This window comes from Patagioenas fasciata, chromosome 7 (assembly GCF_037038585.1).
Source record: "Patagioenas fasciata isolate bPatFas1 chromosome 7, bPatFas1.hap1, whole genome shotgun sequence".
NCBI lineage: Eukaryota > Metazoa > Chordata > Aves > Columbiformes > Columbidae > Patagioenas > Patagioenas fasciata.
In genome coordinates this window covers 40299559-40409039 of record NC_092526.1, presented here as the reverse complement: position 1 = coordinate 40409039, position 109481 = coordinate 40299559, and the positions used below count along the sequence as shown (strand labels likewise).

General features: G+C 46.8%; 3 protein-coding genes, 1 long non-coding RNA gene and 4 other non-coding genes across 11 annotated transcripts in view; 6 read left to right on the top strand and 2 right to left on the bottom strand.

The window, feature by feature from the left end:
* Nucleotides 1-19687: 19687 nt before the first annotated feature.
* FZD7 (frizzled class receptor 7) lies at nucleotides 19688-23427 on the top strand. The gene has a single exon (XM_065840852.2). The coding sequence runs from the start codon at nucleotides 20240-20242 to the stop codon at nucleotides 21959-21961; it is 1722 nt and encodes a 573-aa protein (XP_065696924.1). The 5' UTR covers nucleotides 19688-20239; the 3' UTR covers nucleotides 21962-23427.
* Nucleotides 23428-28760: 5333 nt separating this feature from the next.
* On the bottom strand, nucleotides 28761-78285 carry LOC139828469 (uncharacterized). 4 transcript variants are annotated; one of them, XR_011740138.1, is made up of 7 exons: nucleotides 69141-69958; nucleotides 62032-62159; nucleotides 59282-61437; nucleotides 53257-53821; nucleotides 33061-35868; nucleotides 32004-32221; nucleotides 28761-29564 (listed from the first exon to the last, which is right to left on the bottom strand). It is a non-coding gene; the product is annotated as an uncharacterized lncRNA (long non-coding RNA). The 4 variants fall into 4 exon arrangements; XR_011740139.1 differs by lacking the exons at nucleotides 59282-61437; nucleotides 62032-62159; nucleotides 69141-69958 and adding exons at nucleotides 73919-73985; nucleotides 77879-78285; XR_011740141.1 differs by lacking the exons at nucleotides 59282-61437; nucleotides 62032-62159.
* A 4919-nt stretch (nucleotides 78286-83204) lies between these two features.
* SUMO1 (small ubiquitin like modifier 1) lies at nucleotides 83205-92573 on the bottom strand. The gene is made up of 5 exons (XM_065841356.2): nucleotides 92438-92573; nucleotides 87808-87882; nucleotides 86660-86737; nucleotides 84691-84762; nucleotides 83205-84084 (listed from the first exon to the last, which is right to left on the bottom strand). Exons 1-5 carry the CDS (start codon nucleotides 92447-92449, stop codon nucleotides 84016-84018), a joined length of 306 nt encoding a protein of 101 aa, XP_065697428.1. The 5' UTR covers nucleotides 92450-92573; the 3' UTR covers nucleotides 83205-84015.
* A 3524-nt stretch (nucleotides 92574-96097) lies between these two features.
* The window catches only part of NOP58 (NOP58 ribonucleoprotein), a 20927-nt gene continuing 7543 nt past the window's right edge, over nucleotides 96098-109481 (top strand). The window contains exons 1-9 of the mRNA XM_065841392.2: nucleotides 96098-96243; nucleotides 98766-98842; nucleotides 100526-100578; nucleotides 102474-102598; nucleotides 103374-103510; nucleotides 105216-105280; nucleotides 106582-106716; nucleotides 107192-107337; nucleotides 108779-108905. Of these exons, the coding sequence (XP_065697464.1) occupies nucleotides 96199-96243; nucleotides 98766-98842; nucleotides 100526-100578; nucleotides 102474-102598; nucleotides 103374-103510; nucleotides 105216-105280; nucleotides 106582-106716; nucleotides 107192-107337; nucleotides 108779-108905 (910 nt within the window). The 5' untranslated portion in view covers nucleotides 96098-96198. The remainder of the gene's footprint in view (nucleotides 96244-98765; nucleotides 98843-100525; nucleotides 100579-102473; nucleotides 102599-103373; nucleotides 103511-105215; nucleotides 105281-106581; nucleotides 106717-107191; nucleotides 107338-108778; nucleotides 108906-109481) is intronic.
* Nucleotides 100837-100925, top strand: LOC136103476 (small nucleolar RNA SNORD70). The gene has a single exon (XR_010651617.1). It is a non-coding gene; the product is annotated as a small nucleolar RNA SNORD70 (small nucleolar RNA).
* LOC136103477 (small nucleolar RNA SNORD70) lies at nucleotides 105861-105948 on the top strand. Its single transcript, XR_010651618.1, has one exon. It is a non-coding gene; the product is annotated as a small nucleolar RNA SNORD70 (small nucleolar RNA).
* On the top strand, nucleotides 107430-107513 carry LOC136103481 (small nucleolar RNA SNORD11B). The gene has a single exon (XR_010651622.1). It is a non-coding gene; the product is annotated as a small nucleolar RNA SNORD11B (small nucleolar RNA).
* Nucleotides 109065-109150, top strand: LOC136103480 (small nucleolar RNA SNORD11). The gene has a single exon (XR_010651621.1). It is a non-coding gene; the product is annotated as a small nucleolar RNA SNORD11 (small nucleolar RNA).

The window sequence follows — 109481 nt, the reverse complement described above, 5'->3', positions numbered from 1 at the left end:
TATCTCCTTAGGAGACATGTGTTTTCCTTCCTGTTCTGCCCAAACATCCTCTCCTTCCTCTCCCGATCCCCATTCTCACCAGTTTAGGAGAACACAGTCCTGTGGCAGCCCACACCAAAGGGCAAACGAGCCATTTCTGAGACACTTCCCAGCTGAGCTGCCACTGATTCTGTATGTGGTGTTTTCCCTCCACAATACACAGAAAACCTCAGGAAGTGGGGGTTGTTTGTTCAGTTGGTTTTGGCTTTTTCAAGAGCTGCCAAAATGCCCTGTTGAAACCCTCATGCCAACGGGGGTGATTGCACTCCACCCCAATGAAATCCCCCTGCTATCTTAACCCGACACTTTCTTTCTCTATCTCTACCCGAAGCAGCACAACCCACCGTAGAATGTGTTTTTTCCTACACTCAGCACAGCAGCCAAGTGCTGTTCTGTTATTACAACCCAAAGGGAAGGCTGCACCAGCCCAACCTCGGCTGTTAGACCTGACTGTGAAGTACCGAAAACACCACGGTGATCCCGCACCACAAGGCGCTTTGTGTTCATGGAAAACATCATAGACTTTACCATTTGCAAATCTCTATGCAGAAAAGCATGGGATAAATGAAAGCATAAATCGCAATGTATCTTTCTATTTATGTCTAATGCAGCGCTACATTAATTGCCTAATAAGTATGTATACATATAATACAATAATAAATATTAGAGAAAGAACCAACCAATGTATAAAAATTACTCTTGCAATGAAGCTAATTATTATCAGGTGAAATGCAAGGCTTCTTTTTATCAGCTTACACCCTTCTGGAATGTGGATTTCAGCCTGAGAAGCAACAGCAGGCTCTGTTCTGAGGGTGCAAGGGCTGCTTTGCTCCTCGTACATCGTGCTGTGTGCGCATCCGAAGGGAAGCCATCTGCTCCAAAAGATGCTTGTGCTACCCGTCATCTGTGAGGACGCGCTTCCAAGGGAAACGCCAACCTTTTAAACGTTCGGCTAGTTTGTTTAGACAACTTCACCAGTGGAGAGTTTGCTTTTAGGTACCTTAAGCATGTAAAATGTCTGGACTGAATATTTGTGCAGTAATGGAGTTTCAGTAGTCGAACAGGGCTGTGAGGGGCAGGCTGGCTCCAGGCTGTCCTATCAATGGCATACATTGTTCTGCCAGAAATCACCGGCTGGGAGGCTTTCAAACCCCTTGAGAAGCACAGAGAGAGTGCCACAGAGAGAGAGATGCCGCCTGAGAAGTCCGTGGAGTGCAGAAGCCAACAGGGCAGATGAGGGAGGAAACACAGAAATAAGGATTCTGCACAGCTGATTTGGGTCAAATGTGTGCTCTTAGGTAGAGTGAGCAAACCACCAGCAGCAAACCTCACCATGTTCCCATCCTCTGCCCCAAAAATGTCCTCAGATGTTCATGCAATCATAGAATCGCAGACTAGTTTGGTTTGAAGGGACCTTTCCTGGCCAGGGAAAGCTGCGCTGGCTCTCGCCGCCTCTCCCTGAAAATTCACAGGAGGCTCCAGAAAATGTCACTTACAAAGAGCTGGAGGCAGCAACAAAGTCAAAACAAACCCAAACCTAGTGCATCAGAAGGCATTTAGCACAAAAGAGTGTTTGTGGTCCTGCCCTGTGCTTTTGACAAAAGTGGTTTTCTTAGCCCTTTCGTTGGTAAAACCATGTGCATCAGCAGGACTTTGGAAACAACGGGTGAAGAATCTGATAAAACAGATAATAGAATCGCAGAATGGTTTAGATTGGAAGGGACCCTAAAGACCATCTGGTTCCATCCCCCTGCCATGAGCAGGGACATCTTCACCAGCTCAGGTTGCTCAGAGCCCCGTCCAGCCTGGCCTGGGATGTCTCCAGGGATGGTTCATCCACCACCTCTCTGGCCAACCTGGGCCAGGCTCTCACCACCCTTAGGGGCAACAATTCCTTCTTCATGTCTGGCCTGAATTTCCCTCCTTTAGTTTAAACCATCACCCCTTGTTCTATCACAACAGGCCCTGCTCAAAAGTCTGTCCCCATCTTTCTTATGGGCCCCTTTTCAGCACTGTTCCCACAGAATGAGACGAGGTTATGGCCCATGCTCCTCAGAGCCTCACTGCCACTCCACCACGGGCTTGGTGCCACCAGCCGTCACTCCCCACCAACCTCCAAACACAGCTCTCTTTGGGCTGCTCAGCTCGAATATGCCGCCTCCCCGCCTCATGTCCTCCAGTTGTCACCAGTGTGCAGCATCTCTAAGTCACAGGCTCCAACCAGCACACCAGATCTGGTCCATATGACACCCGGCACTGCCCTGAGTGGCGTGACGAGATGTGGCCTCCACAGCAGGGAAGGACGGCAGCATCTTCCTCCTGGTCCAACAGCAGCTTACCCGGGGAAGCCATGGCGTCCCTCCTCGCCTGAGCCTTCCTGGCTGTAAGATACAGGTAAGAACGTTCTTCGAAGCCTATCCAGATCCTTTGATAAAGGACAAAGGTTTTAAAACATTATTCTCGAGTGCAGACTCTTCAGGACACGAACTGTATCCTTGGCATGGGAGATGCTCTGACACTGCCCCAAAGAGAGAACAACAAAATCTCCTCATCCCTTATCATGTCAGGCCCTGGAAAAACACATGTGGGTTGCATTGATACTCTCTGATTTTGGCAAGTCTGTGTGTTATTTCTGAACAGCATCGCAAGCCACTCTGAGTTCAAAGGATCACTCATTGCCGCGCAGGGTTATCGCGAAGGGAAGCAGCCTGCGCTGACCCACCAACGGCCTTGGGAATATCCCTCTGGCTCCATCTGAAGCTGAGTGGATGGTGAAGACACTCAGCTGGGCTTCTGGACATCATCTGGTACTACACATGCTCCCAGCAATCTGCTCTGCTTGCCAGGGAAAGCTTTAACTGTCTTGTGTAGAAGAATGAGCTGGTGTAATGGGTGTTTACATTGGCTCTCTGCAATCGTTGTTCTGATTTCCTCCCTTAGCTGAAAGATCATATAATGTTTGTACTAAAGCAGCAATGGTCGAAGGAGCATACACAGCCCCAGCTCAGAACGGGGAGGGTCCTTCTTATGTCACCGCTGTCAACTTGGGACAAAAACTGCGATGAATAGGCAAAAATAAATAAATCTTTTGTTTTCAAAGCTAAATAGCCAAAAATGCAGCTAGAAAGGTTCCATAAAGGTTTGGCTTTCAGCAACACATCGCAGAAACAAAGCTGATTCCTCCTCTCGCCATGCCCCCTGACCTCCCAGTTTTATATGTCACTGCCGAGAGGGCCCCTCGTCTTTCCCAGGACTTTCAGGGTTTTCCTCGGGGAATGCTTGAGTGGGGGGAAAAAAGGGCTTTTAGCACCAGCCTTCGGTTTGAAATAGCAGGGGGAGTTTACTGATTAATATTCATGAGGAGGGAACAGTCTGCTTTTTGTTACCGCGGCTGTTTCCCATGCAAGGTGGGTTGGGAGGGAGGAATACATTAAGGGACGTGTCCTCCTGTCACAAGTGCCACCACCTTCAGAGAGACAGAGAACCAGGAGCCGGAGCAGAGCTCAGATGGTAAATATTTAACAGGGAAAGGACTTGCCTCCTCTTTCTGCCTGTATATATTAAACTCATTCTTTCATTTTAACAAGGGAACTGCGTTTTCCTGCCCCTGCCCCCCGTTTAAATTCTGGGCCTGAGTGAAGTGTTCACAACATGCTATAAATCCGCTCCACCACCACACAATTGAATGTGTTTCCCCATTCACCTGGGTTTGAAAGCTTGTCCTCCTCGAGTGGGAACGTTCCTTCCATTCACTGGGGCACGAGGAGGAGCAGGACTTGCAGAAAACTTCGGGGATAACCCAGGCGAAATCCGTGATCTGTGTCCCCGTCTAAAGCTGGTGTATGAAAAACGCACAAATGAGGCAAATATTCAAATGCACTTGCTGATTTGGGGTGTGTTGAGCTCGAAATAGTCTGCCTGTCGTGTGCCAAAGCACTGAGCATGGTCCCTCCTCTGCCTCCCTCTGCCCTCCTGGCACCCTCGCCAGCGCTGAGTTTGGGGATCCCAGAACCAGCAGCGATGGCTGAAAACCACAGTGGAGGGTCCCCAGGCTCTCCTATGAGGATTCTTTGATTTCCATGCAGTCCCTGGGAAAATAGCCCAGCCCGTTTGGCCAAGTCAGCCGTTATTTGGTAACTCCTCAAAGATAAGAGGCTGTAAGGGCTGCCGTGCACCTCTGTGTCCAACACCAGGCGTGGATTTGGGGAGGAGCTGACAGACGTTTGCCACAACAAATTTGTGTCCGTGCTCACAAGCCTGTGATAACAAAGCACGAGCAAAGTAGTTGAGGGGTTATCTGGAAGAATTACCATTTGACATCTCGGTCTGCGCCACGTGAAACAAACTGTACATCCCTGAGAGCACATCTGGATGCCAAGAAAGCATCACTCTGACTGTCACCTCTTCTGACCTCTCCAGAACCAAAGGACGTCATCAGTGGATGAAAATCGGCCAAGCACATGGGGGACCACTCAGGCCACTCTCCAAGAGTCAGGCTGGTTTTGCCACCAGTGCTGGGCTCAGGTCGGGCTGGGTGACCTCATTCATAGTGATCAATATGGAAAGGGGGAGTGTCAGGAGGATGGAGCCAGGCTCTTCTCGGTGACAACCAGTGACAGGACAAGGGGCAGTGGGTACAAACTGGAACACAGGAGGTTCCACTTAAATCTGAGAAGAAACTTGTTCATGGTGAGGGTGTCAGAGCCTGGCCCAGGCTGCCCAGGGAGGTTGTGGAGTCTCCTTCTCTGCAGACATTCAAACCCGCCTGGACACCTTCCTGTGGAACCTCATCTGGGTGTTCCTGCTCCATGGGGAGATTGCACTGGATGAGCTTTCCAGGGCCCTTCCAATCCCTGACATTCTGGGATTATGTGATCCCGGAGCAGCCTCGCTGTTCTGACACATGGGCATAGGCTCAGCACAGCTAGTTTCACCTGGGTAAGGAAGGACGGACGGAAGGATGGATGGAAGGGTTTCACCTGCGGCAGCTGTCCCTGCACCAGGGCAACACCCCTCTGTTCCTTCGAGATCCAGTTAGATCTGCCAATGGAAACACACTGGGTTTGCAGTTTCACAGAGATAAAACCATGAGGCAGCTGTACCAACAGGAGTTTTGTCTGCATGGTGTCTGTTCCCTGGGAACTGAAACACGTCACATTGGAACAGGACATCTACTACCACGAGAAGCTTCATTGCCACTGCTCAGGCTGTGCCATGGCTTAACCCAGCCAGCAATGCAGCCCCACGCAGCCGCTCGCTCACTGGCCCCGGGATGGGGGAGAGAATTGGAAAAGTGAGAAAACTCCTGGGCTGAGATAAAGACAGTCTAATACGTAAAGCAACAGCAGTGCACGCAGGCAAAGCACAACATTGGATTCAGTCCTTGCTCCCCATGTCAGGCTCAGCCATCTCCAGGAAAGCCAGGTTCGATCTCACATAATGGTGACAGGGGAACACAAACACTGTGAATGCCCCCCATTCCTTCCTCTAAAAAATATACTGAGCATGATGTGACACCACAGCATTCCAGAATGTCAGGGGTTGGAAGGGACCTGGAAAGCTCATCCAGTGCAATCCCCCCACGGAGCAGGAACACCCAGCTGAGGTTCCACAGGAAGGTGTCCAGGCGGGTTTGAATGTCTGCAGAGAAGGAGACTCCACAACCTCCCTGGGCAGCCTGGTCCAGTGGCCACTGGTGAGGACTGAACACCCCTGGTGACCCACATTGCTGCCAGCACCCACCCAAACACAGCATCCATCTAAACACAGTCTCCATCATTACACAGCCCCCACCCAAATGCAGCCCCCACCCAAATGCAGCCCCCACCAGCTCCTGGGGACTAAATTAAGCCGAGCCCAGCAAACTCAGACGAGCAGCAAAGCTTCGACAGGGACCTGGCTTTGCAGAACAGCACCCGACTGATTGTGCATGCAGAGCCTGACCCATTTTAAACAGGTAGGCCAAGAAATCCTCCATCCCTCTGCCTTTAGGGACCGGTTTCAGAATACAGAGGACTTACCTTGAAAATGTTTTCCATACTGTTTGATGTTGTGGAACCGTCAGTGGGAATACTGAGAGCATTAGAAGCCTGGGTGGCTTATTGATTTGTTCTAGTTTTATTAAATTGGCTAAAGCTCATTCAGAAGTCTTCTTCCCCCCACGCTCAAATACTTATTCTGAATGCTGCCTTGAGAGGGGCAAACAGGGGGGTGGGGATTAAAAAAAGAAGGGAACTTGGAAGTTGAAAAATTTATCTAAAGAAACCTGTGATGTGAAAATGGACTTCATAAAACGTATACATTATTGATATCACTATCATAGTGTTCTGGGTTCAATATTGCTTGCTACTTCTGGGAAAAGTTGGGTTTGTGTGTGCGTGATGTTTCTAATGACCACATGTACACACACACACACACACACGTGTGTCTCCGGACAGAGGAGGGAGACCTGAAGAGAATACGAATGAGTCTACCACAGATGGCAATTTTGCTTTTGTTAACCAAAGAAATAAGAGAAAACCTGCCTTTTTTTTCCCAGGTCTGAGTGCAGGAGCAGGGAGGATGGGGCTGGGCAGCACCAGCAGGTCCCAGTGCTCTCCCAGTGCCGGTGGGACCCACTGCCCCACGGATCGCGCTGGGGAAAGCAGAAGGGGGGATGAGCTGTAAGGATCTCCTGGGATCTAATTCCGGATTTATCCCTGCTGATGGGATCCAGAGACCACCGTCACAAGAATGACATCTGTCGGAACAGGTGGGAGACCTGCATGGGATCCTTCTTTTGGCTCCTTCTATTGCTGAAACTGAAATTCGTTTCCTTGGTACCAACCTTAGTGATGCTTCACTTTTGTTGAAGTCTCATTGAGAGGGTAGGAGAGATCTTGAGATGTTTTTCTCAAAAATCCCTTTTTCCACCTCCTTTGGTTCTTAAGAAAAATGCCACAGATTTCATCTTTTACAGCTTTACAATTTGTCTCTGAAAAGTAGCGATAAAACAGCTTATTTCCACACAGCCGATCATCTAAAGGCACAAGTAGGTTAAAATTGACAACTCTTCCTGCTGTCTAATTCGGGATATATTTTAGGATGCATTTATGTTTGAATGAGATATTAAAAAAGAAAAAAAAATCATTAATTGAAGCTGTCTGGCTCTGTCATCCTGCCCTCCCACTCTCCACCCAATGAATCAGTAAATTGTAACAAGAGAATCTGGCTAAACAAGTTCCTAATTCAAACGCCATCTTACGGACAAAGAAGCCTTTGAAAAACAGCGCCCGTCATCTGGCTCCTCGGAGGGACCGGAAAGTTGTGTTTGGGTCGGTCCCCTCCGCATGTGTGTGGAGCTGGGGGAGCAGAGGGAAGGGGAGCCCAGGGCCAGCAATTTCCTGCCAATTAACACACAGTTAATGTTCCTCCAGAGAGCGGGACTCCAGATAAAGCAGAAATTTTAGACGGGTTGATTCCAGGTTACCGATGGGGGTTCCTTTCCTAAGGCTGCAAAGTTCAGCACCACAAAACTAAAGGGATTAATGCATGTATAGTGGATTCGGAACCAAGCGCTGCGCTACCCTGGTAATAAACTCGCCAAACAAATAATCCCAACTGCTGGTGATACGTAAAACTCACTTCAGACGTGTCCGCTAATTATAAAGCGATCTACTCTTGGCATGTGTGGCATTTTCAGGCTTTTTGGCTTTTCCTTTTTAGCTGTCGGAGTACCTGAGAGCACAAGGGAAAAGGAATAAAAAGACATTTGTTCTACGTATGAATGCACGGGGCACTTTGTGAGAGGAGACCGGGCCCTTTTCCTTCACTCTCCTGCATCTTGTAGCTGCTTTGAGGGGGCTGGTGGGAAGAGGTTAAAGGTTGCCCAGAGCTACCAGCGAGAGTGAAAAATGGTGGGTAGTGCCCCTGGTCTTGGCTGCAAGTTCCTTTATTTCCTTTTGTCATGGCAATACCTTCCCAGGGAAGGCCTGAATGTGGCAAATTAGTGTTCCGACTTCTCTTTCTAATTACCTCTTCAGGTGTAACAGTGAGACGGCTGCTTGCGTGAGGGAAAGAGACTCCCTGGTAGTGTCCGCGTGTTGGTGTCTGATACACGGGGTTTTTTAGGCTTAGCAAGGTTTGCTATTAAAAACAGTAATGGGATTTTTCACCTTTTCCATAAAGATCTTTCCCTGGCAACCTCAGCCCAATACAAAAAACTCCAGGAAGAAATCTCCATATACCAATATTTCTGAAGACGGCACAATTAGGAGAACATCTGATAAAATCGAATATATGAGCTGAGCTTGAAGAAGCAGGAGTTGTCCACTGCTAAATGGAGAGGCAGAACTAAGTCCCTGAAGGCCAGGTTGGGGGACATCTGACAGATCAGTGCGAACAACAACCACAGCTTTTCTCTTCCACAAAGAGGGGAAAGGAGGGTGGGTTTGGAAGAAGGTTCAGGACAAACGTTTGATCCTTGTGCTCGTTCTGAACAGAAACTGTGGAAACTTGAAGGCGATTCCAGGAATGTCGTCATCTATCACGAGCTCCGGCTGCCTCCCAGGACCCAGCTCATCCTGGGAAACAGCGGCTGCCACGGGGACCCCTTCCAGGTGACAAAAGCGGTGGCGTTCTGCAAAGAGTTGCCACCGACAAAGAGTGGCAGAGACTCAAAAGACAAGGCAAAGAGAAAACAGACCACTGTTTTGGACTTCACATGGAATCAGCTAATCAGGGCAGAGAGATGAGCTTAACCCACTAGTCAGGGCAGAGGGATAAGCTTAACCCAACCAACCCAACCTGAGCCAGCTGCTAAATCAGGCAGGCACACGAACCAAGGAACGAGAGTCTGAATCAAAGCCTGCTGTGGTGGAAAAGTCCCTTACTGACCATCACCAAAGTAGACTGGGCTCCTACTAACAACACAATCTACAGAGAAATGTAGATTTACAAGATAAAGGTCCTCACCAACCCACACATGGGTCTGGGGAGTGAGCTGAGAGAGCTCAAGTGATGGGCACAATGGGGCTGTCCTGGGTGCACGGCCCCCAGCACAAACCTGAGTGATTGGGAACCTGCATCTGTCTACGAATGTTGACTCCTTCAAAATGAGGCCTCAAGCTTCTTTTTTTGTGTGAACCTGGCCATGAAAGTGCAGCAGATTAGGTGCTCATTAGAGATTAATTTCCAAGCTATAGACCCAACAAACAACGGATGTGATACAAAAGTTTTCACTTAAATAAATCTACAAGGCTCTGGTCATATTATGAAAACAGCTAATGCATTTTTAGTGGCTTTTCGTGTTTAGCTAATCCCGAATAATGTCACTAAAATTACAGTTTCCCTGTGCGTGTTGTGTTTGATTGATAGTTAACATCATAATCTTGCCACAGAATGAGAAGGAAAAGGTGAAATTCAAAGCGCTTCCAAAAGTGGGTTTCAAAGTGGCCCATGAAGAGCTCCCTGATGGGCACTGGTGTTGCAGCATCACAGGTAACTCAGACACCCCATCAGTTCATTCAAGGCCACGCTCACACAACGTGGTTGTTTTTCCTCACCTTAGGCTTTAAAAAGCCACTTTTCAATGTCAGGCTCTACGCAGAAAAGGTAAAACCCTCTGCACCAGAGACAGAACTGTTCTAGGAGGCAGAGAACATTTTTTTCCAACTACTGTTACTGATATACATGGGCCCAGGGGTGCTCGGAGCTCCGGTCTGGAGATCCCACGCTGTTGGGACGAAGGCTGCAAAAAGCCTCCTCTGGGGATCCGTTTGGGAGGGTAGGGGACGTTCAGCTGCCAGAGATGATCAGAAAGAAAAGGTTAGGAAGTTTCACTTTTGTTAGAAAACAAAATGCAGCAGAATCGGAGTTCTGGTGGCCATCAGGGTGAAAAGGAAGATGCAACTAAGCCTTTCTAGCCTCTTTCTTGCTTCTGAAATAACTCAGAAAAACTATTTAGAGAGAGAAGAAACTGCAATACTTTTAATCATCACCAGCAGGTCTTTAACCTCACAGGAAACAGCAAAGGAAGGACAGATTGTAAAATATCCGGACAGACTAAAGGTCATTCTTCTCTCCCTTGGGACAAAACATTGCATCTTGCCTTAAGGACAAATATGCATCTACTATATACATGTCATCACACAGAACATCCACATCTCTTCACTGACACACCAAGTTTATATTTGGAAGCAGAGAGAGGCCTGGCCACGGTGAGCGCACCACGAGGGACACTGAAAAAGCCCAGGACATTCCCACTGCCACAGGACTGACCCAAGCCAGCATTACCGAGTGGCTGCGCGGTGGAAATCACCGAATCCCAGAATGTCAGGGGTTGGAAGGGACCTGGAAAGCTCATCCAGTGCAATCCCCCCATGGAGCAGGAACACCCAGCTGAGGTTCCACAGGAAGGTGTCCAGGCGGGTTTGAATGTCTGCAGAGAAGGAGACTCCACAACCTCCCTGGGCAGCCTGGGCCAGGCTCTGACACCCTCACCATGAACAAGTTTCTTCTCAGATTTAAGCGGAACCTCCTGTGTTCCAGTTCGCACCCATAAACCAGGCGGGTTTGAATGTCTCAGAGAAGGAGACTCCACACCCGCTCTGGGCAGCCTGGGCCAGGCTCTGGCACCTCCCAGCAAAGAAGTTTCTCCTCATATTCAGATCGAGCCTCCTGTGTTTCAGTCTGTGCCTGTTGCCCCTCACCCTGGCGTTGGGCACCATTGAACAGCCTGGTCCATCCTCTGACACTCTTCTTGTAGGGGAATCGGGTAGGAGCTGCCACACTGCACTTACCCAGGGAGAAACGATGGAACTCGGGCTTCCCAAGCCTGCCTAAAAAACATTGGAAATCCTTAAGCCCTGCCTTAGCTTAACCACCTGACAGACGAACGTTTCAAAACGCGAATTGTCAGTATTGCCCTTGAACCACCCAACGAGGGCTTTTGGGGGGCACAGCTCATGTCTGGGCCCCACCATGGAGCACGGGGACCCACATCCCTTCAGAGTGAGCCCAAACTGCAGCAGTGCCGAGTTGCAGAGGGACCAGAGGAATCTCCCACCGCTCCACACCCCATAAATCCTTTGCTAATTGCTTTACTGCTGTTATTTGTGAAGATAAAGGAGAAGGATTAATTAACTAAGAGAGAAAAGCACACATGTCCCTAGATGGGCTTCATTAATTGATATGGGAGGGAGAAAAATCAATTAACAAATTCCTTTGCCTTCCTGATCAGCCTGGAAACAGAGCTGTGGCAGTTTTGGGGGGGATTGTGAGTGGTAAAACAGGAGACGCCTCTCAACATGGCTGTGATTCTTTCACCCTGCCGAACCGCGGGTCTGGGAGGGCTGTGCTTTGTAGGTATTTCACAACTTGATGCCAACAGGCAGGAATATAACGATGTCAGACAGGTGATGTTTCTGGGCACCCTCCCTCTTTAATTTAGGTGCTTTACTCTTAGCAGAGAGCCATTCGCTTGTGGCGAGAAAGTCTAGCTCTGAAAATAATCATTACACGGTTCCCTGGCTGCGGAAGTCCGCATGTGATTTTCTGCAGTGAAAGCGAAGGGAACGGAATGGATGAGAACACCACATATTGCCTGTATTTGTATCATTCCTCTGTCTTCTTGAAGCTGTATACAATTCGGAGCTAGAGCCAGGCACAGGAACGTACCCGAGGTCCCCGTTGTGCAGCACAGGACCCGGAGGAAACGAGCGGTCCCGGGGGAGGCCGGCGGGAAGGAAGCGTTTGATGGATGAGGTTCGAGAGGTCTCCGTGTCGTTGCGTCGTGCCCCGGTGAGGGCTTCTCCAGGCAGAACGAGAGTGGTTTCCATCGCCTACACAAACAAGGGAGGATGTTCAGCATCTGGGTTGTAATGTGTACAAAAAAAACCCCAAACTAAACAAACAACAACAACCAAACAACGACAACCATCAAAAACCCAACTCACAGTATTTCCACGGTTTCATCTGAAGCAAACAGAGTGAACCAGATGTAATACAGTCGATTGTTTAGGTACTCTAAATCATTACTTTGCATTAAGAAACACAGATGGGGGGACAGTTGTAATTATCAGCTGGGAATTACATAATTTGAATCCAGCGTCTTGGGCAGCGATTCTTAAGTTGCGCTGTCACTGTCTCCCAGGGATGAAACCAGTGAATAAAGGAGAAAAAGCGAGCACAGGCACCGAAACAGAGAGGAAAAGCTGCAGGAGAGGGACAGAGCAAGCTAATAAATAAAACAGGAGCCCGAAGCGAGGAGCTGCTTTCTCAGCATATGAACATTTCCCTTCCCCTTTCATGTGCAATGCGGTGTGAGGTGCGGGGCAGCGGAGCTGGGGCACAGACACGGGTGGCAACACGGCTCCTTCCCCATCTCTTCCCTTAAAGAAAACAAGACAGAGATAGCGAAAAATAAGAGCTTTGTGTTTCTTCTGCTTAGGCCTTCAATCGGGAAAAGGAAGGGAATGGATTGTTGATGCTTGGTTTGCAAACCGCTCGTCCCAGCTCCACCCCAGGGGGCTCAGCCACTGGGGGGTTTTCGGCTTTTGGGGTTGTTTCTGTTCATAGAGAGAAACACTCTTGCATTAAAAACAGACCCAGCTCTTCTTTTAATTCTATATTCATGAATAGGAAGAGACTGGCACACAGTGTCTTTTTTTTTGAGTAACTTTCAGAAAAAAAGTTTGAGATTATTTACATTTTGGGTTTTCCACATGAGCTCCAATCCCGATTGTCATTTCACAGAATTACAGCATCACAGAATCGACTGGGTTGGAAAAGACCTTGGAGATCATCAAGTCCAACCGCTTCTTTTTATCATGTTTGGAAAAAAAGAGATGACTTCACACACTACCAATAAATCAGATTTTCTTGGAAAAGTTTTCAGCAAACAAACAACTCTTTTCCAAACTGATTTCGATGAAAATCGGCCGCGGCCCTGCTGGTGGGTACCCAGAGCATCTGAGAGCCGGTCTGACTTTAAAAACACAAAACACCAAACGGCTTTAAGATATGCTTCTGAAGCACGTCTGATTTTCAGATGTTTGCTGTTTCAAGCACAGCTGCCTTAGAAATATTTGCAAAAGTGAGTTGTTCTCTGGAAAAGGGTTCGGAGACGGGGCAGCAGGTGGGCAGCGATCCCTCGACTGCTCCGGTGATCCCGAGGGCCCGGACTGGATCCGCACAGGATCAATGCCTGGAGATGGTGCTGCAAGGAGCTGGGGCTGGAGGGCAGGGACCATTTCCTTCAAAATCCTGAGGGCTTGGTCTTTTTTTTAATCTTTTTCCTAGGAGTAACTTCGGCTCCAGGAGAAAACCTCAAACCTGTTCACGAGCGACGCTGAGCAGCACAAGCTCTGAACACTTTAGAGTCCTACAATATTTATTCTTTGAGAGATAATTTGCACCTCTGTAATTTTAAAACACGGTCGCTTTTTAAAACGGCTACTGGATGCTCCCTTACAATGTAGCACGGATCCCTGCTTCTTGAGAAATGCAGCATAAATGAGCGAGTTCATCATGAAAGCCATGGCTTTACTGCACACATTAGGATTTCAGAGCTCTGAGTACCCTCCCCTTTTGGATTACAAAAGGTTGCGATCGTGTCTTAAATCATGGACATTTCCTCAGCATTTGAAATAACTAAAACAAAAAAAAAGCAAAGGTTGAGTAAAAAAAATTAAATACAAATATACACACATTAAAAAAGAGAAGCGGCATCACCATTGCTCTGAAAGACGAGAAATGGCCACCAGAGCCCAGGCAAACGCGGGGGCTGCAACCACCACGCGGTATCAGACTGAATTCCGAGCAGAATTACAGGCATTGCTTTGAATTTCCCGGCTTTGGTAGGTGCAAACCAGACATACAATGTTATTTCTTTTCAGCCCATATGAGAGAATGTTACATGCAGCTGAAACCTATTTCAGACAGCAGTGTTCCGTTAGCAGAATAGGATTTCTCTGATGCTTTGCTTTGCTCCATGTGCTTCTAATTATTGCTCAATTCAAACAGCTATTCCTGCATTGACTTGCAGGAATCTCAGAAGGCACCTTCTACGTCGGCAAGCAGCATAGCCCATAAATAATTTCCAAAAGTATTAAAGAGGGGAAGCTTCATAGCTTTTCATTCCAATCTGACTCTGTGGTATTTAAATAAACCTCTGTGGCTTTCCAGTACCATGGCAGGAACTCCCAGGTGGTGGGGCTGGGGGAAGAGAGGGAGGAGAGCACTAAACATACTAATGAACATGTAATTAAGAAAATGGGCCCTCATTCCCTTCAGAGGCTTCACCAGGAGGGAGCTTATTTGAAGTGCTGCTTTCTGCTTCCCCTCCCTCTGTGCAGAAGGAAACCAGTTTGGCAACTCGGAGCCCCAGTAGTCCCAGTTCCAGGAGAGCCCTGTCTGCTCCTTGCCCCAACAGCTCTGCCTCCCCAAAACGCCCATTTTTGGGTCAGCGCCGCCAGAGCCCCACACGCCAAACCTCCAGAACCAGCCGGGCGAGCGGGACCACAGGCACAAACAACCCTGTGCGAGGGTTTGATTGGAGCTGCGGAGGACAAGGGTTAATCCGCGCAAGCCCACGGGGAAGAGGGGAAAGAGAAGTAATTAAAATGTTTGTTTCTCTTGCCAATCCAATTTTGGAAGCGGAGTCGGTTAAGGAAATTTCACCCTAACCGTGGGATGGGAGCAGGGACTGGTAATTGAAGCATTCACGGGAGGAGGAGAGAGGATTTTGTAAACAGAGGCTTAGGAATTCCTTCGCCTCTTCAGACATCTGGCAGATTCCGCATTGAATAACAGCTCTTCTGCCCTTGTTTTCTAAGCTTTGGAAACAGCGTATTTCTGGAGGCTGTGCTCATCTTTAGTGGGTCTTAACCAAGCAAAGATAAACCATTTGTTTGAACATCAGGCAGTGGCCTCCTGCCAATATGATTGTTCGATGGCAGAACCATGTCCCATGAGAGAGGGCAATAGTCCCATTATTCAAGGCATTTAAAATCAGACACATAATAGCAGGGCGCAAACAATACAATGGGTCTTTCCCATCTCTTATTTTGGGCTAAATCCGGTTCTTCTTCCTACATAAACAGAGTCTGAGGCTTTGATGAGTATCCTGCTCTGTTTCCATTAAAGAAAGAGAAACCTCACCCGTTAACTCAGGACAAGTGCAAACCTTCCATCTGCGCATTACAGAGGGTTTGAGATACAACCTCATAGAAAGTCAAAAAGTCCATAGAAAGACAAAATTCAAACAAAACACATAGCACAACATAGGAGAGTGGTCAGCGCAGCCAGTCACTACATCCACACCAACCCTGGTGCGGGCAGCAAAACTTTAATCAGAGTTCACAGATATGATGGTGCCATCTGCAATGAGATGGGAAATTTATGCACAAACTTGGGAAACGTGGGCATTTTTCATTAAACTGTTGTGTACCTCGGTAAGCCTTATCTTGCAGAGCTGCAAGCACCGGTGGTCGCGGAGAAGGGACAGAGGTGGCCGCAGCGACAGCTGCGCAAGCGGGACGGCTGGAGGAAGAGCCGCTTCGGGTTCCTTCGGGAAGGGCACGGGGAGCAGAATTACTATTACAGATTACTATTGCAACAACATTAGGGTAAAACTAGCCTGTCTCGCCATGGTCTAAACCCAGCTCACATTCCCTATTAGTGGGTGAACAATCCAACATTGTGAATTCTGCTTTGCAACGATAGGAAGAGCCGACATCGAAGGATCCAAAAGCAGCGCCGCTATGAACGCTTGGCTATCGCAAGCAAGGGTGTCAGGCAAGGGTTAAAATGCAACTGGTGTCCCCACCAGTTGCTGAGTGGGGCTGAGCAGATCAGCTTCAGGTTTGGTTTTCTCATTCAGGGAGATGAAAGCAATCAGCGGCAGGACTGCCCATCTTCGGGAATGTTTCCTAATGTTTTCTGCAACTGGGTGGTAAATGTGGAAGGCAGTGGAGCTTCCCCGGATCCTTTGGGACGCTACTTCATAAGCTAATAATTATCTTACAAATCCATGATGCAACCAGCTTTTACCTCTCTCGCGATGGGAAAGCGCATCCCCTCCAGCAGTGTCCCCTTCCTTTTGTCACCTGTGCCCTCCCCATATGCTCTTTTCAATCAGCTTTTGTCTCTGATCTAATTTCCAATGAAGGCTGGGGGAGGGCAAGGCGGAAGACCAGGGACACGCAGACCAGGTTTCTTTGGTGAGCTCAGACAAGATGCAATTTAGTGTAATCTATCAGGCTGATAGAAATTCAAGGAGATACAATAGCTCGAACTTACTTTATTTCCAATTATGCAAATCGTTATGTAAAATAGGCCAATGCATCTTTTCCCCCCCAGGGCTCCTGGCGTTTCCCCACTCCAGGGAGTGCAAATTGGGAGGTTGGAAGCTGCCAGCCTGCCTGATCACATCAGATGGGATGTGTGCTGCAAAACGCAGAGCTTCTGTGTGTCCTGCCTGACTAAAGGGAATAAGGACCAGTGTGGCACTGAGGTGGCTGCACGGGGGGCAGTGCCAGGCAGGACAGCCAGGGAGCCCCAGCAAGTGATGGGGTGGAGAGCGGGGTTGTTTTGCTTTCTCTCCTCCCATGGGAAGAGTTTTCTATCAGATGGGATGGGAAACAAGGAAAACGATATTGGCCCCGTAAAGCAGGCTTTAAAACAGCAGGAGAAGCCGTGGTGGAGGGATGGCACTCCTGACTCCACTTGGAAATGGAACTGGATTTATTTGAAATGTGTGAAAAGACAGACAAGTGTTTGCTCCTAATGACCCCTCCCCGTGCACAGCAGCCCGGGCAGGCAGCTCCAGAGCTGGTACCAACACTGGACGTTTCTTCTGGTACCTTGGCCTTGCCAGCACGTTGCTTGTGAAGGTTTATCACCAACAGACATGGCAGAACACTGGTGGGCAGGAGATTCGGAGAGGAAACCTTTGGAACTGCTCCGTGGTGTGGACGGACGGATCCTCAGAGGCCGCAGCAGTTTGTCCTGGCGGCTGATAGCGCGGTGCCTGCGCTCGCCTGCTGATGAGAATCCCTCCTGTTGGCAGGAAACTCAAGTAATTTTGCAGTCTAACACTTGTGAATTTAGATCGAGGGGAAAACAGGAGGCCAGTACAAGTTTGCTTGCTGCCTTCTGAAACGTGGCTGATGCTGCTTACGGAGGTTCCCGATGCTTCGGGGCAACCTGTGTTCCACAATCCTGGATTCTGCTGCTGCTTTTTCTGTTTGTTTGAAAGTTGTCAGGATGTCCTAGGCTGGCTTAGCAGCCTGAGATTTTCTTAGGCCTTGATCTGCTGTTCTGAGACTGCCACTGCCTCTCTCAGTGATTGCGTCCCATCTCCCAGTGGGGTTAAACAGAAAAAACCCCACAAACCTGAAGTTGGGTAACACCCAAGAGACTTTCTTCCTCCATCTCAGTAAATCCTGTCGCACATTCCTGCTGTCTGAGGCGGCCCAGCAGCATCATTCCACACAGTGCGCTCACTCCTTATCTCCCTAAGAAGCGATCCGGGACACAGCTCTCCTGCCTTCTTCCTTTCCACCTACCCTTCCCCTTCTTTATTTCCTTCTCCTTCTCCTTCACTCTGATTCCACGTTACGTTTGGCACAGTCACCACACAGTTTTTCCAGTACATCCCAGCGCTCCCACTCAGGTCGCTGTTTGTGCTGTGGTCGGGAACGACGACTCCACCAAATGGGACCAGTAGAAAACGGTGGCACCGCGGATGCCATCTGCCCTGGCCTGTAAATAAATACCCAGTTAACATCTTGCCACTCATTCCTTAGCCCGAATGGCTTCTCTCACTGTCTCCCTATTGCTATTTTAATAGCTCCAAACTTGTCTCTTTACGCACAGAAATCATAATGAGCGAAGCACGGGGCAGAAAGTTTGCGGTTGCTTTGCTTGCTCTGCACTGTCGGTGCCTGACAGTGAGACGTCTCCTTTCATCCGACGTTTTCCACGGCAAATATCACAAAACGCTTTGCAGATGAAGTCAGGCGAAGTGAGGAATAGGGTGATTATCACAGATAGGTGACTCAGCGGCTCGTGGAGCGGTAGAGAAAGATGGGACGGGGTGAAAACAAAAAGGAAAGAATAATCTTTTTGAAAGTTAGTGACAGGCAAAGAACAAACAATAGAGTAGACAAGTTTATACCATGGGAGCTGATTTAGGAGAACGTGCTTAGTCACTAGGTGTAGAAAAGCACGGAATTCAGATAACGAGCCTTAACAAACAGAAAAACTGCAGTTCCTCTAAGGCCCTCACAAACTGCTGTGACCGAGACTGACAAAAGACGGTTCTCTTCCAGAAGCAACCATTGCAGTCACGAGTCCTGCCCGTGCATATTTTGGAGGGCACGGTACTATTTTTAAAAACATCTCCACTTTTAGAGAAGTAACTTTATTTTAGTAAGCCTGTTTATAACCGTCGGCTTCTCCTCGACGTAACAAATGCTGAAGCTCTATGGTCTTGCTGGTATGAGGACACATTGTTCAGGAGCAGGAGAGGAGATGGGAAACATTAATCCAACAATTGCTGCTGGAGGTCCCGGCCAAACCCTCCTGAAAGGCCCTGCAGGATGGACACATTGGCGGGGTGAAGCTCAGAATGGGAACAGGGGAGGGATGGGGCAAGCTGGATGATACTTGGCCTGCCTGTGGTGTGAAGGAAGGTTGCTGCGGGGCTTTATCGAGCACCGGCGTTCCCGGCTGCAAGGACGCGCTGCCCGCGTGTTCCAGAGGCCAAATGGCTCCAGCACCCTGCGGTTCAGCGCTGCGTCTCAAAACGGGACCGTGCCGCACGCTCCTGTCCCAGCAAACACCCCTCGTCTGGCCGCACATCCCACCTGGGCTTCCAGAGAGGAGCTGCTGCTTTTATTTTGCGAGTCCTTAAGGGGCTGCAGCAGTGCAGATGGGGATTTAGAATTTCTCCTTTTTGCTTAGGTAACACTGAGCGCTTCGGAAAAAAGCGACCTTCCCCCAGCTACAGCTCAGATCTGCATGAATAAAGCGTTTATTCTGCCGGCCATGCTGCGATAACAAACCGGCCCCCACGCTGGGGAAGGTGAGGGCGCAGTCACCAGCATCCCCACAACGCAAAATCAGCTCGTTCTGCAAACGCACCCGGGCGCAGCTTTTCTATTCCGCCTATTTTTTCAATCTTTATTTTAGTAACTCTGGGCACAGGCAGCATGTTCAAAGCCCGCTCAGAAAGCAGACAGTTAATTTTAGTTTGCTCGGGCCACCCTGAGCGAGCGGCCTGGGCCCCCCTCTTCCCCGCTCTGCCCTGTAGCGCGGGGGGGCGGGGACCCGGGGGGTGGCAGCCGGGGGGGTGGAGACACCGGAGGGGGTGGAGGCCCCGGGGTGTGGGAGGTCCCGGGGCGGCTCCTCCCGCCCCCGCCCCGCCGGGGATGGGAAAAAGTTCGTCGCAACTTTCCCCCCCCCTCGCCAGCCCAGCGCGGGCTCCTCCCCCAGATCGCCCCGCTCCCTGCGCTGCGATTGGCGGGCTCCTCCCGTCCCGCTCCGCCCCCTGCGCTGCGCTGCGCGGGGATTGGCGGGCGGGCGTGGCGAGGTCCCGCCCCCGGCGCGGTTTGTGAATGGGGCCGACGGGGGGGCGGGGCTCCGCCCCGCGCCCGCGCGTATATGGGTGTTTTTTTTGTGCCGGGGCGGCCGCGGGCCGGGAGCGACGGAACCGCACGGCGGCCTCGGACGCGCAACCCGCAGCGGCGCCCAGCCGAGCCACGGGGAGGATCGCGCCAGTAATTGGATTTTAAAAGTTACTTAAGCCCTGGAGTAAAAGACGCGGCTCAGCCGGGCGCGGTAATAATCCGTTTAGCCGTAACCTAAATCGCCGGAGCCGCGCAGCCGGGCGGCGAACAGCGCCTCCGCCCCGCCACGGGACCCTGCGGGAGCCGGCCAGAGCCGCCGCGCTCCGCACGCCTCTCCTGCCTCGCTCTCCTGCCTCGCCGCCGCCTTCTCCGGCAGAGGCAGCTCCGGAAACTTTCGCCGGGGGAGCCGCCGCCGCGCTGCGAGCGCCACCCGCCCGAGCCCGGGAAGAGTCGCGGCGGTCCGGCGGAGGCCGCGCTCCTTGCGGAGCCGCCACCGCGCCCCCGCCCCGCGGAAGGGGCCCCGCCGATGCCCCTGGGACGCCGCGCCGCCCGGCTCTGAAGGGCTCCCCGCGGCTGCCCGGGCGCCGGCCATGCGGGCCGGAGCAGGAGGCGGCGGAGCGGCCGCCGGCGGCTGCCCCTGGCTGGGCCTGGCCGCGCTGCTGGCCGCCCTGCTGGGCACCCCGGGCGGAGCCGCGGCGCAGCCGTACCACGGCGAGAAGGGCATCTCCGTGCCGGACCACGGCTTCTGCCAGCCCATCTCCATCCCGCTCTGCACAGATATCGCCTACAACCAGACCATCCTGCCCAACCTGCTGGGCCACACCAACCAGGAGGACGCGGGGCTGGAGGTGCACCAGTTCTACCCGCTGGTCAAGGTGCAGTGCTCGGCCGAGCTCAAGTTCTTCCTGTGCTCCATGTACGCGCCGGTGTGCACGGTGCTGGAGCAGGCCATCCCGCCCTGCCGCTCCCTCTGCGAGCGGGCCCGCCAGGGCTGCGAGGCCCTCATGAACAAGTTCGGCTTCCAGTGGCCAGAGCGGCTCCGCTGCGAGAACTTCCCCGTCCATGGCGCGGGTGAGATCTGCGTGGGGCAGAACACGTCGGACGCTCCTCCGGGGCCTGGCGGCGCGGCGGGCAGGGGGGCCACTGCCCACCCCACGGCCGGCTACCTCCCCGACTTCTTCACCCCGCCGCAGCCCCCCTCCGGCTTCTCCTTCTCCTGCCCCCGGCAGCTCAGAGTGCCCCCGTACTTGGGCTACCGGTTCCTGGGGGAGCGGGACTGCGGGGCCCCCTGCGAGCCGGCCCGGCCCAACGGGCTGATGTACTTCAAGGAGGCGGAGGTGCGATTCGCCCGGCTGTGGGTGGGGGTGTGGTCCGTGCTCTGCTGCGCTTCCACCCTCTTCACCGTGCTCACCTACCTGGTGGACATGCGCCGCTTCAGCTACCCGGAGCGGCCCATCATCTTCCTCTCGGGCTGCTACTTCATGGTGGCGGTGGCCTACGCGGCGGGGTTCTTGCTGGAGGAGCGGGTGGTGTGTCTGGAGCGCTTCTCTGAGGACGGCTACCGCACCGTGGCCCAAGGCACCAAGAAAGAAGGCTGCACCATCCTCTTCATGATCCTCTACTTCTTCGGCATGGCCAGCTCCATCTGGTGGGTCATCCTGTCCCTCACCTGGTTCCTGGCCGCGGGCATGAAGTGGGGCCACGAGGCCATTGAGGCCAACTCCCAGTATTTCCACCTGGCAGCCTGGGCCGTGCCCGCTGTCAAAACCATCACCATCTTGGCCATGGGGCAGGTAGACGGGGACGTGCTCAGCGGGGTGTGTTACGTGGGTATCTACAGCGTGGACTCACTGCGGGGCTTCGTGCTGGCGCCCTTGTTTGTGTACCTCTTCATCGGCACCTCCTTCTTGCTTGCTGGCTTTGTGTCCTTGTTTCGCATCCGCACCATCATGAAGCACGACGGCACCAAGACAGAGAAACTGGAGAAGCTGATGGTGCGCATCGGTGTCTTTAGTGTCCTCTACACAGTCCCCGCCACCATTGTCCTGGCGTGTTACTTCTACGAGCAGGCGTTCCGTGGCACCTGGGAGAAGACGTGGCTCCTGCAGACCTGCAAAACCTACGCTGTGCCCTGTCCCAGCCACTTTGCCCCTATGAGCCCGGACTTCACGGTCTTCATGATCAAGTACCTCATGACCATGATTGTTGGGATCACGACCGGCTTCTGGATCTGGTCTGGCAAAACCCTTCAGTCCTGGCGACGCTTCTACCACAGACTCAGTACGGGCAGCAAAGGCGAGACGGCGGTATGAGCCCCCGGCCCCTCTGCTGCAACACGCTGAGAACGGGGGGGCACTGGCTCCCTGAGCAGGGAGGAAGGGAGGCTTTGCCGAACTTTTTCTTCCTCCCAGAGAGCTTGAAAAGAAAAATATCCTTGCTTAAAGGATCAGACAGACTGTGTCCAGTGGTGCTTCTGCAAAAGAGGCCACTTGGTGGGATTGGAGAGCCCTTCACTCACAAGAAGTCCCCTCACCCGCCTCTCCCGCTACCCCTGTGCAGGAACAAAACCTGGCCCAGCTAAGCCCATCCTGCCTGGCTTTGGCCGAGGGGGAGGAGGCAGCTCTGAGCAGCAGCCAGACCCTGTGCGTGGCGGGGTGACCCCGGCTCGGCAGAGCGACCCGTGAGTACCGCAGAGCGGGTCCTATCCACTCACTCTGTCCCCTCAGCTCACCGGGTCCTTTGTACCTCAGCCCTGTACCTGTCTGCATTGGTTTTAGGGGGAGAATTCTGTTGCTGCTGCTGTAGGGAAGGAGGAGGGGGTTTGCTATTCCACACCCTGAAAAGAAATGACTTGTTGCTTTTCAGCAGAAGGCTTTTCCCCCTTGCTTTTGTTCTAGGAGACAAAGGGGGAAACAAAAGTGTTTTCTGTGTAGAAAGGCATAAGCATGGGATCGGTTTTTATGGGCAAACTAACAAAAAGAAGTCGTTGAGGTTCACCCTTGGATGTGAGGAGCTCGCAGAAATAAACATTCCTTTTATGAGAAAAGGAGAAGGCAGGATGTTTCCCCACCGTTCCGAACGGGTCGCTTTTCTAAGCTGAAGGAAACACAAGACTTGGAGGGCAAGAACCGAGAGCACCTGCCAAAACGAGCCATTAAAATATGTAATGATACGATTTATTTTTCCCCATAAACGTGCTTAGTGCCCCGCTTTGCAGTGCGCTGGCTGCAGGTGAGGACAGGAGGAACGTTTGGCTCGCGATGGCCCCTTTGTCCCTTCCCGGGGCAGGAGGAGCCGGGGTTTGGGGTTCAAACCAGCAGGAGCCTCCTCACTGCAGCTCACCCAGAGCTGAGGAACATCCCACTGAGCACATCTGGCAGGGACGGTCTGAAATTCTATCATCAAACGCATCGTTTTCTTTTTAAAATGTGATGGATTTTTCTATTCTGAAATTTTTATGTTGACTCGTTCATATTTTATTTTTTTTGCATACTACTTTATATTCACTGAAGGCTTGTTTTTATAAGTGTACGTGTGTGTGATTTCAGCCTCGCAGGGCTTGGGGGTTTTGTCTTTTCATAACGTGCACGTGGAACAAAAAATAAAAACCCACAAAAAAACCCACAAACGTGTGAGACAAGTGCAGTATGTATATTTTGTAAATCTCGTTTTTGTAAGAAAATATGTATTTATGTTTTTACTTGATTGGTTTGACGGTCTGTATGAGGCCCTGCTTCATCCCATGCACAGATCACTGAATAAATAATTTTTAATACAAGGGCTCCAATGATGTTCTTTCAGCCACTGGGGAGGTTATAGAAAGGGGGGCAGGAGATGGCAGAGGCTTTTGGGTGAATACGCTGTGAAAGCACTGAGCAGAGCCTGGCCTTTCTGAGCCCGCTCCAGCCCTTTGCCCTCGCTTGGGCCAAGAATGGGCTGATAAACCAGTTTCCTTATCTGGAAAGCAGGGGTAATGTCTGTTCCCATTCCACAGGGGCTGGGAATTAAACCCTTGCTCTGGCAAGGAAGCACTAGCTCCTTCTTAATGTCTTCAACTGCCTTTTTTCTCTCCCAGCACCTTTGCTGTCTCCAGTTTTGTTCAGGTGAATTTCACTTTAATCTTAATAACTAGCCTGCAGCCTACATTCTTTCTTATCACAGTCATCCGAAAGCTGATAGCTCCAACGGAATGCTCTAGTTTGTTGCGTTGTTTTACGTTGAAATGAATGTGTAGAGCTCAAGCTGTGTTGCTACAATCAGAATTTTGCACCTGTGAAATGGGGACAGTTCCCAGCTTGTCTCTTCAGCCTGTTCGCTGGGTTCGTCACCCTTTTCCTCCTTAAACCACGGCTACACTGAAACCTAAGGGACAGGCTCATATCTGAAAGGAAGTATCTCTGTTTCCACCAGAAACCACTAACGCTGAATGCTTTTATTCCAGTATTTCCCATTAGGTACTTCTGGGTTTAAAGGCACTTAACACAAAATGATCCAAATCCTGGGATTTAAGTTGGTTTTTAAAATTTGAGATTCTGTGTGAAATTTGATGCTGGTGTAAAGTAGAAGCAATTGGTGCTCACTTCTAAGCAGATGTGACTCGCATCAAGACCCAATTTGCTCCCAATGGAAACAATTTGGAGAATTTCAAGTAGTGATAGCGTCCGGCCTTCCGGAATAAAAATCTTTTATCCCCATTCTGATAACAAAGTCGCAGTTACTTTCAGAATGGAGTACAATTCTAAAACTTCTCTTTGCGAAGCTGTCTGGAAAAACAAGCCTTCACCAGCCTTTTCTAATTGCTGCAAAAACGTTATTTCTTTGACTGATGTTTAAGCCCACTCTCAGTTAACGTTTTTCCAGGTTTAAGAAGTGCTCCCTACCCTTCCCCTTTGGCTCTGTGCGGGGGTTTTGGTTCACAAGACCTTGGCAAGTAATAGTTGTTGAGCAGTATCTTTGGAAGTTTATACCATATACTACATTTTTCACGAAAACTATATTAACACTGGTTCTTAAGTTTCAGAGACGTTTGTGTTACATTCTAGAAGAAAGTATTATTTCAGGCAAGTTAGACACCAGGCATTAACAGTTCTGGAGCTCAGGAATAGCAGCAGCAAACCATGAATCCAGCTGAAAGAAATTTAGTCTGTTGCTTGGAGAGGAAGAGAAAGACGACCCTGAATCTTTCAGCGCTGCGACTTCTACTTGAGATATAGACTATTGCCAAGCCCGCTCTATATAAACCAGGATAATTGTTTCATGCCAACACGAGCGTGTGGTTTTGGCAGCTGCAACACCACACAGGATAATATAGGATTGGGAGAATAAATACAGCGCATGGCAGGTTCCCAAACGCCCCACTTAGCACCGACCACATTTTGACTAGAACGGTGCCCGAGCTGTAAAACTAAAACACGCAGAGCAGAGCTGAGCGCAATGGGAACAGGGTTTGTGTCAATACCTCTGGTCATAGCCTGATGTTCTCCAAGGAGGTCTCATTCTAGAGAATGCCAAGTGAAGACCACTAGAATAAGTTATCGGTATATGCAAAACTGGGCACATGCTTTCACAGGAGGGTCTCCAGCCAGGGCTCAGATCCAAAGGGTGAGAGGGTATGACGATGCAAGCAAGGTAATTAGAAAAATCATCAAACAAAATGGATTTGTGTTCTTGGTGCTTGGGCGGAGCAGCGAGCAGGATTTGGGCCCCTCTGTGCTCCCCTGTACCCTCCGTCTCTCATTTTCTATACGCTGTGACCACCACTGGTGCCAACAGGCCCGTGACATCCCCGCTCCGCTTGCTGTGATAAATCTGTCCCCCAACACACAAAAACACAACTCAGGAGTTCTTATGGAAGCCGTACAGCGCGAGTGTAACAGCTACGAGTCACCGCTATAGGTAAATCTGCATCAAAATCCCAGCAAAGAGAGAAAAATCAAAAGGCCCTTGCCCAGCGCAGCTGTCTGCTAATTAAACACTGGTGTTAATTGCAGTAGTGTGCCTGGCCCCCGTTGCCTGTGTTTGTTGCGGTGCCTGCGTGAGCTCTGGATTGCTCAGAACTTTCACGTTCTCACAGAAAATGAAACCGCCTATGAAAGGAATGAAAGGCTGTGATATGTATATATATCTATAGGGTTATTTTTAAAGAAAAGAAGATTTTTTTTTGTGTGAGCTAGTTCAAAGCCAGCTTTGATTATCTAAAGCAAAAGTCGGTCTTTAGAAAGAGTAAAAAAACCTAAATGTAAAGATTTAATCCATGATGAAAAGAGCATTTCTTATTTGTAATGCTCTCGCCTCTCTTTTCTTTTAATTAACGGCAAAATGTGACAGTTCCAGGCGGTGATTCCCGTGCGGAAAGCAGCATTCCAGCAGCAGGGATGTCATCGGACACCCGCACCCAGCACACAGAGCAATGAGGATGGACAGAGGGCTCCTCTCTGGTTCTTCGCACGTTCTGCTCTCTGAGGACACTTAATCCGCTGCTGGGTTTTGCAGGAACAACCCTCATGGCAGGTAAAGAACCCAGGCAGTGCACAGATGGTGTGGAAGGAGCTGGTTCCACAGCCCAGATCCCACCGTGACCTTCTGCTTTTATGGCTGGCTAGACCAAAGGCCTGGATCTGAACACTGCAAGATTTAAAAGACCATACTTGATGGTTACTGTGAGCCAGAAAGTGGCTTTTCTGGGAAGAAATCCCTTATCTGCTAAGTTGAATTAGTCACTGGATGGTTTTGCTTTGTTACGAAGGCGCAGAGCTTCGCTGCCCGCAGACAGGGATCTCCTTTCTGCCTTTGACATTGCTCAAGGTTTTTGCCGTTTAACTGAGTCACACTAACTAACAGCATTAACACTTTAACTCCGTGCCTCTTGCCTTCCCCCGTAAAGATATTGCAGCAATATCTGAATCAAATCTTAAACAGAACCTTTCAGCACAGGACTGAAAGTAAACATTTCTCAGAAAAAAAAAAAATCTCAGCAATTTCACTGAAATGACTCTTCTGTTTAGCTGTCGATTTTCATCAGACCTGGCTTTGTCAATAAAATGTCCTTTGGTCAGCATTTCACCACTCAGACTTAATACATGACTTGAACACAGACGTTAAAGGTGTAGAAACAAGTTATAGAGACGGAAATAAGCCCGTGAAGGACTGTGTCATGATATCTGTTATTTTCACAGCCTCCACCTCTCAGCCTCCTCTCCGGCCGCATCTTATTGAGCTGGGGAAGTTCTTTGTACCAATACCAGCCTATTTTGTTTGCTCTCAAATGTAATTCTGTGCAGACAGTGACATTTTAGTGGGGAAACGAGCAGCAGCGTGTGCCAGCGGACAGGGCACCACAGGAAACTCTCACACTTTGCCCAGACTTGCCTGTGCTCTGCAAATTCTTCCAATCAATCATCGCCACTTCCATTTCTTTTTTTGGCCTTTCTCTAAATAGGATCATGCTCTCTGGGACAAAAAAATGTCTCCATTGTCCCCACGTGTGTGTTGGTTCTGTTCCCACCTTGCTGGAGTCCTGATCTTGACGGGGGCCTCTCAAGATTCAGCACAATGCAAGAAGTTCCAATTAAAAATAATTAATCATTAAGAGGCAGAGGATGGTAAAGAGGGAGCTGGTGCTTCAGTCTCTGTGGGGAGATAGTCAAACACTAGTGGCAAACGAGAGACATGTGCGATGACACTGAGTCTTCCCAAAGCAATGAAAGTGGGAAGTGTCACTCATCACCTTTTGGGCTTTTGTGTACGACGTGTGAGGAATGTTCCCTTCTCTCAGGAGTCTCCGTGGGCTCTTCAGATGATGGGATTTGCTGTCGCGTGCCCTCTTCTGCCTGTCTCTTTTGGGTGGTTGTACGAAGTGTTGCCATGTGGGGTCTGTGTGACGGCACACGCTGCAGAGTCGGCCCAGCTGAGCGGAATCGGTGCTGGCCACTTGGATTGTTAGTTGGCTGACTGCTCCCTGAAAATGGGAACCAGTACTGAGGAAACTAGCTTGTTCAGAAAAGGAAAATATTTATCTGCTGAGAAAAAGAAACAAAACAAAACAAAAAAACTCAAGCAAAATAACTGGCCGGATATTTCATTAAGTAATCGCTAGTGAAGTGATTAAACGATTGATTTGCAGAGCAAGGGGGATGCCCACTACTACCCCACACAACTCCAAAACACGCAACAAACTAAGCAAACCAATTTTACAGTTCACTCTCAACTGCTTTGATTGAAGAAGAAAACAAAGGAGATAATGTCTGAATGCTTCTTGAATGAAACAACTCCAAGTTTGAATCTGAAATGCGGCCAAAGGGAGCACTTGGGCACGTGCAGCCGCAGGAGCATCCCCAGGGTGTTTCAAATGGGGGGGACCCCATTTCAAGCGGTGAGAGTTTCAAATTGGGATCTGCCTTTTTGAAACACCCCCGTGATTGCTGCCTGTAAATGGCTGCGATCAACGGGAGCGCTCACCACGCGATATTTCTCCCAAAAATATTCAAAAGTGAGAAACATACTGCTAAAGAAATTCCCGGTCCCAGCAACTCCCCCGGACACCGGTCACTCAAGAGTTAAGCTGTGAGCAAACACCACCAGGGCTGTTGGAGCCCCAATAAGGCCGTGGTGCCTGTGCTATCTCAAACTATCTCGCAGCAGAGCGCAAACATTTGGGAACATGACCACAGCACAGAGCGCTATGCTCACAAGGGTTGTGCCGTCCGGCTTTATTTATTTCTCACTCTCTGCTCCCTAGGAAACTGAGGAGCGAACGTCTCCCTCTTTTTGTCCTACTTTGAATGCTGACTAGCTAGCACCCATTATTCTGTGACAATGTCCCATCTTACTGACATGTCTTGAATATGTACATTTTTATACTGCTTTAATAGTACTATTTTAAACTTTAAAGCCCGTCACTTGTCCTCCTGAAAGCCAGATGGAAAACAATGCTGTTCTCCTATTTTTCTGGTCTTTCCATCCCAGCAGCAGTCCCTAGGGCAAACCTCCGTCCTCCTGTTGTAGGGATTTCTGCAGCCCGGAGGGCTGGTTCTGTGGTCAGCCCTTCACCTGGAGCTCTGGCTGAGCAATTAATGCAGTACCAAGTGAGAAATAAACACAGAAATCAAAGACTACCAAGCTCAACGCTGTATTTATGGCGGTTCCCACTTCTGTATGGACACAGGTGTGTAAAATCATAGAATCATTTTGGCTGGAGAAGACCTTTAAGATCGAGTGCAACTGTTAACCCTGCCAAGTCCAGCCTAAACCATGCCCCTAAGAACACGATCCACGGCAGCTCCTACACGGGCAGGACCCAGCCCACGAGCCCTGCACGGAGCTCCTTTCCCACTGCCCTTTTGCCTTTTCCTTTTTACATGATACAACCTTAAACATGAACAAAAACACCAGCAACCAAAAAGCAAACAAACCCCACAGACAAACAAAACCAAAACACTGAGCCGTGCCGTAACACGCCACAGCTTTTGGTGCAATAATCAAAACCATTCAGGCCTGTGAAAATCACGAGAAGCAGCTACAACTTTGGTCTTTGTCCCCAGCCTGAAGGAACTTCCAGTTTTGCCAAGCCCTGCCCTGCTTTTGTTGCTGGCACTTGTTGGTCAAGAGGTGGACCCCAAAACCGTGTCCTAGGCCACACTCAAGGCCTGGGCGTAACAATCCTCATGGTGACAACCGCCGTATTTGTCACCAGCAGCTCAAGGGTTAACCAGCGGGGTGGACCAAAGAGCATATATCTTATTTGTCTCATCCTGCAGTTAAAGAAAAATCCCCTTAGAGTCAGGTTGAAACATCCCATTTCTTGACCTCCGAGGTATTTGCCGCACTGCGTGTCTCCGGGGTTAAACGCCTGCCTGGCAGCTGGTTCTTCTGTAAACACTCCCACTCGCTCTGCGGAGAGCCAGGATCCCAGCAGCACTGAAACAGGATAAATGGAAACCGTTAAAGAAATTAATAATAAAATAATCAGCCAGCGTACGCTGAGAGTAGCAGCGATTTCTGGCAAGAATTAATTAAACCAGATGAAACACTTCTGATATGATTTATGCTATCAGACCGTTTAATTAGTTCTGGCTTTTAGTCCATCGTAACGAGCTTCCACGAGGGTGAAAAAGAAATAATTGTTTATTCAAATGACAATAATTTGGGTTTCTTTAATTGACTCCTAGTGCGAAAGCACTGGTTCCTGCTGTTTTCTAAAACGCTGGGTGGAAAAGCTCCAGCGCAATCTGGATTTCCAGGAGCCACCAGACCCTTCGCTCCCCTGGATCACCCAGGGCTGCTGGGCTTTCCAAGGATTCCCACGTGAAGCTCATAGATAATATTAGTGGGACTCAAATACATTTTCTTCCCAGCAGGCTGGATATTCCAGAAAGGAAATATTAAAAAAAAAAAAAAAAAATCAGATATCCAAAGAGTGTCCAAAAGGAAAGGGGTTTAGATAAAACCAAATCTTTCTTAAAAAGATGGGTTTTTTTTCTATAACTAAATTTAATTCGCTGATCTTCACCCAAGGGCAAGGAAATAGATGTTGCTTCACTATCAGGGTACAGTGTAGAAATGTCCCTGAGCCTACAAAGACAAGTGCCAGCGGTTTTAAAAGTAGGGCTGGTACCTCCTGTTCCTGCTTATTGCTGGTTTGTTGGGTGCCAGTCAGTACGAAAGTCACAGAGTTCCTCCTGGGTAGAAAGTGGTACAGGACTAAGGCGTGCGAAGAAGCCAAAGAAAGCATTTCTGCAGTGTGAAACTGCATGGAAGCATATTGTAGATTTATGCCTAACCCAACGGGGAATTCTGGGTCACTGCTGTAAAACCAAAATTCCTCGCATTACTTCATCTAACGAGGTCCATGGGAGAAGAAAAAGGCGCCAGTTTGTAAGATCTAAGGGGCTGAGGCCTTATCTGCACGCTTTCCTGCAAAGCTCCAGCTGCATCTGTATCACCAGTTCCATGCTAAACCCCGCGGTGTTTAACACAAAACAACCAAAGGCTCTCGAACATCGCGGAACGGCAAGGCAGAGGTTGCCTGATGTAACCTCCTCGTGCCACAGGGCTGCACGGTGCGATGCAGCCCGTCACCAGGTGCTGCCCCACGGCCCGTTTGTCGCACGGGACCGACAGTGCTCTGCATGCAAAGGGGCTCTGCAATATTCCTTTTAATCTCAGCCCTTTGGCGTGGGGCTCCGGCCCCATCCACAACGAACGGTCACAATGCTGCATGAACAATGATGCTTGTCCAGTCTACGCTGATGTTTTCTTCGCTGTTCAGTCACAAAAGCTTTGCACTAGTTAACAGCTTTACTCCCAAAATGCCCCAGTGAGGTGAAGAAACATTATCCCTAACTTAGAGAGTAAGATTGAGTTACTGCTCCCTTATGAGGAAAGGCTGAGGGAGCTGGGGCTCTGGAGCTGGAGAAGAGGAGACTGAGGGGTGACTCGTTCATGGGGATCAATATGGAAAGGGGGAGTGTCAGGAGGATGGAGCCAGGCTCTTCTCGGTGACAACCAGTGATAGGACAAGGGGCAATGGGTTCAAACTGGAACACAGGAGGTTCCACTTAAATCTGAGAAGAAACTTGTTCCTGGTGAGGGTGGCAGAGCCTGGCCCAGGCTGCCCAGGGAGGTTGTGGAGTCTCCTCCTCTGCAGACATTCAAACCCGCCTGGACACCTTCCTGTGGAACCTCAGCTGGGTGTTCCTGCTCCATGGGGGGATTGCACTGGATGAGCTTTCCAGGTCCCTTCCAACCCCTGACATTCTGGGATGCTGTGTACTTTCTAAAGAAAAGTAGAACAGAGGCAGGAAAAGCAACAAGATCTTGAGTCTCAGTCTCCTTAGCCCCCGTTGTTCTGCAGGCCCTGGCCCTTATCCCAGCACAGGCTCCTACTGGAGGTCGGGCAGCAGCGCCAGACCCAGCCCCATTCACGGCCGGGACACAAATCTGCTCCCTGACTCCAGCACCATGCACTGTGTGACCTGCTCAGGGTTTTCTGCGGGCGGAGCTCGGTCCTGTGCAGAGGGCCAGCATTTTCATCCTTTCTAAAACTCTGCAGTGGTGTGTGCCTCGCACTTACCCCAAATTTGGTTTTTTAGGAAGGAAAAAAGTCACTCTGTCTATCTATTAGACACTGCGATCACATAACTAGAGCTGCATGTGTACGGACTATGATTAGAAGGGGCAGAGTAAAGGTTACACTGGCTTCTTGAAAGCACTTTGATAACCCAAAAAGCAGGAGACTAAATAATAACACAAACTCTACATTAAAAGTCGTTTTACCTGGAGAATTAAGGAATAAAATTATCTCCACCTTTCAATCATCATCTATACAGAAAGAGTGTGCCTTGTACACTTGAATACCTTCTATCCAGAAATGAATCGGGTGCAGGGAGGCTGGGGCAGCTGCTGGTGTCACTGTTCCATGCTTTGCCAAGTGGGGACACATTTGGCTCTGCCTCTGCACGGCCATGGGGACCTTGCTTGTGAAAACCTTCCCGGTCCCTTCGGATCTGCAGCTGATTCCCAAAACTCCTTAGTTCCCCAGTCCACGCTAAGCCAAGCGTTTTCCGAAATCATATCTAAACCAAAGCAAATCAGATTTTCATTGCAGCAGTGACACCTACCAATGACCTCACTGAAGTCACATTTTTGTCGCCTGCTTTGAGGTTCATAAATCAGTCAAAAGGGTCAAGAAAAATGCGTAGCTCCTCACACACACACTTCCATGCTCTTCTACAGCAGCAGCAGCCCCACACTCAACCTCTAAAGCACATTGACCAAATGAGGCATTTCATGTCCAAACCAGGTTGTTTTTACAGTTCTAGCACCTGCCCCTTTTACATTGAATGAGTGTAAGTTTACATTAATTTAATTAACAGTTTCAAATGATGGAAGAAAACAGACCTACTGTATTCAGAATACCAGTCTCTGCTGCTGTAGTTTTTAACTTTAGCTTTTTAATTTATCGCTTTGAAATATATTTTATGTTTAAAACTATGCATAGGCTTTTCAGGGTGGCTTTTAGCCACGCAACTACTACGCACCTCTCATACATAAAGGACTTATCTTTGTAAGATAACCAAAGGGGGAATTGCTCCTGCTGTGCCGGAGCTGTGCCCGCGGTGTCACCGTGGTGTCTGGCTGCAGCAGGGGTGACGTGGGGAGCAAAGGGTCACCCTGAGCAGAGCCCCTGCAGCTGGGCTGCATCTGCACATGAAATGACATTTCAGGACTGAAGCCACGTAGCTGCAGAAGTTACGTGCTCCCCGGCTCACGTTCTGAAATCCGTGTTCCCTCGCGTGCCCCACAGCACAGAGATCAGCAGAGCAGGGCCTGTGTGCTCTGTCTGGTGAACAAGTGACCGCCGTGGCACGCAGATGACAACGCACACGCTGTCTCTCCTTGTGCACACCCTTACCTTTATCTCCGCTCTACCTGCGCCATTCCTGCGGAGTGCAATGGTCTCTGATGGCTACAGAGCATCCTCTGAGGTGATCTCCAAGGCCAGGAAAATAAGGGAAGAATTTCCATCAGCTGCCAAGTCAATGAGAGCGTCAGGAATTCCAAAGGACAACATTTCTAACAGTGGAAGCGTGACGCAGGGCGTGCTACTGCCCAAGATTCCCGATCACTCTGCATCCCAAATTCTGCCAGGCTCCAGCAGGCATGATTACTAGAGGCTTTCTCCATTTTTATGTAAATTCTGAATCTCCAGAAATCCCAACATATGTAACCCTTGAGGAGGCTTAACGTGAATTCTTTGCCCCCATTGTTCTCCCGTTCACACGTTGGGAGACTCCTTCCTGCTTCCTCCTTGTCAGGGAAGACAGCTCCAACAATATGGATTTTATTGTGCACCCCCTGCATCCCACTTCTGCCCCTGTCAATAGCACAGAGGCCCAAACGCCGTCTCAGCTGCGAAGAGGAAATGACTATTCACGAGACACAAAGGTTTATGGATTTGTGCCTAACAAAAGATGATTTCTAAGCAGGCTCTCGGTGTCCCGGTCCCCTCTCCGCAGTGTGCGGGGAGCGGGAGCGCTCCCGGGGGCAGGTGGACCACGCAAGGTACCCTCTGCATCTCCTCACACGCACAGGCGCTATTTTTCATACCAGCTGCATCTTAAACACTCGGTTAAGTTGGTGATTAGTGGTGGTGGCAGGGTGTCGCAGTGGGAGCTTTCTTAAGAAGAAAAGGCTTTGATTGAGCCAATGAAAGCTGTTGCCAGGGAACCAGATGCCATGAACACACCACTCCAGCAGCGCAAGAATACAAACCATGTGAGCGCTGGACTGAGCTTTAAATGCATTTGCTGGTTGAGGCCTGAACACGCCATTAACTCTTTCAGTACTCGGTGGAGTTCACAGAAGGGCCCGGGAAAATGGGACTGTCACAAATGCAGGGGAGCAGAACATCTCCCGCTGCCTCTCTAGTACACCCTGTTGATCCAAAAGAACAACAAAGTGGGGAGGGGAACTTTCGACCTTTAGTTTTTGACTGGCAAAGAAGGTTTGTTTGTTTGTTTTGTAAAGTATGTAAGGAAACTTCTCTTCAAAGTAACGCTTCGTTTTACTCTAATGCGAAGAGGAATCAGATGAATGCTCGGACAACCCCATAAAAGCAATAATTTTGTTTTTGTAGGGGGTGTTAGACATGAAGTTTGATGTACGCAGTGTGTTCACCAGTCAGTTCCTCTGCAAGAGGAACAGAATAGCTCGGATTCCATTTTTCCCAGATCTGAGCTGGTTTCCAACACAAATGTTACCAATTTGAATTTTATCTGATCAGCTGCCAATTTGTTTCAAAGTTAACTTTCCACTCTGATTACCAAACAGCCTTGTGCTCGACCGACAGAGCGGTTTTTTTCCTAATGTAAATTCCACAGCGCTCTGCAACCCTACCAGTAAAACGCAGCTAAAGCTCTAATTAAAAATCATGCCTGCCATATGTCAACTCATAAGAACTAAAATTAAACTAACAAGGGGCTGTAACTAAAACTTTCTTTTTTGAACACAAGAGCCTGCCTGCTCCGTTGTGAAGCCTGGGTAGTGCAACACTCTCAAACATTCTCATCTGTGGGCTTACGGTTCAAACCCAGTACAGGTTCCTGAGCACAAACCGGCATTCCCGCTCCAACTGCTTTGATCCCATAGAGCCCATAACTGTGGGGAGCAAGTGCCATGCTGCTGGCGAGCATTATCCTCTCCATTCCAGCCTTTTTCTATCCCGTGGTACTGCCAGCCGACCCATGAGCTCCGAGCTGGGGTCCAGCGTTCTGCTGCCTTTCGATGCCTTGTCCCACAGCGCAGAAGGCCTGGGGGAAACGGACGCAGCGATACCATTATAGTGCTTAAGTGGCCATAAAGTCCCAGTGTGAGTCCTAACAATCTGAACATAAGGGACAATAAACATTGGGCCCCTCAAATTTATTCTAGGGGTTGGCAAGACCGGGTATAGCACAAAGCTGATTGAAAATCTGCATGTAACCCCCGTGCCAATCCCCCCAGCTTGGTGATGGTGGAGAACTGGGCTCACGTGTGTCCCCAACAGGCAGGGCATTTCCCATACCCTTCATCCATCCCCTCGCAGCCCCAGCTGACAGCTATTCCACGGCTGTTTTGCAGGGCTGGGAGTACACATGCACACGGCAAAGCGCGACGCTGAAAACCGCTCCACACACTCACACGGAGCCCTTCTGCCTCCCTGGATTCTGCAGGGATTCATTCGGGGCCCCGAGCCCCCATGTAGCTGCTGTGTGAAGAGGAACTCCTGGGTTTGATGTGCACACCAGGCTCGCTGCAGCGCTTCCCACCACAGAGCCCCCGGCCCAGGCTGCCTCTGTACTAAAGTTCTTGCGTAACCCTCGTAAAACAGGGAAAAACAACCCTGCAGCTCAGCTTAGGTTAGCAGGGAATAAGTGAAGAGCTGGAAGAGATTTCTACAAGCAGAGCAGAGTTATCTAAACACAACTTTGGCAACATTTAAGGGCTAACAGCCCAGTTTTCTAACCAATTCCATACAAAATCTCTAACGATCAAAAGCAGCGCCTGCACTTTGTATTTTCAGGCTGAAACATCCACACCCGCAGAGCTGGGTGCTGTCGGGGCACAGGAAGCCACGCTGGTGCACTGGCTTGGTGGGACGTGGGGCTGCAAGTGTCGCTTGCTGAACAGACATGGCTCTGCGGCACGTCGGGGCCTCGGCACGGCTCCTACAGATGCAATCCTGCAAGAGCAAACAGAACCGCAGCGCAGGAGGGTGTTGTCAGAGAGGTCGCTAATCCACAGAGAGGTGCAGACGTGCTGCAGAGTGACATTTAACAAGGGCTGGTGCTGCTCCCCTCCCACAATGTGCTGCTCCGCTCTCCAGCACAGATAATCACCCCAAAACATCTGTATTCCTGACACTCACGTACACACTCACACTGCTGTGCTAGAGGAACTTAACTGAATTTACAAACCAGAGCTTTCAAGATATATGAAGTGCAAGATGTAATTACCACATTACCAAAACATATTTTTCTCCTTCCCATACACATCAAGACCTGACTCTCAGCCGACACGCACTGAGGATCCAAACCTTGGAGCAAAGATCACACCTGCTCCAGCCGGACACGGGCAAGAGCGTCGAACACTGCGCGTGGTGAGAGCCTGGCCCAGCTGCCAGAGGGGTTGGATGCCCCATCCTTGGAGATTCGCATCGTTTCCTCCATTGCTCTGAAGCCCACCTACACTCACATCAGCATCTGGTCCTACTTCGAGTTAACTCATTTTTTCCCCAAGCAAACCTCTCATTGCAATCACTGTCTCAATGATCACAGGATCCCAGAATGTCAGGGGTTGGAAGGGCCCTGGAAAGCTCATCCAGTGCAATCCCCCCATGGAGCAGGAACACCCAGCTGAGGTTCCACAGGAAGGTGTCCAGGCGGGTTTGAATGTCTGCAGAGAAGGAGACTCCACAACCTCCCTGGGCAGCCTGGGCCAGGCTCTGCCACCCTCACCATGAACAAGTTTCTTCTCATATTTAAGTGGAACCTCCTGTGTTCCAGTTTGAACCCATTGCCCCTTGTCCTGTCACTGGTTGTCACCGAGAAGAGCCTGACTCCATCCTCCTGACACTCCCCCTTTCCATACTGATCCCCATGAATGAGTCACCCCTCAGTCTCCTCTTCTCCAGCTCCAGAGCCCCAGCTCCCTCAGCCTTTCCTCACATGGGAGATGCTCCACTCCCTTCATCTTCATGGCTCTAATACTCCGATACTAATAGAAAATGCACATTTTCCATAGCAGTTTCATGCTTGCAGATTTGGAGAGTTTATGTCAGTGTTACATTACTCTGAATTTACACACTTTTTTTTTTAATGGCATGTAAACCAGATCTGACATAGCACTCAAGAATGCTGAATTTTAAGTTGTAAAATACGTATCTTTCTAAGATATAAGCTAACAGTACTCACTAATAAAATCGACAATCATAAAAAGTAATTGCAAATACAGCCCCTTCTAACAACCTTAATGAAATGTAATTAAGCATTGCTTAAGAACTGCGTGGCATGGTGTTGGAGAAGAGTCGCTAAAGAAATGCAAGGTAGAGAATCAACTACAAGCTTTTGAAGTACATTGAGATCGATAGTCTCATCTAAATCTCTATTTTCTTAGCTTAATTTATGTTAGATTCATTACAAAGTCATGCAGAACAATTGTGCTTGGAAGAAAGTTATCCTAAGCTGGGAAGAACTGAGAATGGCTTTGCCAGCACAGGCTCATTTCTATTGCTGCTCTGTTGTGAGAAGTGTCATTTTTGCCAACTGAAGAAAGCAGCTCCTCTGTTTGAAGACATATTTGTTTTGTACATTTTCTATTGCTGTTTGTATATTGTAAAGCACTTTGAGCACAGGTAGAGTGAAAGACACTGTACCAAATGAAGTTGTAGTGTTGTAATACACTGTAAGCCTTTGTAGGTGGCAGCAGGGGGCACCTCCAGCAGCCGACACCGAAGCGCAGGTGACAGATTTCAGCAGCGTCCCAGTGTGTCCCCATCCCTGCTCTGGGCAGCAGCTCTGTTCCTGCTGGAAACTCCCAAAGCGTTTGAGTGGATTTGTGAGAAAACTGAAGAAAGAGAAAACTGTACCTTTGAGTGAAGTGCGGAAAGGGGCGAGGGCCGCACAGCTGAGCACCCAGGGAAGGAGATCCCTGCAGAGGTGCTGCCAGCCCAGTGCTGGGGCTGAACAACAGCAACTTCATCCCAGAGTCGGGAATGAGACCCTCACCCCCTGCCACAGGTACCTGGGAAGGGTGAAGTCTGCTCGCGCTAAGTTTCTACAAGAAAACAGCTGAAGGACCAGAGGAAAAAGTTGTTCAGGTTACACAGACCTACACAAAATCATAGAGGATGAGGGATCTACAAAAAATCCCCACAACTGGCCTCTTCTAGCTCCCAGAATCACAGGGATTGGAAGGGACCTCAAAGGATCATCCAGTCCAATCCCCCTGCCGGAGCAGCAACACTTAAATGAGGCTACAATAAGCTCTAATAAGACTGATTTTTTCCCCTTCTCAGCTAATAATGAAGTTTGGAGGGTGCCATGAAGAAAATACAGTAAAGCAGCTCGGGAAGGATAAAGTTACTCCACCATCTTGGGATATTTACCCTTTAAATGTGAACCTGGCCCCTGCAGTGCTGCTCTGGTCTCTCCTTGGCTGATGTAAGGGCCCTAATTTCTGTCTGCACCATAGCAACAGAGAGCCCTGAGCACAGTGAGGAGGGGAATGGCAGCTCACACATCCCCAGATGCTGCACAGCAACCAGAGCAGAGAGAACAAGTGCATGGGACAGACAGGAGGAAAAAAAATAAAGAAGATATTTCTCTGTAGTAGCTCCCAGGGGTTAAATATTTTATGTTTCAGAACATTAATTACCGTTGAAATAATCCTTTTAATGACAACTTATTTTAGAGTATCTTCCTTGCAATGAAAATCAAAAAGTGATAACCAATGTCATAATACGAGATACACATGTACTTAAAACTGGAGAATCTTCCCCCCTTCACAAGGTGATTGATTTCTCTGACACGTTGCTGTTTGGAGAGCTGCCTCCTTTGAAGCCCACACGGAGCCAGACTTTGGCCTCAAAGCCTATCAGACTTGTGCCATCAGTATCAGCAGAGCCCGTTCACATGTGGATTTTGTGTCTGTGACCCCTGACAAGGAATAAACCTTTCCTACTCCAATTCAAGTGGAAAACGTTTCCATGCTAACTAGCTGAGGAGTTGTTTTGTTTCGTTTTCCCCCAATCTCATAGGATCCTCAGCACACTGCCTCTCGTATTTCTCAAGCCATGGTATAATATTCAAAGCAATTACATAATAGCATTTTGCATTCTGCATAACTCATTGCTATTAAAACTAATAAGCTACGCCCATGCCAACGACACTACTCTTTTCTGCAGTGTAGCAACTCTCCTTCAAATTAAAAAAGGTAAAAAGAACAATGAGGCTTTTAAAGAGGATGAGGCTTATCTGGCGATCTGTGATGGTGTGAGATACTGCAGAGCTGCTCCTGACACTTGTCTGGGAAGACTTTGCTTAACTCATTCCTGGCTCCACCACACCAGTGATGTAATTAACGCATTCATCCCAGACTTGTGGCAAGGGTTTTCTTTTTCAAGATCCTACGTCTTGATCTGTGCTATATATACACCCAGTGATAGGTTCACAGATGCCTATGACAGTAAATTCTCAAATTAAGCAAGCCCATGCTGTGCCACTTTCCTGATGACACAGGATATTAGTAAGTTGAGATGAATATCAGGTAGCAAGGATCCTCACCCAGCATGATTTTCATACTCTGACAAATGCCTAAATCCTGCTTGCTTTTGCATTGGAAAGCAAGTCAGAGCTGACCAAACAGTTTAAAAAACAACCACAACTTGTTTTTTCTTCCAACTATTTCCTAGTAGTTGTTCATTTTGCTTTCCTGCGACTGTCTCCACACTAAATGTCAGAGACACAAAGATGTGACATCTGCTACGTTGTGCCAGCAGTCCCTGCTGCCGATGACAAAGACTAAACCTTTTCTCTTCACCTGCACCAGCACAGCCCAGGCTGAGGCACTGACAGGGCTGATGGCATTACATATACAGTTTATAGGTTATATATACAGTTTATAGGTATTGCAGCAGGCCAGACAGGGAGCTGTGCCCCGTTTCACATGTAACAAAAGGTTCACGTGCAAATACGACTGGTCTGCCACCTTTGTGGCTTCTGGATCCTGGAATTAAGCGGCTTCACCATCCCTGGTAAACCCTTCAGTAGTCTCAATGGAGCTGGGCAGCTGAGGATTTTGGCAATGCTGTCTCTAACTAAATCTTTTATTCTTTGGGGAAGAGACTAGGGAGCTTCATAGCCCTTCACTCAGGGATTTCCAAACACCAAAGGTGTCCCTTCGGAATCAGCCAACCTTGGAGACCTGATAAAGGGATGAATTTAACTAGACCTGTCATTTCTTATTCCTGCATTAAGGTACAAGCAGCAGAACAGAGTCAGGGATTTGCTTCGCGGTGACCTCACAGGGTCAACATCTCCTTGGTTGTTAGAGCATCTCTGTACTTACTTTCTGGAGATAATAGTGCAGTAGGTTGGTCTTAAGATTCCAATGAGGCCTGGGCTGACACTTGCCCGGTCCGTGTTGCTCTGGGTGGGCAGGCAGAGGACACAGGTCCTGTCCTGCAGAACCTGCTGCCAGAGCCCGTGTCCAACCCAATGTCAACAGCTGCAGGTGTTCTGAAAGAAACTCTTCCTGCACACAGGAGGTGTTTCCTGAAAAACAGCATTGGATGGAGGAATCCAACTTTTCACTGGGAAATAAATCACAGCTCAACTATTTCCCCTCAGGCCTGTGGCGCAGCATCTTATCAACCCATGGTCACAGCCCTCAGGGCTTTCCTCTCCTCAGTCAGCTGTCTATCCACATTTATTTATTCTCTGTCACTCAGGAAGAGTAAAGACAGTCTCGAGCCTCTGGAAAATGGTCCACAGCACTCTTGTGAGTGTGTCTGCACATATGTGAGTGTGGGACTGAGAATATCTCTTCCTCGTTTATGTGCTAGCTGGAGTTTGTTGAAAGCCACACAGAGCTGAGGCATAAAAACACTGGGCTGGGATTCAGAAAATGTGGGATTAACTAAATGGTCACCACCGCTGAAATACTGAGAAACCAGAGCCTCTACCAAACAACCGCATCACCAACCACATCACGTGTGACAGCAAACAGCAGGTCTGTGGTGAACCTGGCAAAGAGAATGAGAAGTCAGTCAGCAGCCAGCTCTGCAGCAGAAAGGTCAGGTTTGGTCTTACCCTACGTCAGCTCACTGCCAGGAGCCCTGCCACCCCTGCCCCAGAAACAGCCAGTCCTAAAGGTTTTCCAGAATTCATCAAACTGCAGTTACTTGTGCAAGGGACACTCCTGAAAAAAGCAAATTCAAGACTTCTAGCCTGTCAGCTCTGAGATGAGGTGCATCCTCCGTGGGATCTGCAATGAAACAGCTAGATGTGTTTTAATTGTTGAACAGGACTGAATGGAGTTTGGCACATTGGAGTCCCCTCCTGAGCACGGCGCCCTGCTCGGGTTCATCAGTAATTAAACAATCTGTTCAGCGCTAACTACACCAATACAACCATTTAGTATTACGTTCTCTCTTTCGCATACAAACATGCATCCCCAAGCCATCAACCGGCAGCAATGTTTAGTTATCATTAATCTGACCAGCCTGGAAACAGCAATCAAATCAAACTGCCATACAATTTCTTAAAGCTGTCTTTATTTTCTGGTTCATTTCCTGTTAGACTACAAGGTGTTTGTAAAATGATTAACACGCTAGGCAGTTAATTACAAAATACTAAAGAATAAAAGTTGCAAGTTCCAATTTTTAGGAACTACATCTTGCAAAATCATTGGGAAGCTTTGACAGTTATCTCATGGATGTTTTTGTTTCCTGATGCTGCCAGTTCATTATCCGGGCTCCAGAAACATCCAAAGACTTCATCCCGGTTGTGCCGAGCACTGTACAAACAGGTAACAAACCAACAGTCCCTTCTTTTAAGAGCTTATATATGAAATTGCAATCTTCCCTGAACATTGTGAGAAATTTAAAGGCATGTGCCAAAGCTTAATGCTATTTATGGGTAAAACATGAGGAGGAGCCTCAAATATTTCAGCACTATCACAATCATGTAGCTTAGAGTGAACAGCAAGAGCGACGTTTAAATCGCAGGAAGCAATTTGGCCGGTGGTAATGATCTCAGATACCAAGTATTCCACACCGAATACTTTGTATCCCAGCAACCCCCAAATTGCTGTTAAAATCTTAATCCTTCAGCTTTACATACCAGATGAAAATTTGACCTTTTCTACAAGTGCATGCTAATAACACCAGCTGAACGGTTTGAAAGGTGCAACAAAATTCAACCCTATTCGTACTCAGAAATAAACATTATTCATGGTACTAATTAAGGGCATTTTAAAAACCATGCATGTGCATGAATGACTGTGCACACACACACAAATACTTCTCAGTTCCAGCATTTCTGTGAGCCTCAGACTGGCTTTATCACATCTTACATAGTAAGGATATCTGCAGAGATAAAGACTGAACCTTTCCAAAGAGAAAACCTTTAATCAGTATTCTAATCAGAGTCTGGGTTAATGAGGAAAGTCTCAGTGCAATCGAGATAGCTCTTGCTTAACTGCATCTGACATTTTGGAATAGATTAGATTCTAATGGTCTACAGCAGAGCTTTCTCTTTAGAAACCTTGGGATGTCATTAATAAATATTGGCCATCATATAGGGACTCCACACCTCTGTAGTCGAGACAAAACATCTTATAGGAAATCACTGCCTACTGTGTCATGAACCACATCAGTGAAGTCAGGCGCAACATCCATCAAAGATTAAAAGAGCAGAAAACGAACACTGCTGTGACCAAACACTTGAAATCATGTGCTGACTGCCACAAACAATTAGAATTCAGCAGGGGCATTCTCAGGCATTCACAAATCATGACTGCAGGAGACCTGAGGAAATGGGGCCGCGATTAACCCGTCCTGCTGGCCCCAGCCACCGCAACCCACTGCTCCGGGGAAGAAGCTGTGAGCTTTCTTGTCAGCATAAAAAACACTCCTTTTTCCTAAAATCTCACCTCTGATCAGGATGAGAAGATGAGTGTGTTATACACAGAAACCTGAAGTTACAGAGAGCAGGAAATGGGAGCTGAATTGTGCATTTTGAGCAAGGAGGGAGCTGTGTCAGGGTCCTTGTGCGGCAGCTCAAAGGCTGTGGGGTTGGGCTCTTCAGGGCCGGCAGCTGCTCCTGTCCCCAGCGCCCAGTGACAATCCCAGGGCATCCCTGCAGGACACCCACAGGCTCCATTGGCCGGGACCCACCTGTCCCTACGTGTGACAGAAAGCAGATCGCTACAGGAATACAGGCTGGACACGACATTTGCTGATCCCAGGTGGGTAAAGGAGAACGGAAAGCTCTTCCGAGCGCCACAGCATGTCAAAAATGGTACAAGCCATAGAATAAAATTCCTAGGTTTGAAAAATATTAGTCTCACAAAACCAAACACCACAAGTCCAAGCTACTTGGAGTATTATGGGCATCCACCACCTCTCTGGGCAACCTGGGCCAGGGTCTCACCACCCTCACAGGCAACAATTTCTTCCTTGTGTCTAAAGGAAGGAGTTTTGAGCAGTCTTTGGAAGTTTTACCTTTTTTAATGTAAGTTTAGGCTTCCCAATACTCTCACACGCAGGCTGTTCGTTGGCAAAGGCCTGACGACAGTTGGAGCCGAGAGCACCCGGCAGCTCCAAGTCAAGCTTTGCATATCTTAAGTGGGCTCTCTGGGCTGGACAGGATCAAAAGCAACAAACACCACTGATGTTGGTGCAAGTTTTCTCCTGCATCACATCAACTTGTTGTTTGTGATGGCTCTTGCTAGACAAAATGATTGAAACCTGAGAAGAAATATGTAGAGAGATGTAGGAGAAGAATCAAATGCAGTAATTGGGCTGTAGTGCAAAGCAAAATGGACAGGCTTCAACATGCCTCCTACACTGGGAAACACTCCGGCAAGCACAGGGTGGCCTGTTCTGAGAACTGCCAATAAATATATTCCATGAATCTACACAAACTAGAAGATGACTAACTGGCAGACGCAACTACAGTTTTCTAGAATTCGCAGTTTATGGAGGTAACTCCTGTTTAGAGATGTTATTCCTACAGTTCATTCTTTTCTCTTCTAGGAAAGCCCCTGGTTTTGCACTGATGTCCTTCCAGTTCTTCACACACCCGCTCCCTGGGATGCAGGTGACCCCGTCTGCTCAGACTGGTCCTTCCTGGGCCACAGGAGCGACCTGAGACACTCACCCTAATTGGGGAACCAGTCTGACCCACCGCAGAGCGCTTGAGATAAGGCACCGAGACCTCGTTCACTCAGTTCTTATACTGCACAGCACTGCAGCTTGTTCGTCTTCGGCAGAGACTACGATGAGGGCCAAAAACTGAGCAAGCAGCTAAAATCAAAATAAATTTTTTGCAGACTTTTTTGTTTTTTTGGAAAGGTAACTGACCTTGATCATATTTGTCTAAGAGGTGCCTCTTCAGCCGCTCTGAACCTGGGGTCCTGGCCTTATAGACAGGCTGCAGTGTGCAGGCCAGTGGCATTTAAAGTGAAATTAAAAGATCGTTAAAATGATCTTTCGTAAGATAATTTTTTTCAATACGTAAGAATAATGTAGATGTTTCTGAAGTTATTACATAGGAGAAGCGCTGAAAAAAATCTATTGCATTATATTTATGGAGGTAGAAGAGGAACATTCACGCACACCTTTCTTCCTCGCCGAGAAGAAGGAAAAGAGAGGAAACGTTCTCCTCAGGCAGCAGGATCTGGAGTCCAAAGCAGCTTCCATCCAAATCAGTGACCACAGACCAGCAGAGGGGAGGTCAAGCAGACTTCAGGTTACTCTTAGTATCAATGTACAAAGTGATAGTGCTGCATAAACGAGGCTGGTAAGTTACCAATTTTACTGCGTGTGACAAAGGGAAGGGACACAGGTTTGGTATTTCCCAGTACAGGAGCTCTCGCTTCCACGCTCTCCAGACCTACAAAATGAAGACACATTAAGACAGGCGAGTGCGTATTCTGAACAAACTCGTGTTCCCCTGATTTAGCGTCTACATTTTGTCTCTTAAGCTGTAGCAAAGAGCCACGACGCTTGGGTACATAAGCCAGTTACAAACTTCCATCTGACTCAGACACAGTATTCTGTCTGGAAACGGCCTCCAAATGGAACCTCACTTCATGTCATCTTTCCCAGTTCAGTGTCTAAACCAGGTTTTGTTCAGCCCTTCAACCTGTACACACGTGTGTAATTTCAATTCCAGTGACACAGCTGAGCACGGACGTCTCTGCAACAGATTCTGCTGCTGTTTCTGGGTGGGAGCAGAATAGTTTAAACAAAGTGTTTTGAATGAAAAAAAAAATATATATTAAACAGTTGTATTAAGTATTTTCACTTTTTCATATTGTTTAACAAAATTCTGTTCTTCAGCCTACTGGGATTTTTCTATTTTTCTTCCCTTCCTAGTTGTAGCAACAAAATGAAACAAAGTGGAGGAGATTACAATGTGTTTGTTTTCAATGTCTGAGGGCCTGGAATGGACTGAGCTCTTCAAAGTTCCATTAGTTCCCCCAACAATCTGTAAACACACATGCTTATTTATGCGTTATTTATACATTACCAACATGTTGTTTTCCTCTCCCACACAATCATTTCCTCACCAATTATTGCCAACAGGTTTAACATTTCTGTTCCCCTGCCCTACGCCATATATCTCCTTCCTTGCAATCTATCCATTCCAGGGTCTCTCAGGAACCCAGGACTGCCTCAAGAATATTCCAGAGCTTATGGGAACACACTACAGGACCTTTTTGCATGTACCACAATGAACTAAGCCACCAAATCCACTTATGTGCCGCTGAAAAATCTTTAAACAGAACACACGGTCCAGGTCTATGTGATCATAAAGAGCACACAGGAGATGAACAGGCAGTTCATTTGCCATTTCTCAGAGACTGTGTTCCAAGCCAAGGATTTCTTATACGCTGCTGTTGAAGTAATGGAAAGACCACATAAGCTAGAGAGGAAAATTCCTGCTACAATGTGCCTCTCCCTGCATCTGCCTCAGGCTTTTAAAACTCATTTCCATAGTAATTTCCTTCTCAACTTGACATTGCTTTGCTCCACATTCAATGAATACCTCCCCTGTTTGGTGAAATTCCTGCTAGGATCCAAGATGTGAGTGCTCCTTACAGTTTGCATTGAAATTACCTTCCTATGCCTTCTTCAGGATACATAGTTTTACATTCCAGAGTACTGGTCAACACCTTAAAGAAAAACAAAAGTGCTGAAGCAAAACGCCGCTTCCTGGAATACAGCATGAATTCTCAATTAGGTTATAACTCAACCTGTGCCCGCGCACATGGAGAGAGCAAACGAGGAGCTTCGCTTGAGCCGTGCCAGAGTCCAATCTCAACTGCTGCCCATGAGCACAGTAGGTGTTTAGGGACTAGAAACATCCAAAATCTTCAAAGAAAATACCATATCTGGGGCTGTGTGACTGTGCTGAGACGATGCAGAAAACGGAAGTTAAGTTTATGGTGCTTTTGTCTTCAAGTCTGTTTCTCAAAACTATAGGATTATTTTGCTAAGTAGTGTTGTGATGCCTGGACTATTCACTAAGACTTGAACAACATGCCTGCTTACAAATAATATACTGAAAACAGTTATAGAAACTTCACAGAAGAAGAATGCCTTGCATCAGTGTACGCATTAAAGTGTCACCTTCTCGAGGATCTCAGTCTATTACACTGAAGTCAGTGCTGTCAACCCCTCTCTTGAGATGAAACACAATTCCTTGGCTAAATGGTACACAAAGCGCAAAGAAAAAGTGGAAACAAAACTAAACAACAACAACAACAACAAAAAACCAACCAACCAACCAACCAACACACATTATCTGCTTAAGCGCTCTAGCTAGAAAGAAAGAACAGAAAAAGTTAAAACTGGTTCCCTGTCTTTCCGTATGGTCTCTCCCCCTTTGTGCCTGCTGTATTCATTTGATTCCTGGAGGAGCTGACTCAGGTCACTAAACCAGCAGAAAAACACCTCAGCCAAAAAACAAACACATCAATGGAACTCAGACTCAAAAAAATTCTTCTATGAAAGATCATTTTTATCAGAAACTCGCTTTTGGACTAAGCACAACTTCTTGAAAGTGCCTGCTTTCTCATAGAATGGTCTCAGGGGTCATAATTTAAGCATGACGCAGAAAATGTGTGGAACTGAGGCAAACCAGTGATCCGTGTGGACCAGGATGGTGTCTCTGACGGTGGATGGCACTGGGCACTTCACAGGAAGGGACCAAAAGCGAACAGATGAGGAAATTACGAGTGCCTAGTTAGTGGACTGCCTGTCCCCAAGGGAAAAGCCCTTCTTCAAAACCACTCTACTTAGAGATTGGCTTCTGAGCTTAAGGTCCCAGAATTAAAATATGTAACAATTAAGTATACGTGCTTTTTTTGGAACAGAGTTTGTAACTCCGCAAGTAGGTAATGCTTTGAAAGTCAGGGGAAATGAAAAAGTGCATACTACTGTTCCTTCAGAGCTGCAAACAGCAGCAAAATGCTGGAAAGGCCTTGTCGGGGTACGTGCGATTTCAGCCCTGGGGCTGATCCAGGCACCTGGGATAACGACACTGGAAACACAGCGAGTGGTGTGACCAGAAACACGGCGAGGAAAAAGCAGGTCCAGCCCCACCCCGCGCCGCGGAGACGAGCGGGGCTGTGCTGGGACATCGGCACGCTGGAACCGCGCTGTGGCAAAGGTTATGTTCTTGTTAGAACACGATCGAGGCCCCAGCCACGCTGCATATTTTAATCATGCTGTAATTGCAGCAGGGGACAGCAGCAGGAGAACCAGGTCCTAAGATGCAGACACATCTGAGGTGGAGTCAGAGAGAGCAAGAGAATATCCAGGAGTAGAAAAGACAGCAGAACTCAAGTGCCTTAGGGGGAGAGACTCATGCCTGCCAGAAAGTCAGAATAAAACGAGGCTTGGATAGAAATTCTGTGATAGATTTGTCAGTGCAGCAGTTTGACAAGTTTACTTGCAGGTATAAATTCATTAAAATTTGTTCTGGTTAAAAAAAATATAAAATAAAAATCAACCAAACAATATGCCTTGCAATAGAAGCAAAAGAAGGATGCTCTGTAATAAGCACAGAGTCTGTATCAGAGGTTTTTTGACTGTCCTTATTACAATATTCCTCTGGAGAAAACCGCGTTTCAATAGCTGGCGATTCCCTTAAGGATACTGGACCAACCTTTTTATCTGGTCTCTGCCCCATGGGCTGTTCCCAGCACACCGTGGTGCCACTCCTCCCCAGGAAGCTGTTTCTACAGAAAACAGGGCTGCAGAAGGGAGTCCCAGCAAATAACACAGCTCTGCTTTAAAAGAAAAAGGACATTAAAAAAAAAAAAAAAAGACCAAAAACAAACAGAAAAAGGATGCCAAGATAGGAATTTGTATGGTGCCTGCTCACAAGGCACCCCTTTGGAATCAGGGGGAATTCTTCGGATGTTGGCTCAGGCCAAGTGTGCTGACTTTCATGGTGCTGAGGGTTCGATAAGTATCTTTAGTCATTGTCATCTCTGTTAACCCAGTACTTATTCATTAACTGCTCTTCTTTATTTATGTATTTATCCTCACTCTAATAGCCAAAGGTTCCATTATTTATCAGGTTGAGATAAAAACCAGATCTCAGGGTTCAATAAGAATGATAAATAGAGCTAACACCCGACTGCACTGCAGCCTTGAGAATTATCTCCAAGTTTCAAAATATACAACACATCACTCAAGAGGGAGTAGCAGCATCTGATTTGCCTTCCTGCAGCTTTTCATGGAGTAGCCATGCCACATAGCTACACAAAGAAATACATCCACGTAGCAACATGGGTGGGTTCTTTTATGTTACATGTGCAAAAGTGCATATATAGGATGCAGGGTGGCAGAGGATGTCAGCAGGAACTGAAGCAGAACTCTGATCCAGCAGCACCTGCTCACTGAGGAAGCTCCTAAGCAGGAGAACACTCCAACGTGAAGCTCTCTTCTCACATACAACGTCCTTTCTGCTCTTTCCCTACAAGTCCATTATTGACCACTGACTGAGACTGAATACCAGACCAAACATGCCTCTTGGTCAACCCAATACGGCCATTCTCATGGTGGGAAGAGATATTTATCTGGATTTTAAAAGAATATGGGGAAAAAAAAAGCTCTTCATTCTTCTTCATTCTACTGAGCTTTCTTTGAACAAGACTACAAAGCAAGAAGTAAAGATGAGAGATAATTCAGAGCACTTGACACCTTGGGTTCATACTTTACAGCAGATACCAGCAACATGACAATTTCAGAAGAGTCACCTGGGGTTTACAGTACCCTAAGAAACATCTGAAATGCAGTGAAACCCCAAAAGAACTCCTGGTTGTGCCCTGGCTTGTCCAGTTGCAGACTCGGCTGCAGAGCAGCCCTTGCAAAGGCATTGTTGCTCCAGAGGAGCAAGCGACACACAGAACACCTCATATGGAGTCCGTCTGTCTGTCCTGACCAGCGTCCAGGCAGAGGCAGCTTTGTGCTCTGCATCTGAAGGCATTTCAGAGACACTCTCTCAAACTGCTCACCTCCAAAGGTGTGTCAGAGCTCCTTCCTCAGCTGCCCATGTCAAAGCAGGGTAGAGTCTCTCCCCATATTGGACAAACTTAAAAAAAAAAAAAAACCACCCTATCAGATAAACCACACCAAATTTCAGACTGCTTAGCTGAAGCTTGTTTGAAGGAGCCAGGTCTGTTTAGCAAGTAAAAACTGGGCTGGATATCTTGCAGCAACACCCTTTCTTGAAGCAATCAGCCACTTCCAGACCTTTCACCCATTCCTGCCCAGCACGGGAGGGCAGCAGCACCTGGGAGAACCCAAAACCAAAAGCAGAATGAGTCAAAACTATGAGCTATCGTGCTACATACCAGCATCCCATTGCAACGCTGGGTAGGAAGCAAAAACACAATGACTTAAACTGAGGGGCAGGGGGGGAAAAAGAAACGCAAAGGCAGCGGGAGAGCTGCAGCTGTGGGCAGAGCGGTGGCTCTATCTCACCCACCGAGGCGCGGCTCCTGCGGCCAGCACGCCCCGACACGCCGTGCACATCCACATCTCTTATCAGATCCCAACGCGGCCGGCTTGCTGGGACCCGCAGTCTCCAGGGGCCGTATCTCTCTATAAAAAGACAAGAGGGCCATGGGGCACATCCCAGAACGCTGCGGATGGCGCGCGGTCCTCCCACGGTTAGTCTGCAACGTCACACGCTGCCAGGAGGAAAATCAGATTTGGAATCTTGGCTGCCAGGGCAGCAAAGACTGAAAGTGTTACCAAGATATATTTCTCAGCTTAGAAATGCAGAGAAAGAAAACATCTGAGACAGGCAGGTCCTCCAGCAGGTACATCGCACTGGCTCTTTCCCCCCTACCCCACATACTAACAAAGCAACAGCCATGTCTCTCTTTGCAATCAGCACTGACATAGTACCAAAAACAAAGGGTGGGGAAATACCTTTGCTCCTCAAAAACCAAAATAAGTTGTTAACAGCCATCTGGTCATCTCCTCATTTCACAACAAGGGAAGGGAAGGGAAGGGAAGGGAAGGGAAGGGAAGGGAAGGGAAGGGAAGGGAAGGGAAGGGAAGGGAAGGGAAGGGAAGGGAAGGGAAGGGAAGGGAAGGGAAGGGAAGGGAAGGGAAGGGAAGGGAAGGGAAGGGAAGGGAAGGGAAGGGAAGGGAAGGGAAGGGAAGGGAAGGGAAGGGAAGGGAAGGGAAGAGAAGGGAAGGGAAGAGAAGGGAAGGGAAGGGAAGGGAAGGGAAGGGAAGGGAAGGGAAGGGAAGGGAAGGGAAGGGAAGGGAAGGGAAGGGAAGGGAAGGGAAGGGAAGGGAAGGGAAGGGAAGGGAAGGCAAGGCAAGGCAAGGCAAGGCAAGGCAAGGCAAGGCAAGGCAAGGCAAGGCAAGGCAAGGCAAGGCAAGGCAAGGCAAGGCAAGGCAAGGCAAAAAATAATAAAAAGGCAGTAAAACCAAATGGATTAGAACTGATTGTATACCCTAGACATACATGTCTTTATAAATCCCGTTATTCCCGTGAGTACAGAAGGAGTACGACAACCCAGCCATGGGTTTTTCCCCTGTCCCAGTGCCCAAGGGAGGGAGCTCAGAACCCAAACGCACCAGACTGATGGATCAGGCTGCACCTTGCACAGCTGAGCCCATAAGCAGGCACATCTCACAGTTCACATGCAGGGCTTGGTAGCTCTGGGAAGGAAAGCGAGTGACACGCTGAGGAACAAACAACAGAAAAAATATCAGTGCTAGAATCAAACCCCAAAGATTTTCCAGAAGAAAATTACAGGCAGTAAAGTGACCACATTCAGCACGTCAGGCAGGTGTTTCGTTACGTGCCTATAAAATACAGGCTCTTGTCAATCGGCAGATTTGGATTCCAAGCCAGGCTCACCATTAAAAGCAACAATCAGTATCCACCACCCCAGGAACTGCTCAAATGCCAGAGAGGGTAAAGAAATACACCTCCCCTCAGGAAGGTGAGAGAAGTGGCAGAAGGGCATGGAAAATCCAAGTAAAAGATCCTGGTTTGTAGATGACTTTTTATTTACATGTATATATTCAGGAGTTGCACTCCTGTACATCATAGATGAAAATCCCCTGTGCACGAGCTCTGGAACTGAGCAACCGAACCATGATGTGGACCTGCATTCTGGTGGTCCTGGCTGGATAATACGAAAACCCAGCGCTAAGAGAAAACAACCAGTACATTTGGGTCTCTGGAGCTTGAAGAAGAGGAGACTGAGGGGTGACCTCATGGTTATCAATATGGAAAGGGGGTGGAGCCAGGGTCTTCTTGGTGACCACCAGTGATAGGACAAGGGGCAATGGGTTCAAACTGGAACACAGGAGGTTCCACTTAAACATGAGAAGAGACTTCTTCCCGGTGAGGGTGGCAGAGCCTGGCCCAGGCTGCCCAGGGAGGTTGTGGAGTCTCCTTCTCTGCAGACATTCAAACCCACCTGGACACCTTCCTGTGTAACCTCAGCTGGGTGTTCCTGCTCCATGGGGGGATTGCACTGGATGAGCTTTCCAGGTCCCTTCCAACCCCTGGCATTCTGGGATTCTGTGATTTGAAAATACCTATCAAACCACATTGACTTTCAAGCTACAGATCATCCAACCCTTTTCAACCTCATCATTCTCTGAATTACCAGATGACAATGTGAACAATTATATTAAGTCCCTCTAAGAATGTGAGAATCTTCTCTAAAAAAAGTTCTAACACTGCTTGGTTTTGTGTTTTCAAGAGTACTATAACAGAACTTCACTAGGTGGCCTCATCCTAGTTCCTGATGAAGTAGTTCGTCTGTCATTATTGGAGCCTGTCCGTAACTCAGATGTCCTGTTCTGTTCAGCTTCAATCCAGATTTGCAAACAATGCAAAGATTAATTTTGGGTTGATATAGGCAGCTCTCAAATTTTGGGCAGTATTGAAAAACTGCAGAACAGGACCCAGTCAACATTATTCACACCAAGTGAGAACCCTTCCTGCTCGGACACTTCTGCTCACATCTGCCTGGCAAGCTTACCTGTCCCCAACAGCACAGGCACAGAGGGGCTGGGGACAATGTGTGCTAATGAGTGTCACAGCTGCCTTGGAATTTGCCATCTGGAAACCAAGTTCTCCTGTCCCTTGCACAGAGTCGAAAAAGAAAAAAGCAGCTAGTTGCCAGCAAAAATAATGTTTGCTCAAACTGTGCATTTTTCAGACTTGATCTGGTACCTGAACATCACCCGTGACTTTCATTTTGCTCGCATCAGTCACAGTAGCAAAGGTCCCAAAGGTCATATTATGCCTCCAGTTACACATGTACAGGTCCACAGACTTCATATCCCCCCCCAGATAACACAGGGAAAACTCAGTGGGGAAATGGCAGAGTGTAACAAGCTTTTCTCTGTTACCTTCTTGGGCAATGTGCAAAGCTGGCAGAGGGAGCACCTATTTTAGCCAAGTTTCTTACAAGATCATTTACTAATTCTGCTATGACTCAAGCAAAATTCTACAGGCAGCGGCAGCCCACGTTTCCACAACTCACACATGATGTCTGTACATTCTTCTGTATTGTCTGGGAACTGATGCATGTGTAGGATCAGCTTTGCTTGCAAAGAGTAACTGCACAACTCTAGCACTTGATACAAGCCACGAACCAGCAGCTAATCACAGGGTGCTTTTTGGGATGCAACAAGGCTCCTTTAAAGCAAAGGAATTCAGAGTGAAAACCCAAAGTATGAGAAAGCATCTCAGCCCACTCCTGTAGCAGAGATGAAGTCAAGCACATGACAGGGAAACACACTGATAAACCCAACCAAGCCCAGACCTTTTGAAGCTCCGCTTACCTCTGCACCTGCTCCTCTTTGAAATGCGCTTCTCTTCAGCAACATTTGCCCAGCCAACGCTCACTTCTGAGTGGGATGGAGCTTGTTTAGCTGTTCTGGCCATCTCTGGAGAACGAGTTCTCTTCCCAATGCACGTGTTCACAGTCCATTTGCACCACACTGCTGGCCATATCCATGTCTAACACCCAGACATCCTGGGATGCCCCCGCACACCTCAGTCACACACACCTGCCGTTCCGAAGCTCTTTCTTCACCCAAGCAGCTTGTTCCCGCACACAAGGGCCCACTCTGTGCCGTCCGGCTCCTCCTTCACCTGCGCTTCAGAGGAGACTCCAAGCACAGCGGGTTCTCTCACCGTCTGTGTATCACCATTCCTGTCCTGTACCCTGTGCTGGGATGTTCCCCCAGCCCAGTTGACCCTGTTGTGTGTTTTTTGGCAGATCTCAGCCCCGTGGGACCGTGGTCAGCTCGTCGGTTCAGCATGGACAGCGAGTCCTCAGCACGGGGCTTCCCGTGCTCCGTTCTGCAGCCGGAATCACTCAGTTCCTGCAGGATTCAAAGACACCTGTGAAAGCAAAAAATGTTTCCACTAGTGACAAACTCCTTAAAAATGAAAGAGCCACATGTTAGAAGATAAGGAGAGCAGACAGAGAACACTTTCTGCCCTCAGACACTGCATCCCTTAACTTTTCGGGATGACACCCATCCCTGAGATCATGCCTTCAATAACATTCTTAGAGTTCAGTGATTTTATATAAGGTAGAAAGGAATCAAATCTTTACGTTGTGCTACATCAAAAACAGTGATGTTGACTATTAACATTCATATCAATATTGCAAGTGAGGGGAAAAAATACAATATCCTAATGCATTTGTCAAGGAGAACCAGACCAAGCTGGAGTTAGCGGTTTAACACAACTGGCGTGCGGGTTAGTCAGCCTGAGCAAAGATGTTCCTCCAAGCTGGAATAAGAAAGCCTTTCCAATTTTACTCACAGTTAAGTATCCAGGAACAGACTCTACTGAAGAACTGCGGAGGGTTGTGGGGTTATTTTCCACTCTAGCGAAGAGATTCACACGGGATTTAGGAAGGTTTTTTTGAAAAACAAGTAAGAGTCATCAGGTCACAGACACCACGTTGCCCTCTCACTGCAAAAATGTAAATGCTCTAAAAGAATAACAAGAATTTCCTCGTTGTACCACATATAAGACAAAGCCTTTATATTAATTGTTATAGCACAATCAGTTGCAGGGCCCTTTAGTATTTTAGAGCAAAAGTACATGAAATTTTTAGCAGCCATCTCTGGAGCGAAATTTCAAGGTGACTAGCACAGTTCTTTAAACAGATAAAAACAGGGTTATAATTAGAACAGCCTTCTTCTGTGATCATTTTGCATTTCCTATTCATGTTAGCAGATTGCAGAAAAGGTATAGATACTTGAAAAGCCACAAAACTGTAGTTGATGTTCTTTTAATTCTGCGTTATAAAGAAACAACCCACATCATCCTGTTCCTCCGTGGAAGTCCGAATGGCTTTGGGGAGCAATTCTTCAGTCAGGAGCTAAAACCACACACCAAGTTCACAAGCAATCCCTGAGTTACACAACAGCACTTGAAGGTGATCACCCAAGATGCAGCAAATGAGGCTGTGCAAGAATCTGAGAAGCCAGCAGGTCTCGGAGGAAAGGGGGAAGCCCTGGCCTGGGGAATGTCACATGAAAATGGGCCATCTGGGGTTTTGAGTCATTTCTGCAGGAGTATGTGATGTGCAGGATTTGATTTGAACTCCGGTGTGCACTGTGCTTTGGGTTTGGGATTTTCCGTTGGTTGGTTTGGGGTTGGTTTGTTTGTTAAACAATAATGCTATTAAAACTCACTCTATAAGCAGAGATACAGAGAAAACTATATAGATCCTGATTAAGATGCTCTCAATTTCATTGCAGGAGACTCTGAATTACCTTTTGAAACCGGGGCCAATCTTCACAAATATTCACATGAAACCTCTTTGACTGAAGAAACAAGTAATAAAGTACCAGCACGTCCTATAACATTCGGTGTGAAGTAATACACAAAGCATTTATGAGAAAACATAAGCACATCTTGCATTAAGTGGGTGGGTAATTAGCAGACCTGGAGAAGGGTTTGCAAGCCCACAGTTGATCTATTTTCCCTGCTCCCGGTAAGTCTAATAAGAGGAACAGCTTCTCCCTACAACTTTTCCCCTGCAGAAACTCAGACCTATTTTGTTTCTAGAACACTCTGGTCATTCCCCCCACATCCAGCCCCTGGTGGTTTGCACAGATATCCAGATTAAGCCCTACCTTGTCACCTCCAGGAGAAAATGGAGATTTTCAGTGAACTTGCAATAATAGACAGTCCTGAAAACACGGGATGCAACAACCACTTGCTATCATCTGAGGAAGCAGGGTTTTTTCTAATAAAACTTGTGGATCAGCATCTAGTCACATTAAACAGAAGGAGAAATGAAGGACAGTGGGCAGGAAAACAGAGGTTAAAACAGGAATGTTCACACTGGAAGGTGTGCGTGATCTTACACAGGGGTTAGAAGACGGAAACTAGTCTAATTTACCGGGGAGGATAAAAAAGCGGACAGAGCATCAATAGTCTCTATTTAGGCTACTTCCTTGCCTTGGGCTTGCTTTACACACTTGCAATTTAAAAAAAAATATATAATGAACCTTTAGAAATCAAACATTCAAAAGACCTCGGTTTTGCTGCAAACCTTCTGATCCATCAGCCATTCTCATGTGGAGCAGAGCACAGAGTTCTCAGGCTGGGAGGGAATCTTGCTGCTCTCCCTGTTGTGCTGTGCCCTTCCCCAAGGCCTCACTTGGCCTCACCATTTACTAATTAAAGCCCATTTAGTAACAGTGAGAAGATTATTCCTGTGGGTCACTGTTCAGTTGAGATCCTCTGTAAAGTGTTACCGGCAAGAGCACAAGCTGGGCTATCAGGATCGACGTTGTATACACATTTGGTGTATGAAAGAGATGCAAAAACAAAGCCTCACATCCAAGTTGGCAAAAAACCACCTCAAACTCAGGAGCAAAGCATGAAAAAGAAAGAGTTTTAAGCAAAGTAACTCACAAAAGTAGTTATTTCTGTCCCCACACAGTTCCACCCACTTCAATTATCATACTCCAAACTGCAGAACTTTCTAACAAAGCAAATCATGGAGCAACAGCAGAAGGGAGGGGGGCTTGTTTATTTCTGCATATATTTTTTGTTGCAGCAGGTCCCTTTGGTCAGGTCACCGCGTTCCTTAAACCAGACGGGATTCGGAGAGCTCACTTTCCCAAACAGAGAATGCCATGGGTATTTGTTTGGAGTGTGAGGCAGATTTGCTTTGGCCACATTTCCACCTTTCTTTAATGTTTGCAGGAAAAAGCTACTTGAGTGCACAATATCAGCGATCAAAGGGAATTGCAGACACGTATTTGCACCAAGAGTTTGTGTACGCAGCCACCACCACACACATCAGTTCACTGGCCAAACCAGAACAAAGCTACATCCTGTATTTCTGTCTTTCTCACAGATATAATGATTCCCAAGGGCACGTGAGATTTTGATTAATTTTCACACATACGGAGAAATCGTTGCCCTTCTGCACCCGAAAGGTGGGATGGTTTCAGTGCCAGGTAAATCATTTGGCTTGAGCAGTGGGCAAGAGCAGGCAGTATATGGAGCAGGCATCCTGTAAATCAGCGACACAAGCTGGAATCCTCAGCGCCGCTCACTGCAAATGGATCTGCTGGATTACGGGTCATTAGTTCGTCTGCCTTTAACAAGTACAACCAAATGGGAATGTTATTAAACATTTATCTTCAGCGGCAGATTTACTGGGGGAGATAAGGAGATTGTCAGCCGCTCCATTAGCACTGCCTATTTCAGCTCGCATGCCTGTCATGAGCACCTTTCATTCATAAAATATCTCAGGAACCCCAAGCATCCTGCAGATATACTGCTGCCAGGGCACCCTGGCACCCTCCAGCCCTTCCCAATACACATCATTGATAACCTCTGGTGCTTTCCTGCTCCAAAGCAGTCTCTCTCCTTTCCCTCTGGGCTCAGTTTGGATTCTCAGCAACCTGGGCCCATGTGCCACACAAAATAAGGAATTAATGAAGCAGGAGAGCGCCCTTTTCCCCACCCTGCTCTCGTTTCAGCTTCTGCAGACACTGAGATTTGTCAGTGCTACAGTTTACACTCCTCCATATTTGTGGTGTCCCCACAAGAAATCAAAACCATTTTGATTTTAATTTAAAGGTCAAATTCCAGAAGAAAATAATCACCCGACGAATGGTGAGTGGGTGGGGGGGGTGTTGCAGGCCCCAAGCAAGAAGGCTGTGGCCAGAGGCAGCGCAGTTGGCTACTTCTGCCTTACCCTTATTCTGGTGCTTCCCTCGTTGCCCTCAAAGATGACTTTATCTTGATTTTAAAATCTGTATTAGTCCTTCCAGGTTACGAGCTGTGAAAGAAGGAAGAAGCTTACTACAAGATTCTCAAATTCTTTGCATTATTGATAGCAAGCGACTGGAAAGCTGGGTAATAAACAGAAACTGAGCCTCTCTCAGTTAAGATTAAAGCAGCAAATCTCATTCTGTTACAACTGATAGATGAATTACAACATCAATATCTACTTTTGTTACAAAACAATTGTGACAACCAGGTCAAACTGAGCACCCTTGACTATGCATCTCATCTCTGGAGAGTCAGACTTAGCCCTGGTTTTATGAAGAAGGCAGGGCCAAAGACCTGAAGGAGCCTTGTCTTCCAAGAGTGGGTCTCAGGCCTTTTCCTGTCCTTTAAATAGGTCAAGACTCAAGCGAGCTGGGTTGTTATTCCATCCCCAAAGTCTCAGACCTGTTTTTAAACAGTCACAGAAATACGCAAACAGCCCCTCAGCCAGTATTGTGATATGAGGGATAGCTAGCTGAGAAAGAGACCAAAACAAAACTCAAACCCCCACAATCAACTTGAAAATGCCCAAAAAGGAATTTTTAGGAATATTTCACTGCTTAGAAGTGCATTTTTATGGGAGGGTGTTGGCTCTGTTATCAACTGCCATGCCCTCACTAGCTCTTAAAAGTAGAATAAATGTTAGGAAGGGTTTTATGACTGGCTGGGAAAGGCAGGAGATGGACTATTCAAAAGAAGGTATGGGAAGGAGTTAGCGCAGAGCCCAAACACCCCTGCAGCTGCATTCCAGGACGCAGGGGAAGCTGAGCTGAGCTCCAGGCTCACAAAAGCCAGGCAGCGATACCCCAGCTACCCCTTGCACTCCAAGAGCTTCCCACAGCCCAGTGCTGCTCCAGCCCTGGGCCCGGTTTACACGGAGTCAATCCCAACAAACCAGGCTTCCAAATCGTGCTGTGATTTACTGTTAACCTTCTTTCAAACCATCATGATAAACAGCGAGGATTAGTACATGTAAGCAACAGGACAGGTGCTTCTCTGCAGTCTGCAAGCCATCGCATCACAATCTGCTCATAACCCCCACAATCTATAACCCAAACCAGCTCCTATGGTATTCACGCTAATTCTTTTCTAGTACCACAGTCGTACACAGTACCTTTAAAAATAAAAAGGAGAGACGTTATCTTTTCAAGTTGGTTTATATTAACCCAAGATAACAACTTTGGAAAGGAAATCTATAGAAATAACTGTGATAAAAACAAAACAAAACAAAACATCTTGGAAAAGCTTAATAAGGTAAAGCAGGATCAAAAAGCAGTATGATGGATAAATATTAAAAGGATAGGCTATGCATAGGGTAAGATACGGCAGAAAGCCTGAAACTTTTGTCATTTTCTTGTCAGCACAACAGAGGCTTAGCGTACCAGCTGAACGCTTTCCTTCTCCTGCAGCTCCATCTCCATGGTCACCCCGGGCCTTGAAACAGCACCCAAAATCCACTACTTCAGAGACCGACAGGACTTGGAGACCTTTCCTGCTGCTGTAAAAGCAGAGCTGTGATGCAAACAGTGGTATAGAAACACAACCAACCTCCGGTGTTCCCCAGGGCCGTGGGCTGTGTTGGTGGGTTCCGGTGGGACAGCTTCTCCGGTTGCACCAGCTCTCGGGGGAACAGACGTCACCGTAACACGCATTTCTGTGCCATTTAATTCAGAGCACTTTAAAAACATTGGCAAAAAACAAACTCTGAGCTATAAAAGCAAATTATAGATGGGACCACCTCACAAGTGCAACGCAGCCGCCTCTGCCCTGAAAAATCGCAGTTAATGGTTCACAGCAACATTACGCAACCAGGAAAAGAACTGGCTACCAAGCCACATTCAGGAGTTCACTTTTAATATTTGCAGTTATGAGAACTGTTTTTTAAAATATTTCAGATATTAAATATCATCCATTGTAGGCCATGGCTCTGAAATTCTTCTTGTCACCTCCACAGAACTCTCTGGTCTTTGGCAGCAGCTGTCCAGAAGAAAGGGGAACCTCAGAAATTGAGAAATACAGAGACAATATGTTTGGTTTTCACGTGTATCATTTATGTGTGTTGTCATTTACCTTTATGACACAATTTGCCAACTCAAGAAAAGGGAAGCTTTCGGATGTAAAAAACGAAAGAGCGAAACCAACACACACCCCACAGCTGATTGAATTTTCCAGCACCTAGTGGGCTGGATGACACTTTTCCCAACAGCAGAGCAACCAGCACAAACCAGCTCTCATGACATAAGAGATTATATTTAAGAAATCTCCTGTTCACTGCCTGTGTCCTGAGCAGACGGTGGTGTTTGCAGCCAGGTAGAAATGGGCTCCTTCACAGACAGCTGCTCTTTATCAGCTTTATCTGAACGCTCAGATAAAGATGTAGAATGATCACAGACAAACATATCAAAGTTGGGAAGATGCAATACCCCAGTGCTTTGTCTCCAAACTAAAGCTTTGCTAGCTCAAGGCTTTCTATGTTAGAAAGGCTAGATTATACGTTACCTTTTGTTTAACATTAGCAACCTCCCCTATGCTGAGAGGAAGATAACTAAAGACCTTATGCAAGGGATCTTACAGTCAGAGGACACACCAAAGCTTCCATAAACAGGAGTATCCTCTCATAGATCTGACTGCAGAAGCAGCGTCTGAGCTGACAGTCAGAAACCTCCAAAGATACAGTTTGATGTGAATGCAGATGAGTGGGGACGCCAACTGAGCCTCTTCCTGCACCGTGTGTCCTCCCACAATCCCATCACACTATCACGCAGCTGCAGAGCTGCATCTGCCACCAGAACAATAATCTTTGGCACTTTCAACATGCAAAGAGCAACGCTAAACCCGGTTTACGTGATCTAAACACATGGTTAATGTTCTCATGGGCAAACAGAGTCCAAAGAAATGCCCACTGAGCCACAGCCCCGGGCTGGTGCTGCTCCGGGTGTTTCTGATCTCTGAGCAGCCTGGTACACAGGCCAGAGTTAACGCCTCCGTGTTGGGAGCAAGTTCTGCAGGCCTATGGTTATCCTTTCACACCGTCTCCGAACTCAAGCAGGCATTGCGTCACACTGCCTTACATTAAATATTTTTCCACAGCTCTTTAAGGTATAAAACCAGGGCTTTGTTTTGATTAGATTATTCCCAAGCGGAGCTCCATGGGAGTGGATCCTTTTTGTAAATACAGAAGACACGGAGTCCCATGCACTGCGCTGTAGTTTTCTGTGATAGGTTGAATCCAATGCCCTTTAAGTGGGAAATGCAAATACATTTATTTATTAAACATACTGACTGTGGTGCTCTGGCTTACACCTTCCTGACTCGATCAGTTGTATCTCCATCCTCTCTTCCAACAGAAAATCCCCACAAAGATGCAAAATTACACAGGCAAATGATTTAAAGAATGTTCTGAAACCACTAGGGAACATTGGTTTGCAGACAAAGAAGGTTCCCAGTTGTTTGGCTTTTATCTTCGTCTTTCCCTGAACGACTTCAGCATCTACGATAGACACTATTCTCTTTTCTGTTGCTCAGTTCCATATGGATGCGCAGATTCCTTCTCAAAAGTATCCAGCCACAATACAGTAGCGCTGGGGGCAGAATTTGTTGGAAAAATGCCATCTGTATTTGCAGAGCTCTATAAACAAAGATATGGTCAATCTGATACGCCATGAGGTCAACTCTTCCTTTCTTTAGTGTTCACTTTTCAGCAACTGAAATCACAAGGCACGAAGTCAATAGATATTTAAGCTATTTAAATAGCACCAAGGATAAAGGTCATGGGTCTGATATGATTTATCTTCACAGAAACCCACCCAAATCTTGGAAACCGCTGCCTTGGAGATAGGCGATTCTGGGGGTTGTATAGATAAGAGGCCGGTATATTCAAACTAGAGATAGCTTTTCCCAGAGTGTATTTGAATAGCTTAGAGCAAGGCCTTAGGTTAAAAAAACATACAAACAAACAAAAAACCCATAAAAAGCAAATGAACCCAGAAAAACCCACCCAGGAGATACACCCAGGAAAATGCCCATGAAGTTGTGGACGGTTGCAGTGTTTTCCCAGTTCGTCCCAGCAAAGGAACCAGCAGCCAGGTCTCCTGTCATTGCTGCCTCGGGGCCCAGCGCTGTTTTCAGTCAAGCTCCTAACTTTACTTCTAAGGGAAAAATCATCCTTCTGTGCCCTGGTAGTTTGTCCCTGGCCTAAAAAGGAGGGAAACAGCTTACCCCTTTGTAAATCAAGTTCAGCGAACCAGGGAAAAAAAATAATCATAAAGCAACAAAAATCTTCTGAGAAAGCAGCAAACCTGTTCACTTAGTCAAAGGTCAGTCAAACATGAGGACGGCTGCCAGGGAGCAAAGTGAAGGGAAGACCTGTGCTCAGGAAAGCAGTTTCCAAAGAAGCAGCAGGAAGAGGAGACTCCGGCACCACCACCTGCAAACATGGCAGCCAATAATTCCAGAAATAATAAAACACGTAGAGAAATCAGACAAATGTACAAGAAGGCCAGTATCTCCCTGTGCACATTACGACCGTGCATACAACTTTAAGAAGTTTTGACCAGCAGTCCTGTGAATTCTGCTGCAAAAAAGTCTCATTTTTGTCTCCAATTTACTGTGTGAAGCAGAACTCCAGCTTGTGTAACAGATAGCAATAGCACAATTAAAAAATTCCACCTGAGGCCAACTCTGTTAGGCAGCCAGAGGAGAGGAAGAGCGCTAATTAAAACCATGCTGTCTAAAATCAGAAGTGGTTAGTGGCACATACCAGCTAGAACGTAGTATCTGTCACAGGTGACTGACCTCAAAACAGAGGAGGGAGCAGGGGGGGGTGAATGCACTTACAACAAAACACAAGCTAAAGGAAAAAAGGGATTTAAGGGCTCCTAGAAGTGCTGGTATTCACGCTTGGATGAAAAGAACAGCAGACACGGAGTTTAAGAAGATACTAAGGGCATGTTCATGCAATCCTGGCACAGAAAAACCTGCTGATGTAATTGGGAGTTTTGCCTGTTTTCTTTGAGATCAGTGTCTCAGTAATTTATTAGGTTTTCTTAACCAGTCAGTCCAGGTAGGAAGGATTTCAGGTTAATTAACTACAGGCTTAAACGTGCAAAGGGGCATTTTGCACCACGCAGACCACCCCACACCGTGTAGGAGGGAGCTGGAGGCATCCTCTGAGAACAAGCATGGGGAACATCACTGCTCCATTTTGAAATCTTCCCTGCGCTGCCCAGATCTCTGTAGACTGCAGCAACTATCACTTCTGCTTCTACAGCAGTCAGAAAGCTCTTGAATCATTAACATGGGAATATCAGCATTGATTTTACTCCCAGACATTTCTTTCTTCACTTTCCAATGTTTTCTCGGTGCTATCTGTCATTACTTTGTTTTCTCATGTTCCTTTTCATTAAGGGTTATTATTCAAGGGAGGAAATGGAGCACAGTCTGAGAATTCATTCAGCATGAATGGACAGAGACGCATGGTCTAGTGGCTGTGATCAGCAGCCAGGCTGCTGGGAAGGCCCGGCCTGGCAGGCTCCCTCTTGGGTGTTGTGCAAGTCACTTCAGGTCAAATATTCTTCCCTTCCCACAGCCAAAAGTTCAGCAGGGCGTCAATTCCTTTGGACAGAGGACAGGGTAACCCAACACCACTGATGCTCCAGGTTGTGTCGCAGCTACGCTGTCCTTGTGTGAGGGACAGACGCTTGGTTTAGGTCGGTCCTCTCCACAGTTACAACACCGGAGATGAGGAGCTCCAGTATTCCGTGATGTCAGTGCATAGCACAGCTTTACAAACACCGCAGGCAGCGATGAGCTGTGGACGCTACATTGGCTGGTCAAGGCAAAACTTGACCTTGATGAGAGTCTTCCGACTGAAATAAAGAACATATTGTTGAGGGTTGTTTTTTTTTCTGATCTGCCCTAGCTGCAAACCTGCATGTTTACAAACCACCCCAGCAATAACCAGAGCCGGCTGGTTCACCACAGTCCTACCCTTAGACAACTCACTGTGGTTGATATCCAGCCACGTTGCGTCTCATGGTGCTGGGATGAAGGAGGAACCCCCAGCGATGGACAGTGCGTCTGGACCCCCAGAGCATCCCCACCTTCCAATCACATTGCAAAGTCTCTGTGGACACACAGCACAGAGCAGCAATGCTGCTTTCAGTCTGCTTTAGTTCTCCAGCTGGTTAGAATAATTCCCACTTGCTTAACAATAGAGTTGGGAAAAATACAATAATTCACTTTAGCATTAATGTGCTTGTGGTTTGGGGTTTTTTTGTTGTTTGTTTGGGGTTTTTTTTTACCACACAGAAAAGCAGAACCAGACAAAGTAGATCCTTCTCGGGAAATGAGCTAGTTAAAATTCAGTTGTGTGAAATTTAATCTTATTCCTGTGGCACCATTTGTCGGGTGCATGGACCTATAGCTCATTTATCCCTCATTTTTCCTCTAGGAAACATGAGCACTGCTGGTGAATTTCGAGAGCCACAAAGTCAGGACTGTCCCTCTGGAAGCTTCAGATTAATGCAAGATAAAATCAGACTTGGGTTCCCTGCTGCATTCCTGTGACATACCATGGATACCTGAAGGAGAACAGCAAGGTAAATTTAATTCCGTGAAAGGTACAAGATTCACAATAAGTTCCTATTTTATATGCAAGCTGGTACATTTTCAGAGCAATAAGGGTGAAGGAATTTTCTTAGTAGGGTCAATAGATTGTGTATGGATTAGAATGAATTAGCACAAGACTTTGGTTCCCTGTTGCCCCCACAACAGATACCAACTTGAGCCGTTGCTGCACTTTTCCAGGTTAAAAGAAAAAACAAACACCACTCCATCCTTCAAAGTTTCTCCAACAGTCAGGTTTCTTTGTCCAAATTCTCATTACAAGGATCCTGAGCATACTGAGGGTTGTCTGGGTATCTTACACCTTTGGTTCACAATTTCAAAACATGGCAAACATCTGCACTGTCACAAAAAAAACCCAAACAAAACCACAGAGCAATACCCACATGCCCTCCCAGCCTTATTCCTTCTTTAGCTTCTCACCGATGCCACACCACCTCTCCCATATATCCCAGCAGAAGCATTTGTTTGAATGGATCTGAGCTCAGAACTAACCAAGGAAAAAAAGGGAAGGTTCGTAAACCTCAATCCAAGGCACTAAAAAGCCATACAAACCTGTTGGCCAGGCTCAAGTACGTAGTATTTTAGTAAGCGTCAGCTGTAAAATATTAATGAAAATAACTCTCAAAGCAGAGTCATGTGAAACTCCCTGATCTGAAGCGCTACATAACCGAAGCTGTATTGAGAAGTGAAACACAGGGACTTTTGAAAACATACTATTTCCCTCTCTTCCAAAAAAGTAAGCAGAATCACATGTGTCATCTTCATGGACAAAGGCAGAATCGTACTCATCATCACCCTTAGTGCTGGTTGAGAGGAGGCGGTTTGGGTCCGAGTTCAGAGGGCACTGGCTGTTTGGCACTCACTCACCCCCTAGGCACTGAGCAGAATGTGATTTACTTTGCTTTCCAAGCTGAATGAACTGCCACAGAGAAAGGCACCATTACTGCCTGCTAAAAATATCCCAACACAGGGGGGGCACAGAGGAGTTGGTGCACTGTAAATTCATATTCCAACATATTGCACACTAACTTTCCTGTACAGACAAGCGCTTAGACTAATAGGCACCTGGAAGTCTTCAAGTCTGAGAGCCCAATAAATAAAAAGGCTATTTTATTTTTTTTATTGGTGCTCTGGAACCGAGCTCTGATGTCCCCACTCAGACAATGCTTCCATTGAAATCAAGCCTTGGTCTACTATTAAATACCATTACTTTTTCAGCTGCAAGCTTTCCAGGTTAGAGGATAGGGATTTCATATCAAGGCAAATCACAAGCCTCAGTCCAAGGGGGACTGTGCAGACATTTATTTTGACTTTATATAGATACGTAGATCCTGCTGGATTTGGCAGACTTGCACTGATGCCTAGTGAAGTAACTCTCCGCATGTCTACCAATGCCCAACTCAGATAAACTCAAAAAACAAGGATCAAAATTCAAATTCAATCTCATTAAGAAAAAGTTCAAGATTCAGATTTGTTTGGGACAAAGTCAAGCACGACTAAGCAGTTTGAAAATAATTACCACGGCTTTCAGCTCTACCTTCCCAAGCTTTAAAAGCATAACGGACCCTCAGAACACAAAATGGTGCGTGTTTGAAGGCTCGCAGAGTCCTGACCCCCCAGCTATTCCGAGCTGCCCCCACCGCCGCAATGTCCCACGCCAGCAGACCGGGCTCGAGCAGAGCCCACCAGGGATGAAGTGAACACCGTCAGGAACTGTTGGCAATCCCGTGGAGCTGGTGGGCAGCGACAGCAGAGGGGAGCCCTAGGCTAACAACACTGGCTTGTGCGCTCCGCCTGCGACACCCTGCCCTGACTCTGCCCCCAGAGCCCCTTTCCCCAGCCAGCACCCGAAGGAAACAATCACTGCCAGTCACGCTATTTTAACTTCCTTCCTGCTCCGCTTTCTGCTTTTTTGGAACGAGGGGTCAATGACAACCATTTTCCTCCTAGGCAGTCCCCTCACAGTGGTGTTCAGGGAAAGTTTGACAGCTTTATCTTCTTTCTGAGCTACTTGCAGATGTGGCTCCGTTACTTTGAAGCAAACTTGGATTTGGTTGGAATGAAGTGCAGACATCAGGGCTTAGTGTGTCACCTGCATTTGTTATCTTGCGGTAGACAATTTAATCAATTATACTTTTTTGTCTAGGCACAAGAACAAGACAAAAACGCTGATCAGCATTTCACAGGACTGTTTCTTCACTGCTAGCAGGCCATTTAACATCTGATAGACCATATAAAGAGGTCTTCCCAGGGGCTTGGAGTGTTTGGATTGTTCTTTTTATAGTGCAGAAGGTCATTAATGAGCAAGCGAAAGCAGCGTGGAAATAGCTAGACAAGTCTTGTTGAGTTAATAAGAAACTGTCATTCTGCTTCAGTACTTTCTCATTAAGCCCAGCAATGTTCACATCTGAAGAGAGTGATGGTACAAATCTATTTTAATGCTCAATTTAATTCCGCAAGTCTTGAGTCGGAGCAAGCTTACCCCTCATTTCTTTTTCCTCCGTTGCTTTTTCAGTTCAGCAATTTCTAAGTTAAAATATATATATATATTTTTTTTTTTTTACAGATGCAGCTCAAAAGCTGAAACACAGATTTTAAAAAGAGCTAGATAGACCTTGATTTTTCTGAACAGAAAACCAGTCACACCAAACCAAACTTTGTCCTCCTGCTCTTATAAAATAGTCTACAAAGCTGCTCACCACTATTTTGCTTGTGTTCCTGGACAAGTCTTACAACAGCTTGGTTGTTGTGTGTAGGTCTCACACATACATTAATTTCCCATTGCTCAAACAGGAGAAAGGCACAGACACCACCTTTGACTGAGTCTTAAGTATCAGGAGTCTATCATGCAACATTAACAATGAATCCAGAAAGCCACTTCTTGCTGAGAACTACATTTCAAGAAAAGCTTTATTAACTCTTTACCTACTCTCCTATACCCCACCGGGTTTCTGGTGCTTCTGACTATAATCTTAACCGAGTTCACCTGCTTTTGTTCTTGCCAGGTGTCCTCCCACAGAGGATCAGTTACCTGATTTCAGAGTTGCTCTTGCCAGATCCAAGCACTTTCTCTCCAGCAGTTTTTACTGCTGTGCTGACTGTTCCAAGCGACTGAGTCAGTAGCAGCTCAGCCTCACATGGAAATGCATCTCCAATGCCTAAACTTACGCAACATTGACCTTCGTGTCACACTGAGGTTCACCTCAGCTTTGCCCCACAATTCATTTAAGATCTAGGGTAAAATCTGACATCCTTCCTGTCCAGCTGCTGACACTTGGTCACTGCAGGGTCAGTCTCTGCAGCCCATCACCCCAGATCATGCACGAAAGGCCACGCTGGCACTGATGCGACATTCGGTAACTTAGGGCTAACTTCAGACACACGGAAGTCCAAGAGGGACGGAAAAGATTAGAGCAAAGTTCGACAAAGGAAACGATGGGAAAGAGCCACATGTTCCCTTTTGTACTTTACATGTACAAAACCTTCACATGTGTATAAGCCCAGGACTGCTAACACTGAACAATCTCGGTTCTCTCCCGCTGGTTTTAACACTAAAGAAAACAGTGCAGTGCATTAGTGAGGGAGTTTCATTCTCTTATCTGTTATTCTCCAGCATTTGTCAGCTAAACCTCTTAACTCTCCTGGCTACCCATTGCTCCCACCAGGGAAGTTCCTAAAGCACACCTTTTCACACAGCATGGGTTTCATCTCGGAGTTGATTGCTCTTTTCTGAACTCCACACATACGGAATTTCTTGTTAGTAGGCCCGTAACAAACGTACATCCCAGCTCTGAAAACTCCCTCTAGAGCTGTTTCCACAGAACTCATTTTTATGTTAGGTTTTCCTTTTTTCCCCCTTTTTCTTCTCCTTACAACAACCTCCAAGAAGTCTCTAGACTCTTCAAGGCAAGTGCTACTTCCTGCGGCACAGCCACTGTGGTAAGGCGCTGACATTGCCCAAATCACAAATCATTCAGGTCACGCAGGGGTGAAAAGCAGTTAAGGGGCTGAAAAAGAGGTGAGAAAGATAAGATGCATACCAAAACCCCTGCAGGATTCCAGTAATGTAAATAAATTGTTTTCATTATCGGCCATACTGTTTTGTGGGATGCTTCAGAAACCCACTGATGTGAGATAACTTGAAGTTATTGTAATTCCAGGAGTCCTTCCCACCATCATTCGCTGTGGCAGAGACACTGCAGAGACTTTTCCCCTCCCAGCTCCACATTGGCCAGCTGAGCCCCACTAACTTTCACACTACTAGTACATACCAGTAAGGGATCGCTTTACGGTCAAAAATGACTTATTTAAACTGCATTTTTCTGATGAGGGAGAAGGGGCAGCAAGGCTACAGAAATAACATGGCCACTAAGAACAGTAAGAGATAAACATGCCGAGCAGCAAGCACAAATCTTTGATGTTGTTTCTGATTCTGTCTACAGATGGTCAGCCCTGAGCCATCAGGTCATTTAAATTTACTACGACATGAAATAAGAAGAAATAAGCCTGCAAAAATATTAGTGAGAATTCACACAAGAGGATTAAACAGAAATGTAAAAAACACCAAAACCCAACATAGTCTCAGGAAGTTTCCATTTTTTGTGTTGTGGTTGCCATTGGAAAAAACAGATTCATGTTTAAAGACGTCTCTCCATTTTGATATTTTTATTACATAGCCTACCTCATATGGCTTTGGACTTTCTTAGCATATACTGCTGATTCTAGATACTTGAAGTAGATCCCCTGAAGTCAGTGTTTGCTGTTCAAAGAAGGAACTCACCTTGGCAAAAGGCAGTTTCCTTGCTCTTCCATCTGCACTTCAACTTCTAGTGACAACTGAAAGATGTGTCAGCAAAACTCTGATTTTCCAGGCTGCCATCACTGCCTCCTTCTTGCTGTCTCATCAGGGCTGGCCTTATGCTGTACAGGGCTCTACACGCCAGCATCTCACACAACCTGATATCTGACTCCTTCCTCAATTACAATTAAGTCAATATAATCAGCCAGCATGAGAGAACTATGCAGGCGTTGCCTCCTTTCTGGAGACAGAAAGATACGGGAGTTTTTCTCCCCCAGGCAAGAAATGAAAAGTGCAAGATGTGATTTGTGATGAAATTCAGTGCCATGCAAAACTTGCCTGGTTTCAGATTCCATTACCCCCACACTCGAAAGATTTGGCAAAGTAAGAGACACATAACATCAAGAATTCAGGAAGTTTCCAGCAAGCAACAAGGTGAGAAGCTGCAGCTTCTGTCAAGTCTTCTGTTGAGATTTGTTCAAGCTCTGAAGTCCTGTGAGATTTTGCTCATGGGCCAAGAAGCTGCCGAACAACTACACACGACACACCCCGACAAAAGTCAATAGACCCATTTCAGCTTTGCAAATGGTGCTGGGTAACAGCCCAGCTAGGAACGGCGTGCTCCTCCCTGGGCCTTGCGCTCAGCATCCCAGCAGTGCCCGCTCTCGAAGGGAGCTCCCAAAAGACCACAGCTCCCCGCACTAAGAACGCACCATTTCCAACAGCGCTGACAATGTTCTCAGGCTCAACAGCAACCAACGAGTTCGGGAACAGCAGTTTATGCTGTTCCTTTGAATGTGATCCCCACCAACATCTGACCTCACATCCCAGACTCACAGCTACATATTGAGCAGGAATTCACGCCTCCCTCAGCCTTTCGCCAGTCAACAGCATATGAGATTGTTGCCTCTCTATAAACGCTTCTGAGACAAGCTCTGCACATGATCTATGTAATCATTAAAGGCTATCCATCACAGAAAAGAAGAAAAGCAGAAGATTTAAGCCTTTAACTCTTAGGTGATCCTTGTGCAACTTTGTCCGGGTGTTGGGGGGGCAGGGAAGGCATTAGGAAGGAAAGATCCTTCTCCGCAGGAGCTCTTTTATCTGCTTAAAAATTTAGGTGAGCTTTTCCAGCACCACTCTTGAGCATTGTGCCCTGACAGCAAATTGTACCATCCAGATGGCTTTTCACCCATCCTCGGAGCAAGGGCTCTCTCTGCTGGTGCCTCCACATCCCACAGCACAGTTTGGCTCTGCAGAGGAAAGCGCCCAACAACCCCTTTTCTTCCGGGAAAATCCTGCTCCTTCCTCTGCAGGCCTCAGGTTCACTCTTTCAGTAGGTGTTTCCCCAAGCACTGTCCTTAAATATATATCAGAAAGAGTCTTTTACTACTAAATAATTACTTCTACAGTTTAATCTCTTGTACTTTCAGCTGATGCCAGCAAGAAAACTGTCTTTGAGGCCTTCTGGTGGAGATAAATTGTTCTTTACAGACCCCCTTGCCTTTTTGTTATTATTAATTTACCCGACAGTTGAAGCCCGATAATTGATGGCACCACAATATTGTTCAAGCAACTTTAGTCTCAAAGGTCACCTGCAAACTTTTATTTCAATTTAAAAACCAATCCCTTAAGTATTGATGCATGACATGAGTTTTCAGGAGACCTTTTATCCATCTTGTAATCGGAAGGCTCAATCCTGGTTCAAAGATTCGGTAGCATATCTGAACCTCAAGACTTCAATTCTCAAATACTACCAGGAAATCACCCCCAAGCCCTACTATTGTTACTTCTGTCTCTAGAAAGTCATTAACCTTAAACCTAAGTTTGGAGAGTTATTTTGTTTGGGTTTTTGTTTGTTTGTGGTTCTGTTTGGTTTTGTCCCTCAATTCCCAACTAATTTGAGCATGCAACCACTAGTTCTTATTTAATCCTTATTAAGACATATCAAATTCATTCTTTATACCACCTTATCCTTTGAGAAAGAATACATTCGATAGGAGAATCTGAAATCCAGAACTCAAGTCAGAAGAGACTACAACATCAAGTTCCAAATTTCTTTTGGGGGTGAGGGAGTTAAACCCAATCACCGCTTTTCTTTTCCAACACCAGATTTAGGATTAAAACTGCCCTTTCATCCTACGGTTTGGCTACTTATTTACGGAGACCAACAGCACTGAACCACAGCTGCAGCACAGATGTTCAGTGAGGAACAAATCTGAGCCTGGCCCAGCTTCACCAAGGGCTGATCTTCACTTTTACAGATCCAAACAACCAGAAAACCTGAATGCAGTGTTATGGAAAAGGAAACCTGCTCTGACCATACAAACTTCACTAAAGAGATGTAGGTTTCTACAGAAACAGCAGGCTTTTAAATTTTGACTTTCCCTTCTGAAAACAAGAGTCAGCCTAGGTTTCCACTTCCTCTGTTTCTATTTCAGTCAGGCATCTCCATTACAGTATTGTCTATTGCGTCGTCTAACATGGTGAAGCATCAGAGTGGAATTTCTCAGCAAGCCTTCCCCAACAACAGATGCCTCCTAGGCCCATATTCATAGCAGGAAAGGACAGTCATTGCCTCCTAGTTATACAGAGTTCGCCAATTAAAACATTCCACTGTTACAGCATCTCAAGTGCTTTTTAGGGCACTTGGATGAGGCCTCTTGAAACTAGGACTGAGAAATAAAAGCCACAAGAAGTGTACTGCTCAAGTGTAAGTAAGTCAATTCGTTCGAGTTGAACACATAACCACAGAGTCCAGTCTAGACAGACTCTAGGGGAAAACTAACGAGTTCTACAGAAAATGTGTACCAGAAAAGAGCTGTGTGGTGAAACCGGTGAAAACTTCAACAGATAGTTGAGTTCTGCTGCTTTTGTGCTACTTAGATGATACAAGGCAACTATAAACTAGCCTTAAACAGACAGTTAAGCCAGGTTTATGACTCATCTGCACAGTGATGTGGTGCTAAGTACCAGGGATTCTGGAAACATGGGGAAAAAAACGCATACTTACACAGATTGTTCTCTACAACTCTATATAGGCCTGGAAAGGTCTCTCAGCACTAATTTACAGTAGGTGCCCAAGGAGAGGATCCTCAGTGGATCTTATACCAAATGACCTCAAAGCAGAATCAATTTATAGGTCAAAATGAAATCCTTACATTCAGGTCCCACTTCTCAGAGTCAACCGCCTGCTCCAGACCAACATTCCCTAAGACAAGAACAAAGTAAAGCCTTTAATTTTTCTTTAAATTATGCTATTGATTTACAAATGCACCTCTTAGGAAAAACATTCCAAACAGGACTTCACAGAACTTATTCATTAAAATGTGAAGTATTGTTATTTGTAGCTTGATCTTCAGAAAAACTGAGCACTTGCTGCTGCTGCTAAAGTCATGGGAAGCTATGGATTCACATAATTCCTAAAATTAAAAGAAATCAGACTATGAGTTTCTAAAATACTTTAGGATCTTTGGATGATAAGTATTACAAAACTGAAACTGTAATTATTAAAATATTCACCAGTATTAAATATGCAAGGCATCTGGAAATGAGTCTTTGGATCTTCATTGCAGCACAAGAGAGAATGGGACTTGCTCTCCTCGGTAATGAGGAGACAAGTGATCTCCAAGGAGAGCAGCAGCTACCTGGGCCACGGCAATTACATCACCTGTTCATTATAGAGTGCTGACAAATCATTCTGAGGAATTTCAGGGCTTACATGTGCAAAATATGGTGAGAGGTTAAGCCAGGAGTAAAACCAAACCATGAGGTTTTTCTACACCTTCTCGAGCCTGCCTTTTTTTAAACTGGCATTGATTCTAAATTTCGATGGTTAATTTTACTGTTGCTCTCTCCCATCTCCCAGTTTTCTAAATACAGGATGTAGAACCTGAACCTAGATCAAGGATTTTGAGATCTTCCAGTCATCACGAAATGCAGAAGGAGACATCTGGAGTAAAACCAAGTAACTCTGAAAAGCAGTGTGAGGAGAAGAAAAAATGTCCCAACAAACACAGGGCAGGATAAACAAGCAGTTGGCAGCAGCTTCGCTATGGCCAGTGCTATGGCAGCAAAACTTCCTGTCCCTTCTCCTGGAATGTCTTTGACTGTATATTTATGTTACAGCCTGGCTTCAATCATGGTTCAGACACCGAATGCAAGGCAGCAAGTGCTGTCTGGCTTGTGGTACAGATTCCTTCTGCTTCCTACTATCTGGGTAAAGTTAAGGTGGCAAAACAATGAAATTCTAGCCAACTGCTAAGTGACACATATGTACATACAAGTACAGACAGTAGCGATTAACGGTAGAACGCCACTCCTCCTTATAACCCTCCGTAGGCCAGCAGCCCTGAAAACACACAGCTGGAGTAGCAGAGACAAGGTCTGGCTCAAAGTGTGTTCTGAGATGCCACCTTTTTCCCTCACTGGTCCCACAGCTGCTCTCAGGAGGATAAAGTGGAACAGGAGGGTCCCAGGTCACAGCAAACAGCCACTCTGGTATGAAAAGGAACTGTAGGAACAGTTTATCAACAACAGATAACAGAACCCAACAGCACACATAGAGCAAACAGCACTTCTTTACACAATCAGTAGACACTGCGTTTAGCATTTGCCATAAATCCTAAACTGCAATTTGTAGAGGAAAACAGTTTCCTTTACCTTTCCTCAGCTATTCACCATCGGTGAGGACAAAGAGTTGTCTTCATGCTTCAGACAGGTCTTTGTGCAGAATTTTTAGACTGTCAACACAGAATTACCTTTCATTTGGGGTGCTCGTACACCAGCGGGCTGCAGCAGTTGTGGTGAAGTCCCAGTGTGCAAATCCTGAAGAGATACGAATATTCTCTTACTGGCAGCTCTTGTGAGGTACCTTACAAATGTGAACAATTTCAGCTGTTTGCCAGGAGATCAATTGATATCCCTTATCACCATATATCATAAGCACATACACTGTGACACTTTTCTCCTTGGATGGGGGAGCTACAGTCCTGGTGATGCACCTTTTTGACCGTAATAATGAAGGGCTGAAATCAGATTCTTGGTGTGTTGGATTAACTCAGGTGGAACAGGAAACAGAGTAGAGGCAGAAAGACCAAGAACAAAAGAGTCACCAAGTTGTAACAGAGAAAAATTCTCTTACCTAGAATGAGATTTAGATGGGAACAAAACACCGCCATCCTATTTATTATTTGTTCTGATGCTTTCCCCATCACAAAATACCACATAAATCCAAAAATAAACACATTAACAGAAAGAACAGATTTATCTCTAGCTCTGACTGAACAATCTCCACAGCATCCAAAAAGCACATTAACAATGTGCTTCTGCCACAGTGATTTGGCCACATCACATTCAGAAAGCTTCGTGTTTTTTTCCAGAAAAACCGAAAGAGACTCATGCCAACTCCTGTGCAACGGAGATGTAAAAATGAGGAGGGATAAAGAAAAAAAAAGACTTGGTGGGCATGTCCTTGCCTGGCAGCGCGAAGGGCCCCACACACAAGATGGCGCCGGCCGGGTGTCCCCACTGGAGCTGCAGCCTCAGCGCTGCTGCCCCCAGCCAGGGCAGCACAAGAGGGGCAGGGGCAGCGCCAGGGACCCTCCCGGGCATGACACAGGGTCCTGTCCCCGGCTGGTTCCCCCGCCCCGGGGTACAGCCCCTCGCTGCCCCTCCACTCACTGCTGTGTGTTGTGTCCCCAGCACAGGTGCAGCCAAGCTCAGCTCATCCGCACTGATTTATCACAGAATCTCAGAGTGTCAGGGGTTGGAAGGGACCTGGAAAGCTCATCCAGTGCAATCCCCCCATGGAGCAGGAACACCCAGCTGAGGTTCCACAGGAAGGTGTCCAGGCGGGTTTGAATGTCTGCAGAGAAGGAGACTCCACAACCTCCCTGGGCAGCCTGGGCCAGGCTCTGCCACCCTCACCAGGAAGAAGTTTCTTCTCATCTTTCACTGGAACCTCCTGTGTTCCAGTTTGAACCCATTGCCCCTTGTCCTGTCACTGGTTGTCACCAAGAAGAGCCTGGCTCCATCCTCCTGACACTGCCCCTTTCCATATTGATCCCCATGAATGAGTCCCCCCTCAGTCTCCTCTTCTCCAGCTCCAGAGCCCCAGCTCCCTCAGCCTTTCCTCACACGGGAGATGCTCCACTCCCTTCAGCATCTTCATGGCTCTTCATTAGCCACAGGCTTTGGGTTTTTATTTACCTGAGTATCATCCACACAGGCAGGAGATGAAGCTCTGACCCCGGGAGGGTTTCTGGCAGGTTAACTTGAGGAGAAGCAGGACAGGAGTGGCTCCTGGCACCATGGCACAGCAGGGAGCCCTCACCACAGCCTGGCCCAGAGCCCCAGCATGCCCAACCCCAGCACGCAGGCCCTTGCAGGGACAGTTGAGCTGTCCCGTTTCTCCCAACCCAGCAGCCTCCTCCAGCAGACACAAGGCTGTCCTGTCACCCATGGAGGTTCCTCGGGAGGCCTGTCAAACATGGCCGCCCCTTCACACTCTGCTTTGCCCCTCAGGGCGCTACACTGAGAAGGCTTCGCTCACACCTGCTCACCTGCCCCAGTGTGACTGGAGACACACCCTGACACGGACAAAGCTAAAAAGGCTGGTCAGGTACACTTGGAGTGGCATCTTAAATCCATGCTGCTTCAGGAAATACTTTCCTCAGCCCCAGTTTAGTGCTGGAGAAACAGAGTTTTTACAGCCTGCCCATTTCACCAGAGGGACCCCCTGGCTGACAAGTCAGCTACCAGACCTTAGGTTTTTTACACTTCACCTGTTTCCTAAAGTGTCCATTCCTCTGGGACTGGATGAAAGCCCCGTGCCTCCTCCCTCACGTACTACAACTTCAAAACATTTAGAAAAAATACAGAGGAAAATATGAATTTGGCAGAGGTTCGGAGAATACAGCTGAAAGTAGCAACATTTTGTGACACTGAACACTCAGAAATTAGTGTAAGAGTAATGAGATATCACACAGGTGAGTACCTACTGGAAGAAAAAAACACTAAAATGTTTATCGTCTAGAGAAAACAGGCACTGTGACAGGAAGAGTCCCACATAAGTCAAATCTAATTTGCTAAGTACGTAACACCTCTCTTTCAAGCGTTTTAAACCTCAGTTAATAACAGATAAATCATCATTCAAAGGATGTCAACTTTCAGTGCAGTATTAATTATATTCCTGTTCAGATTCCTCCTGGAAAATGGCAAGATGATAAATCTGCACAGCAAAAAGGGCAGAGAAGGCAGAACAGCAGCAGCTACAAGTGGAGAGGAGGGAGGAACAAGAACAGAAACGGATAAAGAAAGAGCAGCAGAACAAATGGAAAAAGCGAAGGCAGATCTGGAAAAGGAACAACAGGAGCACAGAGGAGCTGTGGAGAGTGAGGATAAAGTTCTCCTTTGAGAAGGGAACATTTGAATGCAATTGTGAGATGGAACAACAGTAGTCTTTGCTTTGGTTTTTGTCAGTATACATCCAAACCCATCAATGCTACAGTGTGAATAACACACACGCACACACATATATAAATACATTAAACAGAGCATCTTCTAACAGAATAGAAGACTAATAAGACATACGAGTGTGAAGGAGCCAGCAAACAGATCCAGTACCCCCAACCAAATTCCAAACTAGAGGATAACTTTGCAGTCCTTTTCATCTGAAATATGCACATAAAGTCCTGTCTTTTGGCAGCATATTAGACTTTTTCAAAGTTTAGTATTGTGTGTATGTCTACTAATTTAATATCTAAAAAACACTATCATCATCCATTTATCCTTGCTCTGAATTCTGAGTCTGTCCTATAATAACAATTTTCCAAGTCATAAATGAAAAAATCAGTATTGACAGTGAATCAGTCACTAAATTCAGTTTTTCAACCAATTGTACCTGTCTATACGGCGAGTTAATGAAGATTATACATGATATTCCACACTTTCCATACAGCACCAAAACTAATACTGAGCATTTTCCCTGACGAAAACCTCAGCGTGTTATAAAGACATCACATAGCAATGTAAGTTATTCCTTAATGATACAAGTATTTGATACTATAAAAAAATGCGGAAAGAGCACTTAGGGTCTTTACATCTGCTAATGTAGGTTTATGGAAACAAAACAACAAAACCCCAAACAAACCCACAACAACAAACCACAAACACATAAGGCAAAGCCCTGGGAAAACCTATCGGCTCTCTAATGTAATATAATGATCATATTTCTGTTCACCTTTTGAAATATTCTGCATGCACAGACCAACACATTCTCACACCAACCGAGCTTTGCTTCCATGCTGTACTTTTGGCATTAAGATTGGTATTTACTGGGGGACCAGCGACCTCCCCGGGTGATTTTGGAGACCTGCAGTCTACCTAGAAATGCCACCACTTGGGAGGCAATCCCACCGTCACTAGCACCTGTAAGAACCAGGTTTGTACAAGTAGCATCTTTTAATCGGCTGAAACAAAAGGACGAATCTGATTTATGAAGCATTTTTCGAGATTAGTGCCATGCCCTGCTTAACTTTATTTCAAGAAAAGCAAATAGGCACTCAAGTCAGATTGCTTGACTGAGAACCCCAAGTTATTTTGGAAGTTGTCTTAATCAGCACTCAGTGAAGCAGAAGACATCTAGTTTTGTTGCCCTTAACTTCCCGTTCCCAAAATAAGAAGTGTATTCCTTCTCCTCATGAGTCCACTTGACTTACTTTCACGCTCCTTACTCTCCGCATGAATCCTTCTGCAAAATAGGCCGTCGTGACCAGTGTTCCGGTGACATCTAAAGCCCAGCCAGGGCTCTCCATTGCCTCCTTGCTCGTTGCATAGCCTGGGTTCTTGTCCTGGGTTTGTGTTCTTTGTTCCAGCTCTTGTTCTCTGAACTTTCCTGCTGTTCCTCTGCTCTCCTCTGGCCCTTGTCTCCACATATTTGTCTCATGAAAACCACGTACCTATAAATTCCACAGTCCCCACGTTCCAATCAAAATCAGACATGCAAAAATTATAGAGTTCAGGTTTTCACCTCCTTACAGACAGTACAAAGGAGACAGGTGGGTTTTTTAAAATACTAATTTGCAGAACCAATTAGATCTATGTGAAGTATCACCAACCAACACCTGTTCTCTCTTTATTCTCATTTCTCTCCCCTTCACTTTGGCAATCTGCTTAGCTCCTCGGGCTGGAACTCGCTCTTCTTCTGGCAAGAATGTTCCACAAACCCAAGGTTGCTATAGCAATTAATAATAATTTATGTTTTAACAGAAACAGCAACTAGAAGAGTGGAGGCAACAGGAGGAGGAGGCAGCAAAGAAGTCGCAATTAGAGAAAGCAGCACAAGAAGGTATTTGGCAGCAGCAGGAGGATTTATCACAGAAAGCTTCTGCAGTTCCAGAAAAGGCAGCTGGAGGAGCAGGTCACCAGAAAGGCTGACGCTGGCATCAGCTGCAGGTAACTCATCGGGATGGACCATTTCTGATACACATAGACTTGGCCTATGTGTACCTTGTGACATCACGTCCCAAAACTTGCAGTCCCTCAGCTGCTCCCCCTCTGATAAACCAACATGGGAACAACAGTCCCCTCTTACACAGTCTCTGCAGCCTGGAGAAATTCCACAGCCAAGCTGTGACACAACTGTGCAGGATGCTGGCAGTAACAGCAGCCATGCTTTTCACACACCTGCTCATTTCTTGATGTTCTCATTACACATCTTCTCTGAAAGCCCAAGTCCCAGTAGCTACACATTTGAGGAAAAAATAACACACTCTAATTCTAACAAATAGTTGCAGAGGAAGGCTTGAAAACCTAAATGCCAAGCACATTTAAAAAAAATAATCCAATTGCAATGTAACACAAACCTGTGTTTGAGACAATATTAAATGCTTGCAATGTCAGTATTATAAATGTATTTTCTTTCTATTTGTAATTGATTAAAAACCCTGCATTTCCTAAACAGGAAGTATGTGAGCAACTAATAGTTGTTGGTGATCTAAGAGGCTGAAAAACACAGACAGCGAGAAGGAGCCGTGTGGTTAGAGGAGGAATGCCAGCAGCCGAGGCAGATGGCAGAACGCCTGGAATAGGAACGAAGAAACCGGGAGAAGATGAGGCACGAGGAGCAAATGGAGGCAGAGGGAGATGCTAGACCAGCTCCAGAGGAAGCCAAAACACAAGCACAGTTTTTAATCAGGTATGTAGTTATTTATCTCAAAGTGAAGTTATTTTTTCCTCTGTAATCATAATAATAAAACTTTACACCTAGACCCAGCCTATACAAAAACCCTTTGTAGTCGGGAGTTCTGTGGGTGTAGTTCACATTGCAGAGCAGCATCGGTTCCTCGGGAGTTGAGCTGCCTTCAGTTCCAACTCCAAGCCACAATGCAGTTGTTCTGCTATTTAACCAGCCTTGCAATGTTTCCCCAAATTCCAGCAGCAACTCACATCTTACCTGCACTCTTTAGCTGGTTTAGAGCGTCTAATGTCCATTTGCACTACGGAATCCAAGGTTCCAACCTGATTCAGAAGCAGAACAGCATTTTTTGGGATGGGTGCCACTGTCACTAACCTATTTTCCCATACACCCTGCTGCTAGCAAGTGAAAGCACCCGTGTTTCATCAGCCAAGAGAAATGAAGCCAAACAGACCCCTTGAGGTGCCAGAACACGGATTCTTCGGTCCATTTTGCATTAAGAGAGAAAACAACAGAACTGTCATTTTACAGAAGGTACAAAGACCTCAGTGCTGACTCAAAGAGGAACCCTCCAAACTGGTAAACTGCAGTAAGTGTGCTACTGTTTAAGATTTCAGACTCAACAATAAGATGAGAGAGACTAGATCAAGATAGGAACGTTTCTTCTTTGTAAATCATGTTTATCTTAGTTTCTGCTTCTGTGATATTATCTAACATAAGAAAGTGGAACACTTGTAGATTCAATTCGTATTGCAGTTCCAGTGGAGAAAGCAATTTTTGCAGTCTCTGAATTGAGGCAGAACTTCAATTAATCAAATATACAGTAAGTACTGGTTACCAAACCAAAACCAGTTTACACTACTTCCAACTTGCACAATTCCTACAGTTCTCTGTATGGTGCCTCAGAAGCTGATATTCTCATTTAAGAAAATTTACCTGAACAGCAATAATTCAAAAGTGCGTACAGAAGGCGTGCAGGTCAGCACAGATATTTTAGTGTTGTATTCTTAAAAGTAATTTCCAATTTAAAGTAGGAAAAGCTGGTAACTAGTATAGAGCTGTAGTGCTGCTAAAAGTGTAGAGGAGGTAGGAACAATCCCAGGTTCCAGTATAAGTTGGGGAATGACCCATTAGAGGGCAGTGTAGGGGAAAGGGACCTGGGGATCCTGGGGACAGCAGGGTGACCATGAGCCAGCACTGGGCCCTTGTGGCCAGGAAGGCCAATGGTACCTGGGGTGGATTAGAAGGGGGTGGTCAGTAGGTCAGAGAGGTTCTCCTGCCCCTCTACTCTGCCCTGGGGAGACCACACCTGGAATATTGTGTCCAGTTGTGGCCCCTCAGTTCCAGAAGGACAGGGAACTGCTGGAGAGAGTCCAGCGCAGCCACCAAGATGCTGAAGGGAGTGGAGCATCTCCCGTGTGAGGAAAGGCTGAGGGAGCTGGGGCTCTGGAGCTGGAGAAGAGGAGACTGAGGGGTGACCCATTCATGGGGATCAATATGGAAAGGGGGAGTGTCAGGAGGATGGAGCCAGGCTCTTCTCAGTGACAACCAGTGATAGGACAAACAGCAATGAGTGCAAACTGGAACACAGGAGGTTCCACTTAAATTTGAGAAGAAACTTGTTCCTGGTGAGGGTGTCAGAGCCTGGCCCAGGCTGCCCAGGGAGGTTGTGGAGTCTCCTTCTCTGCAGACATTCAAACCCGCCTGGACACCTTCCTGTGGAACCTCAGCTGGGTGTTCCTGCTCCATGGGGGGATTGCACTGGATGAGCTTTCCAGGTCCCTTTCAACCCGACATTCTGGGATGCTGTGATTTTGTGTAAAACAATACATGGTTAGTCAAAACTTGTGGCAGACTTCAAGTCTTAGCATTATCTGGCATCCTAACTGAAGTCAAATCCTGACAGCATTTACACATTTAACTTCAGAAAATCTCATTTAGTCAAACTGATGATTGTGTAGACATATTTATGAGAATACACAAATCCTTCAAACATCACAGCTTTAAGAAAATCTGTTGAGACTCCTAGTTTTGCAGAGCACCAATCGCTACAGCTTTTACATCCACTGTAGTGAATATTAAATATACTAATTAAACAGTTAGAAGCAAACGTTACCTTCCACCTCTCACTGCATAACTGACTCAGTGAAGATGGTTTCATTCTCCCACCACCACTTTTCTTTTTAAACACTTAAAAGAAGCCATCAACAGCTCCACTCCATTCTAATATATGGATAAGCATGTAAACAGAGACAGAAAAAATTGCAGGAGGAAATAAAAATAATCACTTTCTCTGTTTTTCTTCAACATATGAAGGCCAATCTGGATTCCAGTCACATGCTTCAAAACTATAAAAGGTTTAGAAATTCTACTCCAAATGAGTTTTCCTGTTCTTACTGCTCCATCAGGCTCTAACAGCACAGACATCACTTTAGACCAGCAGCTCTGCCAAGGCTCTTTGAAGCTCAACAAGTCTGAGAAAGAGGTCAAATTGGTTTTGCCACCAGTACCATGTCTGCTCTATAAAGAGACGGCTCTTAGGACAAGGTTATGCAACAGCGAGAAATCATCTCGAGTTTCATCCTCCTGAGGCTGCATTATGCAGGAAACCCCTCCTCTGTAGCCTCAGAACTAAAGGCAACATTTCAACTCAAAAGCTGATATAAATGAGCACGTAACAGGTTCAGAAAAGTGAACAGCAAGAAGCGAAAGCAAGTTGGTGCAGCACCTGGAGTACCAGCATCAACCCCAGGGGATCTGCATTCGGTTCTCGGCTCCGCTTTCAGCTTCCAGAGCGACCCCAGTAAACCACCCCTGGAGCCTCTGTTGCTGGTTTGCAGAAAAGGGATCATGGGATTATTTGTCCACTAACAGGAGAATGATACAATTTTAAATTAGAAGATGATCTGATTATAATCATAAGGTTGCTTATTTCTGGTATTGTGAAGCAGATGCACTTAGTCATCTAAAAAAGCAATCGGAGGGAAGGGCAGAGAAGCCATGTTGTTTACATCACCATGGTAATCCCGCTCCCCCCTAAGAACTGAATTACATAGAACACTTCAAGAAAACCCCATATTCTGCCATTTTTTAAACAAAACTTTTAATCTTTAAAAAACCACTTAGTGCAACTATGCGTACAAAAGCATGACTAAATCAGAAACAGGACACAAAGCACGAGCATGAAAGAAAATGTGTTTCTAGCTTTACAGCAAGTGCCATAAAAAACTAATCATTCCAGATGTGCGATTTCTCCCAAGTATGCAGCACTAAAACGTGTCTTTAAATGCAGCTGGCATTCACAGTGAACTTGACTTACCAAACCAAGCCAAACGAGTCCTATTTCCCTGCAAAGCTGAAGTGTGTTTACCTGCAGCAACCTCCTCTCCACACCACTCTGCCCATAACCCCCCTCAGCTTTCACCCCCAGAACAGGTTCTCACACTGGGAACCTGCAGCTCGCTGGAACACGAGCCAGCCAGATCCCCTTCATGAGGCCTGATGAACTCTCACGACATTGCCATGTCATCCACCACAGAGATTATTTAACAGTGAAACAGTGACATTATAAACCATCTTCGCATTTCCAGGTTAACTTTTGTGCATGTAGTAAAGCTGTGAGTGTCTACCAAAAGAAACAGCTAATAGTTGCAAATAGTCACCTGCAAACCAAGCAGATCAAGTATTTTACCAGGGCAAGTAGAAAAAAGTATTATTTTTTTAATGAGGTATATTTACAGAGCACAATTGGTTTCTTCTGGCTTCAACATACAGTTAGTGGAAAAGCGCAGCCCAATTATAACTTTATGGTTTTGCTCATTTCCAAACGTTTGAAAAGAAAATGCAAGTTGTTTATAAAATTGTTTTTCTGGTTTATTTTAAATGAAGCTGGTACAGACAATGTCCATTCAAAACCCACGTCCCAGGCCAAAAGGTACAAACAAGAGCATCAAAGTAACACGCCAGTTGTCTGCTGTGAACATTCTTGCATGGGTACCTGCATGGACTAATTGCTATACGAAGTTAAAATGCTTCTGGGCTCTTCTGGCAAGATTTAAGAATAATTGGGGTTTTCAATTTTATGTCTTCAGCAAAGCCACCTCTGGAGCAAGGTACAGATGACAACAGTTCTAGCTCTTCCATTTCCAGCTTGGTCACCTTCTTCATATTGGGCCATCAGCGCAATTAAAGCAAAAATAGCTTTGAGTTACGGATACATAATTTCTCCACAGTTTAGTTCTCTGAAAAACTCCATCTCACGCGGGAAGTTATAGTCCAGGAGTGAAACAGTCATACATCACAACTTCAGGGCGGGTGCGGAAGTCATTAAGAACACTCGCCCGCCCGGCAGATCTTAGGGCCGTCGTGCCTGCGATGCACGCGCCTCGCGAACATACCAACGCGTGTGTGCACGGGTAATTCTAATGGGGAGGGCAGGAGGGAAGAGGGGAGCAGGGCTGCAGCTGGATCACAAAAGTTCAGCACAATGAGAACAGAAACGATAGTGTATAATGAGCACGAGAATTCAAAATAGCGGACGCTCGAAAATAAACTCCCAGAGATGGGGTGCCAGTTTCAATTCAGTGTTGAACACCACATTACAAAAGAACTATTATTTAAAAATAAAAAAGGATTAAGGGGGAAGAAAAACTGAAGGATCTAAACTGTTGAGTGACCCCCCGTCTGTTCCTGATAAACTTCAATCACGTCTTCCTCCTCCATCCCCAGCTGTGAAAACAGAGAAAAAACAGCATATAATGGATATAAATATAGTGTGCTGAATTCAGAGCAGGTCCTACTCAATTATACAACAGTCTGTTCCTCTGGCCCATCATAATTCACCAAAGAGAGGAAAAAAATGCAGTCCAGTTTCACAGTACACAAGTTCATTTGATTTTTCAGAAGGTCATGATTCTAACAGTGGTTCTTCCTGCTTGGTCATAACAATTGGTGGAAGTCACTGGCCAGCAGGAATAGCCTGGTTTCTGTTTATTTACACTTCCATCTAATAAATGTCAGCTAAATACATATTTTTCCTCAAGTCACACTGCACATCTAGCTTAACAACTGGGAGTTTTTCCCCCGGTAAGCAGTGACTACACCACATCTGAAGGTCCAGTTGGGCTCTTCCTGAATTGCACATTGGTCTTAGTAAAGGTTTAGTTAGGCAAATACAGCCAGACTATAGCTGACCCAATATAGTCCAAAAAGCTGCTTGTATTTAAAGAAAGACCTTCATTCTGGTTAACGGTCTAGCAGAACAGGGAAACTAACCAATCTGGTATTTAGCTTCTCCAGTGAACTATGTAGTGCTTTCTCTCGAAAGAAACTCACCTCCTTGGGGGTATGATTATCAGTAATTCTCTGACCCTCGAAGAGGAACCTGAGTGAATTCATTGGAACACCCTAAAAAAAGAAACAGATGTACAAGAAAAAAACCAAACAAACAAACAACAAAAACTTACTGAAACTTGTACGGATTTGCAAGAGAAACATTTTTAATAAAAACAACACGTGAAAGTCCAAAAATAAAGTGTTAGTTTCTGTCACACAGGGAGCTCAGCTATTCTGTTGCAAGCAGATGGACGGCAAAGGAGCAACTCAAGGAGCAGGATAGTGCTGAAATGTGTGTTTATTCCAGAGTCTCACTGGAGTCCTGGCTCAACAACTTGGAAGTTTCCTTAGCTTTTTTTTCTTGCCATTATAATGTATAAATATAGTACTGACTACACTCTCCCTTCCAAGACAACATGACACATGAAGGTCCCACCTTTTTCTGAACTGCATCTCAGCCATATTGAAGATCCTAAGGCAGCAGGAGGAACACAATGTTCACTTCATGAACTCCTCCCCTTGCTTTCCCAATCTCATATCGCCATAGGAAGGAATAGCAACCTTTACCGTTATTGGTTCTGCAAAAGCTCTTTGCTGGGGACAAGAGCAGAGTTGAGGGGGGAAAAATTCCCATTCCAACAGGGAGAAAGGGGCATCCCAGTGGTAAATGAACTTCCTGTATGTCTATCATACAGCGTGCCTGTGTTCCAGCAGAATATCATACTTCACCTCCTCAGACAAGGCAAATGCCTCATCTTTTTCTTCTCCAAGTTATGAGCCAAACACAAATGAAATATGACCTGTTTAGCACATCAGTTAGATCTCAAATATTGCTTGCAAATAACTAGGTAGAAAAAGGAGAGAAAGGCTCCTCACACCCTTCTGACCACCCCTCCAACCAACTCGGAAGAAATGATCATGGTCCCTTTACCAGGCAAAGGCTACTGGACACCAAAAACCACACTGACTGCTGGTGGAGATCAGAGGCTCTCCAGAAGTCAGTCCACGAGACAGACAGAGCTGTATTCATGCAAGCAATTATTTATTCCCTTAAAAAAGTAACTGCACACGCATGCACTGCCACCAGTCAATAAGACTGCTGAATGAATCATTTCTGAGATCTTATTTTAAAACGTCAACTTTTTCAAATGAATCACAATTTTAATCATTTGCATTTGGCTACAAACATATCTGGTGTTTGATATTTTCTTTCCTCTTACTGCAGAAGGACAGCAAAATAGAACACTCCACAAAAGAACACTTCAATTCTCAAGTTCAACTTATCTCAAGGTATTAAGAAATAACCCAAAGTATTATTTCTGATAATTATATCTCCTCAAGTGAACTCCAACACAGTTCCTCAAGAAAAGGCCACACAAGGCATCTGTCCCCAAAGCTGGGGATAAACTAGGCCAGGGCTTCTGGAAATAGCAGCAGTGAATCCACAATATCTGCCACAGAATCTGGAAATGAAGATGGATTTTTGTTCTGGAACAGTAGTTACTATTTATCTACACACACAATTAATGCTGCGGATTTCTCCTAACACTGCTATTATGCCCTAAAATTATAGATGACCACATGAATGGCTGTAACAACGCCCAAAGCTGCTCTCACCCCGAGCTGCAGCTTTCTACTGCTTTAAGGGAATATTGCTCAGAGACTAAAGATTTTACAGTAACTATAAATGCATGCCTGGGCATTTTATAAAATAAACTCCACGTCTTCTGAGCAGCCAGTATATATTTTCAAACACTAATCTAAACTTACTACAAAGTTCACAACTGTCTTAAATAGAAATCCTTTCCCTTGTCATAAGGAATGAGGAGATCCATTCTATTTGTACTGTCCGCTACCTGCCCTGCTGGGAACTACACAGAAGCTTGTCTGTATTTGAAAGAACAGCAAGAAAAGTAAAGCTACAGTGCTTGGCTTGTTTTTCTTTTTAAAGTGTCACTGTTTCACAAACCTGTCTTTGACAGTATGATTCTTTGAGTTTCTTGAGGTGTGTTGTCATTTTCACCTTGAAGTGAATTTCACTGCTGTCCTAAGAACAGAAAAGAAAAAAGTTACTCTCTTTGTCCTAACTGTTTACTTTATCTAGGCTAATTTTACAACTTGCATTAAGAAAAACTTATATAAAACTAACACAGAATGCAGTTCAACTATCACCGTGCATTATAACATGAACCTCCAGGATGATTTATCAGCCACTGAATTCATCGTGCGCTCTGTTGTAAAGCAGATGGCACAGCCTCAGGCTCCCTGTGCAGCTTTGGGATCTAAAAGTACTAAAACCCATACACGGTTCAGTCTGTGCTTCCATCTTTACCAAGCTGATGTACTGACGCAGAACAAACACACATATGCAGGGAACTTCTGCTCTAAGATTCCTAGAGACAAGTTAAAGCTCGCACTTCAAAAACCTCATTGAATTAAGAGTTAATTATCTAGAATTTAGGATGCAGGTAGACTTGGCAACACAACACTGACCCACGGAGAAATCTTAGGTCTCATTATTCTATGGTCCTTCCTATCAGTTGAAGTAGGCTCGGGTTAGTCCTGTTCTAAGTCATGAACAGCACAGTGATCGTACTAATACTCCGACCAACAATAAGTCAAGTTGTCTGTGCAAAGGGCACCCAGCACATAAGAGCTTCTGTTTTAGAAAGTTCGACATTCACATTACAACACAACTTGAATTCAGACTTCGAATCCAGCATTCACACCTATCAATGTGCCAGCCTACTGGATCCTCTTCCTATCCCTGCCCAAGGAATCTGACCTCATGGTGAGTGTACTACATGAACTCTGGAGACCTGAATGTATAGATTTGCCACCTATTTTGTTCATGTCTTGGGATAAATTAATCCCTCACTGCATCAGGTCCCCTAGTTGCAAGATGGGGATCACACTGACCAAATCCCGAGTCATAAATTATTCAAGCTTTAAAAAAGAACACCCCACTAAACACATTACTGGCAATTGGTAAGTAGTTAATGGCAGGTGAGAATCCACATTGAAAAACTGGAAGTATCAACTTCCATTTGTTCATTTCTACAATACAAAAGCTCACACCTCCACCAAGTGTCAATGAGTAATGATGTAAACACTCACCTGCCCAATGACTTTGAGTTTAATGTATTCCCCTTCTTTCTTATCTCCTAAGTCCTCAGTTGAAGGCTTTGCTTCCTGAAAAATAATAAATTAAAAATCTGATCAGTTCAACACTCTTTTCACTGAACAGTACAACAGCTGCCATCCTCCTTATTATATGAAATCAAGCTATCCAAGGTACTTTATTTCTTCCTTTCCTTGTGTGAAAATGATACCAACATAGCATTGGTAAAGGCTGGCTGGTTGCATGTGAAAAATTTAATTAATGGCAGAAGAGAAACACTGAAGAACATAAGAAACAAGGGAAGGATCGTTTGGAAATAGATGACAGATGCAAAAATGATAAGTATGATTTTATAGCACTAACTTCTAGTCAACAAACAGACTGCAAACAAGAAATAGCGGAAGCGTAGCAAGAGGTTTAGATATTTAACAGCAAAAAGCAGATCGTGAGCAGAGTAAACAGAACGCACTTGTGACACCCTGCCAGCCTGGAGAGAGGGAATCACGCAAACACTTCCCAGTCTATTGCACCAACAGCATTCACTCCTTTCAAAAGCACGGTCAGTCACCTTTTCTCTGCCAACAACCCATCAAGGAACAGCTTCCTTCTAGCGTATTTGTTTTAAGATCACAAGTCTTAAAAGTTCTTAAAAGCCGCAGTTCTAAGAACTACGGTGTTTTAATACCTTTCCAGGAGAATTAATTGTACAGACAAGTTTGATTCAACAACTTGAGCACTGAAGCTCATCAAAAAGGCTGGTGTGTTATGTTCTAAAACATGAAGTTTTCACGTTAGCTGCAGATAGATAAGCCAAGTGAGAGATGAGCTGCTGTGACCCCGCTCCCTCGCCTGTCCCCACACACTCCGGGTCAGGTGTTTCGGTGTGTTCCACAGCGGGATTTCACAGACACTGCCTCGGGTCCAGATGGGGCTTGAGAAAGAAACCTTCCCAACTAGAAACAAGGATACCCTGCTGATCATCTTTCAAGTATTCCTTTCATATTTTATTGCTTAACACCATAGACAAAATAAGCAAAATATGTTCAGGGGCCTATCACACACATTTTCCCAGCGCTAAAGGGACTTTTTGTTAAGTATACAGAAACATCCTTTGTAGGGTTGGTCTTGAGCACCAAAACCACACACTAACCCTCTGGATTAAGTTCATCCAGATAGGTCTCTATCTTCAGATTAAAATGGCAGACAAGCCTGTTAAAAGTTTGGAGAAGGGGAAAGTCTGCCAACACCTTCCCTATCTGTAAGGGTCTGAGTCTGGAGGACAGAGAGAGGAAGCCTTCTCCCTATCAGCCTGACTCGCTGCCTCGAGCCAGACACATTCCAGTGCTGTCAGGGCAAAAAAGTATGAGCCACAGACTCCATCTGGTTTTAATTCTACTTTTTTAAACCCCTACCTGGGCACAACCTGGACTGCTGGGACTGATGTGTCATCCTTCAAGCTCAAACCCAAGAACTAATCCCAAGCTTTCAGGGGAAACTAAACACCCTCAGGTCTCCAAGCAAGCAACTTCTGACATGCGAAAGGAGCCTTCACTGCTGTCACAGCCACCGTGCTGCCCAAAGCTGTTCCTTTCCAACATCCCCGAGCTCTGACCAGAGCCACTGCGCTGCCCAAAGCTGTCCCTTTCTAACATCCCCGAGCTCTGACCACAGCCACCGTGCTGCCCAAAGCTGTCCCTTTCCAACATCCCCGAGCTCTGACCTCATGGGACTACTTGCAAGTCCCATAAAAAACCACCAATTTCCACTCCAGATTGAAAAGAGAAAGTAAAACCAAGCACCTGATAACTTGCACAAACAGCATTTTTATGGTCCGTCTGTGGGATTACTGACCTCTAGGAATCAGACAGAGGTTCAGATCTCCGCAGATCTTAAGTCTGTAATTTCAAAACTATCTCCTGTGTTGCTATTGCTGATACAGGAACATCCTGTCCTCTCACATGAGGTTTTGGGTCAGTCACTGCCTTGGTTTACATTACATAAGAATCAGAGCAAAGACATTTGTCATAGTTTATACAGTTCTGTGCACTGTAACAGATCCACCTACTTACCCGTCCAAACCAAATCACCCTGCGTACAGTGTGACAAATCAGCATTGCTACTACACCAGCACCTCTGACCAACAGGGTGGAAAGCAGTGACTCAGAAGGGTTGATTCCTGCCTTCTTTGCCTCTAGTACCCAAAACAAATAGGGGGAGCAGCCAGCAGTAGAAAAAGCAGAGGAAACCAGAGTCATGAAACATCGTACCATAAAGATGCCTGCTTAAAGCCCCAGTAATCTCCCACCCACAAACTAGGAGCAAACAGAGCTGTGATTTCAGGAAAGGAGAAATAAGATCAAGGTTGACAATGCCAATAACCGAAGCTTAAAGAAAAAATGAAATCATAATACAACAAGATCCAGCAAGTCCGAAACAGCTCCCTGCATTTTTTCAGTCAACTATACTGCCATTCAAGGCCAAATGGTAAAGCCAACACAAAAACCACTGAAGAACAAAGAAAGAGAGGAGATTGCAAAGTTACTAAATTACAAGTAATCACTACCAAAGTCCCGAATCTGCAAGCAAGGCTCCAGACTTTCCCGCACACTGTGAGCAGGGCTGGTGCTTGGGGTACCGCAGGAAATTGCCACACAAGCAGGAGCACCTACCACCACACACCAGGTTCTAACTCCTCATTAGACACCTGAAGTTTCAAAAGCACCATTCCACAGTTCTCAGCAGCACAAAATGAGCCCCCCAGTACTGTCTCACATTCATATATCAACACCAAGCTCATGACCCTAAAGGACCTAAAGTTTCTCGGACCAAATTGTTATCGCAACTCATGAAACCACAAAACAAACATTGCAAGGCAGTATTGCCAAGCTTCCTCCTCCAATTTTCTGAAGCGCTCAAACTTCAATGTCCAAGCCTAAAAAAGCCTCTCTATACGTAGCATACTTTAGATAATTCCAAAATTACTAAAAGAATAGGACACACTTCCTAACACAGCAAACAAACTCTTACCTTTGTCACAGGGGTGGGAAAATGCAAACTATTTATTAGTCGTACTCAAACAGATAAAAACGCCAACACTAGATTTAGTAGAAGCAAAACCAGCCCAAGACCCTTGAAGTGAGGGGAAAAATTATTCCTTTTGTTTCTGTCTCAGTCCCACCAAGCAGCAATGGGTGTTTTGAAAACTGCCCTTCTTGTAAGTATTTCTAGTTATCATAAAAGTTCATTTCCTATTGGAAATAAAGTAACTAAATCAAGTATGCTTCTTATCTTAGTTATAACTGGTAACAAATTATGTCCTCTCAATTCCAGGGCCAAAACCAAAGGACACTGTAAGCAATCCACAATTTGGGGTAATCCAATTATTCCTGTAGGATTGACCAACAAAGGAATGAGATTTGTAGTCCAGCATTACCATATGTTACACTGTTACTTAAGCATCTGTTTACCTCTTGCTGTACAGTCCCTCCAGAAATGCCTGACACAATGTACAACAATGTTTAGAGTATCCATTACAAAAAAACCCCAATAGGGTCCCTATTCAAAGACCTTCAAGATAGGTATCTAAAAAAGGTTATTGTAGGCAGTGAATTTTATGTAGTCCAAGCAGCCTCACAGCACAAACACGTGTACGTTTTAGCAGAATTTGCCTAGAGAAGGAATTACCTAATGGGAGCTGCTGTGTTAAAACACGCCTCGGTTCACAAAGCTACTGAGCAGGTCACGTGAAGATCAATCTACACAAATCTAGTTCAGAATTTGCCTGGTTTTTTTAAGCAGCCACTTTCAGGTGTTTTAGTAGACGGGAAGCGCACGGTGCATTCGGTGGCCGGGGTGGGCAGGACAGACCACAGCACATCCAGCAGGAGTTTCTGTTCCCAGGCACTGCAGGGCAAGGCTGTTCCCCAACACGCACTGTACACTAAGCTTTGCCTTCTCTCTGGATACTTTTCCTGTCTGATCCTGAGGTCACAGCGCCGGAAGAAACAGTTGTATGTACTGACAATGATTTTTCCAAAGTTGAATTGTCACGACAAAGTTGGGGGCAATATGAAAAAAAACCACCAAAGCAAACCAGAGCACAGATGAAAACTGGAATGCTGTTCTAACTCCCCACCTGCAGGTCACATCGCCTAAAGCAACAGCTGCAAGGCCAAGTGAGCCAGGAACTTGTGGCACAAGGAAACGTTTAAGTTGGGAAGTCGCAAGCGAAAGGAAAACGGTGATGTACAAGGAGCGAAGGCGGGACGGGGTGTTTAATGCAGGTGAGCACGGCTCGGCTGGGAGAGCCCGGGCTTCCCTCCTCCTGCATTCCGGGACCGCGCCAGGGAACGGGCATCCTCGGGCCCAGCGGGCCGTGGCGAGTGGGACGAAAGCACCGCTGCGCCGCACAGCCCGGGCCCCGGGGACCCGTGTTCCCAGCGCCGCGAGCAGAGATCGGCCGAGCCGCGGATCGCCGCCCGCACACACACCCCCGGGGGAACATCCCCGCGCCGCCGGGCCGGCCGCTCCCCTCAGGCCGCTCCGCACCGGGCCCGAGCTGGCCGCGGAGGGTGCGCAGGCAGCTCCTCCCGCCGGGCCGGTCCCACCGTGTTCCCCCGGCCGTACCTGGTCCGACATGGCTCGGCCCGTTGGTGCAGGCTGGGCTGGGCCGGGCGCTGCGTCCGCTCCTTTCTCTGCCCGCAGCGCAAACACAGGCCGCGGCGGGCGGGACTTCCGGTGCACCTCGGCGCACTTCCGGCCCGCGACTCCGCCCCTTTCTGGCCAACGTCACCGTGCGGGAGCGGGACGGGTCGGGGTTAAACCGAAGGAGGGAGATTGAGGCTGGACATGGGGAGAAATTGTTGGCCCCGAGGGTGGTGAGAGCCTGGCCCAGGTACCCAGAGAGGTGGTGGATGAGCCATCCCTGGAGACATCCCAGGCCAGGCTGGACGGGGCTCTGAGCAACCTGAGCTGGTGAAGATGTCCCTGCTCATGGCAGGGGGCGCACTGGGGGACCTTCAAAGGTCCCTTTAACACAAACTATGATTCTATTGAGCAAATTTGCACTGAGGCTGTTGCATTCCTTCAAACTTCTAGTGATTCACAGAATGACAGGGGTTGGAAGGGCCCTGGAAAGCTCATCCAGTGCAATTCCCCCATGGAGCAGGAACACCCAGCTGAGGTTCCACAGGAAGGTGTCCAGGCGGATTTGAATGTCTGCAGAGAAGGAGACTCCACAACCTCCCTGGGCAGCCTGGGCCAGGCTCTGACACCCTCACCAGGAACAAGTTTCTTCTCATGTTTAAGTGCAACCTCCTGTGTTCCAGTTTGCACTCATTGCCGCTTGTCCTGTCACTGGTTGTCACCGAGAAGAGCCTGGCTCCATCCTCCTGACACTCCCCCTTTCCATATTGATCCCCATGAATGAGTCCCCCCTCAGTCTCCTCTTCTCCAGCTCCAGAGCCCCAGCTCCCTCAGCCTTTCCTCACACAGGAGATGCTCCACTCCCTTCAGCATCTTGGTGGCTGCGCTGGACTCTCTCCAGCAGTTCCCTGTCCTTCTGGAACTGAGGGGCCACAACTGGACACAATATTCCAGGTGTGGGCTCAGACTCCCCACAGTAGCACAAACAGATGTCCTGCTTTACATCAGCACACAGGTTTGCATGAGCAACATCCACAGCTTAAAGAGACGCTGTTCAGACTGCACGTGGCACCAACATCCCTCTGCAAAAACGGCTGCTGGAATGAGCGTGTGGTTGGCTCTGAGGGGCCAGTGAGCAGAACAAACATCTACACCAGGGGATGCGCTCCCGCTAGTCAGGGAAGCTGCGCTATATCTAGACCCATAGGGAGTAGTTTTAATCACAAGTGTTAAAACAATTCAGTAATAGCAAGGAAGAAAAAAAAAAAAATAAAAACCCACAACACTGAAGATAACCAGAACAGGCACTACACAGAGCTACAGAATTAAGATCTTTCTTAGGCAAGGCCTAGTAGGCAGTAAAACCAAATGCATTCATACTATACCAAGCTGACAGTAAGCTCATTATAAGCTTAATGACACTTCATAAAGCACCAAAATAAACCATTCAAGAGCTTCACGGCAACACGATACTCACAGAACATAAAATGATAAATACCTACACTGTCCTACACATCACTGCTATTCATCAGTGAGTTTTAAGAGCAGTCTTATGGCAGTGAGGGTAAAGTCCCAGACTCAGGCACAAAACCTGAACACAATTCTTCATTTTACCATTTTTCCTCCCCAAGCCTGAAATACAAGCTAACACTCATAAGAGTCAAAACAGAGTTACCTGCCCCTATATATGGGGGCAAAGGTGTAACGCTGAAATGCACATGCTTGCATACACACTAAGTAACAGCAACACCACCCATCATTACTGCATTCTTACTCACCTAGCTACAGGCACATTAAACTGTTCAGGACACAAGCTACATTTGTGCAGCACCCCCAAACCAAATCTCCCTTCAACCCATGAGAACTGTGGAAATACAGCAACAAAACCCACACTTTCCTTCTTTGACAGCCCAAACTCAATACACAGCAGACTTGATTAAAACACAACAAAAATAGCACTGCTTTAAAAACACTAAAGAAACTCACACAACCTTCCCACAAAGCCCAAAGTTGCTGCTGCAGACACCACCAAGGCTGCTTTACCTGCTGTAATAACCTCTTTAAGTTCTCAGGTGGTTTATAACTTCCCCAGTTCCCCCATCTGCAACTAATCTCAATCACCCGAGGTAAATAAAGTTCACCCTTGCACCTTCAGTTTGCTGATAATTTCTCTAAAACCATATATGTGGTTTAGGGTTGAAGCTGTTAGTGGTTTTCTTACAACTATTGTCTCTTGTAGTCTGTGTAAAACCTCTTTGGTCTGGCAGAAGTAAGTTACTTATAAAACTGGACTTTAAGAGCAATCTGTAATCTTGTAATGCCAGCATGTCTGCTCAAGAGTGGTCAGCACTGGCAAAAAGGCAGAACGCAGCATTCAAAGTCGGACCAGTAAGTGATATTTACTCTTAAATTCGCTTTTTGCAATATTAGCGCTCTCCCCGAGCCAACAGCAGCAAAGCCTGGACTTTGAAACTAGGGGGAACCCAGAAATTCTCTCTCTAGTTGAACATGATTTCTTTGGCAATATTACCAGGTGTGGCACTTCAAAAAATGGGTTACATTATCTAAACCACCAAAGTATTTCCTTTAAATACCCGCAGTTCTTCAGAATGATGTAAACCCCCAGATTTCTGTGACTTTCCAGCACATTCCTCCCGGGAGGAGCAGGAGGGGAAGCGCAGTGGCGTTGACTCACACGGGCGGTGCGCAGAGCACAGCCACAGAACGTCTGACATTTACAACCCGGGGTGCCGCTCGGAGCCTTTCTTCCTGCGGCAGGAAAACTCCGGTTAGAGCGCAGGGAGCCGTCCCTGTGAAACAAGTGGGAATTTATCGGGGCCAGGACTGGCGCCTTTTGCCCGTTATCCGCCAGCGGCTCTGTCGGCTCCTCCGCAGGGCCCGGGTGTGGGATGGACAGAAGATGCTCTTGCACAGACGCATGGATGGGGCTTTGGGCGCCTCTGCCTCCCCATGTGCTGGGGACACCCAGGCGGCCCCAACCTGCTCCAGGGTGAGGAGAAGCTGCCAAATTAATGCACACTGTGGTTAAGTTACAAAAGACGTACCCATCATTAACCAATTGACATGATCAACGCTTTCTGACTAGCTGATAAACAAGGGGATATTTTTCAAGTTTTAGATCCTTCTGCACGACACGAGACAGAAGGTGAAGTGATGCATTGTATACAAGCAGAGTGCTTAGCTTATATTTGACTAATAATAGATGTATTGTAAGCTAGAAACTAATCAGTTATAACTATATCAATTATTAGTGTAGCCGTGTATTAAACATCTCCAAAATTCGTAATTAATATGTAATAATTGCGTGAATATAAGCAAGAGCATCCAGTCTGTGGAGCGCTTATGCAGGGTGATCCTCAGCGCTGATAAAATACAGAATGCTGCGTAACAGCGTGACTGACTCTGCTCGCCAGGTTCTTTGTTTCGAGGGCTCGCTCGGGAACAACCACCACCCGGGGGGACCCGGGTACCGGGCACCGAGCGCGGGCGGGCCCCGCACAGGGACGCCCCGGGCGGATTTTTCCACCCATATGTCGATTGGTTCGGGCGGGACCGGCCCCGGGGCGGCACCGGGAGCAGCGCAGGCTCCGCCCCCCCCCGCCACGTGGCTCCGGGAGCGCGGGGAAGGCGGCCCCACCACTTCCCCTTCCGCCGCTTCCGGTTCCGCGCTGCGGGGTCGGTCCCGCCGCGCACGTGGGAGCTCCCCCGGTGCCGCCGCCGCCATGTTGGTGCTGTTCGAGACCGCCGCGGGCTACGCCATCTTCAAGGTGAGGGCGCGGAACGGGTGCCCCGGTACCGTGCGGCTGCCGCGGGGCTACCGGGAAGGGCTGGGAGAGCTGGGGCTGTTCGGCCGGAGAGGAGCTCAGAGGGATCTGATCAGTGGGATCAGTATCTCAGGGTGGGTGTCAGAGGATGGACCAGACTGCTCAGTGGTGCCCAGCGCCAGGGTGAGGGGCAGCGGGCACAGACTGAAACACAGGAGGCTCCATTTGAACATGGGGAGAAACTTCTTTGCTGGGAGGTGCCAGAGCCTGGCCCAGGCTGCCCAGAGCGGGTGTGGAGTCTCCTTCTCTGAGACATTCAAACCCGCCTGGTTTATGGGTACAAACTGGGACACAGGAGGTTCCGCTTAAATCTGAGAAGAAACTTCTTCCTGGTGAGGGTGGCAGAGCCTGGCCCAGGCTGCCCAGGGAGGTTGTGGAGTCTCCTTCTCTGCAGACATTCAAACCCACCTGGACACCTTCCTGTGTAACCTCATCTGGGTGTTCCTGCTCCATGGGGGGATTGCACTGGATGAGCTTTCCAGGGCCCTTCCAACCACTCACATTTTGGGATGCTGTGGACACGACCCTGTGTGATCTACTCTGGGGTTGGGGGATCTCCCTGCAACCTCAAATTCTGTCATTTTGTCACCTCTCTTGGGGGCTGGTGGAGCCTGATGATCTTAAACGTCTTTTCCAACCAAGATGTTTCTGTGTTCACTCTGGCTGCTCTCCTGCCCCTTCTGAGTTAGAAATCACCTTTCCAGTGGGATCAAACCTGCTCAGTGAGCTGAACCATCTCAGCCTTCCACACAGCCAGGAGGGGCTGAAAATAACCCGCATTTTAACTTCTGAAAGCAAGCTCAGCAGCAAGCGAAGGCAGAGGAGAAGCCAAGTCCCGGTGCACAAGTGCTGCAGGCCTGGAGGGCAGGCAGGTCTGCGCGTCCTTACTGGGATGGACAGGGGAGGGCACCCTGCATCAAAATATTCCATGCAGAGTTTACCTTTTTCTTGTTTTTCCTTTTTGGAAGCAGTCTTTAAAGATTGTCACTGCTCAGTGCTTTTGGGGAGATTATTTGTCTGGGGTTTGTTTGTTTGTCGGTTTTACTCGAGGTTTGTGACTGAATTTGTGCTTCTGAATTTTGGGAGGCGGTCACGGTCACCCGCTTGCCTTTTTGGGAGCATACACAGATTTCTATGGCCAGCATCGCTGTGCTCTACCTTGTTCCTTGGTGATCAAGGACTGTCGGCCTCTGCAAGCTGTGTCGCTCTCAGCTATTCCCCTGTAGATGTTGCTCTCGTCAGAGGAACAAACAGTCTAAAATAATAAGGAAAAATGAGGCATGACCATGTTCTGAATCTTGGAAGGCTTTTTCCAGTGACTGTTACTATCTTACAGGGCACAAAATATCCATAGATACGTAATTTCTATATACTAGCAACCTTGATTTAGCAGCTTTTATGTCTTTGTTATTCTCTGTGCCCCCATGTCTGTTTATGGAGGCTGAAGATTCTTTGGGCTTCAGGATAGGAAAGATGAATTGGAGGAAAGAATCAGCAGGCTGAGGAAAGGAAGAGTTGCCCTCAGGTTTTTCTGTGCCTCCAAGTTCTGTAAGAAATGAGTTACTATGTTTATTTGCTCAGCTACTAATTGAGTTTTAAAAAGACGACCTCCTTGGACCTGGGTTTAAAAATCCGCAAGGGAACAAAATCTCATAATCCCAAGAGCAATTTCTGCACTGAATCAAGTTGCAATTGTGATGGATTTATGCTGTGGGGACATAACCACGAGATTTTTGAGTGAAGCGTAAAGAACACGATGTTGTGAAGCTGTGGGCCGTGCTGTTCCCCTGAGCGCTTTTCTAGGAATCTGCAGTACACTCTGCGCTTTGGGAAATGCACGGAGGCTCTCGGGGTGTAACTGCTGACCTCCCGCTGCTCAAAAACTGAGGGGATCCCCTTTGTACAGAGACGAGATTAAACCCCAGCTGCCTCTTAAGTAAGTCTTGGCTCAGCTGATTAAGCTGTGGTGAAAAGTTGTCTTTGTGGAGATGTCTCTTTCTTCCTTGGGCTAGGTCAGATGGATGAAAACACCTTGTGGGAGATCAGTCCTTCCTGTTAGGTGTCCCAGACGGGTTTGTATGTTCCCAAAGCGGCGGCAGGTTTGGCTCTGGGTCACAGGGGCTGTGGATGAGTCCTGCAGAGGAGGTGGAGCGAGCCCAGTTTTGACCAGCAAGGGGAGCGTCCTGTTTTGATGTGCAGGCTCAGAAGGACCCAGCCATCATTGAGCAACATCTGTCATTCAGCTGAAAGTAAAACCGCTGTAAATAACGACCGTGTATTGGTAGGATGGCTAACGCTGCTGAGACTGGAGATCACCCAGCTGCCCTCTGCTGACTCAATCAGTGTTAACTTCCAGTGGCTGGATGTGTAAATCTGCTTCAGGGCTTTTCTGCTGAATGCAGGGTTGAAGGTTGTTCAGAAGTGCTTTAAACATTGTTTTGTGTCTGTTTGTTTTCTCTCTCTAGGTTCTGAATGAGAAGAAGCTCCAAGAAGTCGACAGTTTATGGAAAGAATTTGAAACTCCTGAAAAAGCAAACAAAATGTAAGCAGTTTTATATGGGGATAGCAACCTGGCTTTGGGAAGGACATGAGTGCCTGTAGAGTTATGCACACTGGAGGTTCAGAAAGAAGTAGCGATTTTTATTTTGCAGCATTGTAAAACCTAAGAGCTGTGAACAATGATAATGTGAAGTTAGATTCTCAGGGAAGCCTAAATTGGAATATCAAAGTGAAAGAAATAACTGATTTTTCCTTGCAATGAGATTAAGCCACAGAAGTCATTACCATGTGCCACTGAAGCAAAAAATTAAATAATATTTTAAGGAGATCTGGCTGCTTTGACAAGAACATCCAAGCTCGTAATGCTGGAACTGGCTGAAATAACAGGTTTTTTGTGCTCACAGGAAGTTCTTAAGAAAAAAAAAAAAACAAGTTTAATTCATGTGAAACTAAAAACACGTGCGTGGCTGTGAGTTGAGAGTTGGTGGTGTTGCCGATGCCGCCGGCAAGTGCTGGCACAGGGACTGCAGTGCGTGCTGGCCTGGCCAGCACCGTGTCCTGGAGCTGGGGACAGCGGTGCTTTGCTGCCCAGTCTGCCCGGGGTGCTTTGTTTGGAAGATTTCTAACCACCTTTGGTTGTAACGGACTCCTCTGAACAAGCCGTGCCTTGTGATTTGGATTTATCCCGCTCTGTAACAGTGTTTAGAGGAGAGGACAGAATATCCCGCATCTTCCTGCTTGTAGTGTTGTTAATCTTGTCTTGGAAACTTTGTCTTGGCCGCTTGCTAGACGGAACGTGGCTCTTAATACATCTCCCCTCCAATCAAAGTAGCTCCTCTCTCTCATGCCTGTCTGAAAAGTCATCAGGATGAGCCTGGAGCTTCTGTTGGGCTGTACGAAGGCTTAACGCCAGCACCCAGCTTTATCTGTGACCTTGCTACCTTCGCAGACACTTGACTCACAAAGCACGGCGGTTAATCAGAGCCAGATTAGCCAAATGCCCGGCCCTGACAAGGAATTTACTGGATTGAGAGAGCTCCTGAGCTGTAAGCCTAGATGTCAACACCCCAGCCTGCGTGAGGGGGAGAGGATCCCACGGGGACCGTTAAGCACCATCCGTACAGTTTGTGGCTCTGGTCAGCAGTTAGGGAGGGCACAGGCGGACGTTCTGTTGTTTGTTTTCAGCTCGCAACTTGTATTCTAAACATCTAATTACAAGGAAGGACTTGAGGGTTCCTGAGCAATGAATCAGCCCAGTTTTAAAGGCTTTGAAGGTGCATTTGGCTGCAAAGCCTGTTAAATGTGAACTGTGCATTCCACAGAGACGGGTTCCTTTTGAAGAGGAGTGGGAAGATGCTATCGGCACTTAATCAGGGCGCAGTGCTGAGATTCAGATGGTTGATGTCTGTCTTTAAGTATGAACTACTAAACAAAAAGGAGGCTTAGGTCTTCTGATTGTGTTGGTCCTAGAAATACCAAATCAAAATTCCTTTTTTTTTTATAATAAAATTTGTGGGACCTGGCTGAATAGTTCGATCAGGCTCAAACTTGATCAGCAGGTTTAGTGCTCTTGCTTGTTTTTGAGGATCTGGATATCGATCTCTGCTCTCTCGCAGTCTTGGGAAGAAGACGGGAACTGGAGTAGCAGAGGCAGAAAAAAAAGTATAATGGTTCTAGCATCTGGTTTATGTCCCTTTGTTTACACACTTGTATTTTTCTTCTGTAGAGTAAAGCTGAAACACTTCGAAAAATTTCAGGACACAACAGAAGCACTTGCTGGTGAGTTGACACCATTCTTACAAAACCAGAAAATCCTTGTCGTGCACTAGTTCACTCATTACTTCCCTCCATCCCTGCTCTGTTCCTTTGCTTAGTGTTTAAATCGCAAAGTTTACAAAGTCAACTGGTCCTGTTGGTTGATGAGGTCGTCCATCCAGTCTATAGTGCAGTAGGGATGTAGTAAAGTCTCATTTTTCCTGCCGTATTTATTCCCAAGCAGCTCACCAGTGAGCAGCATGTAGGTTTGTCTGCTATCTGTAGCCTGTTGTCAATGATGGATTCTTCTTGAAGCTGAATATAACTGATTTGAGTCAACATTTCGTCACTACCACTGAGACAACAGGCACAGCAGAGTACACAGATTATTAAAACTGCCCTTGTTTTATGGATGCATATTACACCTGTGTTTTTTCACCCCCCAAAAAAAAGAAGCCTGTAATCTTAGAATAAATTCAGGAGTTTAAACAAAAAGCCTTATGTTCGATAATTTTTTACTAATTCAACAGTTAACTGCTTGATGCTGTGGGCTAGTTTGAAGAGAAAGGATAAAAGTTGTACCTAATCGTTCAGAACTGGTGTGCCTGTTGCTGTATGACAGCAGCAAGGGAATGTTCCCCATCACACCTATGACTAGAGAATGGATCTTTGTATTCTGATGGGGTAGAAATAGCTTCTAAAGGAAGCCAAGGAAACAAGAATGGAGACACTACCATCATACAGGAGTTGGAAGTGAAACTACTGAGATTGAAGCTGCTGTATATTCCTCTCCCTGGCATATTCTTTGGATTTTGTTGCTTTTGCATAGATTTGGATTCAGATAATGTATCATGTAGTTACAGTGATTCAAAACCAAGAAACAAACAAACAAAAGCCACCTCATAGGAAAAAACAAACAAACAAACAAAAAAACAAACAATTAAAAAAACCCTAGAAACAAACAAACAAAACCAAAACTTCTGCTACTTTGCTTCAGGTTGGCTTATCCATGAAATGGGAGAGGCTATTCAAACTACGTACATCATGTTGATTTTGAAGGGTGGGCTATGTGTGTGGTGTTTTCAGTGGGTTAGGAGCTATTGACCGGCTTGGAAGGTGGAAACCTATCTACGTCGTAGAAAGGTTGAGAGGAGGCTCAGCACAGCACTTAGATTTTTACCCTCAGCTTTCAGTAAGCTGCTGGAAATGAACAATCCCTGGCTTCTGCTGTGTTTACCCTGATGAAGATGGTGCATCAATCATAGAAGTTCAGTGGAGCACAGAGAATTGTATAAGTGTCTGCTTAAAAATATATTGTGCGGTACTGTAAAGCTTTTGCAGATCTATTAATGCTTGAGAATGAAGAATGGCCTTTTAAAGTTCTTCAGGCTGGGTGCTGTATTAGAAGGGTTTGTGTCTAACTGCCCAGTCAATGTGTTTGGCATCACTCCTTGTTGGGCTCTAGACAGCACATAATCATTGGCAGAGGATGTCAATAAGCTGTTACTCAATGCAGGATATCATGGTTGCTGACCAAGGGACCTGGAAAACAATTGGTTAATTAAATAGTACACAAAATGTTCCTGCATAGCTTTGCCTTCAGAAATGTTAAAGGTATATCTAAAGCACATGGCATACTGTTCCTAGAGATCCTTAAACAAAATTGGCAGAAATAGAACTGAAACCACATGGAGAAAGGAGAGGCAACTGGGAGGAAGGTTTTTCATTTAGGCCTCCAAAGGAGCAAGTATGTAATTGTCTTCTATTTTGATTTCAGCTGCTGCATGGCAAAGTAGCATTGCAGTTCGGACTAGAGCTACTGTGGGCAGTTAAAATGAAAATACCAAGTTAGGAGAACTATTTTTACAGGGTTTGGGAGGGGAAAGAAACTACATCTTTGGTCTTTTTGTTCTGTACAGCTTCCACAGCCCTTGTAGAAGGCAAGCTCAGCAAGAACTTGAAGAAGATTCTCAAGAAGATAGTGGCAAAAGATGCCCATGAACAGCTGGCGGTCGCAGATGCCAAACTTGGAGGTGTCATAAAGGTGATAGCGGATTCTGCCATTCTTCCTTCTGCCTCAGGCTGCTGAAATCTTACGGTCAGATTCCAGAGATTTTGCAGTTACTAGCAATGGAATCTGTGGGAGATATGTGGTCCTTATGATCAAACGGGTACTGCTTTTGTACTGGGAAGATGGCATCTCAGGTACTCAAGTGGATGATGCAGTAAAAGCGCTCTGAGGTGTTCAGGTTTGCTTGATTTCTCTCTGAAGTATTTGTTAGGAGCCCAGCAGATTAAAAAATCAGTTTCCCTAATGATTGCATCCAAAAAGCAGATGGGATGTCTGTTAGGTGTCAAATACTGGGTTCCCATCTGATTGTTTTTTTTCTGACCACCTCCTTGTGTTAGCTTAGACTTATGCAGACTGCAAAATGAGGAGGATTTAGCATTAAAGTGAATAATACCAAGAACTTTGAACTGATCATTCAGTTTTGTTTTCTGAAAAAAAACTCAAAACCCCCAACCCTCTACCTCTGAATTTTCTCTCTGTGGCCAAACAGTTTCTAGTAAACTGCAAAATCTCACATCTTCAGTTCTAATGTCTGCATAGCAGATAGAGCATTAATTATAAATCTCTTCAGTCTGGAATTGTCACTGTGTGGGGAACTGGGGTTGTCCCTACCTTGAGAGTCAGAGATGACTGAACCTCTTGTGTGATCGCAGGGCTGCAGAGGGAAAACCGGGTGCAGCGAGACAGAAGGGCTTTGAGGAATGTTGTTGTTATGCCTGACTGTGGGCCGCTGGTTTCTGTCTTGCAGGACAAGCTGAATTTGAGCTGTATCCACAGCCCGATGGTTACGGAGCTGATGCGAGGGATTCGCTCGCAGATCGAGGGCCTGATCACCGGCCTCCCTTCCCGAGAGATGGCAGCCATGTGTCTGGGGCTGGCGCACAGGTGAGTCCCTTTCACCCCGCTCCGTGTCCTCGGCTCTGCCGCGTTGCTGGCAGTGTCTCTGAATCACAGCATCCCAGAATGTCAGGGGTTGGAAGGGCCCTGGAAAGCTCATCCAATGCAATCCCCCCATGGAGCAGGAACACCCAGCTGAGGTTCCACAGGAAGGTGTCCAGGCGGGTTTGAATGTCTGCAGAGAAGGAGACTCCACAACCTCCCTGGGCAGCCTGGGCCAGGCTCTGCCACCCTCACCAGGAACAAGTTTCTTCTCAGATTTGAGTGGAACCTCCTGTGTTCCAGTTTGTACCAATTGCCCCTTGTCCTATCACTGGTTGTCACCGAGAAGAGCCTGGCTCCATCCTCCTGACACTCCCCATTTCCATATTGATCCCCATGAATGAGTCCCCCCTCAGTCTCCTCTTCTCCAGCTCCAGAGCCCCAGCTCCCTCAGCCTTTCCTCACACGGGAGATGCTCCACTCCCTTCAGCATCTTGGTGGCTGCGCTGGACTCTCTCCAGCAGTTCCCTGTCCTTCTGGAACTGAGGGGCCACAACTGGACACAATATTCCAGGTGTGGTCTCCCCAGGGCAGAGTAGAGGGGCAGGAGAACCTCTCTGACCTACTGACCACCCCCTTCTAACCCACCCCAGGTACCATTGGCCTTCCTGGCCACAAGGGCCCAGTGCTGGCTCATGGTCACCCTGCTGTCCCCAGGACCCCCAGGTCCCTTTCCCCTACACTGCTCTTGAATAGGTCATTCCCCAAGTTATACTCGAACCTGGGGTTCCACACTCTCCAAGTTAAGGCACGCTTTTATCTGAAATCTTGTTTTTTAAAGGAAGGGCTTTCCAGTTTGCACCCACCCTTTAGGGAAAGGCTTAATCTTCACCTGAATTTGAAGTTGAGAGCTTTCCTTTGCATGTTACGTTACTTCACGATTTGGTTTAAAACGTCTCTGTAGCAGTCAAATGGGTCATTTAAAACTCCGTTGCCACAGAGACATAAGGTGGATGCCGTATTTGCTGATTTATGCCAGAATAAACACCCGTGTAATACATAATGTAAATGTTAAAGGCAGAGTTGTCTTCTCACCTTACTGCCACTGCCCTTTAGCTTTAGTGGAGCAGTAGTTAAATACAAAATCGTTGCATCACCGTGGGGTCAGGCATTCATCCATGAGTAATTTAATCCATATTCTGACTTGCGCTTGTCCTGTCCGTGAGCCATCAACAAGTTAGAGAACTGCTTCTCTCCAGCTAATTCCTTACAAATATGCATATGTGTTTGCTTAGAAAATTGGCATTAATATTGAAGAAGAACTTTGAAGGTGCAAGTCCTCATTGATATCAAGTATCTTCTGCTGCAGCATACCAAGAACTTTTAAACATACATTAAAGCCAGATGATAATGGCTTTCTCTGACAGTGAGAATCTGTTCCAGGAGGTTTCTCCTGTCGCTTCACATTAGCGTTCCTGATACTTGCTGCTGGGTGGATACAGTTTTGGGGATTGCCTCCGGCCGCTGCGGAACTGGAGGCACAGTTGACAAATACTTTTTGTGGGGAACCGCGTGTAAAGAAGGGAAGAAACCGCCAGCCGATTTCGTGGCACAGCCCTTGGGGTCTGTGTGCGTCCGCGGGTCAGGGCTGCTGCGGAACTCGTCGCCATGGCGTTAGGATGCTGATGAAACTGCGTTTCTGTCTCCTCAGCCTTTCCCGATACAAGCTGAAGTTCAGCCCCGACAAAGTAGATACCATGATTATCCAGGCAATTTGTAAGTATATTCAGAGCTTAAGTATTAATGGGTTTGGTTTAGGACAGCTGACTTCTTTACATCATTTACAGGAAAGTATTGCTGTCAGCTTCCTCCCGACGTGTTTTGGCAAAGGGGCGCTGGTGTTCAGCTAGGTGCAAGGTGTGCTTTCTTAGTAGGGTTTTGCACAAGCAGGAACGTTTTTAGGGTGATACAGTAATCTGATGTCCACTTTTTCGTAGCATAGAGATCAGCTGAAACACGGGCTGTGTGAGTTCAGTCTTCTGGGGATTTTGCTCGCCAACAGGTTTCCTTTCTGAGCGGTGATGGGAGCAGCGGCCCCACAGAGCAGCGTTTTCTGACCTGATGTTTTGGTACCATCTTGCATAGAGGACAACGTAGAAATAAACTCTTACGTTAGGCACGTAAAACCCGCCGCAGCGTGTAATGCTGCATTCCATCTCCTTGCTTTCTTAATGGAAAACAAACCAAAATTGTAAACACAGCTAGGAAAGCTTGTTCCTCGTGAAGCCATCCACATCGTGATCGGCGTGCTCACTGTGAAGCACTGGTGAGGAATCCTGTTTGGAACATTAATTCCCAGACTGTTGTCAATGATGGAACATAGTTAAGCTGAAATTCATGATTTAATTCAGTTCATTCGTCACTACCGCTGAGACAACAGATGGGAATGTTGGTATTGCGTTAGAGGGAAATATTTTAGCCTTAGGGTTCTGCAGGAACATATGCTGTGGGTGTTATACTTCATGTTTTAAATTGTGTTATTGGTCATATCTGGTAAGTGGTGAGCCTGTTGGGTTTGTGTTTGCTACATTTATATTATAAAGGCAACTTAATACATTCTTTTAAGTCAAGTAATTGAATAAAAGATCGGTTTCTCATCATTAAAACATGTTTTACCTTAAAGTTTAATACATGGCTAAGTTTAACATCAATCTTGTGTCTAGTGCTTTGACAGAGAGGAGTAAAAACTGGAATATTAACAGGAATAAGAACTGGCTGCTGCTCCATGTCCAGGGGAGCGTGCTCTGCAGCTCTTCAAGGAGTCTGTCCAGGGCAGTCCCAGGGATTAAACTTTCACACCGCACGCATGGGAATACTAATATTTCTCAAATATTGTGCCTGGCATCATGTAGAAAAGTACAGATTTCTAACGTGCTGCAGCTTATGTTTCACTCCAGTCTTATGGGATAAAATACTTCAGCCTATCTCCCTTTCTGCTGCTTCAATTTGTCGATTTGAGAGTTTTCCATCTTCAGATTACCTTTTCAGAGAAAAACATCCGTTTTTCTTTCTCTTAGCGCTTCTTGATGACTTGGACAAAGAACTGAATAACTACATCATGCGCTGCAGGGAATGGTATGGCTGGCACTTCCCCGAACTGGGCAAAATCATCACAGATAACCTAACGTATTGTAAATGTGTGCGGAAAGTTGGTGAGTAATGAGGAGGCAGAAGCTTTCTATTCATGATTCTTTTATTATTTTTTTTAATAATGAAGTTTGCGGTGCAGAGAGAGACTTGCGGTTGTAAGGGAGCTTTTTTTCCCCCAGTCGCAGGAAGAATTACATAGGTTTGGTTAGTGGTAAGTAACTGCTTGCTTCCTGGAATTCTTCCTCTGTAATAATGCAACTGAAAATTTTGCAGCAAGCAGCTGCTGAAAAGGTGAAGTACTCAGAGTTACAGTGTAGGGCACTTCTTTCTAGTTTCAAATTGAACATTTCCAGCCCTTCTCAGCTAGTATAAACATAAAGGCAGAACACTGACCTATGTTTTGGGAGTTTGGAATAGGATGACAGCAGACTTGACTTACTGTTGTTATTTTGGCCTTTTATCTTCATCTGTTTCTGTGCTTTTTTTACTAGTTCATCTCGCCCCCAGCACAAACTCGCTTTCATCTGTCCCCCACAGGAGACAGGAGCAATTTTGCCTCCTCTGACGTTTCTGACATCGTACCGGAGGAGATCGAGGCAGATGTGAAGGCTGCCGCTGAGATTTCCATGGGGACAGAAGTATCAGAAGAAGATATAAACAACATAATCCATCTCTGTGATCAGGTGTGTACGTGTGGATGAACCGCAACAGGAACTCTGCTTGAGCTGGCCCTGTCGGAGCCTCTTCTGCCGAGAAGAGGTCGCTAAAAGCCTTGTGATGGCAGTGATGATTCCTATATGGTTGCTCTCCTGATGTACAGACATGAGGGTGCACAGTCACTACCTCATCTGAGCCATCTTGGGCTTCTGATGTCCGCACAAAAAATGGGCAGACTTTTGGTTGGAATTCTGGCATTGCTGAGCTTTTCAGTCCTTGAGATCACAGAATCCCAGAATGTCAGGGGTTGGAAGGGACCTGGAAAGCTCATCCAGTGCAATCCCCCCATGGAGCAGGAACACCCAGCTGAGGTTCCACAGGAAGGTGTCCAGGCGGGTTTGAATGTCTGCAGAGAAGGAGACTCCACAACCTCCCTGGGCAGCCTGGGCCAGGCTCTGACACCCTCACCAGGAAGAAGTTTCTTCTCAGATTTAAGTGGAACCTCCTGTGTTCCAGTTTACACCCATTGCCCCTTGTCCTATCACTGGTTGTCACTGAGAAGAGCCTGGCTCCATCCTCCTGACACTCCCCCTTTCCATATTGATCCCCATGAATGAGTCACCCCTCAGTCTCCTCTTCTCCAGCTCCAGAGCCCCAGCTCCCTCAGCCTTTCCTCACACGGGAGATGCTCCACTCCCTTCAGCATCTTGGTGGCTGCGCTGGACTCTCTCCAGCAGTTCCCTGTCCTTCTGGAACTGAGGGGCCACAACTGGACACAATATTCCAGGTGTGGTCTCCCCAGGGCAGAGTAGAGGGGCAGGAGAACCTCTCTCGAGGTTCTAAATAATGCTGCTGTGTAACTTCTTTTTAATCTGTGGCTTTGGAAGCACCCTGTATTAAAAGTGGAGTGCTGAGGCCCCAGAAGAGCGAGGAGCTTTATCCTGCTTCTGTGAACTCCCAGATGGATTCTTCTATGACTTTAGCGGGAGTGGCAGGGTTAGGAGGAGCGAGTTCCTGTTCTTGGTCTGGACCGGGCTGCTTTTTATGTGCATGCTCATTGTGTGTATTTCTATGGACCAAGCAAAGAGCATTTATACCATTTCAAGAGAATGGTGGCGAAGATTTATGTGGAAACTGAATGTTCCAGGGTTTTGTCCTAGAAAAAATGCCCTTACTGAGTATTTTTGTTCTGCTTCGCTGTCTTTGGCACATTGTCAGCTCCTTTATCGGGAACTTTGCTGAGAAAAGAAGTTGTACAAGGGCACGAGCAATACAGATCCAATATACTTTGTGGCTGGAGCTCTGCTCTATATGTTCTATAGAAAGCTTTCCATATCTCTAGCCTGCGGCTGGCTGTGCATTTTGCATTTCGTTAGTCTCCTTCATTGTAAGTCTCGATGCTTCCTCAACTCTACATATTTAGCTCTTTGTATTTGTCGGTCGGCTAATACTGATTCCCGTGCCCAGGTGATTGAAATCTCGGAGTATCGGACGCAGCTGTACGACTACCTGAAGAACAGAATGATGGCCATCGCTCCCAATCTCACCGTCATGGTGGGCGAGCTGGTTGGAGCAAGGCTTATTGCTCATGCAGGTGGGTTCTGCTCAGCGGTGTAAATCAAGCTTAGGTGACCTCCCGGGAGGCTTTCTCTGAGGAGCTGGTCGGCCAAAAGCACTATGCAAGGCCCTGGTGAACATCTGGTGATGAAGGGGGGCTCTCGAGGAACCTGGGAGTACCAGCGTGAGCTTGGTAGCCGTCTGTGATGACAGAGTTCTCAGTTGGCCTGAACTCCTTTTGGAATATGAGGGCAACTGAAGTCACTACCTCTTCTGAGGCGCTTCCTGAGCCTCCTGCTGATATTCCAGCCGCTTCCGAGGTGAAACGCTGACAAACCGCCGTTAGGCTTGGCCAGTCAGACTGGCTCGAGGTAGCAGCCGTATTTGGATTATCTGTTCTGCGGTGACACGTTCTTGCTGCCAGAGCTTGTCGGGAGTAGGCGTTACTCCAGTGGGATATGTTTTATTGAGTCAGCCTTCTTTCCCACTGCTGAAATGAAGCCGAGGCAGGGTGCGTTGAAGCGTGGAGGACTGAAATGGCTTACCTGTCCTTCAGGAAATGAAGGTGAAGCAGCTCCCTTAGATGGTTTGGAGCTTCCTACTTGTGAACAGT

Coding starts and splice junctions, on each gene's coding strand:
- FZD7 (XM_065840852.2), top strand. CDS start 20,240: ATGCGGGCCGGAGCAGGAGGCGGCGGAGCGGCCGCCGGCGGCTGCCCC.
- SUMO1 (XM_065841356.2), bottom strand. Junction 84,763..86,659: donor AATCATACTGTCAAAGACAG/GTTTGTGAAACA, acceptor TTCTTTTTTTAG/GGTGTTCCAATGAATTCACT. Junction 84,085..84,690: donor ATAATCATACCCCCAAGGAG/GTGAGTTTCTTT, acceptor CTGTTTTCACAG/CTGGGGATGGAGGAGGAAGA.